Source organism: Symphalangus syndactylus, chromosome 5 (genome assembly GCF_028878055.3).
Source record: "Symphalangus syndactylus isolate Jambi chromosome 5, NHGRI_mSymSyn1-v2.1_pri, whole genome shotgun sequence".
Lineage (NCBI taxonomy): Eukaryota > Metazoa > Chordata > Mammalia > Primates > Hylobatidae > Symphalangus > Symphalangus syndactylus.
In genome coordinates, this window is record NC_072427.2 from 31968794 (window position 1) to 32110050 (window position 141257).

The window sequence follows — 141257 nt, forward strand, 5'->3', positions numbered from 1 at the left end:
CTGTGTGAAGGCTCCCTGGTGCCCCTAGGTTCTGCCTCACTGGGCACCGTGTGCTCCCCGTTCCCTGTGGTTATGCGCTGAGGGCAGGAGCTACGATGCTCCTGCGTGTGCCCTAGCACAGCGCCTGACCTTCAGGAGACTGAGTTGGGGAGCCTGCAATTGTAAGGGAGTGGGTGGCTGGTGGAGAGTGAACGGTGTGAGAGTGAGGGGGCTGGGAGGGGGAGCGGTGGGAGTGTGAGGCTGAAGGCTGAGAAGGGGCAGCAGCGGGCACACAAGCCCAGATAGGAGCAGGGGCTGAGCAGGGAGAGCAGGCTGGCGCCGCCTACCCCGCTGCAGGGCCCTCCCCTAGTCGGATGTGGTCCCATTCCCATGCGACAGGCTTGGCCAAGGGCTCAACCCCACAGGCTTCCACAATGGGCTCAGCGCTCTCATGGTCGCTGTGGTCCTGACCGGGTGGTGGCTGCCCTTTCCACATTTGGCGAGGGGAAGGATGACACCCAAGGACATCCCCCAGGCCCAAACTAGCCGTGGCTGGCCAGCCAGCCAGCAGGCCACATGCAGAGCCACAGAGTAGAAAAACCTTGTTTTATTCAGCCCAGACCTGGGCAATCTAGCTCTGTGGTATGGCCAAAGTATAAAAAATAAAAACCAACAACAAAACAACGCTGTAGAGAAAAGTGAAGTATAAAATGGGGTCTGGCATCCGGAATCCCTGTGGTTTCCATCCACGTTCGCTCCCTGAGGCCGGCAGGGAGGGATGCCCCTGCCTGTGGGTTGGGGGCTGGGCCCCTTGGCGGGAGGCTGCCGGGGGAGCAGGGCCTGCTTTGGAAGGGGAGAGATTGGCCATCTGTCCCTCCCAGAGATCAGGATCTGAGGAAGGAAACACAGTAGGTCAATGAGGGACTGCAAAGTAGGGCCCCCGTGGCTTCCTCAGCTAGGGCTTCCCTCCCACAGCCCAGATCCCTCATGGCAGGGCAGGCATGGGCCTACATTTCCCTCAAGAGAAAGTGCCGACCCCCTCAGCCCAGCTCCAAAAAAAAGGAGGGGTTTGATGGACTCCCACCCACCCAGGGCACAGTCTCAGCACATTCCCCTCCCCATGCCCTAGTCCCAGATTGTTTTCTAGGCCATTAGCAGAGCTGCTACTGTCTGGAAATACTTTCTTGTTTTTTCTAACTCAGTACTGTTTTTTTTTAAGCCTCCTTTTTCCTCCAGAAACACGATGGAAACCCACAGGCGTCAGTCCCGTGGCCTTTCTGGGAACGCTCTGTCCAGCTTCCTGTGCACACTGGCCCAGCCGCCTGCCTGCGGTCAGGGTCACAGAGACTGAGACACTCTAATAAGACCCGGCCTTTCCAAGCACTTATGTAAAGAGCTGTTGGAAGGAAGGGCTTTGGCTCCCCCTGCTGCCCACAGGCCCCCGGGGAGCTGGGAGGGCCGCGCAGGCTGCTTCTCCATCTGCCCTGCCGAGAGCCCTCCTGGCTGCTCCAGGCGCCTGGGACGTGGGATGCTGTTTCTGTTCCCATCCCCCTTTCCCAGCAGCAGGCAGGACTCCCTGCACCCCCACCCCCGAGCCCCCAGCAGCCTCCTTTGTTTCCTGGATACCTCATTCTTTCTTCCTCCTCCTTCCCTAGAATGGCTTCTACCACTTAGGTGACCCCTAGGTCTTGAATGGCTAAGACGGGCCCTGAGGAGCAGGAATGTGCTGGAAACCCAAGCCTGCTAAAGAGCCAAACTGCCAGTGATGGGACAGGAGTTCGTCCTTTCAAACATGCTGTGTGCCCTGGGGAATTCTGATCTCATTCTACTCATGAGGAACCTAATCTCTGCACTGAACTAGAGGCTGCTGTTCCCATTTTTAATATTCATGATGTGGTGGCAGCATGCTGTGAACAGTTAGGTTGATGGTAGCAATCAGGTGTGAGAGGGCTGTCTCTAAATGAGCCTGGCTCTGGTCACAGACTGAGCCCTGACCCTGGCCACATACTGAGCCCTGATCCTGGTCACACACTGAGCCCTGACCCTGGTCACAGATTGAGCACTGAGCCTGGCTACACACTGGGCCCTGACTCTGGTCACAGACTGAGCCCTGACCCTGGTCACACACTGGGCCCTGACCCTGGGTACACACTGAGCCCTGATCCTGGTCACACACTGTGCCCTAACCCTTGGCACACACTGAGCCCTAACCCTTGTCACAGACTGAGCCCTGATCCTGGCCATACACCACACCCTGACCATAGTCATAGGCTTAATCTCTCATACCTGCCATCCATTAATAAGTATATACTTTTAGAGAAAGATACCTCTCTGGGCCTTGAGATCTCTACCACCTTTCTCCCAGATGATGAACTAAAGTTGAAAGCTCTAGGACTAATTTTTTTTTGTTGTTAATGGAAAAGGGTTGCTTTGATCTGGAGTGTGGTGGGGTTTCCTTGTGAGCTTGTAAGCAAGAGGTCCCTCTGCAAAGTACTTCACATGGGGAATCAGGAGAAAGACTGAGGACCCTACCCAGCAGCATGTGCCAAAATCCCGAGCCCAGATTTTAGGGACTTCTTCTACAATGGGGGCCTAGGGACTGAAGATGGCTCCTTTTAACCAGAATCACTTCTAATCTGTGACTGTTTAATCCAGTCCACTTGATAAGGACACTAATGATCACAGCTGCTGTTCACTGTGTGCCACTGTGTGTTGGGCTGTTGAACATGCAGACATCAGGCCTGTAGATCCTCATCCCCAGCCTATGTGGAAATACCTATTTTATAGTTGAGGAAAGTAGCTCAGGGAAGTGACCCAATGTCACAGAGCGAGGAAGCTGTGGAACTGGGACTACAGAGCTCATGGCCTTGCACCAAATGACTCTGCCTTCTGCTGGTTTTCACTTGGGACATCTCAGGGAGCCACACGATGCAGCCCCAGATCAACACCCTACAGCCTGAGCCCCACCGTAAACACTCAGCTTGGGGTTGGCATGGACAAGGCTCTTTTTGACAGGCCCCGCTGCAGCTGCGTTCGGCCACCAAGGTGACCTAAAGTGCAGGTGTCTTAGGTATCTCAGGTGGCCTTGCCTGCTCCCCAGGCAGGAAAGGGACGAGGCCAGGAAGGGTGGTGGGCAAACTCTTACTGGACAATTTTGCAGTTTGTTGTAGAAACGTAGCGACCTGTGTAGTGAATGTTGCATCTCACCACGTTGTTGGTAAAGTCAGACTCCAAAACAATATACTTTGGGTTCACGTGCACCTGAGGAAGAAGAGAAACAGGGAGAAAGGAGGTCTAGTTAGGGGGGGCTGCACCTCAACTGCTCACCAGAGAAGGTGGTAAAGAGGCAGGCAGACAGACAGACAGACAGACAGACAGACAGGTGAGAGAGAGAGGGAGAACAGAGACACACTGCTAGAGAGACACAGAGGGGAAAGAAGAGGCAGCTGGTAATCCAAGAAAACATCATCTGATCCCCCTTATCAGAAGATTGGATGTTTCCCTAGAGCTAGAGCCTGTGCCAGGTGGGCCCTGCATGGGGCATTTGGGGTCAGAGAGGTTGGATCCTGCCCCAGGGAATGCAGTAATGAGGAGCTAAGCAGGGATTCAACACCTGGTCTCCCCAACTCCAAGGCTCAAGGTCGTTCCCTATGCATCCCTGTCTAGGTGACTGATCGAGGGCCTGTCTGATCCCCTGCTCTGGAGCCCCACGTGCCCAACGTTCACTGAGATGATGGCCCGAGTATGATCTGTGCCTTTTGTCTGAAAAGGAGCTGTTGGGATACAACACTTTTAAATGTTGGATTAACTAGGGTAGGGCCAGCTTTATTTGCAGAACATCTACGAACAGATGCAGGGATGCAACTTTCAAATCCTGGTACACTCCCAAAGGGCAGGGACTGTGAACTGTATTGCTTATGTGGTTTGTGGGTCTAGTGCCTAGAACTCAGAGGGGACTTCCTACATGTTGATTGAGTGGATGAATGAGGAAAATAAAAAATATACTGGACAACTCCAGGCCCTGGAGGAGCAAGCGTGGAGCCTGCTGAGGGGCACTCAGGAGGGAACTGCAGAGAACTGCTACTGGATGCATCTCTCCACCTGCTGACTTTCTGCAGGGAAGGCCTCCGCCTGAAACCTGGCTTCACCGCTCTGCCTTTACTGAGCTGCTTTTCTGCTTCTGAGTGGGTCCAGATGAACCGGTGGAATGATCCCTACTCATTTTATACCTGTGTGGAGGAGCCTGAAACATAGCTTCCCCGGGTGGGCCCATGACAACCTGGCCTACACGGATGTACCAGGTCTGGATGTGTGTTGTTAATATGCTTTTCTACTTTTCCCTCAACCAAGGGAAGAGGTGATGGAGTGAGTGTCCATTAGAGCAGGAGGGCTTCAGGCTAAAAGGGGCTTAGTCACAGGAGCCCTTGGCTTTGCAGGGGTTCCTATAAGGAGCTGAGGGCCTCTCATCTGTCTCCCAAATGATACAAAGTCTGCCCTGTCCGAAGACAGGAAGATAGACCACATGGCTCTCCAAGTCTTCCTTGCCCTCTCTGGTCCTCTGTCACTTAGGGAGACAGTATCACCACTGCCTCTAGCATTACCACAGCTGGGGCAAAGGTTCCCTGGGTTCTTTATGGAACGAGAGGCTATGTCAGCCTGAGACCTAAACCTTCGGCTGGGAAGCCTAAACCTCAAGTGATGCCTCAGAGGCTGCCTCTGCTCGGCAGCTGGGGAGAAGGGAACAGGCCCAGAGGCTGAAGCTTCTTTCAGGAACGGGGGGACACTGGACATGAACATCGGGTTGGAGCGAAAGCCCCAGACCCAGAGGCCCACCTTGAGGATGTAGTTCCCAGGCTGCACGTCGGTTATGTCGATCCACTGGCAGTCGATGTCCGCGTTGTAGGTGTCATAGCAGCCTGGGCTCAGGCCCTGGGAAAGGGACAAGAGGAGCAGCTGTGATGCTGCTTGTTTCCCAGAGCCACCCCACGCCCACTTTCAGGAGTTTCAGGCCCACCTTCCCCTCAGTTTCTCCCCTGACCCTGGCCCAGGGCAACTGCTCAGGGTGGGTCCACCCCTTCCTAAAGCCACTGGCTAGATGGACCAGAGGAAAGACAGAGATATCTAATAGCCAGGTGGGAGGGACGAGATGGATGGCAGAATGGATAAAAAGAGACAGGACAGATGGACAGTTTGTGGATATTTAGGTTGGCTGATGGAAAGAGGGATATGGGTGGGTGAACAGGCCAATAGGACGTGTTGCTCTCCAGACTGTTGCAATGTTTCCTTCTCTCCATGAGCAGATCACCTGGAATAACATGGAAAAGGGGCTTGGGCAGGGAGGGAACAGTCCCTGCAGGGCACTGTGGCAGCCTGAGGACTGGTGAGAAGACCTTCACTGTGAGCAGAGCTGAGTGGCCAGAAGCCTTGGTACTAGCCGGGCCTCAGCTGGCCTCAGCGGGCCTCGCTCTTTGCCTCCCCAGCTCCTCATCCTCCCATGCCCCAAACCCCATCTCTCCAGCCCAACCTGGGTATGAGAGGTGCATGCATAGCGCTTGAGGTTGCCGAAGTCACAGGTGCTGTCCTCCAGGCAGAAACTGGCCTTGTGGCCCTCAGCCACCTTCTTGCCTGTGGCTGCATCCAGTAGGTCGTAGTGGCTGAACTCATCCATGCTGTGGTAATGTCTAGGGGCAGAGGAGAGAAGGAGAAAGAAGAGGGCCTAGTCTTCCCCGGGCCTCTCATACTGTCCCCACCCTGAGATGGGCTCAGGTGACTCTGCTGTGGTGCAGCCTCCTGGCCGGTCTAGGCTCTCCTGTCCCCTGAGTACTGCGGGGTGGCCCTTCTGTGCTCCCCACCTAGCTGGGTCACTCCAGGACAGCACATGCTCTAGACCCCTCACTTCCTTTTTGGGCTCCCACCTGTAATGGCCTCATTGGGCAATGCCCTGTATTCTAGACATTTCCAACCCTTATTGAGACCAATCCTTCTGTATCCATCTTCCAGCCTAGCTTTGGCAAAGGCTTCTCTGAGAAACACTTGCCCCAGTGAAAAGAGTTGGCAGATAACACCTCCCCAGGCCCTCTAATCCAGTATCTGTGTCTCCCAGAGTGCTCGTGGTGGGAGGGGAGCTCAGGCACCAAGGTCCCTGGCCCAGAGGAGAAGTGGAAGAGGACGGGCCCAGCCCCTCCCCACTCACTGGTGGCAGCTGTGCCACTCCCAGGTGTGCCGTGGCCGGTTGGGGAGGAAGTCCGCTGTGCCCTGGTTCTTCACGCGCTGGGGGAAGCGCAGCAGCACCCGCATGTCGTAGTCAGTGGCCTCAGGGGCATAGGCTGTGCTGCAGGGACGGCGGGGGAGATGAGGGGGGGTTGGGGCACAGTGACACCAGAACCCAGCATGGGCCCCCGCAGCTCCACCCCCAGCCCTTGGCCACTGGTTCTGCAGCCCCAGTCCTTGTCCCTGAAAATCTTCTCCTCTGCCTCCTCGAACTGTGGTGGAGGCTCAGGCCTCTTCCTCTGTCTTCTGACCCCGTGAAATCCTGGCTGTCCCCTCCTTTCTGGCCTCCACCATGTGGCCGCCAGCTGCCAACAGCATCTTTCTAAAGCAGTACCAGGCATGGCAGTGTCCCTGATACCTGCAGGTGACTCAGCTGGGGTTAGCCCCTGGGTGCAGGAGCACATAGCAATCTTTGAAGGGCCATTGAAAAACAGCCCTATTGGGGGGGCCAGGCACTCTGGCTCATGCCTGTAACTACAGAGCTTTGGGAGGTCGAGGCAGGAGGATCACTTGAGGCCGATAGTTTGAGACCAGCCTGGGCAACATAGTGAGAAATTAAAATTTAAAAAATTAATTTAATTAAAGAAATTTTTTAAAAATAAAAAAATTAGCCAGGTAAGGTGGCTTATGCTTGTAGTGCCAGCTACTTGGAGACTGATCCCTTGAGTCCAGGAGTTTGAGGCTGCAATGAGCTATAACTGTGCTGCTGCACGCCAGTCTGGGCAACAGAGTGAGACCCCTTTTCTAAAAAAAAGAAAAAAAAAGTCCTATCCAGGAGATTCTGATAAGTCTTCCCTCCTCCAGACAGAGCCCTAATTGTTGACCAAAGTATGCCATGTCTTGGGTGTGGGCCTGAAAAACAGACTTGAAGTCCTCTGGTCAAAGCCTCTTCACTTTTCTAGTCCCATCTGCCCTTCCACTCCCCCACACACCCTGGGTTCCTGCTTCAGAGCCTATTTTCCAAACAGGCTGAACTTTTTCCCTGACCCATACTTTTGCCCATGCTGTTTGCTTGACTCAGAATTCCAAAACTCACCCAGTCTCCTAGGGTCAACTCAAAAGTCCCCTCCTCCAGGAAGTCTGCCCTGATTGCTCTACATAGAGGATCTGGATTGCCTGTGAGCTCTAACAGCACTGACTGTGGCACAGCCCGATACCACCTACATCTTGCACTGGGTCCAGACCACCTCTCCCTGATTGCATGGCTTCAGGCTGGCAACCTGCCCTTTTCCATTCAGGGAACGTGGGTCTGGTATGAATTGCCTGCTCGCAATTCACCTGCTGACTCCAGATTTCCAACTGAGACAGGCCTTGTGACAAAAGGAAAAGGGTGGAAAGAGGAACGAGGGGCTGCAGTGAGGGGAGACACACACACATGCACACATACACACACATGCACACACATCTGTGGTAGGAACAGGAAGGGGTGGCTGAAGGCCCCTCCCCTCTTTAGCTGACGGCTGGCAGCTAACTGTTGGCCTCAGGGGCTCTTCCCTGGCACTCATTAAGGTCCGGTCCTAAGTCCAGAGGGGAGCGGTGGCCAGTCGTAGGGATTAGCGCTCTCTTTGAGAGAATGTCTGGACAACAGGCGGCTCAGACTGTCTGCCAGGATGAAAGGCCCTCAGCCTTGTCTGGGGGAGGCTTGGAATCTGTCTGTGTCTGGGTTGAAACAAAACATCCTCCTTCCCTCTGTTCAATTAAATCCTGCCCTTCTGTTAGGCTCAGCACACCGTGGGAAACCATAAGGGTCTAGGTTCTAGGCCCAGCTTGGCCACAAACTGGCGGTGAGACTTGGAACGGGTCCCTTTCCTTCTCTGGGTTCTGCCTGCAGCATGTGAACTGGCACCAGCCCGCGGCCCATACTTGAAATGATCTCAGAGGGCCCTTCTGCCCCAGGGCTCCAGTTTTGCAGGGTTCTCCAGGTCTGAACTCCCATGCCCACCTCCTCTGAGGCCTCAGCCCTTGCTGACCCCTCCCTCCTCTGACCTCCAGCAGCCCTGGCCTGTGAACCAGTCCTTCTGGCTCTTGTCCCACTCGTGTCTTGGTTCTGTCACTGGGGTACAGGTGAGGGCTGTTCTCTCCAGCTGTACCAGGAGACCCTCCAGGACAGAGGACAGGCTGCCTCCTCTCCCCACCTGGGAGCGCAGGTCCGGGCACTCAGGATCCTTCATGAAGAGGCAGTGATATTAATAGTTTGACTTTGACTAATTCTCTTAAGACTGGAAGGGCTGTCATGGAGGCTGTAAGTTCCTCATTGCTGGAGGAATTCCAGCAGGACCATTATGCTGTCTTCCCCAGGACAACTGAAACAAGACAAGAACTGCCCAGACAGGCTGGCTGAGTGGTACTCAGCCTGAGGTCCCTGGACCAGGGGCAGTTCCCACACTGATGCCAGACTGGGATGGGATCGGGAACTTGCACCAGAATGTACATCGACAACATTACCAATCACTCTGCTTAGTTCAGTGGACACTTTTTCTTTTTTTAAGCAAGACTTTCTCAATGAAGGAGTGAGTTGAGTTACATTCTGGTTCAAGTTCTTTATCTTGTTACAGACAGATAAGGGTTTATGATCAGCTACTTATAGTGGCAGTGAACCAGAAGTTCTAGAAATGAGAAAATGTTGAGATTCTGAAGAGTTTCCTAGATAGTAAAAAGTCAAACTAAACAGAGAGTTCAAATGTCCAAAAAGCAGGTAATTAAGAAAAATAGGTGCTTTCAACATAGAGGGATATTAACAAAAGAAGCAGATAACATAATCTTAACTAATTATTTTAGCCCAGGGAGGTATCCCCAAAGCACCTATGTTCCAGCAGAGTATGAACTGCTTATAAATTAGAAGCAAACACTGCGAGAGGCAGGATCACCCATGAATAATGGCAAGCCAGCTGTGCTCACCTTCTGGGTTCATGGAAACTGGTCTCCTTCCCCTCTTTCCAGTGCAACATATAACTGAAGCTTCTTTGTCCCCCGGGCTCACTGCCCCTGCTGTGACTAGGCAGAGGCAGCCTGGGCCAGCCAAAGCCACAACTGTCCTCTGTGGACATGGCTCCATAGTCCTGGGCTCTATCCTGCAGGTACATCCACCCAGTAGGACTTCCCTGGGTCCCTGTATGACCACTGGAAGCCTGGGCTCCCAAGAGGAACCTTCTCATTAAACAGCTCAGATCCAAAAGGTTTGAGTTCCTTTCATTGCTCCTCAGTTTCCTGAGGGGGCAACCCATGCCTTCAGGGCTCATATAAAGATGAAGCGCCACAGTAAAGGTGAAGTTCCTTGTATAGTGAGGTATAGTATACAGAAATGCTGGGCCCCCGCTTGCTCCCCTCCCCTCCTGACTCCCTCGGGGCAGGCAAGGCTCACTGATGAAAAGGTCAGGGTCCTGGGAGGCTGGGGCACTTGGCCAGGGTCATCAGCTTGTAGACAGCCTAGCTGGCAGCCACAGCTAGGCTGGGTTCTGGGTGACTCCCGGGGACTATCCCAACACTCTACACTTCTGCCTCAGCTCCTTACCTGGCCAGACACTTCTCCTCCGCAGCACAGCGCAGGGAGTACAGGTGGGCTCTCTGCACATAAGTGGATGCTTGCACATAGTTGGGGTCTGGGACCAAGTCAGGGAGACCTGGAGTGGGCAGTGGGAGAGAGGGGGGAGGGAGGAAGAGCATGACATTGAGAGCGTCAGGTTGGCTACTGCTAATGCCCAGGGACCTCCTCACACCCCAAACATCCTCTCATACCACAAAACCCTTTGCCATTCTCCTTGGGCATTGGGTCCTGGGTTCAGGTGTGGAGTCAGGGAAGTCAGGCAGCAAGAGCTTACATCTCGAGCTCTGTGGTGTGGGAACTGCTAAGACTTCCTGGAAAAGCTTGGACATGAAAAAGATCTGGGAGATGGGGCAGGATTTAGAGAACTAGAGAGCAGGAAAGGGTGTCCTCGGCAGGGGGAGCAGCAGGAACAAAGGCCTGGAGGCAGGAATGAGTGAACCACGTAATTTCCTGACAGAGGCACTCCCTCAAGTCCTTACTCCCCAGGCCTCTGGACAGCAGCTCCCAGACACCCTCTGTTCCTCTCATCCCTGCAGTCAGCATTCTTTGTGAACCACCAAGAGAGCCCTGGGCTTCTGGCCTGGAGTGCGTCCCTAAAGGTTCATGGGCAGAGCCAGGTGGATGCAGGCTGGCAGGAGTCAGGGTGGGCAGGAAGGGATGGGCTAGAAGGAAAATACTTCCCCAGAGCAGGCTGCTGACAGGGCAGGATTCTCAGCCTGGGCACCCAGCCCGACCTTCTCAGGATTCCTTTCGGCCTGGCGCAGCCACTCCTCCCTGTACCCCCGCCCCCCATCACCTGCCACCACTTCCTGCCATCAGCCCCCTAGACCTGACCACACCCTCCTCTGTCTGCAACCTCTGGCCACCAACCTGAGGGAGGCCCTGGCTCCCTCCCCTGCAAGGCCTGGGGTCAAGCGCCCAAGGGAAGTCTGGAGGCTGCCCCCGTCCTTGTGGTCCCTTGTTCCCCAGGATGTGCCAGAGCCCGGGGACTGTCCACCCTGTTCCTGCTCCTCCATGTTCCTCCCTGGGCATGCATTAGTCTGAGCAGGAGTTACTAGGAATAAGCAGAAACCAAACTTAGGTGTCCAGACTCCATCCTGCATTGGAATGAAGAAGGAATATCTTAATGTTGGAGTGATGGGGTGTGGGCTGGGGTGGGTGCGGGCAGGGGTAGGTGTGGGCAGGGGGGACTCCAGGGCCCTGGGCTCTATCCCAGCCCAGCCACTGATTTAAAGGGGAGTGGTCCTGGGGCCTCTAATTCCCTCTCCTCTCTGGCCTCAGGGATTCTGTCAGGTAAGTGATAAGATGAGGCTGTAAGTTCCTCTTAGTTTCTTTGAAGTGCTCTGCTCTTGAGGGATTCAGGAAGGGTGAGAGCAGGCAAGGTGGGAGGACTTGAGTCCCATGGAGGGATTTCCCACCCCTTTCCTGCTGCCAAGACCCTCTCATCAGCTTTTAGGTCTGGAAGATGAGGCCAAGGAAGGGAAGGCTGGCTTTTAAGCCATCGGCAGAAGTGTCTGCCTGCATGTCCCCCACCCCACACCACCCTGAGTTCCCAGACCCTAGCTTTGCTCTCCCTGGGGCCTGGGCCTCATGGGGGAGCCTGGTCCAGGCTGCCAGGGTGATCTCACCTACTTGGAATGATGAGGAAGCTTGGAGTGCAAGGGTGGGTGAGGATGAGGTGGCTCCTGGCTGGTGGGGGACTTCTTGGCCAGCCTAGGCCGTGTTACTTGAGCCCCTAGGAATGTTTGCAGTCATTTCCCAAGGGACCCATAGGCCCTCAAGCCAGCTGGGAGCTGGTTCTCACTCTCTGGACCCTGGAAGCCTCTGGGGGAGGGGTGAGGATGAGAGGGATGGGCCCCTTCCCCATCACCCAGTGCCTTTCCTTCAGCAGCTTATAGGGTGGGGTAGCTGGGCCTTAAGACTCAAGAGATCCAGCATTTGACATCAGACAGCTTGCTGCCCCCACCCCAGGCCCAGTTTCAAGAAATACTGCACAGATGGCTCCACAAAGCTTTTCTGGCCTGACCCTTCCTATCTAGGCTATTTCATGAGCTGGCTATGCAACCCAGGGAAGTTGGAGGAGCGGGGAGGAAGAGGCCAGGTGGGGCCGGTGAGGGCCAATGCTGTTCCTGGCCTCTCCCAGCCTTGACTATGTACACACGCTGAGCCCTGTGCCTGATCACAGTCTGCACCTGATCACAGTCTGCACCCTGACCTTGGTCACAGACTGACCTCTGACCCTGGTCACATTAAGTGCTGACCTTGGTCACACACTGAACCCTGGCCCTGGGCACACCCTGAGGCTTGACCCTGATCACACACCAAGCCCTGTTCCTGATCTCAGTCTGAGTCCTGACACTGGTCACATACCGAGCCCTGATCCTGGTCACAGACCGAGGTCTGATGCCTATCAGCAATTCTGAATCTCAGTCTCATTTCTGTTTGTCCCCTGATGATGGACTAAAGCTCTTCAGCTAAAGAAAAAAAAGGAATTGCTGTGATATCATCAAGCCTTTCTGATTAAAACTGAGTGGGGTAGGGTTATAAGTGCCAGAGTTATGGAGGAGGGGCATCTGTAGAGTACTGCATGTGGAGAACTGGAAGAGAGGCTGAGGACAAACAGCTTGGGGCTGCTGGTCACAATCTGAGCCTTGACCCTTGCCACAGATGATCATCTTCTTCCTCTTATTGTTGAGGAATCTCAGGCTCAGGCAGGGGCCTCTTGTTGCGGGAAGTCTCCCCTAATTGCAATGATATCTCAGACTGCACACAATTCTCCTCTCACTACCCCATCTGTATTAGATCTACACTTAGATTTCATCATACTAACCTGTGTGTGTCTCCTCCGCTCCAGACGACATTCTATGGGCAGGGCCTGAGTCCTACTCGCCCTCAGTGGAGCAACTTTTGTTTTGGGAGTGACTAACTGGTCCAAAGCCCCTCAGGCTCTGTCAGGAGAGCCTCTTTAATGACTGTTCTAGGCACCCCAAAGTGTTTTCCATGTCCTGCCCCCAAGACACCAAGGCACATAATGTCTTTGGAAGCACCAGAGGAAACTGAGGCTCAGGCCCATAAATCTGCACAGGGTCACACAGGGAGCTGGGGTACCCCAGGAGGAGATCCTAGGTCTCCTTGCCCTCCCAGGACTCCTCCTGTCACTCTTTTTATAAAAATAAACTTTTTGAGCCATAATCTATACACAGTGAAATGCACAGATTTTAGGTGTGCAGTTTGATAAGTTCTAACAAATGTACAAAGCCATGTGGCTTCCACCACAATCAAGCTGTGGATTGTTTCCATCACCCTCTGGCCCCTTCCCTGTAAGTCCTCTCCCCACCTCCGCCACCCCAGGCAACCACTGCTCTGCTTCTAATCACTGTAGATTAGTTATGCCTTTTCTAGAACTTAAATGGAATCACTCTTACCATTATTTTGTAATTTTCTTTGTTCTACATCTCTAACCATCATCAGGGCCTCCTGTGACTCCTCCAACGGCCCCCTCTCTGTGCTCCACCTCTGTCACACCCTCATGGCCGTGGGAGTGACACAAGAGGCAGCAGCTCGGGGAAGCTGATGGAAAGGAGCAGCCTCAGGAGTTCAGGCTGGGCCCTCCCGCCTCACCCTCAGGATCCTTGCCGAAGTCCCAGGGAATAGCAGACCCCCTCCTACAGCTGGTATGTTTTTCCAGGAAGGAACAATGCCTCCTTCTCTGGGCAGCTCTCCCAGGGGACATTTCGTCAGCAGCCAGGCCTGCAGGCTTGGGCTCTTGGCCCCTCTGCAGGGCTTGGGGCTGGGGGATTACGTGATGTTGGAAGGGGATAAAGAAGGGTTGATTGAGTTGGGGGCTGGTGGACACGATCAGTGTAGAAGTAGGGAGGCTGGTCTGCAACTTTTGGCTTGTAGGGTACCACAGGCCCTCCAAGCAGAGTGGCCAATGTTGGGTGAAGTCCAGTTACTATCAGACTGTGTGATCAGCCCTCACCTCAAAAAGTATGCATTTTAAAGGAAGATCCTGGACCTGGTGAAGGTACATATCCAGCTCCCCATGCCACCTCCACCTTTTCTTTTTTCTTTGAGACAGGGTCTTGCTCTGTTGTCGAGGCTGGAATGCAGTGGCGTGAACATGGCTAACTGCAGTCTTGATCTCCTGGGCTCAAGTGATTCTCCTGCCTCAGCCTCCCAAAGTCCTGGGATTGCAGGCGTGAACCACCGCACCCAGCCAAATGAGGTCTTTTTGCTTACTCCAAATACAGGCGAAACCATCAGCCCAGGCTGGAGGGCAGTGGTGTGATCTCGGCTCACTGCAACATCCGCTTCCTGAGTTCAAGCGATCCTTCCATCTCAGCTTCCCAAGTAGCTAGGACCACAGGCGCATGCCACCATGCCTGGCTAATTTTTGTATTTTCAGTAGAGACAGGGTTTCACCATGTTGGCCAGGCTGGTCTCGAACTCTTGACCTCAGGTGATCTGCCCACCTCAGCCTCCCAAAGTGCTGAGGTTATGGCGTGAGCCACCGCGCCCAGTCCATGTAAACTTTTAAGGTCTATCTAGTTCACTGCCTGTCACTGCTACATAGGATTCCACGATGTGCATCGTCTATGTCCCTTCTAGCCAGCCTCCTGTTCTATCTAACTAGATAGATAGATAGATAGATAGATAGATAGATAGATAGATAGATAGATAGATATGGAGTCTAGCTCTGTTGCCCAGGCTGGAGTGCAATGGCGCCATCTTAGCTCACTGCAAACTCCATTTCCCGGGTTCAAGCAATTCTCCTGCCTCAGCCTCCCAAGTAGCTGGGATTACAGGTGTGTGCCGCCTGGCTAAATTTTGTATTTTTAGTAGAGATGGGGTTTCACCATGTTGGCCAGGCTGGTCTCGAACTCCTGACCTCAAGTGTTCCACCCACCTTGGCCTCCCAAAGTGCTGGGATTACAGGTGTGAGTGACCGTGCCCGGCCAGCCTCCTGTTTTAGACCTTCAGGTCGCCTCTAACTCCCTGCTCCACAAACACGCTACAGTGAATGGCTGTACATGCTCCTCCTGGGCCTGGTGAAGATACACAGCCAGCTCCCTGGGTCACCTACAGCCCCGCTCAGTCTTCTCCCAAGCCCCCAGCACCACTGGTGGGGGGTAGGCTGGGGCGGGTCTCACCACCCAAAGACTAGGTGGGTGGGCTTGCTCAGACTACCCAGGGAAACCCTGGCCACCATCAATTTCTTGCTCCCAGGAGGGAGACAGGAGCCTGGGATCTTGCCCTACTGTGTCACAGGCCTTCTGTGTGGCCTTGGGTTGACCCAGCCCCACTTCAGGCTTCATGGCCTCCATTCTTCCACTTCTAATTGTCCTCCACCTGAGGCCCTGTGCTGGCCTCTGTGGGCATTCTTCCTCAGATGCAGGCTGCACAGAGCCTGGGCCAGGATGGCAGGGATGCTGAGTCACGAGGCGGCGAAGACCCTTGAGATGGCCAAAGCCAGGATGCTCGGCTGGGGAGGAGCTGGGTGCGAGGGAATAGGGTCCCAGGGCCATTCATTCCACAGGGAGATAGCCAGCCACTGGTGTGGGGTAAGCCTTTTAGCGATAGCAGCCCCTTCAAACCTCCAGGACAGTGAAGACACGGAGCCGAGAAGACAGAACCAATGTTCTATATCCTGGATCCGCCCCAGAGCTTTCTCTGTGGGAGTGTGCAGGGGCACACAGTAGGAGGAACCTGTCACACTGACTCTTGGGGCCCGTGTGCTCGGGACAAGCCCGCCCTGTCCTCCTGCTCAACGCTGGGTCTGGAGCTGCTGACGGCTCCCGTGCCAGCCCTCAGGAACTGGAGGACAAAGACCATCTGCCCCTTCCCTGGTGGGATGCAGCTGGGGCCTTCTCAGGGGGGAGGCTCCAGAGGCCAGTTCACTGTCTTGTCCAGTCTCCCCAGTCCCCTTTCTGAGGCTCACTTTCCCCATCTGGATGATGAGGGAGACTGAACTAGCTGGCCCTTGAACACAGGTTGGATAGATCGATAAACACTTGGAGATTAAAATACTTTTTAGGAGCTGTTCAGTTCATTCCCCAGCTTTGGGCAAGAGCCCGAGCCCTCTCACAACCCCTACAGACGATACTTTAGCAGTCAGGAAATTCTCCCACCGTCTGACCTAAATCCTTCCTGCTTCATTAGAAATCTGTTCCCTCCTGCCCAGTGGTTCCTGGAGGCTGCCTGGCGCTGAGGGCCCTGTGGATGCCTTCCCATTGCTCGTCCACACCTCACCTGTTTCCCTCTTGGCTTCCTCTTTTTTGTGGGTTCAGTAAACCTTGTCTCTGAAATCTTTCCTCTCCAAGCCTCCTCCTCATGAGGGGCAAATGATGGAAAGTGGAATGCAAAAGAGCCCTAATCTCTTGAGCCCAGGGCTGGAGGATAAACAAAGTCCAGCAGGAACTGGTCAGTTGCTTGTGAAATATGTGCTGAGCGGGATGTTTTGGCTAGCGCAGCCAGACTCCAGAGGAGCCCCTAGGTGGTGGAGAAGCAGAAAGCTCTGCAGAGCAGGGCCTTGAATAAAGATGAGCCAGAGAGGCCTCCAGGGCGGGAGCTGGCTGCCTGATTCCCTAGGAAATGATTATCTCATAATCAGGAAATTAACTTGTCAGCACTGGCCTGGCTGTGCCACACCTGCTTGGTGAGCAGGCAGACAAGGTGGCTGCAGATTCCACTTTGCCCCATAATGAAGTTGTAATCCAGCTCAAACCTTAGAGCTAGGACAGCCATCAAGCCAGGCCCAGAGTCTTCAATGGCTCCCCATTGCCCACAGAATCAAGCCCAGAAGTCTCGGAGTGGCAGCTAAAGCCGTCTGTGGTTTGACCTTACCTAGACTTCCAGAACTCTTTTTTTTTTTTTTTTTTTTTTTGAGATGGAGTCTCGCTCTGTCACCCAGGCTGGAGTGCAGTGGCGCGATCTCGGCTCACTGCAAACTCCGCCTCCCGGGTTCACGCCATTCCTCAGCCTCTCCAAGTAGCTGGGACTACAGGCGCCTGCCACCACGCCCGGCTAATTTTTTGTATTTTTAGTAGAGACGGGGTTTCACCGTCGTCTCCTAAGGATCAGTAGGCAGGTCTCTAGCAGCATACCCCAACCTTTTCTACCCCCTGACCCCATGGTGCCCTTGTCCTGGAATTCCCAGCTATGCATGTGCATGCACAAACAGGCGCGCACACACACACACACCAGCTCTACCTATGCAGGGGCACACAGTCTTTAGCTCCAAAGCCCACCCTGTCAGTCCTGACCACCCCTCCACCACCACCCTGCACCCTTTTACAGCACTCGCCTGTCCACCCCACCAATGGGGAGAGACAGTTAGCAGCAGAAGGGCTTGACTCACAGAAGGGATTTGTAAGTGTGTGCTTGATTGCACCAGCTGCCCAGGAAGCAGGTTGGGCTGAGGGGGAGGCAGACGATGCTAACCAATGGGGAGGTCAGCTCCCTGCTCAGAGGCCAAGCTTCTGCTGCCTCTCTGCACACCTAATGCACATTTCTTCTCAGCGTGAACCCAACCCCTGCCCCTGAGCCCTCTCTGCCCTTGCAGGCCCTGCCTGGTGCCCCCTACCCCACCTCTAGAAGCTTCCCCTGATGCTTCAGTCACTCCAGGGGTTCCCTCCTTGCCCTCTCAGGCCCTGCACAGTGACCTGAAATTTTCATATTTCTTACAAAACTTACTCTGCCTTCCCATCTCAGCTCAAGGCAATTGCATCCTTCCAGCCACACCAGCCATAAACTACTGTGTGATCCCTGGCACCTCTCTTTCTTTCATACCCCATATCCAACCCAGCAGGAAATCCCCTCAGCCCTATCTCGAGAACATACCCTAAAGCTGGCTTCCTCCATTGCTACCACTCTTCCTAGTCTCTGGAACAGCCTCCTCTCGGGTTTCCCTGGCTGACTCTCCACTGTCCACTCCTAGCACAGCAATCAGGGGCCCTGTTTAGCAGTCAGGGACCCATGTTTCTGCTCAGCTCAAACTCTGAGTAAAAGGGATGCACAGAAAATAAAAGGCAAACCCCTCACAATGGCCGACAAGCTCCCCATGGCCTGGACCCCATTACCTCTCTGACCTGTCCCCTGTTATACGTCCATTTCCACTCCACTCTGTTCTAACCACACTGGAGCACACCTGAAAACCCCAGGGAACTCCTGCCTCAGGGCCTTGCACTGGCTGTCTTCCTATCTGGAATGCTCTTCCTGCAGACAGCTGCACGGCTCACTCATATGCCTCAAGTCTTTGCTCAAATGTCACCTTCATGAGGCCTGACCACCTTTGCAACCTGCCCCTCTCCTACACTCCCGATCTTCCTTACCTATCTCTATTTTTCCACAGCACTTAGTACCTTCTATTTTTTTACGTATTTATTATGTTTATACATGAAAACAGAAGATCCACAAGGGCAAGAATTTTGTCTCTTTCTTTTCACGAATGAATACCCAGCTCTAGAACAGTGCCCAGCATACAGTAAGTTGCTCAATAAATATTTGTTAAATGACTATTTCCTCACAAGATGATATCTGCCCTATTTCCTCACGAAATGATATCTGCCTTCCGCAGCCAGGCAAGAGCCCTTGAGGGCAGGGGTGAGTGGTATTGTCTTTTGCCTGTACTCAGGTTCTGGTGCACGTCTCCCAGGTGCACAGCAGGTGCTGGGAGCTGGCAAAGACAGACGTGGACTTGGGCCACTCTGCACCCCAGATGTCTGTTTTCTCACTGCCAGGCTGAGACATCAGTGAGGCCAGGGAGGGGTCTGGGATGCCCCTGAAATTCGCCATGCCCAGCTCAGGGCCTAGTACCTGTATGCCCTTGGCAAGTGCGTGAGCCAATGCCCACACTCCATAAAAGGTCTGGTGGCACTGCCTGTGTGAGCACAGACTTCATTGTCAAGCAGGGTCTGGAATTGATTCCCAAAGTCCTTTCTTTTGCAAAAGGATTTGCTTTGGGTTTGGAAAACCTGTGGTTCCAGCTGGCCCACAAGCAGGGGGAAGGATGGGTTGTCTCCTGAGGTTTGGATGGCAAAAGGCCTCTGGGGCCTCGCTTTCCCATCCTGTATCTCTTCCTGCTTTGGCATTCTGACACCCCTCTTCCCATTTCCAAGTGGTACTGCAATGCCCGGTTTCTGGGTGCCCATCAGCAAGAGGGAGAGGGACCCAGACCCAACCCTCACCCTGTGATCATGAGTTCCGACAAAAAGAAGGCCCTTGGTCCAGCTGCCTGTGGAAATGAGGCGGCTAGGTCAGGGCCAGGGGAGGGGCAAGTCCAAACCTCTCTTTCCAGCATACCAACCCTGACTGCCCTTCTGCAGGAATGCTGGGCACAGCAATCGGAAGCAGGTGTGGGCCGCCTGGGCGGACCCCAGCTCCCTCCCTGCCCCTTTCCTATCCTGCCCATGTCAGCCACTGTCCTGGGAAGTCTTCCATGTGTTCCCAGCTTAGAAAGGAGGTAGAATGGACTCAGGAGCTACTAGGGAGCTACTGGAGAGGGGTACCCCTTCTGAGACCAGAGGACGCTGCAGTGGGGACCCCAAGGGTTAGGAGGAAGGAGAGAGGACAAAACGCCAGAGCTCCCAGGCCAAGTCTAGCAATAACCTGGTGCCTATAAAGGCACTAATGGCTCCCAACCCTGCCCTGCCACCATCCCCAGCAACTCTGTGGGGCCTGCAAACTTGAGGCGAAAACCTAAATTTTGTTTTTTTCAGGTGTTTACACCTCAGGGGAACAGTGAACACAGAGACAGGTGACACAGAATATAAAACACCCTTCCTTAAGAGACAGAACAGAGTGAGGCCGGGGCCCACTGGATTGGACAGTCAGCCTAGGTCTAAGCTTGGCCACTCATTAACCCTGAGACCTTAGGTGAGTTATTTAATTTCTCTGAGCCTCAGTTTCCTCATCTATAAAATAGAGATGATAATACTATTTATCTCACAAGGCTGTTGTGGGAATTAAATGAGAAAAATAAATGCTTAGCATAGTGTCTGTTCAATAAATACCAGATATTCGTATTCTTATTATTGAAAACAGGAGCTGTCTCTTCTTGCACGGATGGTCCAGTTTGAGACCAGGGGAGAGAGAAGGTGCCTTGCAAGTGGCTGATAAGAGAGGAGACAGGAAGTCTGCCTGGAATGAGGCTGCTTAGGACTCCACTTGTTTGTTCAGACACTGATGACTCTCAAAGGAGAAACAGGGAGGCAGGAGGAGGGCCCAGAACCCTCTGTTTCCACAGCTTGTCTGATCCGACACAGCTTTCTAAGCCTGAAGACTCTTTCTTTCTGAAGGAACAATCTGAGACAACTTCAAGGAAGGAAGGAGGGATGCTGATCTGTGATTCTGCCTCCAGGGCAAGTCGCTCAACCTCTCAGGGCCTCAGTTTCCTCATCTGCAAAATGGGGATAACAATCCCAGGGTTGTTACAAGGATTAAGTGATTCTAACTACAAAGCTGCAAGAACAGTGTCCGGCACTTAGTATGCACCATATGAGTGTTTGTTACACAAACGTTCTGGAATCTGCAATGACCATGACCAGGCTACACCCTAACCCTGCACTGGGGAGAGACTCTGCTTCCAAAGTCTTTCACACTCACTGTCCCATCTCACCCTGTCACAACCAGTGCCCAGAATCTGGCAGTCAAATATCTGTTGAATGAATGAATGACCAAATGAATGAGTGAATAAATGAGGTGTACAAGATAAGCAATAATATACAAAAATTTTTTTTAAATGCATGGTTGTTAAGAACTCAGGATAGAGAGTCACACAGACTCAAATCCTGGTTCCACTACTAAAAGTCAGCAAGTGAGCTTGTCGCCTTATCTGTAACATGGGACAAATAACACTACCTGGCTAGGACCTGGGAATTAAAGGAGATGATGTATAATGCACTCAGCAAATGCAAGCATAATTCTTCCTCTGGATGCAGATGGGGGAGGTGAGGACCCCAGAGGCAAAGCTGGCAGAGGGGTCCATGCTCACGTCCTGCTCTGCCCTGCCCACAGACTGAACATGGCATCCTCCTGGGTCATCTCACTGTGATGCAGAGAGCATAGGTTCAGTTTGAATTCAAGCTCGGCTGTACCCTTCTGTGCCACCTCCCTAGGCTTCAGTTTTCTCATCTACACTAGGAGGACCATAGTCTGCACCTCATTAGGAGGTTGTGAGGATGAATGAAACTGCGCATTGAAGTCACTAAGCCCAGAAGTGGTCTTCAGCAAATGGCCAAGTTGGTATTATTATCCCTGCCTCTGGGCTCTAACTCTGGAAGCTTCTTGGGTGAAGCCTGCCTTGGTCCTTCCCTGCATCTACTCCAAACTCTGCGGGGGAAGGTGAGTGACCTGGAGGGCACAGGTGGATAGGCAGCCTGTGGAAGTGGCCCAGGTGAGCTAGGGGCTCAGGCAGGAGAGGTGGTAGCAGGCAGCCAGGTCTGCTCTCAGGGACTGAGGGTCCAGACAGGTCTGGCCTCTTGGGTGCAGGAGGCTGGACAGAGAAGGGGGTACCCTAGAAACACCCTTGCATGTGTCTAGGGAGGTGTAACATCTAGGCCCACGAGCAGCATGGTCCCATGGGGGCTGTGGGGGCTTGAGAAAAGGAGGAAGAAAGGACAGGAAGGAGGTGCCTCTAGCTCTGGAGTGCTAGGCTGAGACACTAGATTTTGTCCTAAAGGCCCTGAGGAGCTACAGAATCTTCTTGAGCAAGAAATAACCTGGTCAGACTGCAGGGGTTTATCTGCCCCACATGTAGGACAGACTGGAGAGGGAGAGACTGGGAGCAAGGGACCAGGGAGGAGGCAGCTGCAGTTCTCTCCTGGCCTCTGATTGGCCATGTGAGGTCAGGGATAGAGGACACATGCCAGGCAAGGCTAGCACAGCCATCTGAGATGCCCTGGGAGGATGCCCAGGGCTGCCTGTTCCATGTTCCTTTCACAGGATTGCCAGAGCCGGTGAGTCAGGCGGGGGGTGGGAGGGTAAGGCCTTGGGAGGGGAGCTTTGGTCTTCTGGGGTTGCGGGGCTTCTTACGTGGCACTAAGACCCCCAGCTCAGACAAGCTGGAACTCCAGGGAGGCAGGAGCTGAGGCAAGGATCCCAGGAGAGGAGGGCCTGGTTGGTGCTAGAGGGAGAGGTCACATCGAGGGAGCCGACACAGTGCAGGGGACCCAGCTGGGCCTGGGAAGTGGCTGGCCACCCTCCAGGCCTCTCTTCAAGGATTTGCTACGAGAGCCAGGCAAAGTATGTGACCCTCTCCGGGCCTCTGTTTCCTGTAGTTTCTTTTCAGTTTCATGTTTCAGAGTTGGAGAGAATGGTACTGCAGGAAGCCTTGGGCAGTCTCAGTGCCCAGGGTGGGAAGGAAGAGGGCGCAGGTACCCGAGGAAGAAACTGGGCTCAGGACAGGCGCTTGGAAACCACCCACCCATGGAGGGAGGTGGGTGGTGCTCACATGTGCTTGGTGTTGTGAGGACACGTCCACGCCCACACACGCGCGCAGGCTGCCAGCGCCCAGCCTCAGACCCCTGGGTGTGTGGCCAGGAGGAATGAAGTCAGTCTCGGAGAATCTGCCTTGGGCTCCCACACCAGGCCTGGGGGTCTGATCTCAAGCACAAGGCTTGGCCTTCCCTGGGCTGGGATTTTCCACGGTCTGGCCTAGCAGGGTGGGGAGGGAGGAATCAATGATGGGAGAGACTACTGCTCCCTCTCTGGCTTCTTTGTGAGCCCTAAACTAGCCTGCAACCCCCTCCCCAGCAAAAAACACACTCCCACCCCACACCCTCAATGATTAGGGGAAGGGGCACCTGGATGGTGCTGATGACTATCCCTTGCAGCAATGCTTAGACATTGCTTCCTCTGAAAGTCTCCCTGAGCCCTAGCCCCTGACTGGGAGGGCCCTCCTCTGGGCTCACAAAGCCCCTGGCCCCACCAATGCTTGCCTAATCACAGCACTGAGATGCCACTCCTGGTAGACTGCCCCAGGGAAGGGCCTGGACTTGATGCATGTGAGCACACTCAGCTTGGCACCTAGGATGCTACCTTCAGGGGAGAAATGTTTTTGACCCAAAATGAACTGTGGGGCTCAGGGGTAGTGGCCAGAGGTCTGCTAAGCACCAAGCACTCCCACTTCAGACATGGCCTTGCCCTGTCCCATTCCCCTCTCAACCAACTGGCTTCCTTAAGAACTAACAGCCCAAAGACAGGCCCTAGAAAACCCACTGACTTGGTGCCCAGATGCCAAGTCCCAGGCATGCCTCTGCCAGTATTGTGGCATTTGAGGGCTCAGTTTTCTCTGCTCAGAGGTGGGGCCCATCAGGCTGAGCCTCATGCTGAGGTCTTGCATTCTAAGAAAAGCCACTGCAAAAGTTTAGCACCCTCTAGGTAAAACATCCTATCCTCCAAGGGGCCCTAGAGAAGCTGATGCATGGCTATAACGTGCCCTTCTGCAGGGATGCTGCAAGTAGCTGGTAAGGACCAGAGCAGGTGGATGCATCCTTCATCACACCACAGAAGGACCTGCCATCTGATTTTTCCTGAGCTCCTGCAGGTTCTTAAAGTGGGATTCAGCACACAACTCAAAAGCGACACCTCAGATGTGATAGAGTGGGTGTTCCCAGTGGAGACACTCCTCTCCCCTAGTCTTGGCCTCCAGCAGTACCCAGGGAGACAGGTACCCCATGAGCAGCAGCTCCTCACTGAGGTCAGCTTGGCTGGAGACAAGGCATCATCCCTCTGCCGACAGAGGCTAAGGAGGAGGCTGGGGCACTAGCACCTATACTCTGAGGCACTGGAGGGCTCAGTCAGCCCTTACTTGGTGGGCCAGGCACAGCAACCTCAATGGGGAGCATGGGAATTATGGGTAGAGGAAACTGACGACAGCTTGAAAGAAGCAAGGCAGGGTTGGACTGCATAAGTATCGGGGACTGAGTAGAAAAACTTGGCCCAAAAGCTGCCTGTATGGAGAGGGTAGCAGGGAGGGGGATTCTAAGACAGCAGAGAATGGCTGATGGCCGTCCAGCACTGGCCAGACCCACCAGTCAGCCCTTGTCACAGTAGCCCTGTCTGCTAACAGCATGTGTAGAAGCTGCCTCTCCACTGTGTCCTCATGTGCAGAGAGGGCTTGGGCCTTCCCAAGAGGAGGACGTATGTTCACCCCCTGAAAAGCCAGAGGGAGTCCTGTCCACAGCTGGGGCTCTCTGCCAGGGCCAGGACTAGGGTGAGGGGAATGAGGCCAGTGAGGTGTTTTTTTTTTTTGCTCGGGGTGCAAAATTTTAGGAGGTGCCAAAAAAACTCAGTAACGGAGATAAGTAATATTTAACACAATAGTTTTTAAAATAAAAATTAATGCAAAACTATCTGTAATGAACAAAATATCCAAATTTCAAATAAGGACAGGATCCGTGTTGCTGATTTTTCAGTTAGCCTCAAGTTCCAATATGGTTCGGCATACCACTATTACTGACTCTATTTAAAATTTGGATATTTCCTTTATCACAGGGTTTTTTTTTTTTGCATTAATTTTGACTTTAAAAAAATACATCTCAATATTACTCATCTCAACTACTGTGTTTTTTGGTAGCCCCTGAAATTCTGCACCAGGCCAGTGCCTGACTGGTCTCTCTTGCCCCAGCCTTGCAGACTCCCCCAAGGAAGTCCGGACTCCTGCCTGGAGCACACGCTCCCTTCTAACCTCCTGCGCACTCAGGCCAAGCTCACACATGCCCAGTGATGAGCAACCTGCCACACCTCCAGGGGCATCCCTTAAGGCCTTTCTGGCCCTGAAGACTCAGGTTTCTGATGCTCCTTGCCTCACCCTGTGAGCTGGCATAGGACATCTCTAAGGGGGGAAGGAGATGCCCTCATTGAAATGAGGGAGAAGGTGGATGAGGGGCTCCTTCCTTTTGTCCTCAGATGACCCAAGCCAAGTGCAGAAAGCGCGTCTCCTCCCAAAGCTCGGCTAGTCCCTCCACCAAAGCCAGGATCAGAGCCCACACCTGCCTGGCCAACCCCTGGCACTGATGATGCCTGGGTGCGGGTTAAGCTGGGAGGTGAGATGCCGGGGGTGGGAGGGCGGCTGTTGGCTGGGTCGGGGGAAGTAGGGAGGGGGCGCTGCTCCGTGCTTAGCAGCTCAGGGGAGGCCTCCGGGAAGTTCTGAGGAGGGGCCCGGGGCCCGGAGTAGTTTCCAGTGGCCAGGGGCACGCGCGGCCGGAGGGGCGTCGGGGGCGGTACTCACCGCGGCCGTTCTGGTTGGGCCGGTACACGCTGCCCACGCTGAGGCGGCCCTGCTGCGCGCCGTTCCGCTCCCCACCCGGCGGGGGCGTGTCGGAGCTGCGCACCGGCAGGTAGGGCGGCTCCAGCGCGCGCGGCGGCCCGTACGCCTCGGGCGGCGGGTTGGCGTAGGGCGGGTACCAGCCCAGGCGTGGGTCTCCACCGTAGGCTTGCGCCGCCTCGGGGCCGGGGTCAGGGTAGGCCTGCTCGAAGCCGGGGGTGCCCTCGCTGTACAGGCTGTGCGAGTAGCGGCGGTCCAGGCCGTCGGGGGGCGGCGGCGGCGGCGGCGGCGGCGCGTAGGGCCTCTCGGGGGCCGGGTAGAAGCCCTGCGGCGGGTACTCGGGCAGCTCTTCGCCGCCGCCGTACTCCTCGTAGCGCGCCCGGGGCTGGTAGGGGTAGATGACCCCCGCCGAGGCCACGGCCGCCGCCCCCGCGCCCATGCCGCCGCCCGCGGGCCGGTAGTACACGAAACCCTGGTCGTAGGTCCGCGACGCGGGGTCGTAGTTCTCGTACTGGCTGACGAAGGGCGCCTGCGGGTAGGGGAACTGCTGCGGGTAGGAGGGCGGCTGGCGGTAGGTGCTGGCGAAGGCCGAAGCCGAGACCGAGGAGGCGGAGCCCCCGTGCCGTTGCTGGGAGACAGAGGTGCGGGCCCGGGCCATGCCCATGCTGTCCCCAACCGCCACCTCGCGCCAGTTGTCGGGCACCTGGCCAAAGCCGAATGGGTGCCGCGCCTGGCCGCGCACGGTGTCGGAGCCCACGCGCCCCGGCAGGGGCAGGGACGGCGCCTGCCGACGCCGGGGGCTCCCGTGGCTGCGCCGCTGCTGGGCCTGGGGCGCGCCGGCCAGCAGCACCCGGGAACTACTCTCGGAGTGCTGAGGTCCGGCCGGCACGTACTCTGAACCCGAGTTGAGCAAGCTGTACACCTGCCCGTTGTTCTCCCACTGGATCAGCTGCCGCCAGCGGGCGGGGTCCGAGCCCTGCCGGGGCTGCCCCTGCTGCCCGTGCACCAGCACGCACAGGCAGGCGCCCCACACCAGGGCCCCCAGCTGCCGGCCGCCTCGGGCCAGAGCCATGGTGACCCCTCTGCAGAGGCCTGGTGGACAGAGAGGCTCTCAGGAGTGGCCCCCTGGGCGTGCTTCTCTTCCCACGGCCTCGAAGACAGGAAGGCTCCTTGCTTGCCCCAGCTCTAGCTTTGTCCATGCTGGCCTTGTCCCGAGCGGGACGGCTCCTCCGATGACAGCATTTCGAGGCCAAGGGGTCAGGGCAGGGCAGGGGCGGTGCCCAGGGCTGCACGGGGCTCTCCGCAGGGCACCGGGCGGGCAGGACCGCCTGTGGGCCTTACATGGCCAGCCCCGCACTGGCTGGCCGCTCGGCTGGCGCTTTCCCACTCTGAATGAATAAGCAACAGGCTGGGAGCGTCGGGAGGCTTCGGCCTCCTGGTCCGCCTGCTGGGGCCTCCTCCGCGGGGCCCTATGGCCCGCCGGCTTTTAGCTATGCGCCGGTCCCACAGCTGCAGTGCTCCCTCAGTCCCTGGAGTTCCCAGCCAAGCCACAGACCTGCCTCTGAGGAAAGGAATCGAGCAGGGAGTAGGAGGGGACCTCTGGGGACTCGGGCCTGGTAAGTGGGGCTCTGGCAGGCAGAACGGGGCTGGGGTGTCAGCACCACCCCGCCCATTCCTCTCTGCTTTGGACACAGCATCCCTGGTCTCCACCTTGCTCACTGGCTTCTCGTTTGGGCTGGAATGGGCCTCTGACTCTTGTCTGCTCTAGCCTCCTTCCCGTACTCCCGGGTTCTCCCTTTTGCTTGTTCCCTAAAGCCAGTGCTAATTAAGAGACACCCTCTTTGTATGTTCCTTCCACCATTATCCCACACCCTCAATAGGAAGAAAAAAAAAAAAAGACACACCCTCTGTTGGTGGGCCACCTCGGGGAGATGCTGAACAGGGACCACTCTCTAATTCCAGGCCCCAGGTGCACCGCAGCTCTTGGGCCTGCGTAGAGAGGCACTGAAGCTGCAGCTCTTCCCTCGTGGCACACCTCAGGGGCTTACTTTCCCAGTCTGAAGAGTGGGGTGTATCCCTGAGCTGAATAGCACTTGTGAGATCCTGGGAGAGATCAACTTCCCAGACATCACTTATGGTTTCTGTCCTACATCTCTTGGCTCTGCATAGCCTGGGAATAACTTGAGTGTACACGTGGATAAAATGAAACTGGGGGCTGTCTTTGATATGGGACAGGGGTCACTGTGAAGCAGAGAAGCCTGTAAGCATTGAACAACAGAAGGGGGTTCCGGAGAACTGGCCTGGTCCTGTTGCTGTGTGGCTCAGTCCCTTACTCTATCTGATCCAGCTGCCACAGCTTACCAATGGAAGATTAGGCCAGATGGCTCCTGAGAGTGCTTTGGGAGATTCTCTGTTCCTTCTGGGAATGGCAGGGATAGGAGGGGGTCCCAGAAGTTTGAACATTTTGGCATCCAAGAAATCAGACTCCAAATACTGCTCTTCCGGCCTCCCCTGGGCTGTCTTCTCCAACCATGTTCCTGGGAACTGAAGGGCAGAAATTGTCCTCTTGGGCTTATAAACAAGGCATGAAGGACCTGTCCTTAATTTGGCCCCTTATATTCTTATTTTGGAAATGCCTGGAGCCCACCTAGAGAGGAGGCAACTAGAGTGGACATTCTTCGGGAACTGTAGACCTCCCAACCCCATTCTTGCCAGGCAGCATTTGTTCACCCATTGCACTGTTCTTCAGGCCTGAGGCTTGGACTCCGGCCCATCTCTACCCTTTAAATGCCCCGAATCCAGCCCAGAGGTAGGGGGCTTCCAATACCTCCTGGCCAGCAACCTGTCAACACTGACACCTCAGCTCCCCAGCGTGGGGTTTCCATCTCAGAGTCTAGACAAGATTCCTCCAAAGAGCCACTAGTGTGACTGACACCAAGCAAGATGCTGAGGCAGGGCTCACTGAGGGCCGGGACCTGGAGGGTTAAGCCTTCCTTCCCTCCTGCTTGCCCCCTGCAGTGTTGGCCTCAGCTGCTTGGAATCCCTGGGGTCCTGTAGGGCCCTCCCGCCAGCCAGATGGGCAGCTGTGGCAGCAGAGGAGGGGGAGAAGTGGAAACAGGCCTCAGAGTACCCCTAGGCAGGCAGGGAAGGGAAGAGGAGTGGAGGGAGGGCAGAGGATGGCTGTGAGGAAGGGAACTCAGTTGCCCTAAAGTGAAGGCGGGAGCCCTCGCCTTGACTCAGACAGCAGGGCAGGGGCTACCTCAAGGCTTTGGGTGTGGGGGGATCAGGGCACAGGCCATTCCACTCAGCGGGCCTCAGAGCCAGCTCTTGGCGTGAAACCTTACCCGATGCTGGCTCCTGCTCCTCTCTCTTTTTTCTTAATAAGGTCGAATCAGAGTGAGTCAGAGGAGCCAAGTTTCCTGTTAGGCTCTATTTGAATAAACTCTGCTCTGAACATAGCTTGGGCCTCTGCACAGACTCCCCTGGCCAGGACTGTGCTCCTGCCAGCCATCCCTGCTGAGATGGAGACCTGGGGGTCCACACCATGACTTGAGCTAGGGACCTGTCCTGGCCCAGCCACTCCCCAGGGAAGCTTTTTAAGCTCTCAGAGCTTCAGAGTCCCGACTGTGACCTGGGGGTAATCATACCTTTCTTGTGGCATATTTGAGAGGATGGAATGAGAGGATTATGAAAAGTCCCCAGCACAGAGCCAGACATGTGGCCACTATTTTCCTTCTTTCTTCTTCACTTGTGAGAGAAGGGAGGGGTTTATCTCTTGGAGTTGACCCCCACTCCCACTTCCTCTGTCTTTCCTGTTTTTATCTGTCTTCAGCATCTTTCTCTGCCCAGGGTGAACCCTGTGCAGGGGGGCCACAGGTGGCCCCTCCACCAGAGCTGTCCTCTCCCTTCCTCTCTACTCCCTCCCTCTGACCTCATTCTGCTTGGGTTTAGGTCTTCTGCAGTGGCTGACAGGCCCAGCAGCTCTGTGAGCCCAGGGGAGCCTGCCTACCGTCACCTCTCCTCATGCTGGGCAAGGCCTTGCCTCGGTGGCTGGAGGTGTCCTGGCATCCTTAGGTTGAAACCTGCAGGGTGGGGTCCTAAAAGAGACCTGGGCAGGCTATGGAGGGTGCAGAGCTGGGGTCAAAGGAGGGCGTGGACTCGAAGGCTGAGCTGAGCCAGAGCTGTCTGGGGGGAAGGGCAGCTTCTCTCTCTGCCTGTCCCTGCAGGCCGGGATTCACACCCACATTTTTAAGACCCAGGCATGTGCTTGAGGCTTGTTGCCAGTTCCTGGCACTAGGAACCGGTGTCAAGGCACCCTCGGAGGGGTGGTGATAGAAGGATGAAAGAGCCTGTTGATTGTGCATGACTTTATTAAGCCCCTACCGAGTGCTCAGCTCTGTGTTGCTGGGACTCCCACGGAGCAGCCAGGGTCCTGTGACTCTGTCATGGAAGGCTGAGTTCTGGAAAGTCCATGGGGGAGCCAGGAAGCAGCAGGCCTGACCAGCAGCGAGTCTGGGGAGCAGAGAGGGGTCAGGAGCTGTGGGATTCCTCACTTGCTTTGCAGAGGGAAGTACTAGGAGGCCCATGGTGGGTCGGAATTTTCTGTGATAGTGGGGAAGCCATGAGGGAAGGCCCCGTAGCACCCAAACCCTCCATCTTCCAGGCTGCGCCGTACATGGGTTTGGGGCAGCACTGGGAATCCAAGACCCAACCCAGGCAGCTGCTGCCTCTGGAAAGCGGACTGGAGGAAGTGCTGAGTGAGGAGGCTGGGTGAGCTGGCACAGAAAGCGCTGACTCTGCAGGGAGAGGACCACCGAGTGACCACTGCCAGCTGGGCCCCGTGCCTACCCCTCCCCCGCAGCCACATCTGGCGCAACGGTGGGGCGGGGGACCCAGTCCCCAGGGCCGAGGTAGCCGAGGAGGGGGCCTGAGGAGGGGGCCAGAGCCGTGGGTTTGGAAGTGTTTCTTCAGGGCTGGAACTCCACTCCGGAAGTGGGGGAGGTGAGGTCAGAGCCTTTTCGAGGGACTAATGGGGTTGGGGGTGGAAGGAACCCACCCTTCTCTAGGACCCAGGGGAATTCTGTGGCTCTGGCTACTTCCCAGTCGTTTTTTCTCCCAGCTCTCTGGGTCCCCTCCCCCACGGCTCCCAGGGAATTTGGAAATAACCAAGCTGATAACAGTACTCTGGGCATTCAGGTTGGGCTCTGTGGAGGCGGGAAGCCCCCTCAGCCCCTTAGAGCTTCTCCCCTCTCTGACTTTCACCCCTCCCCAGAGTCTGGGGCAACAGGCTCCTGTCTCTACCTCCACCTTCAGCCCCAACCCCTACCCAACCGGGGGTGGGGGGGGGGGTGCCCTGAGCCCAGAGCCAGTGGAGACAGGGGCCAATCGTTATTGCAGGAATGAGGACCAACTGGGGAGAGAGATCTCCCAGGGACCTGCCTTGGCGGGGGGATTCTGCGTAGTTGTCTGGGGCCTTCTGGGTGGGAGGGCCCTGAGCTGGCATGCCGTGGGGTTAAGAGGGCAACTGTCCCCTGCCCGAGGGAGAGAACTGGCAAAACCAAGCAGGGTGCCAGGCCCTTGGGACACAGCTCAGCAGAGACCTGCAAATCTAGGAGGGAAACTAAGGCAGGAACCCCTGGTTCTCTCTACTAACATCCTGACAAGGTTAAGGGAGGGCTTGCGCGCTCTCTCTCTCTCCTTTTCTTTTTGTCTGTATATTTAACTTTCACTGGGATCTCTCTGGGTTTCTCTAGCTTTTTCTTTGTTTGTTTTTGTTTTTTTAAAAAAGCGTAGTCTTGCTATGTTCCCCAGGCTGGAGTGCAGTGGATTCACAGCAGCCTTGAAATCCTGGGCTCAAGCCATCCTCCTGCCTCAGCCTCTGGGACTACAGGTGCACATGACCATGACTGGCTTTCTATAGCTTTTAAATTTTCTGCAGTAACCTCCCTCCATCTTATTCGTTCATTTTCTGTCTGTGGCCAAGTCTGTGACTTGCAGCCTCCGTCTGTCTCCATCTGTTTCTGTTCTTCCTCAACTCTCTTTCACACTCACTCCCGTCATCTCTATCTGCTGATGCTTCTCCCAATAAATGATTCCTTCATTCATCCACTCTCTCACTCTCTCAGCATGTTCCCTGGGTATCTGTGGAATACCAGGCCCTGTGCTGACTGCAGTCATCACAGAGAGCAGCCAGACCTGCCAAGTCTCCAGTGGGTGCCCAGGCTGGTGGGGGTGTCATGAGTGTGTCCTGGGTGGAGGTGAAGACATGGCACTGACTCTCTGTGCCCTTTGGGAGACATTTCTATTTCAGTCTCCATGTCTGTCTGTCTGTCCGCCCATTTACCCATCCATCTCTGTCTGTCAGTGACTCTGTCCTTGGTTCGCCTTCATGAGGTGGCTTTTTTTCTGCTTTCTCAGACCTCATGCAGTTTACTCATTTCCCCCTGGTGGGGGTTGGTAGTGGAGCTGGAGAAGGGGAGGTGGTGATGGAAGTGACAGAGGTATTCCAACCAGAGGGGCTCCATCTTGAATGGGGACTGGGTAAAATGAGCCTGAGACTTGCTGGGCTGCATTCCCGGGAGGCTAGGCCTTGGTAGTCACAGGATGAGACAGGAGGCCCAAGATACAGGTCACAAGCACTCCACTGATAAAACAGAATGCAATTAAAAAAAAAAAGCCAGCTGGCCAGGCATGGTGGCTCATACCTGTAATCCAGCACTGTGGGAGGCCGAGACAGGCAGATCACCTGAGGTCAGGAGTTCAAGACCAGCCTGGCCATGGTAAAACCCTGTCTCTACTTGAAATACAAAAAATTAGCCAGGCGTGGTGGTGTGCACCTATAATCCCAGCTACTCGGGAGGCTGAGGCAGGAGAATCACTTGAACCCAGGAGGCGGAGGTTGCAGTGAGCCAAGATCGTGTCATTGCACTCCAGCCTGGGCAACAAGAGTGAAACTCTGTCTCAAAAAAAAAAAAAAAAAAAAAAAGCCAGCCCAAACCAAGATGGTGGTGATCATTACCTCTGGCTGTCCTCACTCCCCATTGTACGCTATTATAACATATTAGCATGCTAAAAGACACTCCCACCAGTGCATGACAGTTTACAAACGCCATGACAACATCCGGAAGTTACCCTATATGAGCTAAAAGGAAGGGGAACTCTCAGTTCTGGGAACTCCCTACCTCTTGCCCAGAAAACTCATGAATAATCCACCCCTTCTTTAATATATAATCAAAAGATAATCACAGATGACTGCTAACCAGCAGCCATCGGGACTGTTCTGCTTACGGAGTCGCCATTCATTTATTCCTTCACTTTCTTAATAAACTTGCTTTCACTTTACTCTGTGGACTTGCCCCATATTCTTTCTTGTGTGAGATCTAAGAAGCCTCTCTTGGGGCCTGGATCGGGACCCCTTTCCTGTAACAGAAGGAGCGGGCCCTTGGGGCCAGTGGAGACTAGTTTTGCCCAGCTGGGGTCTGGAAAGGAAAGGGCCACAGGGTGATGAAAGATGAGATATCAGCAATCTCTCCCTCAAGTTTTTTTGTAATACAATTTTTAATCTCAGATTACAAAAGAAATAGGTCAATTATAGGAAATTTAGAATACAGAGTAAAAGAGAAAAAGTAATTCATTCTGTAACCTAGAGAAAAACCATTGTTTTAAGCTCCACCCCCCCCCACTCATTTATAAAAACAATTAGGATCATAGTGCCTCTGTCATTTTACAAGCTGCTTTGTTTGTGTAATAACAGTTGAACATTTCCTTGTCTCAAGGTAAGTAACTGCTCTTTTTTTTTTTTTTTTTTTGAGACAGAGTCTTGCTCTGTCGCCCAGACTGGAGTGCAGTGGCGTGATCTCCGCTCACCGCAAGCTCCGCCTCCTGGGTTCACGCCATTCTCCTGCCTCAGCCTCCCAAGTAGCTGGGACTACAGGCGCCTGCCACCGCGCCCGGCTAATTTTTGTATTTTTAGTAGAGATGGGGTTTCACCATGTTAGCCAGGATGATCTTGATCTCCTGACCTCGTGATCCACCCGCCTCGGCCTCCCAAAGTGCTGGGATTACAGGCGTGAGCTACCGCGCCTGGCTGGTAACTGCGCTTTCAATGTTCATATTGATCACAGGAGCTCCTGCCTGCCTAGATGAAGAGGAGGTCAAGACTTTGTCCCCCACTCCCCAAGATACCCCGTCTGTTCTGGAGCGGTGGGTCCCTCCCCTGTTAGGACCTTGTCTCCCTCAGGACTGGACCTGGATCCTGGGCCTGCAGTCAGATTGCCAGTTTCACTTAGAGGTGGAAATGTCAACCCACTGGTTGGAATGGGAAGGTGGGGTGTGGGGTCGGGGAGTACCTTCATTTCTATCTGCCCAGGAGGCCAGCCACTTCCTACATAGCATTTCCTTCCTGCAGCATGGGAAGGACCAGGCTTTCTCAGACCACAGAATCTTGAGAGCCATTTCCCCGTGGAGCAAGTGGTGGCTACCAGCCTTGGGTCTACATAACTAGGGCCTCATCCCTGACTCAAGAATCCTGCTCCACAGCCTTCTCGTGTCCCTGTAGGAGGAGAAACACCTGGCAACTTAAATTTTTAAAAATAACTTTTTTTTTTCTTTTTTTTGAGACAGAGTCTCGCTGTGTCTCCCAGGCTGGAGTGCAGTGGCGCGATCTCGGCTCACTGCAAGCTCCGCCTCACGGGTTCATGCCATTCTCCTGCCTCAGCCTCACCAGTAGCTGGGACTACAGGCACCCGCCATCACGCACAGCTAATTTTTTTTGTATTTTTTTAGGTGAGATGGGATTTCACTGTGTTAGCCAGGATGGTCTCGATCACCTGACCTCGTGATCTGCCCACCTTGGCCTCCCGAAGTGCTGGGATTACAGGCGTGAGCGACCGTGCCCAGCCAAAAATAACTTTTAAAAACATGAGCATAGCATACGCACACACAAAAGTCCACACATCCTAAGTGTACCACTTGATGGATGATCCCAACGTGAGCACACCTCTGGATTACCACCTGGATCAAGAAATAGGACATCACAGCAGCTGGCAGCCTCCAACGAGAAGCTCCAGAAAGTTCTGCCTGTCTCAGCACCTGGCTGGATCGGAAACGAGTTTTCTTTAACCAGATTTTTAATGACTGACTTATGTGGACAAATCATAACTGAATGAATCACCTCCTTTGTTGATTTTTTTGGGTACTTTATTTGCTATTATAAATGATGCTGTAATAAGCACCCTTGAAGAAATCTTCATGTCTGCCTCTGCTGTGTAGCAGGTCACAGTGCCTGGGTTTGGTTCTAGCCCTCATTTGTGAGCTGTGTGACTCACCATGCCTTTTTTCTTTCTGTAAGACGGGAATAATGGTAAGAATTTAAAAGGGGGTAATATGGAGCGCGTTTAGTTCAGAGCCCGGTGCATAGAAGCACTCAATAAATATCGGCAATTATTAGACCTTTAGATTAATTTATTAGAAGTTGGATTTCTGGTGAAAGGGTTTGAGTGTTTTTAAGGCTTTGGCACAGAATACCCAGCTGGTCGCAGAAAGGTGGTTCCCATTTACCTGCCCGAAGTGCCTTCACCCTTACTGATACTGGGTGCTGTTTTCTAAAAGAACATTAAAAATTGGATAGGTTAAAAAGAGGTGAATACATTTTTTTAGTTGCATTTTTTTGGTTACCCGTGAGAGTGAACATGTTGCCTTGTGTTTGCTGACCTCCTAAATGGTGTATTTACTCCTACCTTTGTACCCTAAAAGTCTGCTCTCAGGACGGTAGCCAGAATGATCCTTTTGAGACATAAGTCAAAATTTCACTCTTCTGCTTAAAGCTCTGCAGTGGTTCTCAGGTTAAAAGCCAAAGTCCTGTTCAAGGCCTCCAGAGTCCTCACCACTTGGTCCTTTGCTCTTTCTGTTCTAGCCAACTTGGCCTTCTCCTGCCCCTCCGCCGCACCATGGCAATTTCCCCTGCTCTGTGTGGTCAACTCCCTGAATCTGTTCAAAGCTTTGCTCAAATGTCTCCTTCCTGATGAGACCTCCCTAGCCCCTGAGCTCCCCATGCCTCACTCCTGATCGCCTTACTTAACTCTTCTTTTTTTTTTTTTTTTTGCCAATAGTACTTATCACCGTCTAAAATACTTCATAATTTACTTGTTTATTGTTTACCTCTCTCCAGTAGAATATAAGCTCCTTGGGGCAGGGACCTTTGTCCTTTGTCTTGTTCACTGCCGTGTCCCATGTGTAAACTTGTCTGGCACAGAAGAGGTGCTCGATAAATATTTGTTGAGTGAATGAATGATAAATTTTCTGTTCATATTCTTTGACTATTTTCTATTGTAATGTTCATCTTTTTAGTATTGGTTTATAAGATGTATATTTAGCACCTCTTCATATATCACTCTTTGCCACATATTAGGCAACTAATTTGTCATTTCCATCAATTTTTAAAATACTCTCTTGATGCTTCATTTTTAAGCTGTCAGATTATTAATCTTTTCTTTATGGTCTTGGACTTTATTGTTGCATAACTGCTGCCTTCACCAGGAACATATAAATTTTCAATTAAATGTTCTTCTGAGATTTTATGATTTCACTTTTTTATATTAAACTCTGTATTTTATCTTCATGTGTGGTGAGAGGTAAGAACATAACTTTAAAGCAAATTAACCAACTATCCCCAAATGAATTATAAACAAATTAATCATTTTCCAGTGATCTGAAAGGCCATTTTATCATACACTAAATATTTTTGTGTGTTTGACTGAGTTTACCATTCTGTTCCGTTGGCCTATCACATCATTCTTACATTGGTATTTATTGCCCCATTTTAATGAATGTAACTTTTTAATAAGGGTTAATGACTGAGAATACAAGCCCCATTGTTTCATTTTATTATTTTTATTATTATTTTTTTGAGACAGGGTCTCACTCTGTCGCCCAGGCTGGAGTATAGTAGCACTATCTCGGCTCATTGCAACCTCCGCCTCCCTGGTTCAAGTGATTCTCCCACCTCAACCTCCGCAGTAGCTGGGAGTACAGATGCGTGCCACCACACCCAGCTAGTTCTTGTATTTTTAGGAGAGACAGCGTTTCACCATGTCGGCCAGGCTGATCTTGAACTCCTGGCCTCAAGTGATTCACGGCCTCGGCCTCCCAAAGTGCTAGGATTACAAGCGTGACTCACCACGTCCGGCCCATTTTTTTCTTTTGAGGTGTTCTTTGTGGTCATTCATATATTCTTTAAGATAAATTCTGAACTTTTTTTTTTCTGCCAAGATAAACCAGAAAACAAATCCCACTGGACATTGCAATTGGATTAGTTTTGTAGATTAATTTAGTGATAATCAACTTCTTTGCACCACTGAGTGCTTCTATCCGGGAACATGGCATATCTTTCTATTATTAAGGTCTTTTTTATTATAGGTCTTTAGGGAAGCTTTATTTTATAGATGAATGTAGTGTGTTTGGTGCTTATTTTCATAAAATAAAGCAATGACATCTGTGGCAGGCAGCTTCTGAAATGGCTCCCAATGATCCTTACCTTCTGGTAGTCACCCCCTTGTAGAATCCCTTTCCTTTGTATGTGGGCTGGATCTAGTGACTTGCTTCTCATAAATAGAATATGGCAAAAAATGATGGGTTGTTGCTTTTGAGATTAGGTTATAAGAGGCGAATTTCTGTTTTGCTGTAATTTTGTCTCTCTAACCCTCTTGCTTTCCTGTGCTCATGAAACCAGCTGCTGTGTTGTGAGCCACCTTATGGAAAACCCATGTGGCACAGAACCAAGGGTGGTGGCTGGCCAACAGCGAGCCAGGAGCTGAGGCCCACAGTCCAACAACTGGTGAGGAACCACACGCTGCCAGTAGCCATGTGAGAGAACTTAGAAGCAAATCCTTCCCCAGCTGAGCCTTCAGATGACACCAGAGCCTTGGCTGACCCCTTAATTTTACCCTTGTAAGAGACTTTGAGCCAGAAGACTTGGCTAAACCACACCTGGATTCCTGACCCACAGAAACTTGAGATAATAAATGTGTTGTTTTAAGTCACTCAGTTTTGGGGTAATTTGTTACATAGCAGAGATGACTAATATAGCCCCCCTTTTTTGCATCATGTTTTCTAACAGTTTATTAGGAAATGAAAATTTATTTTAGGCTGGGTGCAGTGGCTCACACCTGTAATCCCAGCACTTTGAAAGGCCGAGGTGGGTGGATCGCCTGAGCTCAGGAGTTCAAGAACAGCCTGGGCAACATGGCAAAACCCTGTCTCTACTAAAAATACAAAAATTAGCTGGGTATGGTAGCGTGAGCACCTGTAGTCCTAGCTACTTGGGAGGCTTAGGTGGAAGGATCGCTTGAGCCCAGGAGGCAGAGATTGTAGTGAGCCAAGATCACCCCCATTGCACTCCAGCCTAGGTGACAGAGCAAGACTTTGTCTCAAAAAAAGAAAAGAAAAGAAAAAGTTATTTTATAACTAGCCACTTTACTAAATTCTTCTATTTTGATAATTTTGTATTTTCTCAGTTTTTTTATGGGAAGACAATCATATTTGCAAATAATTGTAATTTGTTTCCCTCTTTTATTTTTTCTATCTAATTGCATTAGCTAGGATCTTTAGAATAATGTTAAATAACAAGATATTAGAACTCTTTGTCTTGTTCTCAGACTTGATGGAATGCTACTTGTATTTTACGCTTTTGGTTTTGGCTGTTGGTTTGGGATTTATTATTTTTTATCATGTGAGATAAGTATACTTTGATTTCCCGTTTACTTGAGCTTTTAAAAAGAAAATCAGGAATGGATGTCGCAATTTACCAAACATCTATTCAGTATGTAAAATGATCTTTTTCTCCTTTGACCTATTGCTGTGGTAAATCAGTTCACTGCCATTCTAATATAGAATTATCCATGCATTCCAGGAATGTTTGCTCATGGTGTATTCTTTTAATACACTGTTGACATACATTGGACTTATCTGATTAAATTTTCATTAGGACTCTACATTTGTATAAATGAGGCAGGTGTATGACTCATTCATTCTGTCTCTCTTTGTGCCACTTGTCAGGTTTTAGTATCAGGGTTATTCTGGCTTTACAAAAAGAATTGAGAAGGGTTTGAGTTAAGGTCCTGGCAAGAAACACTCACCCAAGATGGTTTAACAAAAGAGACTTTAATGAAGGGACTTCTTATAGAAATGTGGATAAGGGGACTGGGTGCGGTGGCCCATGCCTGTAATTCCAGCACTTTGGAAGGCCAAGGTGGGTGGAAAACTTGAGGTCAGGAGTTCGAGACCATCCTGGCCAACATGGAGAAACCCTGTCTCTACTAAAAATACAAAAATTAGCCAGGTGTGGTGGCACATGCCTGTAGTCCCAACTACTCGGGAGGCTGAGGCAAGAAAATCACTTGAACCCAGGAGGCGGAGGTTGCAGTGAGCCAAGATTGTGCCGCTGCACTCCAGCCTGGGTGACAGAGTGAGACTCTGTCTCAAAAAAAAAAAAAAAAAAAAAAGGGAGATGTGGATAAGGTTAAGGGAACAAAAAAGGCATGGTGAGGTACCCAGAGACTAGACATTATGGTGAGTGTTACTGTCCTTAGGGCTTCAGGGACGATGGGAGGAACCAGTGTGACCAGAGCCCAGGGAGAGCTGGAACCTTGGAGAAGAGTGCAGGCAAGAGCTGAGCTTGTGGAGGAACAAAGGCCCCGCCAGAGAGAGGGCACGAAAAGAGGCAGGACACAGATGAGATACACCAGCTCTTCTCACCTCCTGCCTTCCACACTCCTACCCATACCCTCCATTGTCAGACTCAGCAAGGAGCTGGAGGACAAGGGATCCTGGGTGATGAATGCAGTTTGTGAGGCTTAGGGCTGGGCAGGGAAGGAAGTGGCTGTGGTGTGATTTCTGCTTCCTGACTGATACATGCATAACCATGTGTTTAACATGTTTTTAGTATTCACTTCCAGAGCTTTTATACAATTTCTGTGTGTTGATTTTTTTTTTTTTTTTTTGAGACAGGGTCTTACTCTCTTGCCCAGGCTGGAGTGCAGTGACATGATCACAGCTCACTGCAGCCTCGACCTCCGTGGCTAAATCGATCTCCCCACCTCCTGAGTAGCTGGGACTAAAGGCTTATGCCACCATGCCTGGCTAATGTTTTATTTTTTATTTTTTGTAGAGATGGGATTTTGCCATGTTGCCCAGCCTGGATTTTTTTTTTTTTTTTTTTTTTTAATTTAGAGAGTTTATTTGGGCCAAGGTTGAGAATTGCAGCCCAGGACTTGCTTTTTCACTTACTATTATTTTACTTATTTTGACTCTTGCTGGCTTGGAAAGAGTGCATCTCTAAGTACCTTTTTCCCCGTGAAAAGTAGAGCCATACATGGCATGTGTCCTAAGTTCTGGCATGTAGGAAAGTCTTTTTCTGTTGTCTTCATGCATGAATGCACCAGGCAAATTGTTAAAATGTAAGGTCACAACTGATCTCTCAAAATTCTATAGAAGAGTGGTTCCCAAAGTATGTTCTATTGAACACCAGTCTTACCACATAGTCTATGGCAAAGGATTTCATAGTCAAATTTGGAAAACTGCGCTTGCTAATATTGCCAGTTTAATAACATGCATGAACACGTTAAAAGCCCTGAGAAAGCCTCAGCATAGGGTTTTATCTTGTTTTGTTTAATTCAGCATTTCCCAAGCTTATTTTATGACAGAAACATTTTTCCCCAGTATAAATAGTTAACAAAATTCCATGGACTCTCTCTTCCAATTATACACTTTAAGAAATGTTGGGCTGGGTGTCGTGGCTCACACCTGTAACCCCAGTACTTTGGGAGACCAAGGTGTGAGGGTCACTTGAGCCCAGGAGTTCAAGACCAGCCTAGGAAACATAGTGAGACCCCCATATCTACAAAAATCAAAAAAGTTACCTGGGCATAGTGATACATGGCTGTAGTCCCAAGCTACTTGGGAGGCTGAGGCGGGAGGATCACTTGAGCCCAGGAGGTTGAGGTTGCAGTGAGCTGTGATCGCACCACTGCACTCCAGCCTGGGCAACAAAGTGAGACCTTGTCTCAGCAACAACAACAACAACAAAAATAAATGTTGTAGATATTTCTCCATATTTCTTTCTGCATGGGTGCTGATAGAATTCTTTCTTTACCCTTGCAATTCAGAAATTCGACATGGCATTTCTAAGTGTTCATTTATTTTTATTAATTTGACTTAAGGAGGAATCTTTTAAATGTATAAGCTCAGGCTTCTCATCAGCTCAGGAACATCTTTCTCCTGTGATTCTTGCTTTTATTTCATTTGTTTAGTGTCTTCTGTAAGCCCGGATACCTATCATGTTCTCTCTTTGTTTTTTATCCTGTTGTGCTTTTCCTCTGCAGTTTCAGAGAACTTCTATCTGTCCTTCACATTTACAGATTCCATTTTCTGTAGTTCCAATTCTGTTCTTTACCATCTTGATGGAAATTAAAATTCTGCTGCATTTTTAGTTTCTTTGCAGTCTTTCCTTCTCTCCTCTGGTTTGTTTTTGATTTCCACCTGCCTCTCAGCCAGCAGCCTTCTCATTTCATTCTTTCCATCTTATTTTTCAACTCTCATTTCTTAGAGTGCGCACTTTAATTAAATGAATTGAGTACAGAGCAGATGTGGTCTGCAAGTTATTTATGTTTATGTGATAAATCTTTTCAAAGGAATTACTTTTCTCTGCCCTTTTAGGGCCACATTCTCTTCCTTGCCTCATGCAGAGTCTTTTCAAAGGCTCTGTGTATTTCCAAGTATATGTGTGTGCATGTGGGTTTGTGTGTGGGGGTGTGTGTTTGCTTTTCTCTGTACTCCTACTTTAAAGATGAGTGTTTTAAACTTTTTAAAATTTTATTTATTATTTATTTATTTATTTAGAGACTGGGTCCCACTATATTGCCTGGGCTGGCCTCAGACTCTTGAACCCAAGTGATCCTCTGGTCTCAGCCTCCCAAGCAGCTGGACTTATAGGCAGGCACTACCACACCGAGCTAAAAGTGAGTGTTTTATAAAATCTTAGTATTTTCCCCCAAACAAGGAGAAGGAAATGGATTCTCTTTAGGTCACCCTTTGCCTGGATGTTGCTCCAATTGTCCTGTCATATTTTAGGACTGGTTAATGCAATTTCACATCACCAGTTGGCTATGAACACAAACCGTCTGTGACATGTCTCCCCACTCGTCACCAGAGGCACCAGCCAGTAGTCGAGCTGGCTTCAGGTTTGTGTGTGTGTGTTTGTGTGCAAGTGTCCCGTTCTTTCCCCACTCTAGGTAGAGCGTCCAAGGGCCATTACCAGCTCAGGGATCTAGCTGGGACAAATGTGTGGGAGTTGGCTGGGGCCAGGCCCAGCAGGGAACCTTGCATCCTCTGCACCAAGGGCCAGCTCTATTTGCCCAGTGTCCAGGGTTTCCAGGCTGTTCCTGTAGGTATTCAACATAGCTATGATAAGACTTCTGCCCACACTAACAGGAAAGGAGGAACATGGTATTAGAGAGAACCTGATTGAGGGAGGAACTCCTCCCACCCCACCCAGCTCAGTTATCTACTTGACATGGCAACCACATACCCCCACCCCAGCCCACCTCCCAGTCAGCTCCTTCCCAAGGCAGTTGATAGTATGGAAAGGGCTTTCCAAAGATGCCCTGCAAGCCCCATGTCCTACCATCTGCCCTAATTTAGGGTCAGTACATTCTGCCAGGACCTCATCTACTTCTCACAGTATAGTTTTGCTTTCTCAAGAATTGGAGTTGTGAATCAGCCCTTGAGGTCTTCCTTTAGTCTGTATCTTGCACACTTTACAGCAATCCCCAGCTTTCCTGGCATGAGAATGTAGCTTCTCTGGCTTTCAGTCCAGGCCAACAGGCGTTCTCTTCTTTCCTAGTCTTTTGATCAATTCAGCTGGGATCTGGGAGGGAGGAGAGTTCTGCACCAGCATAACAGGATATTGTGTGGGACTCTTCCTCCTGTTCTGGAATTGCAGCTAACACCCAAAGCTGAGTACAAAAGGCACTGGGGACCCTGCCTTCTGCATTCAGAGAGTTGTCAGTGGGTGGTCAGCAGCTAGTACCATCTCCCTCCCGCAGGGCTGATGGCTCTTCTCTCATCAGCCACCACCACCTCTCACAGTGACTGGAAGAGGAGCAGGGGATGGAACGGTTGGTTGCCATGTGGGGAGGGCAGCATTTGTGGTAGAGGCTGCTTGCTCCCCTCTTCACGGGAGACGATGGGTGGGGTGGGTGCCTTTCCTCCCTGATAACATAAGATAATTTCTTGTAAGGAGAGACAAGCATACCATCCCCCAGGGGGGCATCTGCTTAGTCTGTGAACCCCCTTGTATACCTCTGAGCTGCCTGAGTTGGGGAAGAGGGCAATACGAGACAGATGGTGGGGTGGAGAGAGAGCTGTGTGAGGTGGCTGGGCTCAAGTGGACAAGCTGGTGTCCCACCCATGAGGGCATCTCTCTAGGGCTTGGGAGAATGCACAGGCTGTCCACGAGACAGTCACAAGGGCAGAGAGGAGGGAGTGGAGTAGCCAGAGAAGCAGTGACAATCCACCTAGGAGAGGACATGTGAGAGTTGCTTCCAAGTCCCTCTCCTGGCCCCCCAGTCACTGAGAGACTAGAAAAGTGATAGGGAGGCGGATCTGGAGCCAGATGCTCCCCTCCATTGTGGCCTTGTTGGGGTGGGAGGGCCAGTCACCGCTCTCGTCTGGGCAGAAGTGGGAATGGCAGGAGAGACAAACAGGAAGTCTTGATTACCGAAATGAGACAGTTCTAGTAGATGAAAGTGACAGCGGAATTGTGGGACGCAGCCACGATGTCATTAAGATCCCTACCACCCAGCAGGAAAGGGATTTCAATAGAGCACAGTTGACTGTGTGTGTGTGTTGGGGGGGAGATTATTAACAATTTCACGTCTACATCCTAACAAATTGAGGCCCTACAAAAAAAGGGCTACACTTGAAAAAAAGTCCTTCTTAAAAATAAATGAGAGGCCGGGCGCGGTGGCTCACGCCTGTAATCCCAGCACTTTGGGAGGTTGAGGCGGGCGGATCACGAGGTCAGGAGATCGAGACCATACTGGCTAACACAGTGAAACCCCGTCTCTACTAAAAATACAAAAAATTAGCCGGGCGAGGTGGCGGGCACCTGTAGTCCCAGCTACTCAGGAGGCTGAGGCAGGAGAATGGTGTGAACCCCAGGGGGCGGAGCCTGCAGTGAGCCAAGGTCGCGCCACTGCACTCCAGCCTGGGCAACAGCGAGACTCCGTCTCAAAAAAAATGAGAAAGAAAACAGCTCTGGAACTTTTTAGGGGTAGAGGATTGCAAAAATGTGGGATGGGAACATGTGGGTAGTGAGGATAGATGGAAGAGACTTTCAGCAGAGGACCCAGGGGGTCGAGAAGCTAGTCCTTGTTCTCCGGCTTGCAAGTGACAGAAGCCCAACTCACACTAGCCTGAGCAAAAATGAGGATTTATTGGAGGATCTTGGAGCATCTCACAGAATCTAAGAAAGAGCCTAATAATTGAGCCAGCAGAGGGGCGGGGATGTGGGTGGGCCTTAGAGACATCTGGGACCAGGGATTTGCAAGCCACAGCAGCCCCACCAGGTTCTTGTTTTTGCGTCTTGCTGCAGGTCAGCCTCATTTGTTCTTTTCCCAGAAGACTGGTTTTGTCTAAGAGAGAAAGTATGACCACTGACAGCTTCTGAGTGTTGTAACTTGGAGGTTATGTCATGAGAAAGAAGTGTCCCTGTGTCGGAAAACACCAGAAGAGGGGCCTCCCTGGCTGTGATGAGTCCTGCAGAGGAACAGGGCTGTGCCACCCTAGAAGAAAGAAGGTCAGACAATTGGGACAAGTGTTCCCAGCAGGAATCTAACAGCCTGACATCATGGCCTTCATGGCCTTATGCAAACATGAGATTCTGATGATCCCACCTTCCCACCACTTCCCAGGAGTCATGTCAGCTGCAGAGGCCCTGATGAAACTATGTCCTTCATCTCTCGTGAAGCCCGTGGCAAGGGCAACAACAATGACACAGTAATGCTAGTAGCTAGCATTTATTATGCACTTTGCATCAGGCCCTGTGCTGCACTCTACACAGATTTTTTTTTGAGACGGAGTCTCGCTGTGTCACCCAGGCTAGAGTGCAGTAGTATGATCTCAGCTCACTGCAACCTCCACCTCCCGGGTTCAAGCAATTCTCCTGCCTCAGCCTCTGGAGTAGCTGGGACTACAGGCGCGTGCCACCATGCCCAGCTAAGTTTTGTATTTTTAGTAGAGATGGGGTTTCACCGTGTTGTCCAGGCTGGTCTCGAACTCCTGACCTCAAGTGATCTGCCTGCCTCGGCCTCCCAAAGTGCTGGGATTACAGGTGTGAGCCACTGTGCCCAGCCTCTACGTGGATTTTTATTTCATCCTGACTGCAACTGTCTTACTCCCCTCACTTTGCAGATTAGGATGCAGAGACAGGGAGCAATTAGGAGCCCAAGGTCACACAGCTAGTTAGGGGCAGTGCAGGCACTCTGCCTAGGTCAGTCTGGTTCCCAAGTCCATGTTTTCCATCATGAAGCTCTCTAGCATCCAGGATTGAAGGTCTGGCCCTGGGCATTCCCAGAGGAGATGGAAAAGTTCACTGGTCTGGTGGATGGTTCTGCCACATGGACTTACAAGGCATCACAGCCAGAGCCTGAGGAACTTTCTGGGGCCTGTGCCCTTCACACCACCAGCTGTGCCACCACAGGGTCTCTAGAGGGTCATCATGAGCACTGGGAGGTGATGCTCCTGTCTGTAAACAGCTGCTGTGGTCAGTGAGTGGCTGCATAGCTGAGTCCTCCATCCTCGTGGCTTTGGGGACAGTATAGGCCCTGGTTCTCTTCTCCCTCCATTCTTTGCCTCCTTTCACTCTCTTTTCTTCTGGTTTTCCCCCTTCCTAGACTCCTGGCTTCCCTGGGCCTGCTGCACTGGCTCTGGCTAGGTTGGAGAGGGCTGCAGGCAGGACCGCAGTCAGCAGAGGGCGCCAAAGGCTCTCAACACACCCATGGCTCAGGCCTGGCCCAGAAGGAGAGCGCTGAGAGCCAGGACCGGCGGGCTACGTGCGCCCTGTGGATTCCCCCATTTCCCATGCTTCATCTAGCCATGGGCCTGCAGTGCACTCACAAATGTGCACATACCCTCGTGTGTGTGTGTGTGTGTGTGTGTGTGTGTGTGTGTGTGTGTGTGTGTTACACTCATCAAATTGTCTCTGAATTTGCTTGGCTTCTTGTGTTCCTTTGTGTGTATGTGTGTGTGTGGTGTGTCTGGTGTATCTGGTTCCCCTAGGAAGCATATTTGACAGCCCCACAGTCAGGGTCAGGGCACAGGGACAGATACTGTGTCTATAACAATCTATAACACTGATTTTGTTCGTCTCAATAAATGTGAGAATGAAATAAAAATTCATGTAGAATATTTTGTACATCTCAATAAAGCCACTTTCTGGGGGCAGGCATTATAATTCTAGTCTCTGTTCTACTGTGTGATAGGTAAAGAATAATCTTCCACACAGGGAGAGGAATGGACCGCTACCCAACCCTCCCACTGTGCCAGGCCTGGGCTAGAAGCTTTCCATCTAGGTTCCTGGTTGACCATACTAGCAGTCCTGTGAGCCAGGCAATAGTAGTCCCATTGTACAGATGAAGACAGTGAGGCTCAGGGAAGTTAGAAAACAATTTCACATCTATACCCTAACAAATTGAGACTATACAATAAGTGTGTTACACTTGAAAAAATCTTTCTTAAAAGTAAAAGAGAAACTAAACAGCTTTGGGACTTTTTAGGGTAAGAGATTGCAAAATGTGGGAATGGAACATGTGAGTGAGGATGGATGGAAGAGGCCATCAGCAGAGGACCCAAGGGGTTAAGAAGCAAGTTCTTGTTCTTCAGCTTGCAAGTGACAGAAGCCCAATTCACATTAGCCTGAGCAAAAATGAGGATTTATTGGAAAGATCTTAGAGCATCTCCCAGAATCTAAGTAAGAGCTCAATAATTGAGCCAGCAGAGGATCACACAGCTAGGAAGTGGTCAAGCTAAGATTTGGTTCCTGTCTCTCCAATTTCAAAGTCTATGCCCACTTCACACTTTCTAAAGCTGCCCTCTCAAATTTGTGTTTTCCTCCCATGCAGACCCCACCAAAGATGAACTTGAGAGCAGCCTGGTGAAGTGTCAGGAGCAGCAGCTGCTCATGGCTAGAACGACTGAGCTGAGAAATTCATGTTGACAGACAGTTTGTGGCTGATTTCTACGAGTCAAAGAATAAGGAACTATATTTAGCTGCTTTCTCTGGGCTAGTTAGCTGGTGGGGAGTGAGGGCTCAGACTGGGGGAAAGAAAGAGGAGGAGGAGGAGCAGGAGGAGGAGTAAGAAGAGGAAGAGGAGGAGCAGGAGGAGGAGGAAAAGAGAGAAAGAGAGATGCCCAGTTGTCTGCTGTCTGGCCTGGGGTCCTTGCCCTCAGAGTTGGGTCTCTGCAGCAAGCTTTGCATGGAATTGTGGTTGGTGGGGCCTCTTTATAAAGTTAAGACCTGCCAATATTACTAGGCTGGTGGGACAGAGAACAAAAGCCTGAAAAGGAGAATCTTCCAGGCTTGCAGATCTCTTCTTTACACACATGACATCGGTGAATGAGTCGTTCTATACTTGGGGGTTCTGGAGTTCTGTAAACCAACACTCAGCACAACTCAGATTCAAAGAATAGTACTCAGCACTGCACATACATTCTTGATGGCATAGGGATTAGCTTTGTTGCTTTGATTGACTTGACCTCAGTCTTGTCCTCCTCCTGGGTCAGGAAAGCCCTTTTCTTCCTCACAAGGGAAAATCAAGGCACTTGCCCTGGATGGAGTTGGGCTTGGATTTCCCAAACAAGCTGCTTCCCAAAGGAAGAGAGAGGCAAGAAGCTGCCTCCTCCTCCCACAGATACCTGAGCTCGGCCAGGCCTGCCTTCCTCTTCCATGTACCTTGTCCTCTCTACCTGTAACCAGTGGGGCTGGTCCCTCATCCTTCTTTCCAACCTGCCACCACCCTGTCCCCTCCAGATTCCACTCACTCAAAGACATCAGGGAGCAAGGTTGAGTATACTGACAATTTGGGTGGGAAGATTCAGAAGATGGTCTCATACCCCACGGAGACTCATGAAATCCTTCTTCCATAGTTCTCTCCAGCCTCTCCCCGACCTCCTCCCACATAGGTCTCCCACTTCCCTAGCCCCTCCTGTCCCTAATTTGCCTACCCAGCTCCTTCAAGATGGCAGCACAAAGGGTCACCAGTGACCAGGACTCAACTTCCTGAGCAGGCAGTGGAGAGTATAAATTTATGGAGACAAAACTTTTCTCTATTTAAAAGTAGCACAACAAACTTTCTGGGACTCTGAGTGTGAGCAGCTTAGAAAAACGGGACATGAAACTGAAGCCTAGCAGACATGCCCATCCCATCCACCCCGCTGGTGAGCCGGAGCCAGTCCCTTGCTGAGAGCCTAGGTTTCCTTGACCGACACTGAGTGATACCTGAGTCCTCCCAGTGTTCAGGCAGGAGCTCTTTGTTCCAGACTGTGCTGTCTTGATGGGGAGGCACAATGATCGCTGGGACAGAGGCCAGAGAAGGGCCCTGGAATTCCCAGCTTGATCCTGTGCTGCTCAGTTGACTCTCCCAAACCTCCAAGCCAACTGATTCTGCTCTGCCCCTTTAGGAAGGCTCCCAGCTGGGCCCTGGAGCAAATGCTGTAAACCCACAAATCTGCTCAGGGTTTTATCCCACCCGGGGGACACGGATTGGTGGGAGAATGGGAGGTGAATAAAGGCAGTGGTGGCTCTTTAAAGAAAAAAAATGCCCTGGTTTGTAGCAATTGCCAATTTCCATGGTGTAAATACTCCCACCACAGCCAATTTCAAGCTATCAACATGATGTCACCAAATGCAGAATTAAGAAAAGGTGTGAAAATTTCTTTTTTTTCCAGCAAGCTGACTTCAGCACACCACTGGACAAGGTAAAGTGCCTGAATCCGGGGACTCTAATCTAAAGGTTGTGCTGAATTCAGCCAGGTAGAGACACGAAACAGACTGCTAAGTCTGCACATCCCTTTCTCAGGTTGATTTAAGAAGGGAGAATAACTCAAGGGAGCGTTATGAGGGAATTTCAGAAACAGTCAGATCACTTAGCAATTGAATTGTCTAAATATTTTTTCCTAATTTAAAGTTGCGTGTCATGTGATTAATTGGACAATGCCTTATTGAATTAATGAGGGATTTAATGCCTAAATTGGAGAAGCAATCAAACATTCACATCTTCAAGTAGTTGATGGACACCTAAGGAGGTATTCACATGATGGCTGGGGCTAGAGGGCATGGGAGGCCTTGTCCTAAGTGGGCCCTGAGCCTCTCTTGCAAGCTGCCTCACGCACCATGGTCCCCAGCTAGGCCTGGGCTGCACCCTCCTGGGCCCCGTCTGCTGCTACGGTCTTTGTTTGTCACTCTCCAGTTTGTGTTTTTGTCGCTAAATTCTTCTATTTCTGCCCTTGGCTTCCTCCACTTTGTCATTTCTTCCCAGTCTCAAGCTGTCTCTCGCTCTCTGTTTCTGCCTCTGTCTCTGTTTGCTGTCTCACTCTGTCTTCCTCCCTCCATCTGTGTTTTTTGTTTTGTCTGTGTCTCCATGTCTCTCTTTCTCTTCTGTCCATGTCTCTTCCTTGCTGTTTCTCTCCATTTCTCTTGGAGTCTCTCTCTTTTCTACACACACACATCCCTGGCCCTTGTCCCCCAGTCCCATGAGCTCCTGTCCTCCCTCCTTCGGTTTCCAATTCACCCAGCTGCACTCTGACCCCTGGCTCCACATCTATCTTGGCACCATGCTGCCAGTCAACACCCCTTCCTTCCCCCAAGCTAATTCTGCCCTGCCTCAGAGCTGGGACCTGTACTATGAACCCACAGACATACTCAGAATTATGGCACATGGTGGGAGGAGAGGCCATGGTCACTCTTTGAAGAAAATGAAACCCCTGATTTGTAGCATTTGCCAATTTCCGTGGTGTAAATACTCTTGCCATGGCCGATTTCAGACAACCCACATAATGCCACTGAATGCAGAATTGGAAGAGGTGCACAAGTTTCATTCTTTTGAACCAGTGCAAGCTGACTTCAGCACACCACTAGGCAAGGAGAAGGGGCTTCCTGCATGCCTGCGGGGGCTGGGGAGAGTGCTCACATGGCTGGCTACAGAGCAGCCCACCGTAGCCTTATAGAGCTCGACTTTGGGCCAACAGCCCACTCTAACCTGGTTAGTTCTTCCTTGTGGCTGACTCATAGAAGTGCTCACCTTAGGATGGGGCAGGAAGCCCAAGGACTCACTGACCTCTAGACTTAGAAGGAAGACTTCCTAGATGAAATGCCTGGGCTAAGTCACAAAGTAGATGAGAAATTTTGTGTTGCCAGAGTATACTTTCTTTTTTTTGTTCTGAGATGGAGTCTTGCTCTGTTGCCCAGGCTGGCGTGCAGTGGCGTGATCTCAGCTCACTGCAACCTCCGCCTCCCGGGTTCAAGTGATTCTCCTGCTTCAGCCTCCTGAGTAGCTAGGACTACAGGCATTCACCACCACACCCAGCTAACTTTTTTTTTTTTTTTTTTTTTTTTTTTTTAGTAGAGAAGGGGCTTCACCATGTTGGCCAGGCCAGTCTCGAACTCCTCACCTCAAGCCCCTCAGCCTCCCAAAGTGCTGGGATTGTATACAGGCGAGAGCCACCGTGCCCAGCCCAGAGTATACATTTGAGGCTGGAAAAGGTAATAGATGGTGTCAAAGAGGCAGACCGAAGGCAGGATCACTGAGGTCTTGAATACTGAGTGAAGGGGCCTGGTCTTTTCTTATTGGCATTGAGGAGAGTAACACGATTGAATATGTTGCCTTAGGTTGGTTCCCCGCCCCCACTAAACAGGCCTTTTGACAAGGATTTGGGTGTAGTTGTTTGTTTGGAAGATGATCCCAGGCAGCATGTGAGGGAGTAGGGAAGTGAGACAGGGAAGAGAAAAAGGTAGATAAGAGTGAGTTACCCAGCAGCTGCTGCTGTGGAACACTGAGGTTCAGCCCCCTGTGGACCCTCTGAGTGTACAGAACAGGTCTCAGACTTGTCCCATCGAGGGGTGGGGAATCTGGGGTATGTATCCACCAGCTCCCCGCCCTTCCTTCAAGGGCTGCTCCTGGGGTGTGAATCCCCCTGGTATTCCATGTGGGCCAGGTTTGGTCCAAGGCCAGATAGTTCTCTCATGAAGAGATGCAGAAGCCGGAGGCATGGGTGCCAGGACAGGAGGCGGCAGCGGCCTGTTATGGTAAGGACTGAGTGGTGTCCTGTGGACTGGGCAGCACAGAGGTGGTTGTGATTTTGGGGAGGGAAGTTTCGGTGGGATAAAGGGGAGTGAGTTACAGGGAGAATGAGAGAGAAGGACACACAGAGTCTATGGACTACTCTGAAAAGTATGGACAATGGGAAAACTGTTGCATGGTCGCTGGGACTGGTGAACAGGCAAGCTTGGGTCTGGTTATGGAGTTGCTCTGAGCCAGGGAGAGAAGCAGGCAGACCTGCGGGAGCAGCAGCATGTCACCCCACCAGCTGCCAGAGCCGGACTGATGGAAATGTAGAGGGGGGCCTCCCCCGGGCATCCCAGCCTGCACTGATTCAGACTGAGCAGCCAGGGCACTCAGCTGACACCTCACACTTCTGTCTTCCTCCTTGGGAATTGTGGATTGGCTCGGCATGACCCAGTTCTGCAAGCATTTATTTGATTGATTGGAAGCAGACAAGGTCTCTGCTCTCCAGGAGAGCAGACCCCGTGCTAAGCATTGAGCCGGTGGGAAAATGAGAAAGACCTACTGCACAGTCGAGGGGAGAGGCAGGCATGCAATGACAGATGCATGCAGGGGGCTGTGGGGTGGGCACCAGTGGCGCCACCATCGAGCATGGTGGAGGCTGGAGAAGAGGCAGCTGTTCTGTCTGCTCTGGGGAAGGCTTCTTGCAGCAGCCAAGTCTTGAAATGTGACGTAGGCTGAGAGGCAGAGAAAAGAGGGGACAGGTATTTCTGGATTTCAAAGGCTTCCAGCTTGCTTAAGCCTTCCTGATAGCTGGGTATCACACACCCTCAGGACGATGGGGCTCACTGACTCCAGAGACAGGCCTTCCATAGCCAGACCCCTCCTACTGTCCTGTGATGGAGTCAGACTGCCCTTGCTGGGGAGGTGTCAACAAGAGGATGCTTGGTAGGCAACGAGGAGGGGCACGGCAGGCAGGCAGCTCCTTTCTTTGGTTAGGTTCTTCGGTGTGGTAGGCTAAATAATAGTCCCCCAAAATATCCACATCCTAATTTCCAGAACCTGTGAATGGCAAAAGGGACTTTGCAGATATAGTTAAGTTAGGGATCTTGGCCAGGCACGGTGGCTCATGTCTGTAATTTCCAGAACTTTGGGAGGCCAAGGCAGGAGGATTACATGAAGCCAGGAGTTCGAGACCAGCCTGGGCAACAAAGTGAGGCCCCATCTCTACAAAAAAATAAAAACAATTAGCTGGGTGAGGTGGTGTGTGCCTGTGGTCCCAGCTACTCAGGAGGCTGAGGTGGGAGAATTGCTTGAGCTTGGGAGGTCAAGGCTGCAGTGAGCCATGATGGTGCCTCTACACTCCAGACTGGGTGACAGAGTGAGACCCATCTCAAAAAAAAAAAAAAGGGATCTTGAGATGGGAATATTATCCTGGATTATTTGGGTGAAGGTCAGAGGAGGAAATAGGAGATGTGACAATGGAAGCAAGGTTGGAGCAATATGGGAAAGCGGCCACTAGCCCAGGAATGCAGGCAGCACCCAGAGGCTAGAAAATGTGAGGAAACAGATCCTCCCCTAGAGTCTCCAGAAGGAACCAGCCCTGATGACACCATGACTCAAACCCGGTGAAACTGATTTCAGACTCCTGGCCTCCAGAACTGTAAGACAATGAATGTGCATTATGTTAAGCCACCAAGTTTTTGGTAATTTGTTACAGCAGCCATGGAAACAATACACCTGGGAAGCAGACTTTGATGAAGATGTGCACATGGGCATTTGCATGAGGAGTGCTCTTGGGGGCATGCCCCTCACCTGTGGGGAGAGAAGAGCAGAGGTGGGCAGTTGCAGGTGATTCCCTGGGAAGCTCCAGGGCTGTGGTGGCCTGCAGAGTTACCCCAGATTGAGGCAAGAGAGCCTGGCCCAGGGACTCACACAATCATTGGATGGGGCTTCCCTGTGCAGCGGATGTGGCCTTAAATGGGGCAGCTCCTTTTGGCCAAGAGCAGTTCATGGAGAGGGACTCAATTTTGAGCCCTCAGCCATGCTCACCTTGGTCCTGAAGCAGGCCCCGGGGGCACAGCTATGCATCCCCAGAGCTGTGGAAGGTGCATCTCTCTGAATCTTCTTCCTTTGCTCTATGGGCCTGGTACTTTGACAACTTTCTAACTTTCTGGACTTCCTCATCTATTGAGGAATTCTGCAATGCATCCACATCTCTCCCTGGGCAAGAAATTGGGCTTTGAGTCCCAGTTTCTATAATTGTCATGAAGTGTTTTACATACACTGCTGTCTTTAATCCTAGGAATAACCATAGCTATTAGCCCCATTTTACAGATGAGCAGCCCGATAATTGAAGAACTTCAATGAATGCTCAGAGGCAGAGCCGGGACTCTCCCTAGGTCCGCCTGATGCCTCTTCACTGCCCTGTGACTTTGCCTCTCATTGTCCACCCTTACTTATTAGCTGGTCATCTTGTATAGACCAGTGAACTTCTTTTGGCCTCAGTTTTTTAAAAATCAAGACTCTAGTCTCTGTCCTGCCTCTCTGCTAGGACTGTTTTCACTTGGCTCCAGGAGAGAGATGTATGCAGGCTTTGTGCCTGGGCCTGAGACTCTGCTGCTATGACTCCCTGGATCCAGCGAGTTTGCTCTTGCTGTACCTCCCTTCGCCCAGTCCCCCAATAGCTCTGGGCCCCTGGTCCAAGGGAGAAGGAGAAAGAAGGACAGGTAGGGGGTCTCATTTGAAGGTCTCTTCTCTGGTGCCTTGTGGTTTTCAAGTATGACTCACCCCTTTCATACCATTTCCCCCAGCACTGGGAATTATGCAGGACTGCCGTGCATGGTTACATGGTTCGTGTGCCAGGCCTCAGCCAAGGGTGTGGTGGGGATTGAAACCCAGCCCGCGCCGGGCACTTCTTGCTTAGCACAAAGGCACCATCTGCCAAGAGTCTGTGTCTGCGCAGAGGGGCCTGTCTTGTTTAATTCTGACAAAAGTCTTGCCTGGGTTCTCAGTGGCCCGGAATTATATGTTGGCTTTGCAGGAGCCCAGGGCTGGCAGCTCAGCCCTCAGACCCTGGCATTCAGGGCAGAGAATGGGTGGTGATGGATGTATAGGAGGGAGAAGCAAACCCACACCAAACTCACAGTCACATCCCCAGAAGCCACTGATTCTGCAAGTCCCTCTGTGGGAGCTGCCCAGGTTCTCCTGGAGACAGGCAGAGGGGGTGAGGCCCCAGGACTCCTGGGCTGCCCACCTCAAAGCCCTTGGCCCAGTCCCCTGTGCAGACTTCTGGCACAGAGGCCCACATCCCAGGCTGAGCTCCCTGGGGCCAACCATAGAAGGTCCAAGTGCTCTGCGTTCCTGCCTATGTTTTTAATTACCCCACTTACTTTCCCATTCATCTTTCCCTTCCCAGTCCTTTCTGTACAGCCCCCAGACTAATGTGCCTCAAATCCTGATCTCACTGAATTCCTTCCCTGGCTCAGAGACTTCCATGGCTCCATTCTGTCCAGGCTCGGCATTTAGTGTTCATACACACACCCCTCTCCAAGGGCGACGGCTGTTCCTCTTCTCTTCTCTCCTCTCCCCTGATTCCCCCTGGGCTCTCTGTCATCTCCTTCCCACCACCTCCCACCTCCAGACCCTTGGCCAGACTGTTGCCTTCCTGGATCTCTTTCCTTACTCTCTCCTTTCCACTATCTAAATATTAACTTTCCTTTCAGGTTACCCTTTCCTTTCAGGTTCCCCTCATGCAGAGCTGAAGCACAGCCCTGGCATCAGGTGGGAGCGTGGCCCGGGGTAAGGAGCTCTGGGAGTGGAGCCTGGGGCCTTGAATGACCCGGAGGACTGGATTTGAGGAGGGCGCCTCCTGAACCTTCCTCTGTCCTCTAGAGGGACTGCACCAGATGGCAGCTTCCTGTGAGCGGGAGCCCTCAGGTCAGGAATTGAGGGTGCATCCAGCTGTGAGCCAGCGGCCATGGAGCAAGGCTCACCCGCTTCCCAGGAGGTTCTCAAGGGCTGGGCTCTCAGGTAGAGAAACAAGCTCATCAGACCCCTTGGCCACGGCTGCTTCAGGTTCCTAGGAGACTCACCTGCCTGTAAAGATGGACCAGGAGCTAACAATTGCTAGTGAAGTCTAATATGGGAGCTGCTAGCCACACGTGCTTCTGAGCATTTGAAATGCTGCTGTTCCCAATTACAATGTGTTAAAGGTGTAAAATATATGTCAGATTTTGAAGACATTGTGCCAAAAAAAGGTAAAATTTTTGTTATTTTATATTGGGTCCATATTGAAACTATATATATGTATGTGTATATATATATATATATATATGAGTGTATATATATATATATTTTGTTTGTTTGTTTGTTTTGAGATGGAGTCTCACTCTGTCACCCAGGCTGGAGGGCAGTGGTGCAATCTTGGCTCACTGCAACCTCCACCTCCCAGGTTCAAGCGATTCTCCTGCCTCAGCCTCCCAACTGGCTGGAATTACAGGCACGTGCCACCACGCCCGGCTAACTTTTGTGTTTTTAGTACAGACGGGGTTTCACCATGTTGGCCGGGCTGGTCTTGAACCCCTGACCTCAAGTGATCTGCCTGCCTCGGCCTCCCAAAGTGCTGGGATTACAGACATGAGCCACCGTGCCCAGCCCATATTGAAACAATATATTATGAATATATTGGGCTAACCACATTTTTTTCACCTGTTTTTTTTTCTTTTTAAATGTGGCTATTAAAATTTTAAAATACGTTGTGGTTCACTCACATTCTGTTTCTAATGAACACTGCTGGTCTTGGGCCTAGAAAACCACAGGAGAGGTCCGTGGATGGTTTTTCACAGTGAAACAGGTAATGGTTAGGAATCAGGTTGAGGAAACGGAGGAGACCTCTGATTCCAGCCCCACACAGCCCTGACCGTGGCAGGGGAGGAGTGCTGGCCTAATGATCTGCCCTGTGGCCAAAGGGCGTGGCTTGCACAGCTGCACCCTGTGCCACACGGGCCTGGTGAGGCAGAGCAGGCCCCTGCTGGTGAAGCAGCAGCTCCCTGGGTGAGCCTGTGCATGGTGAGGGGATGGAGACTGAGAGCCCAGGGAGGAGGCTGAAGGACAGATCCTCTCCAGACTGCCTTCATTACCATTTGGGGAGATGATTCATCTGAGGTCCCTGCTCTCCTCAGGCCATGATGCGGGCCGTGATGACCACTCACAGTGAATCACACGGAACCACACTGAGAACGTGTGTGTGTGCTGGGGGCAGGCAGGATTCCCAGCCAGGAAAGGAGGAGTAGAGGCGGAGTATGGGTCCCACTGCACCTGCTCACAGGGTCCTAGGGCTGCTGGGAAATGCTTCCAGGGGAACCCGAGGCTCCCCTGGTCCCAAGCTCCTTCTCCAGCAAATCTGCAGCCAGAGTACAAGGGGTAGGGCCTCTGAGAGCCGTGAACAATAGAGTCCTCCCTGCCCCCCTTTCAGACCCAAAGCAGCTCTGGGCCAGCCAGTTAGGCTTCCTGCCTCTTGGCAATACCTCTGCCCCAGAGCAGAAGGATTGCCCAGGACTCTTGCAACCTGGGCAGTGTGCCTGGCCCCTGGGGTAGCCGGGCCTCCCCATGGTGTCCTGGGCTTGTGGAGGAGGAGGAGCACCCTTTGTAGGCTGGCACACGCAAGTGCAGGCTCCACAGGAAAGAGGAGGTGGCTCACCCTGGAGGCTGCACCTTGTGGCTGTTGGAAGCCACAGATCCTGCAGAGGTCCTCTCTCCTGTTACTACAGCTTCTTGGGTTACAGAATAACTATTAATTCTGAACCTGACTCCTGCTGTGGCTTTCCAACAGCTACCATTTCTTTGAGTCGAAGTTTGCTGGGCTAAATGCATCATAGACATAGCCATATTACAACCTGTAAGGCAGGTATTGTTATTTCTAATTTCTAGGTAAGAAAACAGAGGCTCAAAGAGATTAAGTTTATTGTCCAGGGTCACACAACTATTACCTGGGGCCCGATTCCAGAGTCCAAGGACTAACCAATTCACACTGCAGCCCACTTAGGGTCTGGCCTTCTAGGAGGGAAAGAGAGGTGTGACGACAGTCAGAGAAACAGCTCTGGTGACCTTCAGTGCGGCGACCAAGATGAGGTGGGGATGATGGAGAAATGGAGAGGATCCAAGCCATGGGATGGAAGTGACAAGAGGCCATTGCTTTGAGTTCCCCTGAGAAGACATTTGTCAATATCTCCCCAGCCCAGTTATCATGGGCTATTTCTTGACATCTTGACATCACCCCCACCCCACACACATATGGCAGCCCCATTCCACTACACATGCACCGCTAGTCAGCCATGGGGCATGCACTTGGACTTCATGCTGTCCTCCATTTCACAGAGGGGGAAACTGAGGACTAATGGGGGCTGGGACTTCCCCAATCTCAGGCCATCCCACTGATCACTGGCAGACCTCAGGCCCACCCCACTTACTGAGTTAAACTGGAGTGCATACCGAGTCTGCCAAGGAGAGAGAAGTCGGGTGTTGCCTCTGAGCCTTCTTTAGGCTTGTGGTTGGGGGCCTCACGCTTCCTCTCCCCAACACAACAGACCTTGTATCTCTTATTCAAGTTTACCACCCCTCCTTGTCCCTTTGTTCTGCCAGGTTCTCTAGCCCCCTTTCCTATTGAGCTAGGAGTTTTGAGAACTCATTGTCACCAACTCCCCCCACCATCATCTTCATCTTCTCTGCCGCTGCTCTGTTACCCTAGCCTCATATTGGTCACTACAATGGCCTTCACTGCCCCCACCACTCTACCATGGCCTCTAGCACTTAAGCCTCCACCATGATCTCCACCATTACCACCACGACCTGCCATTGCCATCATTTCTATCCTTTGTGATGGCAGAGTCACTATTTTCCTCCTCCCCATGACTTCCACCCCTTACCTCTGCATTGCCATCCTCTCCATTATGACTGTCACTAACATGACCTCTGTCACCTCCACTTCATCTGCAGAATCACATCCAGTATCACCTCCACTATCACTGTCACCACTGCTGCCACTACCAGTACCTCCATTATGTTTGTCCTCACTGCCGCCACAGCTCTCATCTCCTTCAAGCCCATTTTCACCTCTGTTGTCGCCGTTATCTGTGTTGTTCATGTCACTATCATCACCAGGAACTTCATCACCCTCACCTCCACCTCTGCCATCTTCTCAACTATTTCCAACTCTATCACTTCCACCATTACCTCTCCCTTCACCTCTGCCATCTTCTCAACTATTTCCAACTCTATCACTTCCACCATTACCTCTCCCATGACCTCCACCACCTCCATCATCCCTATCACCATTACTCTTCCCACAAAGTTCAGTGCCTAGCATTGATCCTGGGATTTGAGTGAGGAGCCCGGGCAGAGAAGAATATCCTGACTGGCTGACAGACATCCTTGCCCAGATTTCTCAGAGCAGAGCATCGGCAAGCCAGGTGTCCGAACAATCCCTCCTCTTGACCTGAGAGCTGACCCTTCCTCAGGATGCTTCTGACAGGAGACAATTTAGTCCTCCATGTCAGCCATGCTCGTACCTAAAGAGACAGCTGCTGTCTAGTTGAAAGATTGAGGCCATTAATCTGGGCTGCCCTTGTTTGCATAATGATTGCATACATTTGCATCCTATTTGCTCCCAGCCTCTGAATGCTGCACTACCAGTGTTCGGGTACCATTTGCATATCACTGCAGGTGAGGGTCAGACCTTTGAGACTTTGGCTCTTATTAACTCCCTAAAGAAATTCTTTTATGTGCTGGCTTAGAATAGAACTTGGAATGCTTAATTCTAGAGTTAGTCAGCTGAAGGGCTCTAAGGTGGGAGGGTAGGGAGGTCTATTCCAGAGCTCCTGGAAAGAGGGCAGCCATTGGTGTGGTCCAGGAAGGAGAGTAACAGGAGAGTCGACTGCGGAGACAAGCTCTGCTCCTGGACAGTGCCCTGCACAGTCACTCCTGTCCTCTCTGGGCTGTAATCACTCACTGTGAGGACTTCCTTGAACTCCCTCTAAGTGGAAGGAAGGGGTCAAACCAGCTGATCACTAATCCCCCTTCATTAAACTCCTGTTCTGAACTCAGGTATTCTCATTCCTGACCGCACTTTAGAACCACCTGGGAGCTTTTGAAAAAGACTAGTGCCCTGGCCCCACCCCCAGATATGCTGGTTTAATTGGTGGGCCCTGGGAATTGGTTATTTTTAAAAAGCTCCCTTGGTGATTGTAATGTGTGTCCAGACTAAACGCTACTGCTTGTGACTCCGCCCTCCTACGCCTGCCACCAGCCTCCCTCATTTCTGGTTGTGAATCTCTTCCCCACTACAAGCTCAGTGAGCACCAGGGTCTGGCAGGACAGTAGAGCTAGTGCTTTTGTTTGAGGTCCCAGAAATAAGTCCTTTTCCCTCTTGAGCAGTGTGGTCGATGGCACTTGGCACCAACTGGAAATTCTCTCCTCTCTGCCTTGGTCTTTTTCCATCCAGGTGGTCTCTGCCATGGGGGCTGGTGCAGAGAAAGGTCGGCAGGGGCAGGGATAGGAAAGAGAGGCTACTCCTGCACAGCCTTCCTCCACCCTGTCTCCCAGAGCTGCGCGGCTCTCCCCTTACAACACTTGGCCCACCCCAGCTGCCCAGGCTTTGCTGCTGCTGCTTCCATGTGGGACCTGCCAGCCCCATCTTGGATCCCCACACTCACCCCTGCAGACTGACTTCCTGCAACCCCAGATCCCCAGCCCACTCCCCGTCCTGGAGAAGGAATGCAGAAGGAATGTTCAGAGCTTTGTTTCAAAACAAGATGCAGTAAATATGGCTGCCTCTGGGCCCTCCCACACTTATTGGGGTCATCGAAGGCATAGAGAGGGACAAGGGAAGTAGGACAGAGCTTCCTGCACACACCACCCCCTGTCATCCAGCCCTGGACCATCTCAGCCCATTGGTGGGGCTTCAGCTGCCAAGGGTGGGGTGGCCTGTGAGATGAGGGCCTGCTCTGCAGAGGACCAGACAGGAGACTCAGTGTGGGCTGCGGGAGGATGGCAGACACCAAGTGAGGCTGTGGGCAGGGAATGAGGTGAAAACGGAAGCTGCCCAAGAGCCAATACCATGGCATAACAGCGGGGCCCTGGGGTTCGCCCATCAGCATTCAAATCTGGACTTTGCAAATCACTAGCTGTGTAACCCAGTGCCTCAGGTTCCTCGCTGGTAATGAGAGGGCAATGACTGCACCTGTTTCTGAATTTGAATTCAGTCATGAGGGTGAAATCAGAATCAGAATTCTGATTCTGTTAGATAAAGCATGTGAGTGCTTAGCACAAGGCGTGGAACATATTAATTACCCAATTAGTACAGCTTCTGTATAATTGTGAGGGCAGGGGTCACATGCCCTTGTTCGTGACCTCCTGAAGCTCCAGCCCACCAGCTGTCTTTTGGGGTTGGGTCCTGGGCAGTGGAGGCCCTTCCTAGTAGCTATGTTCTTCCTCCTGAAAGAAGGGAGTATCCCTTCCTCCCCACTGACCAAAGGTCTGGTGGCTTCAGGCCAGGACTCCATTCTGCTGGCAAGCCTGAGGGTGGGTGCAGAAGCCCCCCTTCTTTCTTCCTCTCTGAGGGGGGAAACACAGACCCGGGGGCCCAGAGAACTTGGAGTTTTATCCACAGTTACTCTGTGCAGTTGTTAGTGGGTAGACAGCTATTATCCTAACTCCAGGAACAAAAAGTGGCCTTGGGGTCATTCAGTGTAGCCAGAGAAGAAGGAATAAATGAATGAATTCTCCAGGGAAGAGGCTTAGAAGAAGAGTGAAAGAGAGGTGAGGGTGAGAGCTTGGAAGGAATGCAGCCAATTCAGTCCAAGCTTTCATATCTGGCTCAGGACCAAGTTTTGGAAAGCTTGGATGGGTCCTGGCTGCTTCCATTTTCTTTATCTGTATGCTCGTGGCCACGGTGATTCATTTAAAGATATTATGTCTAGGCCTTGCTCATTGGAAGTGTGCTGGGCACTAGTTTTTTCAGAATGAATTAGTCACTGTTTTCATCTCCACCATGATTGCCCTCACCACCAACACCATCATCAATATCAGAGCCCTCCCCACTGCAATCCCCTTCAGTCCCTTCCTTGAATCTCATCTTTTCCTCTGGTGCTACTTAAGGAGTACCATTAGAGACAGTCAGTTTTTGTTGGCAGAATGAAAGTCAGCACTATCGTCACCACCACCAGTGATGACATCATTACCACTGCCAGATTCTATATCACCTCTGCCACTGATGTCACCATCACTACCACCTCCACCATCATAAATGCCATCACACCTCTGCCACCAACACTGCCATATAATTAGCTTCACCACCATCACTGACATTACTACCACCATCACTGGCATCTCCGACATCACCATCACCATCACTGCCATCATCACTGACGTTATTCTATTGTGTTATTGTCATGGAATCCTTGAGGTGTTCCTTTCCAGCTTGAAACCTGTGTGGACAGTGACGCCTTTGCCTGAGTTTTGCTCGGGCCTGCTGGGCTTGTTTGCCCACTTGGCCTGGCAGGCTGCATTCGGCTCACACTATTGGCCTGGAGCCCACACCTGCCAAGGGAGAGCCAGACATGGAGTGTTGAGGGGTGTGTGAACGAGTGAGTGTGGGGTCTGGCCACTGCACACAGCCAGCCGAGCGTGCCAGTTGTGGTGGGAGGGGAAGCTCCAGATGCTGGCATGGGCGCTGGCTGCAGCTGGACCAGGAGTACCACAAACAGCATCCATGGCTGGCACAAGGGAACGCAGTGGTGCATGGAAGCTTGGAGACACCAAGAACCACAGAGCCCCAAAGAGGGTGTCACAGCCCTGGCTCAGGGAGTTCCTGGGTCTGGGATCCCCAAAGGGCTACAGCTTTTCTCTCCTTCTCTCTCCTCTTCTTCCTGTCACCTGCAACATGGCAAGCAAGGGGTGGGTTTCAGCCCTGTTTGTGTTATAGCTCTTTCAACCCTGCCATTCGGTGGGTCTCAAGTTCTTGTCCCACATCCAGGAAGAATGAGGTATGTGGACAAGTGGAGGGTGAGCAAGGCAAAGAGTTGCTTTATTGAGCAACAGAACAGCTCAGAGGAGACCCGCAGTGAGTAGCTCCTCTCCACAGGCAGGTCATCCAGTAGTCTGCCTGAGGCTGGCTGAGTCTCGGGGTTTTTATGGGCTTCAGAGGAGAGAGTGTGCATGCTGATTTGTCCATCAGCGGCCATGGGCAGACCCAGAAAAAGCCCCGTAGGTTGTCACTCCAGTCCGTGGAACTGGCAGCCTGGCCCCCAGTCCTCAGACTGTCCCTGGTCTGAAGGTGGGGTTTCACCAGGATCTACCCCTTTCCACCCAGGATCTGCCTGCCTCCTGCTGTCATTAACCTGCCGTCCATGGTGCCCAGGCTGTTCATGATGAGGGGTGCCTGAAGGCCCATGCCGAGCCATCCTTAGCACCCCCTCAGCCTCTCTTCCATGCTTGTCGGTACCCAAAGTCCAGAGGGGGGCCAAGAAGGCATGGGGCTGGTATGTCAGTGCTGCCCCAGGTGTGCGCACACCTGGCCGGGTTGTGACAGCACCTGGGCTCAGCCACAGCTTTGTTCCGAAATCAGAGTGGGCACCAGGAGTGGGGAGAGGCCAGGCAGTTGGAGCAGGCAGTTCTGAGCCTGTGAGGGCATGGGGGTTTCCAGGGCCCCCAAGAGTGCAGAGATGCCTGGGTCCACAGCAGTGGCAGGGTGGCTGCAGCTGTGCCAGGGAGGGTGGGGCTCCCGCCCCTCCAACTAGGAAGGGGGCAGGGCTCCTGCCCGTTTTTGGCTCCCACTGGCTCCATGGAGCATGCAGCCCTCGCTGCGCCTCCCCTACTGCAGCTGGCATCATGGCAGTGGCTGCTCCAGATGGGCCACCACTGCCATCATTAGAGCAGTCCAAATGGTCTAAGACAGTACTTAGTAAATGCATGCTGAAACAAACTAGACTATCATAACACAAACTTAGGCTCTAGGATTTCCATGCTTCCTATAGCTCTGTCTCCGGAAGGGACCCTACTGGAGAAAAACAACACTGGCCTGTACAAATGATAAACTAAGTGAGCCAGAGAAGGGGGAATAAATGAATGAATTATACAGCCCAGTGTTATTTTTTAGGACCTGCATAGCAGCATGGTGGGAAGATCCTAATCTACAGTCTGATGGGCTGGGAGTACTGCAGACAGAGCTCCACTCTTCCAAGATTGTTACTTTCATCACTCCATCACCTGGGATTTATCTGAATCTGGATCAATTCGGTGTCAAGACTGAATCCACTTCGTCCTCAAAACCTAACAGGTTTTCAAATATGTGCCCTAGTAGACAAGAGGTTCCTTGCAGATAGCACAGGAAATGATGTGAGTTTCAAGGAGGGGGGCTTGAGAGGGGTGGTGGGGGGACAGGGCTCTGGGATCTGCACCCAAACTTCATCCACTGGGCTCCTGGGAAGGACTGTGTAATAACGGGGCTCCAGTGATTTTAAAAACAGATTTGGCAGCAACTTGTCTAGAAGATGAGTTCTTAAATGTTTGTTTTGAAATAGATGTTTGGCATTGTGTGTAGGCCCCAACCAAAAATAATCGGCCATCTAAAGTCACCAGTCTAAAAGAAGCATTAGAAAATGTTCATCTGATGTTTCTATTGATTCTTCTCTTCCCAAGGCCAAAACTAGCTCAGCAAGATGTCTTTTACTCTGGTTCTCTGCCTCTCTGGCAAAATGCAAACACAGTTTCATCCTTGGAGAACTGTCTTTCATGCAGGAACCCTTATTTAAATAAGCTGCCTTAGGAACATAAAAGCAAAGGAGAAATGTAGTATATGAATTTACCCATGTGCCTCCCTGCCCAGCAAATATGAGCTCTTTAGCCATGCAGAGAAGATGTTGCTGGGGGGACAGGCCCTCATTCTTCAGCATTCCCCCCCGACCTTCCAGCAAAGATACAGCAGCTAAGAGACTCAGAACTGGTCCTGGATGGGAGACTGTTGCCTGAGGGGAAGGAGACCAAGCACTCTTCGGGGACATAATGGCTTTGGAGTGATGGTCACTAAGAGTGCCAGGATGGGAGCAGAGAGAGGGACAGTTGGCTGAAGAGTGAGAGGGATGGTCATGCCTTACCTCTAAGGACCAGTTCACAGCAAAAGCAAGGGATCCCTCCCGCCCATGTGTAATGTCAACCCTCCTGAAAACTTGTAGTCACTGGGCAGGGCAGTGTGTATGTGTGTGCATTTGTGTGTGTGTGTGTGTGTGTTGCTGAGCAGCTCTGGGGGCACCCAGCCAGCCCCAACCCTTCTGCAGTTTCAGCCTCTCTGGCCCATCTACATGTCTTCCCTCAGAGGGGCCAGCTAGAGCATGGGGCAGGCTGGGCAGGGGCTCAGGGCTGTGGCATAGCCCGGGGGAGCAGGTGTGATGCACCTTTTCCTCACGGAGCAACTGACTGCCTGGCCAGGGGCAAAGAGTGCATTCTCAAGAAAGATTGATCAAGACTGGAAAATAAAATGTAGCTTGAGGACACATTTGCAGGCTGATAAATGAAGGCACAATTATGAGGGAGGCTTTGAAACCAGGAAGGGAACTGCCTGCTCATCAGATAGTTCTTCCAGGCCAGCCCCTTCCACAGACTAGCAGGGAATCTCTGGAAAAAAATTACTTAATTGTGTGATTGATGTGACAGGACGCAGGGGAGCAGTGGGGGTGGGGGCAGAGCCCCAGGACCAGCCTTCCTCTAGGGACCTGAGTCCAGATGAACTAATCCTTATTAAATGTGCTCAGTTTTGTCCTCCACAGGAGTCTGGAAGTCTTTCAGAGTTGGTTCTACTCTAACTATTTGTTTCCAGATGTGGATACACCGCAGCCTTGGAAAACCCTCCATCAGGGAGGAGCCACTGACCCAGTCTCTTCCAGCAAGCACCCTCCCTAGCCTCAGAACGTGTCTCTCAGCCAGCCAGCCTCTCTTCCTATCGTACGATCCTGTCTCAGCCCTCACATGCGTCCCAGCCCCTAAGGTCAAAGACACAGCGTCCACCACAAACCATTATTCCAGAGGACTGTTTATATTGCAGCTGTTTTATCTACTCCCTCACTCCAGTGCCCCTGACCTTCATCCTGCCCATCGAGGGCATCGGTCCACTGTTGGCTTTGGTGTCCTCAGAGGAAGAAATCCTTTAATGTCTGAGGAACCTAGGGAGGAGGCAGGTGGGAGGTGCACAGACATTGGTCTGTCGCTTTCATTCTTTGGTTCTTCTAAGCAGCGACATTCTCCTGAGCCTCTGGGTGCCCAGACCCACTGGGATGGACACAGGGAATGGGGGATGAGGGCCGTCCTCTCAAGTAGCACAACCTGCTCAGGGAGGAAGGAGCTACATGTGCAAACAGCAAGAAGACGATGAGGAGCAACATGCATGGGTTGGTGGTAGAGAACGTGGCACAGTCTGTGTCTCTGAAGTTGAATGCACCTGCCATGGGCTGCATTTGGGAGATCAGGATAGGCTCCGACCAGGAGGAGGAGGAAGAAGAAGAGGAGGAGGAGGGGGAAGAAGAGGAGGAGGATGAAGAAGAAGAGGAGGAGGAAGAAGAGGAGGGGGAGGAAGAGGAGGAGGAGGGGGAGGAAGAGGAGGAGGAGGAGGAAGAGGAGGAGGAGGAAGAGGAGGAGGAGGACACATCATTGGGACAACTTACATCCTTCTGGATGAGCTCAGCATAAACCACGCAGGCGGCAGAGATCAGCTCATCGGCATCAAGGTCGATAAGGTTGTTGCAGGCCTGCGTGGCAGTGTGGGAGCGGTTGTGGGTGGGGCTGGGGCAAACATCTCCCTGCACTCTTGGGCACAGGCAGCTGCCTGCAGCACCCAGGGAAGAAGGATGCTGCTCACAGCAGTCGCTGGGGACCACCTGACCTCTCCCCAGCCTGCTTGGCTCAATGCCTAAAACTTGATATTTTGGGGCAATGGTAAATGTTAGCTTTCATGTTAGGCTCTGGGGAGTCCTGGGGTTCCACCAAGTGTCTTAGGGGCTTTGAAGAAGGACTTGGTTTATAATTAGGGTGCCACCTAAGATTTGTTTCTTCCAACAAAGACTTCAGTAGCTTTTTTAAAATGGTGGAAAACTCTAGGTCCTTCTGCTTCAGCAATATCCTAGGGCCACAGGGTTAACTGCGAGATGGTAGAGCTTAATAGGGAGTGTTCAAGGCCTCCATTTCCTCATGTGTTAACTAGAGGTGATGATGATGGTTACAGCCTCCCTGTGTCAGGCTTCTGGTGAGGCTTAAACGAGCTCTATTAAAAGCCCTTGGCACAGTAATCTGTACCTTAGATCTCATTGCCCTTCCTGTCTGGGGGGAAAAGGTGGCACTGGTGCCCAGCACCCCATGAACCCCGGTCTTGCAGCTGGGGTGGGGTGGGGTGTCAGGGCCTCCAGGAGCTGGGGTGGTAGCTTGCCCGAGGGTGCTCTCACCAGGAGGATGTCATCTCCGCCCATGCTTTCCTGCAGCACCTGCTTCCGCACCATCTGCAGCATGCTGTAGGCCACCAGCACCTGGAAGTTCCTGCAGGGCTTCCCCGTCAGCAGAACCTGTGGGTCAGGTCATCTCAGTCTGGGCCCTGTGGCCTGAGACTGCAGATGCCCTGAGGATGGTGAGGTACCCACCAACCACGTGCCCAGGGTCAGCCATTCCTGGGCCTTGCTGCTGACTTTCTCATTCAGTCATTCTTCATTCATTCACTCACTCACTCATCCACTCACTCAGGCATGTGCTCACAGGTACTCCTGGTTCTAAGCATTGTGGTGTCTCCTGGGGGATTCAGAGATAGAGGCTTCAGGGAATTCATTAGATAGAGGAAGGGGAGGGAGGCAATGAGGGGTGGGAAGACACTAGGAAACTGTCGAATTTGAGTGGGGTTTTGGCAAGCAAGGGTTGATGGGAACTAAATGACCCAAGGGTGTCACCAAAGGCCTGGGTGTGGTCATGGACTTGGGCATGGAGACCAGCCAGCCCAGAGGGAGGGACAGGCAGGTGGGAATAGATCTGTGGGGCCCTACATGCCAGGTGGATGGTTGGGCTGGACACTGCAGGCAGTGGTGGCCATGGGCAGGGCAGTGATGGATGGGGGTGGCATTCCTCAGGGGGTTCATCTGCTGATGGCCCTGAAGATTGTGGTCACAGGACTACAGGTGTCCTTGGGGACCCACCTTCTGTGAGAGAGTTCCATAGAAGCAGCACTTTGGGGAAGGGGAAGGCCAGGGTTTGGGGGATAGCTGGGGAAGTGAAAGCGTGGGGAGGCCACCTGGGCAGGGCAGCAGGGAAGTGGAGCTGCAGGCCCAAGATCCCACCACACAGGCCAGAGGGCCCTCCTGTGTCAACTGCCCACAGAAGGCACAGCCAGTGGGGCCTTTGTGTTAAATGAACATATGGACAAAATGATGCTCCAGCTTCCTCCAGCAAGGTGGGAGCAGGGTTGCTGACCTAACAAAACCCCAAGATACTGAACTCCATCCAAGCCAGGAAGAAAGGAGGAGGCAAGGAAGACTTGCAGCTTCCACTCTGCCCGAGGGGTGGAGCCCAGCCTGATGATCCCTAACTGGACACCTCACCTCCCAGAACCTCCAGACATCATCGAAGGACTTGAAGGCACGCTGGAAACAGAAGCAGAACCAGGGGAAGAGGGACTGCACAGCCCCTGCACCCTTCCCTTCTGTGGGGAGAGAAGGTGAGGCTGTGGTCAGGGGAAAACACATATGATGCAGCAAACACATGCAGATGAGGCCAAACTACGGAGCCTGCAAAACACTTGGGAAATACAAAAAGCCTGCTGCCCCTTTTCCAGCTGCCCTGGGAGATGGTTTAGAGTCGACTTTTAACTGTCCAGGCTCCAATCCCACCCAGATAACCCTCTTCCCAGGGCCTGGAGAGGCAATCAAATGACTCTGCTGCTCTCCGGCCCCCCATGATTAGGGACTAACAGTTGGGTCCCAGCCCCCCTCCCATGCCTACCCTGGGGGTTTGAGGTGGCAGGAGGTGGGAACCACTCACTTAGGTGCTCAGCAAACACGGGGTCCAGGAAGGTGATCAGGGTGCTGAGCATGTCTAGGTTCTTGGCCACGCCAATGTTGATGACACAGCTGTGTTCCTGCCCGTGATGGTGGGAGACAGACTGAGTCCTCCTTGGCTTCAAGGCACCGGAAGAGTCAACTCTGCTTCCCCCCGCTTCACTTCTGGAGGCTCTGTGTCTCTGTCTGTGTGCTGGGCCCATGTCTCTACGAGTCTGTGTGTGTGTGTGTGAGTGTGTGCGTACATATCTATGTCTGTGACTGTGATCTGTGTATGCAAGTTTGTCTGTATATGTTGTGCACCTCTGGGTGGCTGTGTAGTGTGTGTGTGTGTGTGTGTGTGTCTGTGTGTGTGTGTGAGTGTGTGCGTACATATCTATGTCTGTGACTGTGATCTGTGTATGCAAGTTTGTCTGTATATGTTGTGCACCTCTGGGTGGCTGTGTAGTGTGTGTGTGTGTGTGTGTGTGTGTGTAGTAGAGATTCTCAACTGTGGCTCACAGTCTAGTGAGCCCACTTACCCAGTTCTTCCCTCACACAATAGTGTTGGGGCAGAGCCAACTGGGAGAAGGGAAGGGCAGCAAGCACATGTGCAGGGATGGTGGGGTGGAAGGAGGGATGAGGGAGGGTTCTGGGCAGCCTCTCGCAGATCATGAGGAAAGGCTTTCTAGGGAGGTGTTCCAGGGAGCTGCACCTTCAAAACCCCTCAACTTGGACAGTGAGGGAGCCCTGGGGACTACTGAGTCCCCTGGTGTGCAGGAATTCAGGTTATGTGAAGGGAACAGCCCTGAATGACTGCCTAAGGTTATTGGATTTTATTCTGGAGTCCACGGGGAGCCACTGAGGAAGAAGAGGTGAGGAAGGAGGAGAACCGTGCTTGGGGAAGAAAATGCCAGGAGAGGGCACCATCCCTGGGCCTGGCCAGCCATGCTTTTTCAAGGTTTGTTGAGAGGTGGACCCAGAGCTTTGCTCCATCCCCCTTCTCCACTTCAATGCCTCCCCACCACCACTACTTTGAACCACTGGGTTTAGCATCACCCTCCTAGGCTCCTCTGAGACCCAGAAGGCTGGAGGGAATGGCTGGGGTTGGAAGGAATGGCTGGGGCTGCCAATGCCTGCCCAGCCTCAAGGAGTTGTTTGGGGAGTAGTGGGGGGTTGGGGAGGGGTGTCCCTGAGCTCAGGCCTTGCCCTCACCGTTTTCTGCAGGAAGAAATGGAAAAGCCAGAAGGTCTCGTGGTCGTGCTCCACCATCAGCTGGAAGAGCATCATGATCTCATGGAAGCCCTGCTGGTACTCTGTGGCGAAGAGGGGGTTGGGGAGGAGGGGCTGGGTAGGACAGCCTGGACCCTTGGCTTAGGCTGGGCCAGGTCCCGGGAGGGCATTGACAAGGGGAGGCTGAGGCTCACCTGCCTGCGTGTTGCAGACGTAACTCAGGAGCAGGATCTTCTCTAGCCTCTTCTTGTCGATGAGGACATTGCCCAGGGGGTCTTTGTCATAGAGTTTCTGAATGTCACATGCTAGGTTGGAAGCAAGGGACAAGTGGGTGGCACCAGATCACATCCAGCAGGTCTATGGGTGAATTTCTTCCCCTACCCCAATGGGCAGGCCCTAGGACATCATGGAGGGAGAGGGAGCTGTGAAAGTTACATCAGCCCCTGCCAGGCTCCGTTCCTCACCACACCCTGAGCTGTCTGTGTTTCTTCCCACCTCCAACCCTTTGACGAGGCTGTACCCTTGGCCAGGAATGTCCTCCCCCACCCTTCCTCTCTGTCCAGTTCAAATCCAACCTTGTTCAAAGCCAAAGAAAGGAGAGAGGAAGACCAGGCAGCAGGAACATCATGCGCCCAGGGAAACATGGTATGGGGCATCTAGGGCCACCCAGGAGAGACTGGTGGGGTGGATTAACCAAGGTTCAGCTGGCAAAACTCCAGGCACAAGTCAAAGCAACTCCCAGGATCCTGGAACCATCCCTCCACGGAAGTGGCTGAGAAGGGGGCAGGGTTGGCTTCAAGCCCTCCCTCTGCCCAGCCCTCTCCACCCCGCTTTACTCACCGATGTTATTGCGAGTCTCTATGAAGTTCTGGTGCAGGTTTTCCAGAAGGGGCTGAATCTTCTCATACATCTGGCATAAAGCCTTGTAGTTCTTCCTGTGAGAACAGAACTGAGGCTGAACAAGGTGGCTTTCCCCTTCTGGTAGGTGGAGAATGAGCAGCTGCAGCTACCGGGCCCCAGGCAGATCCAGGGCAGCACCCTCGCCAGCCATGCACCCTACCTGTGATGCTCTCCCTCATCTCAACCTGTGCCACCCTAACTGTCCTCCAACGTGCGCCTGGAGTGCAGAATGGAGACAGTTTAACTTCCTGGGCTCTGTACTCCAAACGCTGCACCTGATCCTGGCTCTACACCTTAATGACGGGGTGTCTGCCACTGAGGGCAAGTCTTGGGGACATAATTTTCCATCTCTAAGCCTCAGTTTCCCCATCTGTAGAATGGGCATAATACTGGCACCTGTGCCTTGGAATTGGAAGTGCTGAGTGAGGCGGTGTTTTTTCCTCATTATTAGAATATGATTAGTTGGTATCACTGGCTGCATGGTGGCCTCCAAAAAGACATATCCATGTCCTAACCCCTAGGACCTGTGAATGTAACCATATGGGGGAAAAGGGTCTTTGTAGATGTGATTAAGTTAAGGATCTCCAGATGAGATCCTTAACTTAAGACTTTCCAGGTGGACCCCAAATCCAGTGATATGTGTTTTTATAACACACAGAGAGCAGAAGGTCTCACGACCATGGGGACAATGGAGTGAGGCAGCCACCAGCCGAGGAACACCAGGAGCCACCAGAAGCTGGGAGGTAAGGAAGGGTTCTACCCTAGAGCTTCTGGAAGGAGCCAACACCTTGATTTTGGGCTTCTGGCTCCAGAACTGCGAGAGGACAGGTTTCTGTTGTCGGAAGCCACCCAGTTTGTGGTACTTGCTAAAGCAGCCTCAGGAAATGAACGCAGGTGGGCTCTTGTCAGAGCTCCCGAGCCCCTCTGAGCTCCCTAGCCCAGCCCTCACACCCCCGTCCCACCCTGGGTCACTCTGGCTGGCCCCGGCATGGGAATCTTTTCCACATTCTGTCTGGATGCTCCCTTGGGGCTGGGCCTAGCCCCTGCTTCAGGCTCCCAGACAGGTGAGTCCAGCCCAGGCTACACAGTCATGCAGCCGCAATCCAAAGGAGTCCATTCCTCTGATGGGAAGATATTCAGCAGTGGAGTCAGTCTGACTCAGCCAGTGTGTACAGAGCCTTCCCATGGACAGGCAAGGTCAGGAGAGGGCCCAAGACAAAGGCAAACTGGCTGCAGCCTCTGCCGTTGTTTGCATTCAACCTGGGAGGGAAGACAGAGGCTCCAGTCTCACTGCTGTGGGACCAAGTGCCTAGGGTCATGGAAGTGCAAGTCAAGGGCCTCCGGCTTCAGGGAGGGAGGATTCCCATCAAAATCATAAAAGCTACTGATTCCTCCCCTGTGCAAGGTGCCTTACCTGTATTATCTAATTCAGCCCCCACAACCACTCTGTGAAATCGATTGTTACCCACATTTTATAGAGGAGGAGACTGAGACTTCAGCACTGAAGTTCATGGGCAAGTTCACCCAGGGTGTAAATCGGAGTGCTGAAATTTGAACGCGGTTTCCAAATCCAAGACGGTCCAAGTTCAAAGATGGTGTGTTATCTACTGAAACAAAGTGCTTCATCCCTGGCTCCCTTGGGAGATCTGGGAGGGCTGCTTGGAGGAGGTATACTGTGGGATCTGGGCCTTGAAGGAAGGGTGGGCTACTGATAGGCAGATGATAGAAAGCCGTTGTGGAGGGAGGAGAAAGGGTGAACCAAGGACAGAGGGGAGTGCAAATGTGGTCTGTGCTGGGGCAGGAGTGGGCAAATGAGGAGTCAGTGAGGCTGTCAGTGTGGTTGGAATGTCAGGCTCTGGGAGAGTGGGTGATGTGGAGCTAGGATCAGGAAGTTTTGGGAAGAGAAGATGTGCTATTTGAAACGTTACCAGTTACACCACTGGGAGTGTTTCATCTAAGGACACACGCAGCCCATACTGGGTTTTGTACCTTCCCCCTGGGCACTGGGAGGAAACACTGGGCACAGGCAGGGAGTGGGGAGACTAGACCCAGGAGGCAGCTCAGCCATGTAGGGCAGGGAGGAGGTGGAGTTGGGGTGGCACCCAGGGAAGAGGGTGGCAGACTCTGTTCAAGGGCTGCTTCAGAGGGAGAATGCATAGGCCCTAGGGAAGGATGGGACTTGGGGCCCAGGGGTAAGAGGAGTGGCTGGGACCAAGCCCATGCCTGGCAGTTGATGGGCTGGTAAATGGAGCTCGGGGAGAGAAGGCACTGGCATGAACTGGCCGCCTCTCCTGTGTGCTGTGCCTGGGTCAGGAGGCATGGGGTTCCTCTCGGAATGAGAAGTTGTATGAGGGCAGAAGATAGTCTGCAGGCTGGGGAGGCAGCACCTGCCACCTGCAGGCCTCCTCCCATCCCAACAGTGTCTGGAGTGTTCTACCTCCTCATGCTGTCCACCGTGAGCCGCTCATCCTGGGAACTCTGCCATGAGAAGTAGCCCGTGAGGAATTTCCAGGCTTCAGTCCTCACGAAGGGGTGCAGACCCTGGGGTGGGGGTGGGAGGTGGGGGTCATGGGCTCTATCGATGCCTACCAAAAAGGCTTCATCCAACGCCACACCTGCCACCTGCCCATCCATGCTCCCAGTTCCAGGGCAACACCAAGGGTAGCTTGGGGACCCACCCTTTCCAGGATGTTAACACAAATGAAGTCCCGTGACTTGGCCAAGTGGCCATTCTCATCAAAGAAGCTGTCCCATTCTGTCTTGTCAATGGGTGGTTTTCTCTTCACCTGGCAAAAGCAACAACCAGTTCCACCTTATGTTAGAAGCCTTTGGCTTTTAAGTGTGATTTTAAATAATATGTTCTGGACTTTGCAATATGAATCAAAGCACACAGCCTGACTGACTTCTGGAAATCTATCTTGAGGACATTACTGAAAATATATAGAAAAAATCCTGTATGCACAATAATTTTCATGCACATTACTCACCAACATGAAAAATGCAAGCACTCTAAATGTTCTGCAATAAGGGGGTAGTTAAGTAAACTGTGGTTTATGTGCTCAATGGAATATTTTGAAGCATATAAATGTTGTTTACAAGGAATGAATAATAATCTGAAAAAATACAAATGTTAACAGAAAAAAGCAGAATACAGAATTGTATATCTAGCATTTTCTCTATGTACTATACTCTATAGTACAACTATGGCATTCATAGTAATACCTCTCTATGTATTGTGTCCGTTATATATTATAATAATGCCCCACATAAACTCTAATATATAATGCATTGACTACTATAAAGTTGTTAGAAAAAGACTGAGAAAATACAAAACAGTCCCCCTCCCACTAAAAACAACAGTGATTATCTTTGAGTGATAGGAAATAAGTACTTTTTATCCTTTTTCTTGTATTTTTTATTTTTTGAGACGGGGTCTCACTCTGTCGCCAGGCTGGAGTGCAGTGGCGGATCTCGGCTCACTGCAAACTCCGCCTCCCGGGTTCAAGGGATTCTCCTGCCTCAGCTTCCTGAGTAGCTGGGACTACAGGCACGCGCCACCACATGCAACTAATTTTTGTATTTTTAGTAGAGAGGGGGTTTCCCCTTGTTGGCCAGGATGGTCTTGATCTCTTGGCCTCAGGTGATCCACCTACCTCAGCCTCCCAAAGTGCTGGGACTACAGGCGTTAGTCACTGCGCCTGGCCTTTCTTGTATTTTTAAAATGTTCTGTAATAATGTACACTGCTTTGATCACAGGAAAATATAAAATAAGCATTAATTAGACACAGTTATGAGCTCCACTTTACCTTTCCTGGAAATGTAAAATGGTTCATTATGAGAGAGAGTTTCTGCATTTGATAAGGGGGTGTGTGTGTGTGGTATATATCTGTGTGCTATGTGTATGTGGACGTGTGTGTGTGTATGTGTTGGAGAGAGGTGAGTGCACTGCATGCAGAGTAATTCAAACTGCTTATAAAATAATAACGAGGGTCAGGCGCAGTGGCTCATGCTTGTAATCCCAGCACTTTGGGAGGACAAGGCAGGTGGATCACTTGAGGTCAATTCGAGACCAGCCTGGGGCAACATGGTGAAACCCTGTCTCTACTAAAAATACAAAAATTAGCTAGGCATGGTGGCGCATGCCTGTAATCCCAGCTACTTGGGAGGCTGAGGCAGGAGAATTACGTGAACCTGGTCGGCAGAGGTTGCAGTGAGCTGAGATCACACCACTGCACTCCAGCCTGGGCAACAGAACACATAATAATAATGTCTCTAACAACAACAACAACAACAACAACGAGAAATGAGGGTTCCTGTTGGAATAAGAGAAGATTCCTTTCTTCCTGGGGTATTCTCTTCTACTGGAGAGAAGAATATCTTGAAATGTCACATTGCAGACATAAAGATGTGCTGATGGACAGAGCTGAGTAGACATGTAAATATACACACTCCCAACTTCCCATTAGTATACATCTGAATATGTGACTCAGAATTAAATTTGTATATAAATCACTTAAGGATCTTCTTCAGGTGCAGATTTTGATTCAGAGGGTTTGGGGTGGGGCCCAAGATGATGCATTTCTAACAAGCTCCTGAGTAACAGGTGATGCTGCTAGCCCACAAACCACATGAGGAGTAAAGTATTAGAAGGCAAAACAGGCCAGGCATGGTGGCTCACGCCTGTAATCCCAGCACTTTGGAAGGCCCAAGCAGGCAGATCACTTGAGGTCAGGAGTTCGAGACCAGCCTGGCCAACATGATAAAACCCCATATCTACTAAAAAAAAAAATACAAAAATTAGCTGGGTGTAGTGGCGGGGTGCCTGTAATCCCAGCTACTCAGGAGGCTGAAGCAGAAGAATCGCTTGAACTTGGGAGGCGGAGGTTGCAGTGAGCCAAGGTCACGGCACTGCATGCCAGCCTGGGTGACAGAGCAAGGCTCCTTCTCAAATAAATAGATAAATAAATAAATGAAGGCAAAGCAGCATTGTTAACTAAAAATAAGAGCCTACAGGCCCCAAATTGGGATAATTTCCACTAACTGTATATTTCATGGAAATGGATTGAGAAACACATTTTTAATAACTCATGTATGCCCTGTCATCTGAACCAAAATAGGACATATGGGCCAAGAAGTTACAAATCTTGGTGTGGGCCTAACCCTGGGAAGCAGGGTCTGCCTTGATGTGTTCCCCACCTGCATAGACACTGCCACTCATCAGAGCAAGCTTTCTGCCCCTCTGACTGTCATCATGTTCTCCCAACCTACACTCATTCAGAAACTGCAACACTCAGCATGCAATGTGGCAGGAAGCAGAAGGGAACAGGCAAAGCTGGGCTGTGTCCCGGGATCCTTAACTATAAAAGGAAATGCTTTAACTTTAGAAATGCATTTCCATAAGGATTTTAGTCAATTTGTCCATTTCTATAATAAAGGCAGCTGTGATTTTGGTGGAGACTGCATTGAATCTGTAAGCCAGTTTGGGAGAATTGATGACACTATCGAGTCTTCTGATCCATGAACACAATATATTTCTCCGTTTATGTAGGTCTTTTAAAATTTCTCTCAGCAGTGTCTTGTAGTTTCCAGCGTCTAGGTCATTCATATATTTGGTCACGTTTATCCGTAAGTATTTCAGATTTCAGATGCTACTATAAAAAGTATCATTTTAAAATTTAAATTTCTAATAGAAATACAATGTACTTTTATATATCAATCTTGTATTCCTGCAACCTAGTAAAACTCACTTATTGGTCCTAGTGGCTTTCTTGTGGATTCCATGGGATTTTTGACATAGACCAGGGGTCAGCAAATTATGATCCATGGGTCAAATGTGGCCTCCAATCTGTTTTTCTAAATAAAGTTTTATTAGGATACAGCCACACCCACTCATTCATTTTTGTCTGTGGCTGCTTTCATGCTGTGATGGCAGAGTTGAGTAGTTGCAACAGAGACTGCGTGGACACAAAGCCAAAAATTCTATTGTGACCTTTGCAGAAAAAATTTGCCAACTCTCACATAGATGAGCATGTTCATCTGTGAGTAAAGGCAGTTTAACTTCTTCCTTTCAAGTATGGATACCTTTTATTTATTTTTTCTTGTTTTACTGCACTGGCTAGAACTCAAGTGCAGTGTTGAATAAACGTGGTGAGAGAAGACGTTCTTGTTTTGTTCCTAATCTTAGAGGAGCAGCATTCAGGCTTTCACAGTTCAGTATGATATGAACTCTAGGCTTTCTACAGATGCCTTTTATCAGGTTGAAGACAGTCCCTTCCAGTTCTAGCATGCTGACAGTTTTTAATTAGGAATGGATGTTGGATTTTGTCAAATAATGTTCTGTATCTGTTGAAATGGTCATATGGCTTTTCTTTTTTTGAGTTTGTTAGTATGGTAAATTATATCGAGTACTTTTGAATGGTAAATAAGCCTTGCATTCCTGGGATAAGCCCCACTTGGTGATGATGTACTATGCTTTTTATACATCGCTGGATTCTATTTGCTAAAATTTTATTTAGAATTTTTGCATCCATGTTCACAAGAATCATTTGCCTGTGAGTTCCTTTTCTTGTAATATCTCTAATTTTGGTATCAGGGTAATGTTGGCCTCATAGAATGAATAGGGATGTGTTTCTTTCTTTTTTTTTTTTTTTTTGTTTCCTGGAAGTGTTTGTATCGATTTGGTATTATTTCTTTTTAAAATATTTGGTAGAACCAGTGAAGCCATCTGGGCTAAAGTTTTCTTTGTGGGAAAGTTTTTAACTGCAGATTCTATTTCTTTATTAGATATTAGGATGGAGTCAAAAGAAATTGCTTTATTTTTGACTTTAAAAATTAGGAATTTATAGGAACAGGACATCTTCCAACTCACTTTAAAAAATAAAAGCAAGCAATACAGGAAACAACAAGGAATTAATAAAAGTATAAAGTTTCTATTAATAAAAGTTTCTATCATAAAAATGATAGAAACCCAAAGAAATTAATTATGAAAATAAATGCATTTCATTCTCTTATTAGCTGTAAACATTAAAAAGCAATTGATGATGTGCCAGACACTGTTCTAAGCACTTTATATATATCAACCCATTTAATCTTCACAAGATCTATGAAGTGGTATAGTTCTTGCACTGTTTTACAGATCAGGGAACTGAGGCCGTAGGAGGGTTAATTAGCATATCTGAGATCACACAGAAAGTATCAGAGCTGAAGTTTGAACCCAAAGCTGTTTGATGCAAGAGTCAGAGGCTTAACCGTAATGCCATGCTGGGGGTGGGAGGGGCAGTGGGAAGGAATTAAAAAGCAAGGATTTTCCACTGAAATAAAAAATATGTATCTTACACAAGCTGTGAACAAAAGAAATACCTTAAAATCAAATGCCCTACAATGATTAAAAAATAAATGATGAGGCCGGGCGCGGTGGCTCAAGCCTGTAATCCCAGCACTTTGGGAGGCCGAGGCGGGTGGATCACGAGGTCAGGAGATCGAGACCATCCTGGCTAACACAGTGAAACCCCGTCTCTACTAAAAATACAAAAAAATTAGCCGAGTGTTGTAGCGGGCACCTGTAGTCCCAGCTACTTGGGAGGCTGAGGCAGGAGAATGGCGTGAACCCAGGAGGCGGAGCTTGCAGTGAGCCGAGATCGCGCCACTGCACTCCAGCCTGGGTGACACACCGAGACTCCGTCTCAAAAAAAAAAAAAAAAAAAAAAACCACAAAAAAAGTCACTGCTTCCTCCTTCTAGGAAACTCCATTTCTCTACACCCACCAGTTCCCTGTATCTCTCCAAACTTCAGCAAACTATAGGCCACCCACAAGACTATCTTAGACACTTGCTAGTAAGCCAAGGACCAGAACAAGAAGGCTGTTGACCCACAGAAGACCAAGGGGGAAATGTCGCTTAGAAGCCCCCTCTCTGCATGCACACCACATACCTGCCTATGCTAGATGAGAGAACGTGTATCTGGGCTCCTTTAATGTGGCAGAGATTGTCAACACAGTGGCTTCTCAAATCAACCTTCATCTTCCCATATTCCTCTGTTCTTTGCTCAACCAACCTAATAACACCCTTTCCCATACGCTGGGTATAATGAACTGGTAATCCGGGAGGGGAAGTATGCAGTTTGCGAGGGGCTGGATACCCTCCAGCTCTGCAATGGTGCCTTTATCTCCTGGGAAGTGTACTGCTAGATAGAGCAGCTGTGGAAATCTCCCATCTTCAGGGTGTATCTAGGCAGGTTAAAGTTCTACATCAGCAAACCTGAGGAAGCCTTGGCCATTCTTCCCCTGGGGAAGGGGACCAGAAGTGGGAGCCCTAAGTGGCTCAGTCCCTCTAAAAGTTTCCTGCTGCTAGAGGCCTTGGCTTCAGGCATAAATCTCCTCTCCCCACTGCATCATTGGGTTAGGGGTTTTCTCCATATTTTCAGTAAAATAAGAAAGCCTTTGGAGGACAAGAAAAACTTTTCATGAGGGTTTTAATGCCAAGTTTCTTTGAATACTCATAGCCACAGAGCCTCCAATAAAGCCCAGGGAAGGTCGTTGACTTTGCTTAAGGTTCCCTCCCTCCCTTCCTTCCTTCTTTCCTTCCTTCCTTCCTTCCTTCCCTCCTTCCTTCTTTCTTCTTCTTTTTTTTTTTGATGGAGTCTCGCTCTGTCGCCCAGGCTGAAGTGCAGTGGCACGATCTTAGCTCACTGCAACCTCCACCTCCCTGGTTCAAGTGATTCTCCTGCCTTAGTCTCTTAAGTTAAGCTGGGATTACAGGGGCTCACTACCACATCTGGCTAATTTTTTGTATTTTTTAGTAGAGACGGGGTTTCACCATATTGGCCAGGCTGGTCTTGAACTCGCGACCTCGGGTGATCAGCCCGCTTCAGCCTCCCAAAGTGCTGGGATTATAGGTGTGAGCCACTGCACCCGGACAAGGTTCTCTTTTCTACTCCAGTTCACCTGAGGACAAGATACACTCCCAACTGTAACAGCGGGTCCCCACTTCAGCAATTATTACCAACCCAGGTGTGGAGAGTGTATCATCAGTACAGCACCGTGATGAAGAAAGTGGTTTAAAACAGTGGTTCACAAAGCTGATTGTGCATCAGAGTGCCCTGGAGGGATGAGTTACAAAAAACACAGATCTCTGGGCTTCGTCTCCAGTTTCTTGTTCAGAAGATCTGGGGCCCAAGAGTCTGCATTCTTACAAGTTCCCAGCTGGTGCTAATGCTGTAGGTTTGGATGCCACACTTTGAGAATACTGATTTTTGCACCCCACCTGTCTGGGTCCAAATACAACTTCTGCCACTTACAAGCTGTGTGACTGTAGGCAAGTGACAAAGTCTCTGTGGCTCCACGTTCTCATTTATGAAAGGAAGACAACAGCATTATTCACTTCATAGAGTTGTGATGAGAATGAATGACTATAAATAAAGCATTTAGAACAGTCATCGCACATAATAAATGCTATGTGACAGTTTATTTTATTAGCCTTCTCTCAGCTCAGAGAAATGAGAAAGATAATAAAGAAAATTTAAAGCGAACCCTGGTGATAATTTGCCATAAAGCAATAACATTTAAAACTCAGGGAGAGGGGTGTCCATTTTGCATTTTGATGTATCACTCTCTTAATCACTATGATTAATGAGACTTGAGATTGGCTAAAGTTATTGTAATTAGTTATGATTTTGAAAAAATACTGTGTGGAAAATGTTTATGACTGAAGCCGACTTCTAACAAATAGCTGTAACTTGTAAACCGGGTTTAGAACTACCTACTAACAAAGCATTACTGCCACCTGGTGGCAGTATACCAAAATTGTTGGCAAAAAGCGCCGATGAAAATCTATCGGCATCTTCAGGGATGCCCCTGCAAACCTACAACTCAATAATGTTAGAATAGCACATATGGGGAGAAGGTTTTGCTGGCTTGGGAAGAAGGTGAAAGGGGGCTTGGATGTCTCAGTCCTGTCCTTGGGCTGATAGTAAGAGTAAGGTACAACCGCCCTTGCTCCACCTTCTATGTTAGCTCAGGGTTCTAGCTTTTCCCACCCAGCAAGGGAAAATGGCCCCAGTGCCACCCAGAGGCTGGGGAGGGAGGCACTCAGAGCTGACAAAGAACACGCACCAGGATGAAGGAGGCTGACTGTCTGGCAGAGAGGCTGTTTTCAGGAGAGAGGGTGGTCATGGCCCCTGTTGTCTTCCAAACAGCCTCTGATCAGAACTCACTTGGAGCCCTAGTGATGCTTAGTCAGCAGAGGAATGTGATCTTCCTTTTCGGAGATGGGTTGCATTCCCAGAAGGAACTGGCTGCTCCTGACCTCCTGCACTTGAACAGAGCCGGCCAGCGGTGTGTCACAAGGCCCCTGGAACCTTCATCACAATGACCTGGAACACAGGAGCACCCACCTTTAGAGATGAGACACAAGCAGGAGAGGAGGGATTAAACTTGCTAGTTGTGGGGAAAAAAAAAGAAAAGAAAAGAAAGAAAGAAAAAAAGAAAAACAAAAAAACAACAACAAACAGAAAAATGCAAAACTGCAGTACACGCAGTGGAGGTTGGATTCAGAGGACATGGGGATCATAGTGGGCTGTGCTGGTCAAGGAGGGCTTCCAGGGAGAGGCGGGCCATGAAGCCTTGCTCTCTATCTCTGACTCTTCCTCTGGACTCTCTTAGCTGGACTCCCTCCCTATTCCACCAGACCAGTGCCCAAAGTTGGAGAATAACTAGAAACCAGGCTTCAGATGTCTTGGGTACCAGTTACAAAGATTCAAAATCAGTATGTCAGGGCTGGGACCTGGGGGGCTGGGGAACGTTTTTGATATGCCTCCTGGAGTGACTCAGCTTCAGCATTGGAATGGTAGCTTCTGGGGTGGAGATCAGTTTTATTTAGCTTTTTATCTAGAGCACTTAGGATCGTGCCTGAGTAGCTGAGTTAATGATTTCATTGAATGGGAATAAATGAAGCTGTCTTAGACCTCGTCTCACTTCCCTCTCTGTATGTGTGACAGAGATTTGTGCATGCCCCATATCATCACCTCCTACCCTGAGTTCCTTTAGGCCAGGGTCAATATCAGATTCCTCTGTGGTTCCCTCTCCCGATGCCAGTTCTGTCATCACTTGGCACTTGGTAGGTGCTCAATATTTGTTGCATGGACCCAAGGAGTTGGCTCTGCTTGGCTCCAGCATCACTGTTCTCCACCTTAAGCATTGCTTGCACTTCTACTCAGGTCCCATCTTGCTCTAAAGCATCCTTAGTCATTAGGAGATGATAGTAATTAGACCAACCAGATTGGAATCAGGAGCTGGGAGTTGGAATTTGGACTTTGACCTCAAATTTGGATGCTCCCCGCTTCTGAGCTACAGATTCCCCAGACATGAAATCAGAATACAGTCAACCTCTGGCTTTCACCTCCTTATTAACATAATGAATCACCATCCATATGGAGTCTTCCATGGACACAATTCATTGTCTCATTTACTTTTTCTGTTCTGCTTGCCTGTGGCACTGCAGAAGGCCTTTTAAATCAAAATGCCTTATTATCTGCCTCTCTCCACTACCCACTACCCTAGCCCAACCTAGGAGAGAGTTAAGAGCCTCTTCCCTTTAATCTACTGCCCCTAGGTCTTCATGGAGTGGGAGGTGGGCAACGTTGAGTAGGGAAGGTGTGGAGTAAGGTTGGGGCCCCTTGCACATTAGGGTGGCTTCATTCTAAGGTCTACAAGAAGTTTCCAAAGCAAATGTTTAGAGCAAGAGACATAGACATCATTTAGGATTATCTATGTCTCTGTTCTTCTACATTAACCACGTAGGCAACTGAGGATTCACTGCAATTGTTCCTTGAGAAGATGAGAATCAGGTCGGGAATTGGAAACATCTGAGGGCTAAATTCAACCTGGCTTCTAAAATGAACATGGTGAACATAGATCAACTACTGAACTTCTTTTAACCTCTGGCAGCCTATCTGTGAATTGTAGGTGATAACCCTTCCCCAAATGAGCCAATACAGTTTAGTCATATTACAAAAGCCCCATAGCAACCACGTGGAGGCTTAATATTCAAACAGAACTGCAGGACTCTGTAACTGAAGCAAAAAGGGCTTTTATTCCATCCTTCTTTCTTCTTTTTTCAGATTCTGAAAGGGAATCACATGTGTCCATTTTTTTCCAGGGCTGAATGATCCTTACCACGTCCATTTATTTACATAATTGCCCAAGTGCCTTAGATTCCCATATATTGCTTTTCTGTTATGCATTTTCTCATCTCTGATGGGAATCCAGCTTTCTGCTTTAAACTTCTATACATGAAGATTCTTCAGGGAAAATATTATTTTAGATGTTTGCATTAAAGAAGTCCAAGGAGGGAGAAACCCACTCGGTCCATTTTTCTCTGCTGAATCTGGCTGTCCATTAGCTGATGTGGCCGGTGTGAGGAGGGAGAGGAGACTTGGAGGGGCCTGGGGAAGACCTCTCATCAGTGAGAAAGCTCCTAGGCTTTGGTGCCAGAAAGACCCGGTTCAAATCCTGGCTCTGATGCACATCAGTGATATGACATTGGTTGAGAAAGGCAGTCTCATGCATGTGGTCTTTTAACCTCAGCTCAGCCCCATACAAGTCGCCCTGAGCCAAAAACACTTCCTTACCAACAGATAAGGAGCTCTCATAGCTTGTGCTGGGCTTATCGCCTTATGTGGGAATATCTTTTTCCTGTTTCAGACCCAGTGTGTACTCTTTGTTCTGCTTAAGCTTGTGCGTCATGTGGCAGGCACCTGGCCAACCCCACTGTTATATCTGTTCCAGGTGGGGAGGAAACAGGGTCCACCCGCTGCTGCACAAGAGGGGTGCGTGCAGACCATCACCTTGTGTCTGCTGTAGCAGGAGACCCCTGGCCATGCGGGACTGAACCCATGATTGCAGCTGATCTTACTCTGTCTCTTCTCTGTGTGAGTAAAGTGTTGTTCCATCTAGTGCCTGTGTGAGTCGTGTCTTTCGTGGCGACACCTATAAACCATGGAGTGGGCTGACATCCTGGTTCTGCTGCTCCTGGTGGCAGGCATTGTTGTGCTGTTTGCCGTCCTCCACACAGTGCGAATCTTCTCTACCCTGCCCGAGTCTCGGCATATCCACATGTGCCATGAGGATGGTAATGCTTCACAGAACTGAAGGGTAATTGAAGCATGGCCCTGGAGCGCAGGAGGCACCCAATGCGTGGTAGTTATTATTATCTTCAGCATCACCAGTATTATTACTAATGCCTAGGACTTGTCCACAAAAATCACTATGAAAATTTACTTCTGTGAACTAGACTCGCATCAAAATGCTGCCTGCTTCCATGAGGCTTGTAGTGACATCCATGTACCTGTTCAAAGACCCTCTGAGCCGATTTCCACTTCTCTGCATGTCTCTGGGAACCTAGGAGACCAGGATTACTATAGAAGCAGGTAAGGCCAGTATTAAAAAGCAGGTTCACTCCAGTTCCCTTCACGTCAATGCAACAAGACACAACTCTGTGAAATGCCGTGCAACTGTATCCCTGTTAACAAGTATCCACCCCTTCAAAGGATACCTACCCATGACTGTCTAAGTCTGCAGCACTCTAGATCTTGATATAAATCACATGCATTCTGATTTTATTTCATTGCAAAATGCCAAAGATCTTCCATGCTAAAGCTGTACTTTTCTCTTTACCCCTCTTTGTGGGCGACCAGGGTAAGTTTAGATTTTTGGCTTCAGGCTTTCTGCCCTCAACTCCATGGAGCATGGCATTTCTGACAATGCTGGAGATGGCTGTGTGTCATGTGTCACTAGCGTGAGGATAGCAGGGACAGGGAGTGGTGGAGACAGCTCCCTTCTGAGCACCAAGGTAGTTGGATTCCCCAGAGCAATAACCAGCCCAGCCACCCTAGAAATCCCCTAACCTAGTAGGAGGGCTAAGGAGTTCTTCACTTTGGGCCATCTCTAAGGTCTTGGGGAGCCAACCTCCTAGGTAGCTCTCTTGCATTCCAGAAATAACCCAGAGGAGAAACTCTGGACAAAAGAGGGACACTCAGCCGTGGGCAGCTGAGGCGGAGCTCCTGACCACTCTTTCCACCCAGTCCTGCTCCGTAACGGGTCTTCCTCATGGTTCTGCCTGTCTCTGTCCCCCAGCCCAGGCTCCTGGGTCACCACCAAAGCAGGTAGCTCTGACTCACCAAGCCCAGGCTATGCCTTTCCTGCTACCCATGTCTCCTGTTCATTTAGTCCCCAAGTCTCCCTCTTGCCTGTGGACCTCCCCACCACAGCTGCCTTTTATTGGGCACTGGCTGTATACCTCCAGTGAAGTGCTTTACCTAAGTGAGTGCCAGCCTTGAACACTGTGAAGTCAACAGAAGCTCAGAAAGGTTAAGTAACTTACCTGGGATCATCCAGCCAGAACATGGGGAGCCAACAACCTTCCTAGCTCTGCCTAGCTTTGCCACTAGCCAGGCTGTCACAGTGTCACGTGGAGATGCCTCCCCCATCCTGTTGGCAGTGGTGGGCATCGTGGAGCTCCTAGCTGGCTCAGGGGACTGTAATCCTACAGCCCAGTGGGGAGGGGGGAAGTTTGCTATAACTCCCTCTCCAGATTTTAAAATAGTTATTCAGTCTAAAAACAGACTATGTGGTGCTGGTTGGAGGTGGGGGTGGGGAAGTATTGCAACCTAGATTATAAAGAGGATGGAAAGAGTGAAATGGAGAGGAAAAAGGACAAGAAACTCCAGCAAATGCCAGGGACTGCTAATGGAGAGAAATAACGTGGCTAATTACATCTCTGAAGGCTATCCATTCCAAAATAAATTTTTAATGAAAAAATAATGCACTTTCCCTGCAACTTAAATCTGGGAGTGAAGGGAATGAGCAGAGTCTCCCGGTGGGCACTAGAGTAGCTGTGCATGTGCAGGGTTGCCTCTGACCGTCTCACCTTGATGAGTTGCTTTCCCAGCGTCCTCATCCTGAGGGTGACCACACAGCAGTCTTCCCAGGGAAGCCACAGGAGCGAGCCATGGGAACCTCACACACCAAGCAACTGGGCTCCAGGACACCAGGTGCAGACCCAGGTCTGTAAATCCAATTCCCTCCCCCACCAAAGCTCGCGATGTTTCTCTCCATCAGCTCCAGGAGGCCTTCTCTGGTTATTTTCCTCCACCCACCTCTCCTTTCCATTCTCTCCATCAGGGAGTTCCAGATCTTAAATCTACGGGTATAAAGTTGAGGTTCTTCTGTGAAATGAAGGCTCACCTCTAACCAGACAAACAGATCTGTTTGGTAAGTGTAGGTTTTGGAGAAGAGGAGCTCCTCCACTCTCCCCTCTTTCTAGCATAATCTGTAGACCAGAATAGGGAGAGAGAATCATGAGTGTTAGAGTCAAACAGACTTGGGTTCAGATCCTAGTCTTATAACTTACTTGTTATTTGACCCAGGTTAAGTCATTTAATTTCCCAGACTCATTTTCCTTATCTGTAAAAGGGAGTGCTTTGTAAAATTATTGTGTGGTTTAAATAATGTCTGCAAAGTGCTTTGCCCAGTATCTGGTATATTCAAGCATGCAGTAAACAGCAGTTGTTTGTGATATCATTTGTTTCAGAGCACAACAAGGCTAACCTTGAACTCCTCAAGATGCTTGCTCCCTGGATTCTCCAGCTGCAATCAGCATCCCCCACCCCCACTTGTCTGCTGTTGCTACATGGGTCAGACAGCAAGGACCACAGGGGCACTAAGTTTGCTGCTGACTCTTGACCTCAGATGGGCTATTTGGCCAAGGGTCCAGCTCTCCCTCCAATGTAGAGGAGGCAGGGAGGCAGGAGCCAGCAAGAAGTTCCTCCAGGCAAACGGAAAGTGGCAAAGATACTCAAGAGCTCACAGGTACCCAGCACACAATGCCCATGGGCACACATATCACTCTGCAAACTATACATGAAACACCTGAAATTCAGGAGTACACAAGCCCCCATAAAATGCAGGACCACATGCTTCAATATTCATGCTCCAACATATTCAGATCCATAGAAACACAAATAGCCCCATGTAATGTGCATACAAACACATATATATCATGCTGCAGCATGCCCACACTTACACGTTTCCCCCAAAACGGCATGAAATCAATCTGGGCACCTCACTTCTATGCAAAACTTGCTCTCTGAAGTGTGAACATTTGTGCATACACACAAATACACCCACCCTGTAGGTCCAAATGCCTGGGCAGGATGCCAGGAATGGCACCTCTGGGCCTTGCCAGTCCTGGCAGCAATTCACAGATGATTCCCTTCCCTGGAGAGATCCCAAGCTAGGGGCCACCGAGGGGGCTGAGCAGTGGGCAAAGGGCTGACCCTGGGGACTTATTAGGGGTCAGAGTTCATGAGGGCAGAGCAGGAGACCCCAGGGGCCTGGAGTGATGGAAGGGACACACGAAGCTGGGGCTGGGGGAGGAAAAGCAGGAGGATGGAGATCCACACTGACACCCTCAGTCCTAGACGCAGAGAAGAGGTTCAGATCTGGCCTGGCGCGCTCCAGTGTCTGGCAGAAGCAGGGAGACTGGAATTACTTCTTTCTCACTTCATTCCTCATTTTTTCCCTTTTCTGGAGCTATTCCAACCTCTACACCCTGGAAGACTCTGACTGGGTCCTGGATCTGGCCAGACAGTAGACCTGTCAGTATCCTGGAGACCAGATAGAGGAAGCTTATTACTGAGCTCTCCAAAGCCTGATACCCGGAAGCAGCATCAGCTCACTGGGTTGGCTTGGAGGAGCAGGACTCCTGTGGCCTTTGCCCTTTGTCTTTGGGACCTCCTCTAGGGGGCAGGAGACAGGTGGAGGATCTTACTTCCTCTGTGTCTGAAACTTTCATTCACCGAATGAAATGGGGAGGGGCTACACCGGCATGGGGTAAACCCCTGACCCCTACCCAAACTTACCAGGCTGGCATGGTCATAAACACACAACACCCAGAGACAGGAGGTCCAGGACATTTCTCCCACGACCCCTTATTCCCACCTCAACTCCTCCTTATCCTGCCCCATGCCCTAGTCTCTTCTTCTCCCAGCCTTTCAAAGGCAGAGTGACCCTGCAAACCCTCTCCTCTGCTGTCTTCAGTCCTTGAACAAGCTGGAGGCAGCACTGATGGGAATTGTTCCTGCCCCTCATGGGCAGAGCCTGCAGACTCAGGATGCTGCTCCACTAGCCAAGCAGCTCTTTCCACTAATAGATTGTGTAGAAAAACATTTGGCCAAGATAGGAAGGAGTCAATGCGGTCAAGGTTATGGGGGCAATTCCTTTGTGAGAGGATCTGAGAAAGACAATTCTACAACCTGAACACACATTGAAACCTGTCCCTGGCCACAGCCTGTTCTTGACTACAGAGTTTTAAATTGAGTCCTGAAAAACATTTGCAGCAACGCTGCTTCGGAGATGAGAAGTTAAGCTCCAGAGAGGGGCAGCAGCTTACTTAAAGTCACACAGTAAATCAAAGGCAGACGTGTAACTAGAATCCAGTCTCCTGCCTCCTATCCCAGTTATCTTTAGACCACAGCAAGAGGCGATGTTTTAAAAGCCAGACTTTGAGGAAAAGAGAAGGAGTGCCCAGTTTAGCTAAAGTTTGATGAAGGAGCCCTGGAAGATCTTATTTCCTGGTGCATAGGTATTCTTTTTTTTCCTTCCTGTTTCCTTCTGAGGCTGGGCCAAATGAAGGCCAGAAAGTGGCAGATTCTGTTCATCCCTGGGATGGAGGGGTACAGGGAGACAGGGAGACGGCGGGGAGGAGACAGGGCTGGGTTGTGCTTTGCCTCCTCCCTTCCAGTCTTCTCCGAGAGAGTAGCAACCTCAGTGGCTGCAGGAGCACGTGATGCCACTGTGCAAAGAGGCTGAGATAAGAAGGAGGATTGATCTTTTTGCTGCTTCAAAGAGAACAGAAACCCTCCGTGTCATGACTGTTGATCGAAGTCTCTGCAGAGAATATTTAATATGTCCTACCTTGCTCCCACTCTGGGTCCCTGGAGGTGTCATGCTGAGACATTCCTCCAAGCCTTACTGCAAACTAGAGAGACACCTTCCCACCTGCCTTCCAGCTAGGGTCCCACTGCAGCTACCAGAAGCCAGGAGTTCAAATTCCTTTCTAGCCTTTTTTCCAGGCAGCTTAGCCCAAGGCCAGGGCCCAGTCAGTGGGAACCGATATCATCCCCATCGTACAGATGAGAAACTGAGGCATAGAGAGGTTAAGTTACTTGTCTAGAGCCACCAGCTAATTATCTCTTGGGAAACCCCCATTATTGCAGGGTTATATGGCCTTTGTCTGAAAGCCCCTGTCTGATGGTAGAGACAGGCTTCTCCCTCTAGAACTGTCAGCTCATGTAACATATGTACAACCCAAAAAGTCTATGGAAATAACCTCTGTGAAAAAGGAGGGATGGGCTCTGTTTCAAAAATGTCTTATTTAAAAAATCTTGAAAAATCCAAATCTTTAATTTCACTTTGCCTCCCTGGTGGGGCAGACCGGATTTGTCTTGCCCCTTCTCCTGCCCCTTCACAAACTACACCCAGCTCCATCTGTTTGCAAATAGTGCTTTGTCTTATATGTGAAAATCCTTAAATGCTTATCCATTGAATAAGTGCAAATTTCAAAGTCCTTAGCCAGGCATTCAGGGGTCTGAAAAACCTTGAGAGGCCATGTGGCTTACTGGTTAAGAGCATGGGCAAACTTCCCAGGCTAGCATCCCAGCTCCTCAACTTCACCATTCTTTAGCCCATGAATTTTTTATGTGTTGCTTAATTTCCAGTATTTGAGAGATTTTCCAGATATCTCTCTTTCATTCATTTTGTTTGACTTCATTACAGTCAGAGAACATACTTTGTATGATTTCAATTCTTTTAAGTTTGTTAAGGTTTGTTTTATGACCTAGAATATGGTCTATATTGGGGCAACTTGAAAAGAATGTGCATTCTACTGTTGGTGGTGAAGTGTTCTACAAATATCAATTAGATCAAGTTCATTGGTAGTGTTGTTCAGGTCTTCTATGTCCTCACTGATTTTCTGTCTACTTTTCCATCAGTTAGTGAAAGATGAGTTTTGTTAAAGTCTCCAAGTATAACTGGGTTTGTTTATTTCTCCTTTTACTTCTCTCGATTTTTTGCTTCACGTATTTTGAAGCTCTGTTGTTGGATACATATACATTGAGGATTGTGACAACTTCTAGATGAATTAATCCTTTTTTCATTGTGTAATTTTCCTCTTAATCTCTGATAAATTTCCTTCTTTAGAAGTCTAGTTTGCTTTAAATTAATATAGCCATTCCAGCTTTCTTTTTTTTTTTTTTTTTGGAGACGGAGTCTTGCTCTGTCGCCCAGACTGGAGTGCAGTGGTGCGATCTCAGCTCATTGCAAGCTTCACCTCCTGGGTTCACGCCATTCTCCTGCCTCAGCCTCCCATGTAGCTGGGACTACAGGCACCCACCACCATGCCCGGCTAATTTTTTTGTATTTTTAGTAGAGACGGGGTTTCACCGTGTTCGGCAGGATGGTCTCGAACTCTTGACCTTGTGATCCGCCCGCCTCAGCCTCCCAAAGTGCTGGGATTACAGGCGTGAGCCACCGTGCCTGGCTCAGCCATTCCAGCTTTCTAAAAACTGTTTCATAATATTTTAAAAAATCATTTAATTTTTAACCTATCTACATCATATTTAATGTGAGTTTCTTATATATAGCATAGAGCTGGTCTTATTTAAAAAAAATCTAATCTGACAATCTCTGTCTTTTAATTGATATATTTAAACCATTGACACTTAATACATTCATTGATATGGTTGGATTTAGGTCTACCATTTTATTGTTTGGTTTTGGTTTGTCCCAAATCTTTTATTTCTTTGTTTCTCCTTTTCTGTCTTCTTTTGGATTATTTGAATATTGTTTTAGTATTCCATTTTTCTTTCTCTGTTGCCTTTTTTACTATATTTTCTGTATTTTTAAGTGGTTATTCTAGGGATTATAATACAAATACCGAATTCTTCATGGTCTATCTAGAGTTAATATTTTACCACTTCAAGTGAAATATAGAAATCTTGCAGCCATATAGGTCCTTTTCCCTCCTCCATGTTGTAGTCGTTATATACATCTATAGACATGGAAAACCTCATTATACAATGTTATAACTTTTGCTTTCAGCTGTCATACACATTTTAAAGTACTTAAGGAGAAAATAATTTATTATATTTACCTAGCTTTATAATTTTATCATCTTCCTTTCCTCCTAAAGTTCCAAGTTTTGAGTAGGAGTGTCACCTTCTCCAAGGGAGTAGCAGCAGCAGTGGCTACAGGAGCAACTCAAAATGAATAAGAGAGACATCTGGAAAAATCTCCCAAATACTGGTATCATTTCTCTTTCTCCTGAAAAATGTCCTGTAGCGTTTCTTTTGCAGCTGGCATGCCAGCAATAAATTTTCTTAGTTTTTCTTCACATAAAAATATCTTTACTTTGCCTTTAAAAAAGGTTTTGGGTTTTCTTTGTTTGTTAGTTTGTTTTGTTTTGCTTTTTAACTGGCTATGGAATTCTGGGTTGACAGCTCTTTTCTTCCAGCATTTTAGAGCATTTTTTCCATTGTCTTCTGGCTTTGATGGTTTCCGAGGACAAATCTGTGGTCAATTTAATTGTTCGTCCTCTATATGTATTGTATTGCTTTCCTCTGGCCGCTTTTAATTTTTTTCTTTATCCTTGGTTTTCAGCTGTTTAAGATGTCTTTGGGTGAGCTTTTCTTTGAATTTATTGTTTCGGGGGTTTCTGAATATGCCGAGATCCATGAATCAATACATTTATGTCTTTTTACCAAATTTGGGACATTTTCAGCCATGATTTCTTCAAGTTTTTTTTTCTGCACCAAGCAAGCCTTTTCTTCTCTTTCTATGGAACTCCAATGACATGAATATTAGACATTTTGATATTGTCTCACAAGTCCCTGAAACTCTATTCTTTCTTTTCAATCTTTTTTTCTCTGTTGTTCAGATTAGATAATTTCTATTGATTTTCAAGTTTATTGGTTCTTTTTTCTGTCATCTTTGTTTTGCAATTGAAGCCCTGGGGTGATTTTTAAATTTTCAGTTATTGTATTTTCTAGCAACAAAATGTCCATTTTGTTCTTTCTAAAATGGTTTTCAGGTTCTTTTTTGACAGCTTCTATCCTTCCATTCATTTCAAGATCATTTCTTCTTACTTTGTGAACTATAGTGATAATATCTGCTTTAAAGTTTTTGTGTGATAACTCGATCATTTGGATTATCTCAGGGCCAGCATCAGTTAATTACTTTTTCCTTTAAAAGTAATTGAGATTTTTCTGGTTCTTTTTGTATGGAGTAATTTGGGGCATTTTGAATATTATGTGATTAACCCTATCTGGTTCAGACCATAAGTCCTGACCTGCTTTGGATCAGTTCTACACATGCCCTGCTCAAGGATGAGTCCAGGACTTCACCCACAGATTTAAGGTAGTCTTTTCTTTAGCACTCTGTGATTTCCCTCACACTCTCTGGCACCCAGAGGCCCTTTTCCTGGTCTTTGTGCTGCAACGCTGGAGTTTTACCCTCCCTAAATTGTTGCATATTTCCCCTGCCTGGGGTCCACCTCCTGGGTGAAGCAAAAAGACGAAGAAAGAAAGAAAAATCAACAGAATTTCCCCACACCTTCATAGGGGCTCCCTTTCCCAATTCCTCTGGCCAGAGAGAAGGATTTTCCTCATGGTTTTAGATCCTGCACTACCAACATTACAGGAGTACAGTTTCATGATTGGGGCTTTCCTTGGGATGTACCCAGGAGAGTAAAAGAGAGAACAATTGGGATCACTCTCTGACCTGCAGGGTGCCTGTTCCCAGTCCTCTGGCTAGAAGGAAAAGTTCCTCTCGGAGCTTTTTTGTTTGTGCCCACTGTGCAGTGGCATTTGGGCCCTCTAGCATCTAAGCCAGGAGATATTGGAGGGAAAAATACCAGAAAACTCACAGTCATATTGATCATTCTTTGAGCATTTATTTCCCACAAATCCGCCTGCTATTATTTATTTTTTTTCAGAGTTCTTAAACAGTGTTGTATGCATTCATTCCAGGGATTTTATTTGTAAGCAGTGAGAGAGAGAGGATGAAGTTTGCTTACTCCATCTTAGCTGTAATCAGAAGCCTGCAGACATGTAATTTTAAGTTGAAAGGTATGGGAGAATGTAACAAATTTTGCAAACAGTATTGCAATATTTAAGAGAATGTAAAAGTTACTCTATTTATAAATAAATAAATAAATAAATACATAAATAAATAAATAAATAAATTTATTTATTTTTTGAGACGGAGTCTCACTCTGTTGCCTAGGCGGGAGTGCAGTGGTGTGATCTCAGCTCACTTCAGCCTCTGCCTCCCAGGTTCAAGTGATCCTCCTGCCTCAGCCTCCCGAGTAGCTGGGATTAAAGGCACATGACACCACACCTGGCTAATTTTTGTATTTTTAGTAGAGACGGGGTTTCACCATGTTGACCTGGTTGTTCTCGAACTCCTGACCTCATGTGATCTGCCCACCTTGGCCTCCCAAAATGCTGGGATTACAGGCATGAGCCACCACACCCAGGCAGTATTTTTATAAATTTAATTTATTTACAATGGATTTTCAAGTACATGATAGAAAGATTTTGCTTATTCCATTAGATATTTAAGTTACGTAGGAAAATCAAATATATTAAATGTTTAAATGTAGCTGAAATTGTTTAAGCAAATTTAATTAAGTTGTAAATGGCACTGCTTGTTTAAAGGAGTAGTTTTTTCAACCTGAGTTAATCAAACTTTAATTGAAGAAAAAGTGAAGGTCTTGTTCTTATTTTATTGCATTTATACATAGAACAATAAGATTGGTAAGTGGAGCTTAATCCTTCTAAAAAGCTATGTTTTTATATGTGTATCCTTAATAAATTGCATATTAAATTTTAAAAGGTAGCTATAAATAGTATTTCTGTGTGCACAAGCCCCCACACACTCAGCAAAAAAGCCTCATCGACAATGCGCTTCCTTCCACCACTCCCAGGCAACTCTCACTGTCAGAAAGACGTCTTTCTCTCCACCTGAAATCCATGGGTAGTGTAGATTGTAGAAGATACACGCATTTGGAGACAGATTGGAGAAGAACTTTACTCCTCTGTGCCTCAGTTTCCTTATCTACAAAATGCAATAAAAAGGACCTGTCTCAAAGATTTGTTTTGAAGATTAAGTGAGGGAGTGTGCATAAAGTGTATGTGTACGTAAAGGGATTAACAGAGAAAGCTGTAGAAGTAGGCACCAGTTAGGCCGGGCGCAGCTCACGCCTGTAATCCCAGCACTTTGGGAGGCTGAGGCAGGTGGATCAAGAGGTCAGGAGTTCAAGACCAGCCTGGCCAACGTGGTGAAACCCCATCTCTACTAAAAATACAAAAATTAGCCGGGCGTTGTAGTAGGCGCCTGTAATCCCAGCTACTCGGGAGGCTGAGGCAGGAGAATCGCTTGTACCTGGGAGGCGGAGGTTGCAGTGAGCTGAGATCATGCCATTGCACTCCAGTCTGGGCAACAAGAGCAAGACTTCATCTCAAAAAAAAAAAAAAAAAAAGAAGTAGGCACCAGTAAAAGAAGTTATTATGAGGCAGGCCAATAGCTTGAGCCCAAGAGTTGGGGGCCAGGCTGGGGAACATGGCGAAACCCTGTCTCTACAAAAAATTTTAAAAAATTAGCCAGGTGTGAAGGCATGTGCCTGTAGTCTCAGCTACTGTGGAGGCTGAGGTGAGAAGGATTGCTTGAGCCCGGGAGGTCAAGAATGCAGTGAGCCATGAATGAGCCACTGCACCCCAGCCTGGGTGACAAAGCAAGACCCCGTCTCAAAAAAAAAAAGAAAAGAAAAAGAAAAAAATAAAAATTATTGCTGTTACTTGTGGTGTTATTCTCTGAGCCAATTCCCAGAGGTGCCAGGTGCTCGTCCTCACCCTGGAGGAGGCTGTGAGAAAGCCAGGCTGAAGCGAGGGCCCACCAATAGGACCCTCCCCGCTGTCCTGCCTGCATGGCTGCTTCCTCCCTGGCCCAGTCATTCTTGACAATGCAGACAGTTGTCTGGTGTGGCCAGGTAGTGGCTGAAAGATGCAGAGCTCGGGCCTCAGAGAGACTGGTGTTCAGACCCCAGCTCTGCCACTTCTTCATGGCTGGTTTAGAAAAGTTGCCCAGACTCTCCAAGCCTCTGTAGCTTGAAGATACCCCACTCTGAGGTTGGATTAGAGCACTGAATGAGACACTGTGCAAAGTCTCCAGCACCATGCCTAGCACATGGTGGGCTTGTATACACAGTGGTCATCTGGCATCTCCACAGTTTAATTCCAAAATGGATCCCTTGTCCCCAGTTTACCTAGTTAACTCATCTGCACTGACCTAGGTTATTCGGGTAGCGTGGCTACACTGACTCAACTGAGGAGCAGGAGGCCCAGCTTCTAGTCCTGGGCCTTGAACTGAGGTCAAGCTCCTTCTCTCTCCTGGGACTCAGTTTCCTCCTCCCTAGGTTGATGTGACAATTCCCATTCTGCCCCTCCAAGCCTCACATGGCTCAGACAATGTGTGGATGTGGAGGGCTTAGTTCTCGGAGGAAGTAAGTAGTCACTGACAGACCCAGGAGATGTGTGAAGAGTAACTGACAGACCCAGGAAATGACAGTAAGTAACTGACAGACCCAGGGAATGACAGTAAGTAACTGACAGACCCAGGAGACGTGTGGACAGAGCCAGATTCTCTGGTGTCCTCTTTCCCGACAGGAAGTTGGACACCTTGTCCGGATAATTGGCCTCCATTCTGGCAGAAGCAGACAGCAGCTCACGGGTTTGTGTTCTTAGCCACCCATTCATCGGTCCGGCATTTCTTCTTTCAGAGCAAAAGCTGCTATGACAGAAGCAGAAGGGGAGACCCTGGGCCATTAATACCATCCTCATGTCTGCCTCAATGTCCTCTGGCCCCCAGCTACTGCTGGCTTCCAGACTGTGGACTTCTATGCATGGGTTCTGCTCCTTAGAACTGGGATGAGCAGGCAAGAACGTGCCTTGGAACAAGGTTCTCCTGCCTCTAGAGCTGTGTGACCTTAATCTGCCAGGCCCATGCTCACCACACAGCCCTCACGTCCTTTACGGCCCAGCTCAAGCCCCTCCCTTCCTCCAGCCCATGCCACCCTCTCCCTTCTCTGAGCGTCTATGCTCCATACAACAGTCCCTGCTCACACTCTGTCCGGCTCCAGCCTGTCACTCTTGTCTGGGTGGTTCTGTACCCAGGGAGAGAGCTGGAGGGAAGGTCCCTCTCTATGTCCCTGACAGCCCTCCCCCAGGATGGGTTCAGAGCAGGTGCAGGGACCTCTGGGGCTGCTGGCTGGGGAACATGAGGCGGGGAGCAGAGGCCAGGTCCTGGCCATGTTTCTCAAAGCCTGGGCTGCAAAGAGGCCAGCAAAGAGGGGACAGTGAGGCCTCAAGCACATTGGGGACCACCTCTCTGGACTCAATAATGAAAACATCTGTGTAAAGAGCTTGATGGTTTCAGAAGGTTTCCATCCTGCGGCCATTTGACAGTGGGAGTTATTACCTCTTATCTGCAGAAGAAATATCCAGGGGTCCAAAAGAAGAATTGTATCTTCCAAGGTCACAAAGATATCAAGGGAAAACAGCCAGACTAGAACCCGAGGCTCCAGACTAGAACCCGAGGCTCCAGACTTTCAGCCTCTTAGTCTTTGCCTCTAGCATTCACAGGGGTGGGGTGCGAGGAGATGGCATGAGAACAGAGCAGTGAGTGAGCAGCCCCTCTGCATCCACAAACAGCCTCTCCCTGCTTCCTTCAAGCTTATCTGCTGGAAAGAGGGGCAGACAAGGGAGGAGGCAGAGCTGGAGAGGCTGCATCACGTCAGCCCCTCACTGTCTGATGGGTGCAATCTGGAAGCCCCAGTGGCCTAGCCCTCTACCCTAGGGCTACAATAGAGCCCTATCCTATGGCTACAATAGAGCCCTATCCTAGGGCCACAGAGACTCCATGAACTTCTGCCCCAGGCTTCTTCCTGGTATGCCAGGGAGATGCATGAGGTGAGCATCTTTGGAACTTTCCCACCTCCTTGAGTGAGCAGTGATAATACTGGCTGGAGGAGAAGCTCTAATTCAGATCTAGCCTCCCTTCTGCACTGTACCCCAGGAAGCTTTGCTCCCTAGGTGTGAACCTAGCTGGATTCCGGCTTCTGAGATCTTTCATCCTGGTTTTCAGTGAGCTGGAGTGGAAAAGTCTTTCTCTGTGTGGTTAATTTTGCACTGGCCCATTTTCCCTTTCTCTCTCCTCTTCTTACCTGAGTCTAGGGGATGCCAAGAGAGGAAGACAGAGCTAGTCAGCATTCCTTCCTAGGGGTCCATCAGAAGCTTCCAGGAGAGAGCCTTGGAAGGTGTGTGTGTGTGTGTGTGTGTGTGTGTGTGTGTGTGTGTGTGAATTTCCCAAAGACTGGCCAGGCCTCCCCGATCAGACAGGCAGGGACCCAGCCTTGACCAGCAGAGCTTTCAGAAGAGATGTCTCCCAACACCAAGGCCTCCTTATCCCACTGTCAGGTTCAGAAAGTGGAAGATGCTGGCAGTCAAAAGAACCCAGGCCAGCTCATTAGCCACCACTATCCAAAGGACTGGCCAGGCTGCTGGCAGGTGGGAAGCTTTGTCACACAACTCAGGCCAGTGAGGAACCAGGCCAGAACTGGCAGCCGGAGGACCGGATACCTGAGCACACTCCATAGATGCTCAGCCCTGACGGGGGTGGGGTGGGGTGGGCTGTGGGGGGTGGGAAATGAGTCAGCACAGCCCCTCATTATACAGATGGGAAACTGAGGCTCAGAGGGGGGCAAGCCCCTGGCAAATGCTGCAGGGCAAGGTAGGGACTGAAAACAGGTCTTTGAATTTCAATGTGGGTTTTTTACATAGTACCATGTCTCATTGTTCTGAAATCAGTAGATGGAAAGCTTGTTCATCTTTATTCATTGCCCCCTCCCAGGATACTTTTGGGTACCTGGCCTAGTGCTGAGGCTTGGGGAGACCCAGGATTACGTGACAGCCACTGCCTCAGTGGGGCCTTCCTCCCTGCTTAGTGTTCAGGAGCCACAGCATGGGTTGGTAACTATGAAAGGGGATGTGCTGCAATAAAGCTACCAGCAGAGCACAGGGGGATACGGGAAGACAGGAGACAGAAGGGGAGGGATTTTACTCACTTATACCTTACTTCATTCCCAAAAGATTGATGGTGGCAGAGAGGCTGTGAACCTACAAAGGTTTCAGGGTATGAGCTGGTCTTAAAGGGTGAACAGGATTCAGAGGACAAGATGAGGATGGGTCTTCCAGGAGGAAGGAACAGGTTGTGCAAAGACACAGGACATGTGTGAGGTCTCGTAAAGCCCAAGGTGGCTGAGGCAGAGGGGGCAGTGGCAATGCTGAAGGAGTGCTGGTCCTGTTCAGATGGCCAGCCCATGGTGGGCACCATTGTGGATGAGCCTGCCCTTCAAGAGGCTGGTCACCTTGGCCTCAGTCACTGTTGTTGTATAACAAAGTCCCCAAAATTCAGTGGCCTAACATAATATATATTCAACTTATTATCCTATGGGTCAGAAATTTAGTCTGCATTCTGCTGGGTGATTCTTCAGTTCTCAGATGGGGTCACTCACTCTGGAGGTCAGCTGGCTATTGGCTGACCTAAGCTAGCCACAAGCACAGACACAAGAAGGCAGGCTCCAATGTGAAAGCCCATTTCGAACTTCCGTTTGCAGCATGTCTGCTAGTATCCCATTGGCCAAAGGAGGTCACATGGCTGGGTCAACTCAAGGGGTGAGGTAGTGACAGAACCTCTGTTCATAGTGGGAGGACAATACAAAGGCACACCACAGAGGGCAAGGACACAGGGAGCAGGAAGCACTGGGCTATCAATGCAATGCAATCCGCCAGTCGTTGGCCACCCAGCCTTGGCTCGGGTGTCTGCACTCACATCCCCAGATAGGTGCAGAGCATGCCTCTGGAACCCAGCTCAAAGGAACCCAGCTCAAATCCTGCCTTCTCAAGGGAACCCTCCTTGCTGACTCTGCCCTCAATTTAGCTTACACTACCCAGTCCTGTGAGAGCTCAGTAGTTTGTGTGTGTGTGTGTGTGTGTGTGCATGTGTGTGTATGTCTGCCTCAACCAGACGGTGGGAACTAGTGCAGGGTTGCCTATTTATCACCCTACATGCTGGGCTGTGGAGCCACATAGGTGACTTGGAAATGACTCCTGCCCTCTGTGAAGCCCAGTTTCCTGTAGGAGACACATCTGCCAGCAGTGACAGTCCAGCATGGCAAGTAGTAAGATCAGGCACATGGGGCACAGAGACAGCCCAAGGGAGGCACAGGCCCAGCCCAGCCTCCAGGAAAGGCTTGCTGAGAAGGCGAAGCAGGAATGAAGTGTAGAAGGTTAAGATAGACCAGTGCCTGTAGCAAGAGTGGGAGGATTCTGTCGCAGGTGGGGACAGCACGGCACAGGTACAATGGTGAGAACAGGTGGACATGTCTGAGGAGCAGTCGTGGCTGCCTGCAGCTGAGCTCACGAGGGCACCTTGGAGGCAGAGGTGGGGAGGAAGCTGGAGAGGTTGACAGGAGCCGAGTCATGCAGCCCTGGGTGTCGGGTGAAGGATGAGCAGAAGCAAGAATGTGCGACTGCAGGGCCTGACCTGCATGTCAGAGCTGGTTCTGGGTGGCTAGGGCACAACAGGAGCCAGAAGCGTGGACAACAACAGTCCAGGGGGAGATGAGGACAGCCAGAACCCAGCAGAGGTGCTGGAACCGAAGAAGAGAGAGTGGATTAGAGAAGGGATTCCAAATCTTCATGCCTTGGTGACCTGCAGGATGTGGCACTCAAGGCTTTGGGGGTCCCCTGGAGTCTAAGGGCTGGCTCTGGGAGTCTGCTGGTTAGAAGTCAGGGAGACATGAGGCAGGCCAGCCCAGAGCCAGGGGTCCCTAGAGGTCAAGGTCCCAACAGGCTTGGGGTCCTTGACTCTGCACAGCAGCTCTGGGCCAGGGCAGCCTGGCACACCCGGGCTCCACCACCTGCTTCCTCTCCATCTGGCACACCCTGATGTGCTACTGCTGAAAAAGAGCAGGGCAAGCTTGAAAAAGCCACCAAAGACAGGCATTATCAAAGCACCTTCCCAACTGCACTCTCACCAGCCCCAAAGCTGGCTTCAGAGGCCGCTTGTGCCATAGGCCTGAGGGGCACGATTGTTCACCAGGGAGGCCCTGAGTGGCATGTCCGTCCCCTGGGGAGCTGCAAGGGTGGCCCCGCCAAGCCAGCCTCCTGTTTCCCACTGGGAGATAGGGTCTCAGTCCTGCTGGCCACCTGGGAGTTTTTGATGTTTTCACCTCTGAGCCTCTGGCTGACACCAGCTCAAAGAACATTCCTTCCTCCCTAAGGCTTCCTCTCGCCCCTGGGCTCCCATTGACTGAGAACTTGTCACCAGCTGTGCCCACCTGGCCCAGAGCCAGGGCTTCTCTGCTCTGCTGAGGTCCCAGCCAGGTTGAGTCTGGCTCAGTGTGCGGGTGCCTTGCACTCTCTCTCCTGAAGAGTTGGTTCTATCTCTCAAGCAGCTGCTAAGGGCATTGAGGCGCTGGGATCTCAGATGAAGAACTCTCTGAGGAAGAGAGTGTTTTTTTTCCCCTTTTATTTACAGGCAAGAGTTGTGTTTTGGAGCAAGCCCTGACTGGGGAATCAGAGGGCCTGGCTTCCTACCCTAGCCCTGGTGATTTGACTTTGGGTAACCTCTTTGGGCTTCTGTTCTTGCAACTCTAAAATGAGACTAATAAGACTGGTCTATGAATTGAATAAGATAATACATCTGAAAATACTCATGTATCTGGCTAAGTTTTTAAACTTATTAATTCAATAATAGCCATAAGAAGTTACCATGTACCCCCTATTTCCAGTACATGGGGAGGCCCAAGAAGGGAATCCATTGAGGGGAAGGACCTCGGAGAGTTTGCAGGCAGGTCCTATTATCAGCCCCCTACTCCACACTCAGTGTCAAAGAGCACAGTCAGGTTAAATTCAGCCAGCAGGTACCATGGTGGGAGATCTTGGTCCCATGAGTACAGGATAGTGTACCAGGGCTGCAGGGGCTGGGGCAGGAGATAGTGGAATGGGCTCCTCTGGAATGAGGAGGAGAAGACAGAGAAGAGGCTTTGTTCTATGAATCCTGAATCTCTCGATTGACAAGGAGCATGGCCTGCTGGTCTGACCCAGTGTCATAAATTTGTTTTAATGTAATTGCTGTCTCAGTATCCATTTTAAGGCTTAATATAAATTGTTTAAAGCCCAAAACACTTCCCTTCCCCATGTAGTTGTTTGCAATATAGCCTGCTTGTTCCTCATCCCACTGACCCAATACCACTGGTCCCACAGCTTGTGACCATGATGAAATCTAATGGTCAACGCCAGAGTCATGTAAATGAGTCCCCCCTTCATGTATCTTTTCTCTGAACCAGCCAATCAACAATCCCCGTGGGAAAGCCCAAATGATAACGCTACAGGCTTTAATAAAGGCAAAGTCCCACACATCCCCTCTTTCTCTCTCTTCCCCCTGCCCCAAGTTGAACTCCCTGTCACCTTTGGACTTCCTTTGGACACCATTGCCACCCCTAACCTATGTGAGACCTGACAGTAATAAATTTCTTGTCCTTCTGCATTTTAATTTCACTTCTTCATTGTGTCTCACACACCCAAACCTAACTTTCTCCCCATCAAGGCTCTCCTGGAGAGTAGCTATCTTGGCTTATGGCCAATCTCAAGAGACAGACCTGGAGACCAAATTACAGTGAAAATCACCATACAAGGGAGACCAAATGGTTCTACGCTGCAGGCACAGGGCCAGGTCTCTTTGGGGCCAGGATGGTGAGGAGGCCTGGCCGTGGGCCTCTTGGGCATTCTAGAGCCTTTGCTGCCACAGAGTCACCCTGGAAATGCCAGCCCTTCTTTTTCTGCTGAAACTGGAAACCTGGAGGAGGAGGAGAGAAGTCCCCAGCCTCTAAAGCCAGGACTGGGAACCTGGGGCACAGAACCTGGGGGTACAGAAACTGTAAGTGGACCAGCAGATAGGACGGCTGGAACGTGAATCCTCTCTTTGGCCTTTAGAAGCAAGCCTTGGGTTCCTGGGCAGGGTGAGCAGGGCAGGTCAAGATGCAGAAATGGGCAGAGAGAAGCAGAGAAACGCAGACCACACTTCAGGGCTCTTCAAAGTCGGGGACCTGCAGATCGCTTCTTCTCCAGAGTCCAGCCAGGGCCTGGTACAGTGGAGTGAGGAATAAGTATTTGTCAAGTTGATTTGATAAGAGAGATCTAGAGTGAGATCCAGCCACAGAGATGGGGGAGCTGGAGAGACAGAGGAGCTGAGAGGCGAAAAGAAATGCATACTCAGGTAGAAAATCCGAGAGAGATAACGGAAATGGAGAAGAGAGAGAGAGGAGAAGAATAAAACCGAGAGAGAGGAGAGAGCAAGAGAGAAGATACTGCCTTCACCGAGTCCCAAAATAGCAGCTGCTGGTGCCGGCAGCCTGCCCTGAGATGGCCCTTTAATTGGGGCTGAATTCAGCACTCTGTGAGCCCAGTGCTTGTGTGTGGGTGTAGCTGTGTGCTGGTCCAAGGTTGTTAGAAAAGGCCCAGCTGGAGTAAAATGTGTGCCCGGGTTGTGGCTTCCCTCCCTGGGCTCCCCAAGCCCCCTCCAGCTCCCACTGTATACACCCAGGCCACAGATACCACAGTGAGGGAGCAGCACCTGTTCTGGGGAGGTCAGGCCTTCTCCAGCTTGCCCGGGGAGAGGGGAAGAAGGATTTGGGGGAAGTAAGTCTGAGGGAGCAGGAAGATGCTTGAGGGAGTGGATGATCATTGCATTTGGGGAAGAGATCATTGTCAGAGTTGGATACTTAGCGTTGTTATTTTAGGGACAACTTATACTTCCATAAAATTCTCTTAACAGGCTGATTGTCTTCTCACATCCTCTCTTACAGATGCTAGCACCCAGTTGTGTGGCCAAAGCAGCCATAATTTAAGGTACCACCTCCTCTCCAATCCATTTACCTATTGCTTAGGAAGAAAGGCTGATTCTGCTTTCTTATGGGGACACATTCTCTGCTCCAGCCAGGTATAGAGGTGGCCTGCTTGGGCTCCATTTCCCTTTAGGATACAAAGAAAACACCTTATAGTCTTTACACTGTGAAGAATCTTCTTTAGCTGCCAAGAATTTTCCAATGACGTGAAGAAGAAGACCAGTATACAGGGAGAATTCAGCTGAATGACCACCTTCCCGCCTCCCTGATCCATCCCATGAAAAATTTGCAACATTTTCTATAGATTTATATTACACTTGTGATACTCAATACTATTAAAATGTCATATTTCAATATTAAAAATATTAATTGGCAATTTGTTACAAAATGCCCTCAGACTCAAAAGAAGAAGGGAAGGAATTTATATTTGTTGAGCACATATTTATATGTCAGGAACTGTGCTTTGTAAACATTTTTACTTGTCTTGTATGACTTCTATGATGTCTTCATTATCATTTCATTATCATTTCTGCTTCCAGATCTGGGAACAGTGGCTTGGGGAGATTAGGGAACTTGCCCAAGGGCACCTACCTAGTACCTGGAGGCACTGGAGGCTGGATCTGCCTGCCTTCAGAGTTTGTTTCACTATGCCAGAAGACCCAGAGGACCTCGGGTTGGCGGGGCTGCTTCTAAGAGCAAGGCTGAGGACTGTCATAGAATGTGGAGTGAACCGAGTCTTTCTGAAGAGTTGTGGGAAATTAATAAACAGGGCAGCTCCACTCCGCCTTGTTGGGCTTCATCTGAGAAGCCAGCCTGGTGGCTAGTAGAACCCTCATCCCACAGGGCCAAGACTTTAGAGATGTCACAGGTTGGGTTCCCCTGGAAGCATACTCTGAGAAAACTAGTATGCGGAAAGCATCAGGAAGTGGTCTCAGGACCAATGCCTGTAGGGGAGGGCAAGAAGCAGGATTGGGCAGAGGGAGAAGTTGGGCAGAAATGCAGTTCCCATGAGAGCCTCCAATGATTCCATAGGAGCTCTGAGGTTGGGAGGACCCTTCAGAGTGGGGTGAGGGAGCTGGGCCCTAATACCCTGTCATTGGATGTGGACTGCCCTGGGAAGGGGGTGTTATCTTAGGCATGGATGCTTTCTTCAGCTGAGACAATTCCCAGAGGGGCTGAGAAATGAGAAGTGCCAAAAAATCGTCTTCCTAGCAGCTGGGAGAGTAAGCCCTTTAGTTCTGCAGGGGGCATATGGGTGGTGCAGCACAGCACCCATGACAATGCTGCCGGTGGGGAGGTGGCTGGGGATGGTGTTCTCCAGGCTTGGTGAGGCTACCCAGGATGCACAGATAATTCCAGGGAAAATACCATGAATGAGGATTCCCCAGGGGCAAGAGTCTTACAGTTTATGGGAAAAGGGGAAGGAAGCTTGGCTGAGAAGTTCTGGAAGGCAAACTGAGGTTTGAATATGCTCCCTCTGCTCTCTGCCCCAATAGTCCCAGGCAGAAAAGATGTCCAAGGTGGGATTCTGGAAGGCGAATCAAATAAGGACAGAGCCATCCCTTGGCTAACATATCCCCCAGAAAGACCCTGAGTTCCTAACCCTGTGTGAAGCTACATTGGGTGGGAGGAAAAAAGGGAGAAAATGGAAGAGACAAGTGAAGGACAAGTTGGTCTTTCCTCCAGGCATTCACATTCTGGCTGGGGGTGCGGCTTCATATGTGGGAGCAGGCAGAGAAAAGCACATGATGTGCTCCCGGCTGTCTTGGATGGTGCTGCCAGCTTTTGGGGTAAATTAATTCAGAGAAGGGAGCCAGCAAGGTGGGAAAGTCAAGGAGAGATTCTCAGAACAGAAGAGATTGAGGATAAGCTTTGAATAATGGGGAAGAGTCAGGCAAGCAGGGATCTCCCTCCTGAAATGCACCCCTCTTCCTTGCCCTGCGCCCTTGTTTGTTGGGGGAGGAGGGCACTGGGTCATGTACTCACTTAGGGTTTCTCTATCTCCAGACCACGAGGTGACCCAGAGAAGCACCCAGCCCTCTCTCTTGTCTTTATGAACCCTCTTTGTCTTCCCCTGTGCCCTGGATCTGTCCGTGGTGCTGAACCTCAAGGAGCTTGTTCAAGACTCACCTTGGGAGGACTAGGTCTTCAGGGTTTCAGTTTCTTCTTCTGCAGGAACGTGATAAGGTGAGCCTCTTCACAGAAGGTTTGTGCAGGGGGCTTCAGGCAAACCCAGAAGATACCTCCATGGACACTAAGTCCCCAACTTGCTTTCCCTGGAAAGGCCTCTTTGTGCAGAGCAAGGTGGGATAGGTAGGCTTTCCTAGAGTGATAAGGAGGCACACATCCTTAGTGCCTGTGCAGGGCATAATGTGGGCAATTTAAATTTAACGTGGGGTGGTGGCTCACACCTGTAATTCCAGCACTTTGAGAGGCCGAGGCAGGTGGATTGCTTGAGCCCAGGAGTTTGAGACCAGCCTGGGAAATATGGCAAAACTCTGTCTCTACAAAAAATACAAACATTAACTGGGCATGATGGTAGTCTCTAGTCCCAGCTACTTAGGAGGCTGAGGTGGGAGGATCACTTGAGCCCGGAAGGTTGAGGCTGAAGCAAGTTGTGACTGTGCTACTGCACTCTAGCCTGGGCAGCAGTGCAAGACCCTGTTTCAAAAAACAAACAAAAAAGTGTGCTCTTGAGGGAACTCCTATGTGGTGATCAGTCATTCTATGCCTTGATTGTAGTGGTGGCAATACGGATTTATACATGTGATAAACTTATAGAATTATACATATACACATACAAAAAAGAGTGCCTGCAAAAAACTGGTAATAGTAAAGTAAGATCTATAGATTAGTTAATCATATTATGCAAAGTCAATTTCCTGGTTTTAATATGGTGCCGCAGCTATCCCCACATTCCCACATGTCACTAGGGGAAGATTAGTGATGGGTACTTGAGGACTCTTTGTACTATTTGTGCAACTTCTTGAAGTCTACAGTTATTTCAAAATTTGAAAAAAAATTAAAAACAGGGAACCCAGTGGCCTGCTTATGAGCCTCTTATCAGCTGCCTGCCCTTCATGTATTCAGAACATGTGGAGGCCCAGCTCAAATTTGTCCTTTTCCAAGAAGCTTCCTGATAGTCCATGCCCACTTTGGGTCCCTATAGCACTTATACTGTGAGCACACAGCCAGGCCTCTCTCCTATGTTGTTTTTATTTGCCAACCTTGCCTCCCCTACCATGCTGAGAATTCCTACAAGGTAGGGGTTGTGTCTTCTGAGTCTTCTGTCTCCTTCTCAGATCCCAAGGATACACGGCTGGTGCTCAATTATTACTTGGTGGCAGACTGATAAATATACTGCCTCCCACAGGACCCAGGCTTTCTCAAGCCCTTAATTGCTTCCTTCTTTGCCAAACTCCTAAGTCCAGCTCTATAGCAACATGTTTCCAAAAACTATGTAAGGAAGTGAGAGAATAGAGGGCTTGGAGCCATAAGAGACACCGCATCATGAACCGCTTATTGAGTACCCGTGTCATGCAGTGGTTAACATGCGCTGTATCTAATCTTCATCAATACCTTGCAAGGAAGGAGCTGCACTCCCATTTTAAATATAAAGACAGACACACAGTAGGAAGGGATGGTAGTAACAGAATTGAAAACCAAGTTCTGCTTCTCACCTTTGCCACATAAAGTGGTGTAACTTTAGGTGAGTTGCATAACCTCTCTGATCTTCCCTTTCTTCATCTGTAATGTGGGAAAAATAATACATCTCTCCCGGATTTTGTAAAAAAAAAAAATAAATGAAGTAAACTTCATAGCATTTGTTATCCCGTGGATTCCTCAAAGGCAGGTCCTTAAAGGACCAGGCCTAACATGTGGATGTTCACTATGTGTCTGTAGAAGTAATCTGTGAATGAATTCGTAATTGAAAGAATGAACAAATGCTTGCAAAGTGCCCCCACAGTTCTGAGCACAGAGGAGGAGCTCTCTAAATGTTAATTCCTTTCTAGTTTCCTGCCCTTCTCATCTTCTTCCTTCTACCCCAGCCCTTTCTGGCATGAATCCTCATCCAAACAGTGCCAGAATGGTAGAGAAGCTGCCAGTTCCTTCTGGTTCCAAAGGAAGAAAAATGTGCCACCTGCAGTTTAAGAGTTTTGGCATGGGGCAGAGGCATGCCCAGGCTGAGGCTTCTTCTGCACCTGAACTCATTCTCAGGCTTGTGGCTGGGCAGGGCTGGGGAAGGCTGTGTAAACCAGCAACCTGGGTGGGGGCTGCTCAGGGGTTCCTTTTCCAGAGGGCCTGGAGAGGAAGCTCCAGGGGCTGGGCCTGTAGCCTCGTGTTCTCCCACAAACTCACCTCATACAAAGGGGTCAGGGAGTCCAGGGGGACCTGTGGGACACCCACCTTTGGGGAAAGGGGAATAGGGCTTTACAGTCCCTGCCTGTTTGTCCCTCACACAGAATCTTAGAATCTGAGCCTTTCGGAAATGTGAGGGAGCCTGCATGTTGTCAGTGCAAGCTCCAGAAGGCTATTCCTAGGCTTGAACTCCCGGGGGGTGGGGAACTCACTGCCTCACTGGCATGGGGGCATTCTCTGCTTACCCTGCTTGGAAGGGCATGATGGACTATTCCAGCATCCTGCAATCCAGAGATGTTTGAGTTAAGCTGAAAGAGCAGTTAAGGTGGTAGTTTCAAAGTTAAGGTGGTAGTATCAAGAGTCTTTTACTAGGAGACGGAATCTTGCATTTGCCTGGAGGGTTCCAGCTAGTAGGTAAGTCCTTGGGGAGGGATAAACCAGCCACAGAATTCACACCAAATTGTAAATGATTGACAGGCTAGGTTCTTTCCGATCTGAACAATGCCTGGCCTGCTCTCAGGAGCCATTCCATGCTGTTCTTCCCTCCAGAGCTGTTTGGCCAGATGGATAGATCACACATTTCTAATGTTCTCCCCTCTTGGCCACAACATTCCAGCCTCTTTAAGCCTCAGAACTTTACTTTAGTGTGGGATTATTGGGTTTAATTCACATTTCCCTTATTTTGCATAATTTCCCTCATTCTAGCCCAGAATGGATGGGAAATCCAACCAGGTGTTTAGGCTTCGCTCCCTCTGTCTATTCTTAATTTGAAAGCTGAATCAGAATTCCTTACATTTTTAAGGCCCTACCCGAAAAATCATCCCCATGGTTGAACTTGTATGAATGAATATTCTTATTTTATAAATGAGGAAAGTAAGGCTCTGCAGGTGAGGTAAAAAGACTTGTCTAAGGTCGCACAGGGAGACAGAGTCAAGGCTGAGTCTACATCCCAGGATTCCTAATTTCTGCTCCTGCACTTGGCTCTGGGTTCCTGAGGCCCTAACTTGCCTTTATAGTTTACCAGCAAATGCCACCTGCAGCAGCATCCTCAGCCACTGTCCTTTACCTCCAGGTCTTCCAGCTTGAATGTAAGTGCCTATTTTCAGGAATAAATAGGGCTTTGTTCTCTGGACACTCCTGTTAGGGTGGACAGACAGGAGTGTGGCCCAGGGAGCAGGGAGATGCAGCAAGGCAGGGCTGAAGGGGTCAAAGCATGGAGATCAAGGCAGGTTGGGAGTCAGGGAGGCCTTCCTGGGTAAAAGCACCTGGGGAAGGGTTGCAGCTCACTGTGGGATCAGGGCAGCTCTGTGAGAGGAGTGCCAGTGAGGTGATGGGCTCCTTTTGGGAGATGGGGGACCTGGGAGGCCCAGGGAAGATTTTGAATCAGTCCCTCACACTGGTAGACATTTGCTTCTTCAACTGCACAACCCCTCAGTCAGCAGTGTCCTCAGACCACCTTTTAGATCCTCCAGACCTACAGAGGACCTGGTCACAAATAATGCTTGCATCCCAGAGGCCAAATGCCCTTTCTGGGCCTATAAGCTGCCCCCACAGCCTGCCATTTCTGAAGATTTCCAAAGACTGAGGCCTCCAATGGGAACCTGGATCCCATCCTCACCCTTTCCCCTCTTTCTCCCAGGACCCTCATTCCCCACTTCCCCCCTTGCCTGGGAGCCTGTCCTGTCACCAGCAGCCTCTGCCTCTCCCCAAGTCCCCAGTGGCCTTGATAAGACCTGATGAGCTGGACTATGGGAGCAGGGCTAGTTTGTGCCACCCACACCCTAAGCTTCCCCCTGAGGGGTCAACATATTTTTCCAAAATGTTTAGTGGAGTGAAGGCTCAGGCTGGGCCCTAAATTAGGTTCAATCTTGGACAGAGTGAGAGTTTAGTTATAAGAGTTAAGGTGTGTATTGGTCCATTCTCACACTGCTATAAGGACATACCTGAGACTGGATAATTTATAAAAGGAAGAAGTTTAATCAACTCATAGTTCTGCAGGGCTGGAGAGGCCTCAGGAAACTTACAATCATGGCAGAAGGGGATCGCAAACATGTCCTTCTTCACATTGCCGCAGGAGAGAGAAGTGTAGAGCAAAGCGGGGAAAAGCCCCTTACAAAACCATCAGATCTCATGAGAACTCACTCACTATCATGAGAACTCACTCACTATCATGAGAACAGCATGGGGAGACTGCCCCCATGATCTAATCACTTCCCACGAGGTCCCTCCCCCAACACGTGGGGATTACAATTCAGATTACAATTCAAGATGAGATTTGGGTGGGGACACAAAGCCAGATCATATCAGGGTGCTTCCCAAAGAGTGATACAAGCACATTCCTTCTCTTTGGTTTTGGGGAAATGGACCTATGTCGCTATCCACATGCTTTATTGTGTGTTCTCTCTCTCCCCTATCCCTCGGGACCCAGCCCTGAGCCAGGTGCTGTGGAGGAGGTGGAGGAGGCAAAGGCCTCCAGCCTAAGGGTCAGACCTGCCTCACACAGGGAACAGTTTCCTCACACAGGAGTTTTCTACAGCTGCCATAACAAATTACCACAAATTTGGTGGTTTAAGACAACACAAATTAATATTCTTACAGTTCTGACATCAGAAGTCTGGTGAGGGCTCACAGAGCTGAAATCAAGGTGCTGGTGGGGCTGTGTTCCCTGCAGAAGGCTTCAGGGAAGAATCTGTTTGCTTGACACCTCTGGCTTCTAGAGGCTGCTGCATTCCTTGGCAAAGCCTCCAGTGGCCAACTGAGTCTTTCTGACATTGTGTCACTCTGACATGGACTGTTCTTCTGCCTCCTTCTCCCACCTTTAGGGACCCTTATGATTACATTGGGCCAAACTTTATAACCTCACTATTTTAAAAAGTTAGCTGATGGGCAACTTAAATTCAGTCTGCAATCTCATTTTCTCTGTGCCACATCATTTAACCTATTCACAGGATTCAGGGATTAGAATATGGACATTTGGCCGGGGAATGAGGGGTATTATTCTACCTCTCACACCAAGTAAAAGAGACTGTAGTGCTCCCACATCTACACATGGGGCTGAGGCTCCCATTTGGGAGCTGGAGCTTGGTGTTCTCTTTCTCGTTTGCCCCCTTCAGCAGGTCCTTTTCCTCCTGGGCCCCAGCATCCCCTTCTGTATTTAAAGGAGTGGGCTAGATGTCTGCTGTATTCATTAGTGTAAAGTTGAGCTCTGAACCATAGAGACCCAGCAAGAACTCAGTTGCTTTAAAAAAGACAGTCTGGGGCCAGGCACGGTGGCTCACGCCTGTAATCCCAGCACTTTGGGAGGCCGAGGCGGGCGGATCACGAGGTCAGGAGATCAAGACCATCCTGGCTAACACGGTGAAACCCCGTCTCTACTAAAAAAAATAAATAAATAATAATAATAATTAGCCAGGCGAGATGGCGAGCGCCTGTAGTCCCAGCTACTCGGGAGGCTGAGGCAGGAGAATGGCGTGAACCCCGGGGGGCGGAGCCTGCAGTGAGCTGAGATCGGGCCACTGCACTCCAGCCTGGGCGACAGCAAGACTCTGTCTCAAAATATAAATAAATAAATAAATAAAATAAAAAAAGACAGTCTGAGGCCGGGCGCAGTGGCTCACGCCTGTAATCCTAGCACTTTGGGAGGCCGAGGCGGGCGGATTACGAGGTCAGGAGATCGAGACCATCCTGGCTAACACGGTGAAACCCCGTCTCTACTAAAAATACAAAAAATTAGCTGGGCGTGGTGGCGGGCGCCTGTAGTCCCAGCTACTTGGGAGGCTGAGGCAGGAGAATGGCATGAACCCGGGAGGCGGAGCTTGCAGTGAGCCGAGATTGCGCCACTGCACTCCAGCCTGGGCGACAGAGCGAGACTCCGTCTCAAAAAAAAAAAAAAAAAAAAGTCTGATATATCAATCCAAGATGAACATTCTGGGTGTACAAAGGCTGTGCTCCATGTGGTCATTCAGGGATGGAGGTGATTTTCATCTCATCCCTCTGTTGTAACTCAGGGACTTGCTATTCAAAGTGTGTCCCTGGACCAACAGCATCAGCATCACCTTGGAGCACAGTAGGAATGGAAATTCTTAGCTCTCATCCACAGAGATATTGAATCAGAGATTCTTGGGCGGGGGCCCAGTCATCCATGAGCTAAGAATTTCTCCAGGTGATTCTGATGCACATTAAAGATGAAGAACCACTGCTCTAGGGCATTGCACTTATCTGCTTGGTTGCAGCTGGGGCCCAAGCTTATCTGAGTTTGGACTTATGGGAAGCGAGCACAGTGGAACACATTCCCAAGGTTTTGTGAGCCAGGCCTGGAAATGGCATATAATGTGTTCACTCTATTGTTGAGAACCTGGTCCCATGACCATACTTAGTTGCAAGGGGGGCTGGGAAGCATAGTCCCTAGCTGAGCAGCCATGTGGCTAGCTACAACTCTATCATTATGGAAGAAGGGAAGGATGGATTTTGGTGTCTAACCAGCAGTCTCCACCATCATTGCCAATGTCTCATCCATCTTAGAGGAACAATAATTTCTTGCATCTGTCCTGGTTCACAGGCCTCATTTGATCAGCTGAATGCACCCCAGAGGCATGTAGTCATTTATCCCAACTTAGCTCTAGCCTCAGTGACATAGTTTCCTGAACATCCTGTTGGCAATCAGGAGTCCAAGGTCATTCTCCAGTTTGGAATGAGGGAGAGCCAAAGAGAGAGAGGAGGAACGGGCTTTACAATGTCTTGGCTTGCCTAAGTTTAAGCACACAGCAGCTGGGATTGAGGACCTTGTTTAGGATATTAGGCAAATGTACTTCCACCTGTCCCTTGGAATTCATAGAACACTAGAGGTTTTCAAGATATCCTAGGAACAGAGGATGGGGAACACACTGGTTACTGCCTCTCTCCCTTCATGAGTGTTTACCGTGTTCCAATCCCTGAGCCGTATGCTTAATGAGAAAGTGGCCCCAATTGCTGAAGGTTCAGAAAATACTCAAAGCTTTAGGTGGGAAAATGGGGAAACAGCTGTCTATCCTCCTTTCCCTCCTGCCACATTGTTCCAGGAGCTTCTTAAGGTAAGGTGAGAGGCCTCCTTCTTCACACTGGGCATGGTCAGGGACAGAAACCCTGTCTTCCCTTGAGTTCAGAAGCCATAGGTATGGGGTGTGCCTTCGTGCTCTCTCAGTCACATTGAGCATCCCCATTCAGATTTTCTGATGGTGTCGCAAGAGGCCTGTACTTTTACTCTGAGGTAGCCCGAGGCTTCTCACGCCTCTGGCTCACATTGGCTGAGCTTCCTGCAGAATTTTCTACTGAGCTGGGTTTGGGGTTGGGCCATGACTTCTGCAGAGGAACAGTGGCAACTGTGTCTATGTTTTCCATGGGGCTGTTGAGGAAGATGCTGCCCATTGTGTAGCTCAGGGTATCTCAAATAATGACCCCCATGGTAAATGCTGCTTAGAATTTAATGCCAGGAAAACATTTATGTCTCCTGAAGAACTGGCCTTTTGTTCTGGCAGGGAGAAGAACACCATATCCTTTTGGTTCCACTTTGGTTTGAGCTGCCAGAAACCTCAGAGCTAAGTTTAATGATTAATTGCAACAATGTTAATATTTTCAGTGCAGGATGTAGTTTTAGCTTCCTTTCCCATTGACCAGGGCTCCTCAGAGAGAGAGCTGTAGATGCCTGCAACAGAATCAACTTGCCCCAGTGCAGCTAACTGGTCTGATCTCAGACCTACTGAGCTCAGAATCCTGTGGTGGGGCTTGGGGGTGTCTTGTGCATCCCTAGTCAATTCTTATGGAAGCCAAAGTCTGAGATCCCCTGCAATGAGTCATATTGATCTTTTATCTCAGACCTCCTCTAGTGAAGATATGCTCTCCTTAATCTCAAAATGTATTTGGATGCAGGAAGATTTTTTTACATATAATATACATTTAATTATATGTTTAATTATATGTGTTCAAATAAATATAGAAGTGATAATATTAAACCTCTACACATAGTACTTGAAAACCATTATAAGAATAAATGATTGATGATAGGATTAAATATAGAAATAAATTATAAATTTAAAATACATCCTGAGCCTTAAATAAGAAATTTTTTAAACCCCATCATTAAAAAGTTACAAAGAATTAGAAACTGTTACTTTAAATTTTCTGTAAAAAACCATAATGACTATTCCTAAAAAGTCAGATAAAAATGCATCATCTTGTTACCAGTGGCTTCTTCTGGACAATGGTACTTGAGTGAGTCTAACTTCCTATGTTATGCATTTCTGCAACAGGGCGTAGGAGGATTTTGAACTGTAGGTAAATCCTTCAGTGGAATACTATGCAGCTGTGAACAATGAATGAGGGAGCTTATTAAGAAATAAACGAGTCTTCAGGATATTTCATTAGGTGAAAAAAGAAAGGAGCAAAATAGTGTGTATAGGATACTAACTTTTGTGAAAAATAGGGGGAGGTATGAAGAAATATTTGTTTTTGCTTATATAGTTATACAGAAACTCTAGGCCAGATGTGGTAGCTCACACCTATAATCCCAGCATATTGAGAGATAGAGGCAGTAGGATTGCATGAGCCTAGGAGCTTGAGACCAGCCTGGGCATCATAGAGACCCCATCTCTCTTTTTTCTTTACTGTTTTTTTTTTTTTTTTTTTGAGATGGAGTCTCACTCTTGTTGCCCAGGCTGGAGTGCAATGGTGCGATCTCAGCTCACTGGAACCTCTGCCTCCCTGGTTCAAGCGATTCTCCTGCCTCAGCCTCCCAAGTAGCTGGGATTACAGGCATGCGCCACCACACCCAGCTAATTTTGTATTTTTAGTAGAGATGGGGTTTCACCATGTTGGTCAGGCTGGTCTCAAACACCTGACCTCAGGTGATCAACTCGCCTCGGCCTCCCAAAGTGCTGGGATTACAGGCATGAGCCACTGCACCCAGCCCCATCTCTTTAAAAAAGTAAAAATTAGCCAGGCATGGTGGCACATGCCTGTAGTCCCAGCTACTCAGGAGGCCGAGTTGGGAGGAGCACTTGAGCCCAGGGAGGTCGAGGCTGCAGTGAGCCATGATGGTGTCACTGCACTCCAGCCTGGAGAATGGAGTGAGTCCCTGTCTCAAGAATAAATTTTTTAAAGATCTCTAGAAGATTTCACAAGAGATTAATAGCAGTTTCTGTCAGGGGGTGGTGGGAACTGGGTGAATCTTAGCCAGGAGTGAAAGAAAACTTTTCACTATATACCTTTTATACTTTTTACTTTTGAACCAGGTGAATATATTTCAAATTTTTAAAAAATTCTGATATGTGTATGTGTGTATATATATGATATATATATGATATATATGATATATATATGATGTATATATCTGATCAAAAGAGTCTCTACTTGATCACAACCATGTAAACTGTTTTATTAACACCAGTGTTTGGAGCCACACATGTTTTCCTATGTCGAGACATACCTCATACAATTTTATCAAAAGACCACTGCCTCTGAAAGGGCCCCTGCAGCTCATGGCTTCGGACAGAACCAGCTACAGCCTCAGAATAGTGCCAAGCAGACTGAGGAAATCGGAGTGAAAGTGCTTCAGTTTCTGAGAACATTCAACGTTCAATGCTCCGGATCAAGAATGTCTCTCCACCATTGCTTTCTGCCCAAAGGGATATCTCACTGAGACAGATTCCAGGGTCATTCAATGTCAATAGATGAGTTTCCCCAGGCTGCCATAACAAAGTACCACACACTGGGGCCTCAAACAACTGAAATGGAGGCTGGAATCTGAGATGAAAGCGACGGCAGGGGTGGTTTCCTCTGTCTCTCTCCTTGGCTCACAGATGGCCGCCCTCTTGCTGCCTCTTTTCAGGGCCTTTTCTCTTTGGGTGCTCAGCCCTGCTGTGTCTCTGAGAGTCCAAATTTCCTCTTATAAGGACACCAGTCAGACTGGAGTAAGGCCCACCCTAATAGCCTCAGTCCACGTTAATGACCTCTTTAAAGATCCTATCTCCGAATACAGTCACATTAGAGGTACTGGGGGTTAGGGCTTCACATGTGAATTTGAGGGGACACAAATCAGCCCATAACAGTCAGCGTTCAAGGACTGGGGCTTTCGATTCAAATCTTGGCTCAGGTCGGGGTCAATGCTGGCACTATTTCTGGTCTGGCAAAATGTGGTTTGAAGTAAGCAGTTGGTGGTAAAGCAGGGTGGCAAAGTTCCAGGCAGACATAAGTCAGATGAGAAAGAAGAAAGAGGGGAAAGAGAGGATGAGGAAAGGAGGAAGGAAGGGAAAGGAGTGAAATAAGACAGCCAAGGAACAGGTGGAGGGTAAAGCCAGCAGTGGCACCCCAACACCCCCTGCAAAGGAACAGCTCCCACTGGGATCCCTCCAGTGTGAGGGTGACTAGGAGCATTTGCTTCACAGCCCAGCCTCCGTAGTCGGCTCTGACTTCTCTCTGGAACAGTAGAATGCCTGCCCTTTGCCAGGCTTAGCTCTGAATGAGCGAAGGTGTCTAGGACATGTGGTTCCTCCATTTTAGAGGGGGGAGAAGTTGTAGAGGTCATCTGTGAGCCCCTTTGTTTATGGAGGAGAAGATGAAAGACCCAAGTGAAGAAAATGATTTCTCCATGGCTACACAGCTGGGACTTGGAATAGCTGTTTGCTCCCCTACAGCCATCATGGGTGAGGGACTTGGGGGGGCCTCTGGAACTCCCATATCCTCAGGGGATCCAGCAGCAAATCAGGATAGGGGCCTGTCTCCTCCTCATCAGATAGTTTACACTTCTGGAGATCCTTTCTCCCAGCTCAGGGGCAAGGGCTTCCTCAGGGCAAGAGGTTGACCCATGGGATTGGAGGAGGTAACAGAGAAAGCATCCCCAAAAGCAGGCTGCAGGTAGGCGGGCAGAAACACACATCTTGGGTCATTAGGAATGGTGAGCCAGGGAGACAGAGATGTTTCAGAAAGACTGTCTTGAAAAGGGAGAGAAAGTGACGTAAATTATGACTTAATGCCCCCCATAAATCCTGATGTGCTATTCCAGTGTCTTGGCTGCAGGCATAAATGCTGGGCCCATGACGGATGGATGGATAGTGTGCTTGAAGTGATGGAGCATCTCTCCAGTCTCTTGGATAATGCTGGCCTGTTCTGTGCTCAGGATCCATAACAAGGTCGTGTCCTATAATGAAAGATGGTCCAGAGATGGCAAGACCAACCTGTCTCCATTGCATTTTCCATGGCAAGGAAGGACCACATGATCAGCCTCGGAGCCAGAGGAGCCCATGGTCCAGCTCCTGGTAGAAGGACAGTACGTGGGGCACAGGTCTCCTCGCCCATTGCACGCGTCTTGCCACCTCTTGGCCATGGTGGGGGAAGGGTGCAGAATGACATTGATCCCTCACCATCAGCATAGCAGAGGGGCAGCCTTTATTCCAATCTGGCTTCATTTTCTGTGGCTTGGGGATGTGGGGCTTGGGACAGCTGTTCCACAGACCCAAGAGTCAGGGGGAAGCCTGAGCCCTTGGCCATTCAGATCTGGGACTGACCTCCTGCTGATGGTTCTGTCCACTTGGGGACAGTAAGTCATCCCTGGGCACAAGCTCTTCTCACAGAGAAATGTTTGACCCCAGAGTGGCCTTGGATCTGCTGGGATCACCCAAGGACCTATTTTCCACCCCAACCTTAGTTCTATCCTAAAGTTCAGAAAATTCTTCCTGAATACTCTTTCTCACCTCTACATATTTACTTACACATTAAACCCACCCAAGATGTATGCTCCTCTTTAATCTTTTAAGCTACTCTTCTTCATCCTGCAAAGGCTAGGCTCAAGCTGCCTCCTCTAAAAATCCTGCACTGACTTCTCCAGCCTGCACCAAATTCTTCCTTCCTCCAGCTCCTATGCCCTTACCATGTGAGCCACACATCATCTTGAATGAATACCTAAGTATTTCCTTCATATCTGACTGCTTCATATATTTTAATTCACACAAAAACTTTAAACTTCTTAAAGTATTGCTTTAAGCATCACAGTGAGCCTCTGCCCTGCTATTGCCTAGCACAGAGCAGGTGCTTAACAAATGGGAGGTGAATGACCGCCTTGAATGGGAGCCTGAGTCTCTTTCTTTCCCGCCAATCTGGGAGCTCACTGAACATAAAGAAGCCACTTTCTTGGCCCGCCCATTGCCTGTCATGGGGAACTGGCACAGGATATGGAAAGAATGGGGGCTGATAAAGCTGGCCAGTGCAATCCATCATGGTGAAGCTAAACTGGCTCTCTCTGTTGTGGTTGGCAAAGCAAGGCTGCCCCAGATGTCGGTGCTGAGCTCCCTGATTCTTGCATGAATCTTGCCACAGATCCCAGCCATCCTACCCCCTGTGAGGGTCTACACAGGCTCTCCTGTGGGCCCTTGGTTTCCCTCCATCAGAGCCTTGCAGAACCTGGGGTCAGGCTGCCTGGCTGCTGCTTCTGTGGATTCAGGGAGTGGCCACCATGCCCCCTCACTCTTGGTCCACCTCTTCGTGAGGAGGTCTCGGAGGGACCCTTTCTTCTTCACTGCTGCTGCCTCTGTGATACCCACCTGCATGGCGCCTGGCTGACTCCTACTCTCCCAGCTCTGGCCAGCAGGAAGCTGTCTGGGGCTTGCTACACATTGAGCCCACTTCCCTTTGTTCTTTTCCCAAATGCCACCCACCTCCACCTGTGCAGCCTTCTCATTTGGTAATGGAGCTATTTCACATTCCCACAGATCTTGGCAAGGTCAAGTTGCCCAGGTGCCTGTGTCCAAGTCTGCGTAGGAGGGATATATATGTCCTTGGGAAAAGGAGAAGATGTCTCACTTATGCCAATGTTTAACTACCCTCCTCTCCAGGAAGTTCATCCTGTATCTGACCTAACTCTTTCAATGCCGCAAAAGCCCAGTTTGCTCACTGTCCTCCACAGAGCTTGGCTCCTGTCCTCAAGCTCATTCTGTCGCCTCCTCTTTGCCAGATGTGTGGCCAGGACAGAGTCATCCTGTGACCTCCCTTTAAATCCCAGAGCCTGGGGAATGGCTTTTATCATTCCCGCCAGTTAGTTCCATCTGTCTTAATTACATTTTCAATTTTGTCACTTACCGTCACTTCATATTTCCTTCAGCGGCTGAGCATGCCCACGAGGACCTGGGGTGGTCCCTGCCCTTCCAGGCCACTCAGCGGTTCCCAGCTCCATCACTCAGGACTGGAAAATTGCTGGCACCTGCCCTGGGGCTGTCTGTAGAGCAGGCTGAATAAATCACCACCCCCATCCTCTGCCCCAACTAGACAGCGTTGGCTGTGGCCCAAGGCTCTGATCCGGGACTTCCCTGCTGCCAACTCCTCCAGCCGGCTGTCGGCCCGCCTGCCCACTGCCTGCCCATGGGTTTCAGGGTGACCTGGGGCTTGTCTCCAAAACACTGCAGGAAGCTGTGAGTCCACCAGGCTGCCCTGTGCTGGGCACCTGCTCAACTGGCTTCTCGCCTGGCTCTAGCCCTTTCTGAAGTTGCGTGAGAATTCAGGCAGCTCGTTTTCCTCCTCTGTGTCTGTATATCCTCCTCCACCAAAGCATCAGAGGGTCTAAACCACAAGTTTCGGGGAAGAGTAAAGAGGGCCCCCGGAAGTGAAATGAAGGTTAACTATGACATAAGGGAATAAATCACACTTATAATAGCCTTTCATTTTGGTTTATTACCAGGGTAACTAATGAAATTGAATTCATCCACTGTGTTAAACACTCTTTCCCCATGAAAAGTGAATCCTTCAGCCTGAGCCACATAGTGAGACCCATCATTACAAAAAATTTTTAAAAATTAGCTGGGCATGGCGGCACATGCCTGTGATCCCAGCTACTCAGGAGGCTGAGGAGGGAGGATTGCTTGGACCTTGGGAAGTGGAGGCTGCAGTGAGTCATGATCATGCTATTGCACTCTAGCCTGGGTGATAAAGTGAAACCCTGTCTCAAAAAAAAAAAAAAAACCAGATTCCAGTACTAGACTGAGCCATGGTTCTGGCACAGATGAAGCTGTGGCCACAGGTTGGTCCCTGTGGCTGTTTAATCTCTGATCCTTCCCTGGACCACTCTCTCATCCTCAACCGTCTAAACCTTGGTCATAAACTGAAACTCGGCCCTGACCCTGGCCAGTTTGGGTCTATCTCCACATCCTAATCACTTACTTCTCACAGAAATGGGTGAAGAGAGAATAGCTGGTTGGGTGCGTCCCAAGCCCTGTGTCTGTCATGGTTTCATAGGATAGCCCTTGTTCCCTAGGTCACAGACCTACTTGAGGCCCACTGTGTGAAGGGCGAATAGTGTTTCTTCCTGGGGAGGAGTTGCAAGGCAGAAGAGAGAGGGGGCAAGGCAGAATCAGGCACCACTTCATGACCTTGAGGCCATTCCTTGAATGTGTCCGTCCCCATCTTTGTCCTCAGAGTCTTGTAGATACAGCTGAGAACTATCTCAGAGTCACGGGCCTCTCCCTCTGGAGCAATGCTGAACCCCTCATTTCCTCCCCATCTCCCAGGCCATCCTTCTGGTCTCTGTCCTGCCCCAGCTTAAGAGTCTGCTCCCGGGGTTAACCACAGGCACCGTGCCTCCCTCCTCCTGGCCTTTCACAGCCTTGACCAGCAGAGGCCAAGGTTGGAGGCAGGTTGGGGCAGCTCCCTGGCTGATACAGCTCTGGAGAGGGAAGAGAAAAATGGCCTTCACTGGAGAGCTTTTCTCCTCTCCATCTCCAGTGATGCCTCCTCCAGGAAGTCTTCCAACACCCCTATATCCTCTGAGCTCTCTCCAGCTTCCCTCAGCATAGACTCAATGGCTCTCATTTGGCAACAGCTACACACAGCCCTGAATATTGCTTTGTCTGTCAGTGAGTTTTCATTGCTGCACTCCTGATGGGCAGGTTCAATCAAAACTACAGTAACATCAACACGACGCATGCTGGAGTAGTGACACTTCTCAGACCTCATTTTACACTTAATAGTGGTGTGTCAGGACATGGGCTCGGCTGCTCAGTGACTTCAACAAGGTAGAAGTTTATTTCTTATCCATGCTAAGGTCCAGCCTGGGTGGCATTTCTGTGATTGCTACCATGATTCTCTGCCATCCTAGGAAGTTGTCCTTGCCACTGCATCCTATCCCAGCTGGCAGGAAGGAGTGATAGTGAATATCACCAGGCAGCATTCAGCCTGCTCCCCCTCCCCGCCTGCTATGCTTTCACTGTATTACAGAGCCTGGAAGCCTTAGTACTGTGTTTGTCAGACTCCTGCCACCAGGATTCTGGATGTCACTGGTTCCAGCCAATGAGCTTTACTCACATGCTATTTGCAAGGGAGAAAGAAGGCTGAAGCTGTTCTGTCTTAGGTGGCAGAAGCACCTGGCCTACAGCCTCTGGCCCCTGGGATCCTCCAGTCCACTGTCTGGCCTCATTGCAGCTGGGGGTGGCTATGACATTGGCAGCAGTTTCCTGGAGCTTCCTGACCCCTCGTTTGTAGCTCCTGTGATGTGACTGGAAACCCTAACAACATCCCACAACCTTCATGCTTCCAGCCCTGCCAAGGAATTTGTAAGCAACCAGATCCCTCTATTAAATCCCTTTTTGTCTAGAATACCGAGAATCGTATTTGCTTCCTGTGCTACAGCCAGACTGATTCTCAAGTGGCATCTACCACACCCTACTGGCCGGAACCTGGTTCCATGACCACACCCAGGGAAGCTAGGAAATGTAGATTTTGTTCTGAGATGCCACATACCCAGCCATAATGCAGGCTATCTATTTAGCCAAGGAAGAGGGAGAGAACAGACACAGAAGAACAATAGCAATCTATCCTGGGTGCTGTGATAAACCCTAAGAAGATGAGAACAAGCCTTGTGAGAGCGACTACCCCAGCTCTGCTAACTCTGAAGTACTCCAAGACCATTTAACTACCACAGATTCCAGAACTCCAGCCATGAATCCAAGTCTGCCAGTATGACAAGTTCCTCCGCCACTGATGTTCTGACCATGGTGTGGAGAGATAAAGCAAAATGAACGAGGGCTTGGAGTAGAGGCTCTGGGCTACCTTGCCAGCTGGTTTAGCCTTCTGCCCCACACTGACAAGGCCCTGTGCTGAGCACCGGGAATCCAGAGAAGAAGGACTCAGACATGGTTGCTGTCCTCAAGGAAGCCACTCTTCCCAAACATAGCAAGCTTTTTGCATCTCCATTTTGGCCCGTCTTGTGAGACATTCACCTCTCTTCCTCTCAGCCCTTGAAAAAACAAAAGTCCCTTTCACCTCCAAGACCCTGTCCCCAAATACCCTGTTGTGCAGGAGGACACCTTCTCCAACTCCCAGGCAGAGTACATGGCTCCCTCCCTGGGATTCCCCCACTCCAGTGATTGGTTCCAATTCATCCCCAGCCACACTGGATGGTGCTGGTCTATCCATGGCCCTGGCTCTGCCACTTGATGGGCTTGCTGGGGTCTGTGATGACAAGGACCCCATCCGTCTGATGAATTTCTGATGCCCAGACTCCAGCACTGCTTGCAACCCCAAATCTAGCCTCCATCCACACTCACCCCCACCCTTTCCAGATGTGCAGTAGTTTCTCACACCTCTGAGACTTCAAAAATCATGCTTCCTCCTCCTGGGACACCTTCTCCACCTCCCTCCCCAAGTGTTTACCAGCCAAGACCCACCAGTTACCTACCACCTTCTCCAAGATGCTTTTCCCTGACTCCCAAAGGTGGGCTGAGCACCTCCTCTAAGCCCCCATACCTCTTTGCTCCTTGCTACACCCCCCCTATTCAGAGTGTGGTCAGGGACTAGCATCGTCAACACCACCTGGGTGCTTGTAGGAAATTCAGACTCTCAGGCTCCACCCCAGACCTGCGGAATCAGAGTATGTGGTTTCACAAGATCCCCAGGTGCCATCTGTGCACATCATGTTGAGAAACGCTGCCACCAGACCACTGACTACATGGGTTGGAATCATTTGAGCTCTGTGATGTCCAACCAGACTGTGAGATTGTTCTGAGGGCAAGAAACATTTCTTATTCTTTTTATCCCCTCCTACCTTCCCCAGTAGGGTACCACACGCTTAGCAAATAAAAACACAGCACACCCACTTAAATGTGAATTTCAGATGAACAACAAACAATTTTAGTTTAAGTATGTCCCATGCAATATTTGTGACATAGTTATACCACAAAATGATTTGTTGTTTCTCTGAAATTCAAATTTCATTTTAATTTATATTTTAATCTGCATTAAGTTTATTTATTTCTTAAAATTTCTTTGTGTGAAGCAGAACTAAGTGCCGGAAAAAAAATAAAAGTAAATGAAAATAAAATTTCTCTTCGTAGAGATGGGGGTCTTGCTATGTTGCCCAGGCTGATCTTGAACTCCAACCCTCCTCCCACCTTGGCCTCCCAAAATGCTGGGATTATAGGCGTGAGTGACTGCACCCAGCCCTGAATTTATATTTAGTTTGCATTTTGTCTACAACCCTATCCCAGACCCTGTCCTGTACCTAACCTGCACACAACGCATGTTTGTTGAATGAGGCCCGAAAGGAGGAACAAATGGAAGCCTCATCTATCAACCAAAGAAGCTTTACCCACCTTGCTTACTTTCCAGAGTTGCTGCTAAAATAAAACTGGTAAAAAGTGCTTTAGAAATGCTAAAGCTGTGTACGAATGTGGTTTGTTATTACAGTCATCATCACCATTGCCATCACCTAAATAGCCCCAAATATGTCTAAGCTAGACTTTCTGAGCATTTGTGTATGTCAGTAATTCTTTTATATTGCTCAGACCAATCTGGATTTAGCACATTAGGGGAGATGACATTATATTATAATCATGTTATTACTATTATTACCACTCTTGATGTTGTTACAGTATGTTTCTTTATGAATCACTATGATTATTTTCCCTGCAAAGAATTTTGTGTTCTTGTCAGTGAATTTATTGTAATAATGAAACCCAAGACCTTCCCCAGGGCTCTGAGTGGTGGGTTCCTGGAAGCCCTACCTTCCTATCAAGAACCACATCCACCTGGGAGCAGTGGTTCATGCCTGTAGTTCCAGCACTTTGGGAGGCCAAGGTGGGCAGATCATTTGAGGTCAGGAGTTTGAGACCAGACTGGCCAACATGGAGAAACCCCGTCTCTACAAAAAATACAAAAATTAGGCGGGCATGGTAGCACACAGCCTGTGGTTCCAGCTACATGGCAGGCTGAGATGGGAGGATCAATTGAGCCCAGGAGGCGGAGGTTGCAGTGAGCCAAGATTGCACCACTACATTCCAGGCTGGGCCAAAAGCAGGACTCTATCAAAAAAAAAAAAAAAAAAATAGATAGATAAAAGAGCCACAACAAACATCAGTGGATACCAAACCAAGAGAGTAAGTGTGCTGGCATTGGACCCTTTGTTTTGGGAGAAACAGAGATACAAGGTTAATTTCTGAGCCCAAATCCAGGTCAGCAGTTCTTAGAGTGTGGTCCTTGGACCAACAGCATTGGCATTACCACATAGCTTGTTAGAAATACACATTCTTGGACTCCACTCTAGGCTGCTCAAATCAGAAATTCTGAGGGTGGGGTCCAGCAATCTATGTTTCAACAAGCTATTCAGCTGATTTGATTTCTCCCAAAGTTTGAGAATCACTGATCTAGGTGGAGGTGAGAGAACATGGAGCTCTCGCGTCCCTTCCAACCTGACAACTATAATTTGATTGTGTTCATGGAATCCAGGAAGGTGAAGCCAAAGGAGTTGCAGAGGGACCGCACAGGGAGAGAGAGGAGAGAGAAAAGTAGAGAGGAGAGCATTGGCAGATGCGGTGTCAGAACCCCATGGCCATGGTCCTCCTTGAATCCCAGGTCCCCCAGGGAAAGAGTGAGTTTCTACAGGTGGAGATGGGGAAGTGTAGAGTGCTCCACACAGAACAAATGTTGTACAAAGGTCCTGAGGATTGGCAGCAAGGGGCAAGTATGGGAAAGAGTGGGTTTCTAGGTGTGGCTGTAATCTGTGATAGGAGTGAAGATGGCTTAGAGCCAGAGTATGGCAGCCCTTTGATGCCAAGAGGCCCATTCAGATTTCACCCAGCAGATGTTTGAAGGCCTCTGAAGGCTTTTGACCAGGAAAGGGGCATGGTCATAGCTGTGCTTGGGTAAGATGAAGAGCGGAGGTAAGCTGAAAGCATAGCAAGGAAGCTTCCATCAGGGCTGACTCTTCCAGTCACACCGCCAGGCCCTGGGGTTGCACAAGGCCACTTTGTGGCATAATGCCCTGGCTCTAAGAGTAAGGTTGGTCTCCTTCCCTGCAAAGGTGTCTGTTTTTATTTTTCACTAGAAAAATAAAAAACCAGTCCTGGCTGGCTGCACTTTGCAGCTCCTACCAGCTGTGGATTGGGAACTGTGACAGCCATAGCCACGATAGCTCCAGTTCCCCAACAAGGGCCTCAGCGGAGCTGTCCAGCAGAGGTTTTGATCTGACAGCAGCTGTGCTGTGGACACTTCTGAGGATTGGGATTTGGGGGCAGGTGAGGTGGGTGGGACTCACAGAGGGGAAGAAGGCAAATGGAATGCTGCCCTGCACCTCCCTGCCTCCCTGGTCTGTGGGAGGAAGCTGACCCTGGACATGGTCTCCCTAAGGTTTGGAGAAGGAGGAAGTCAGGATGGGGGAGAAGAAAAGAAGCAATATTTATACCAGTCCTGTTCACCCTACCTCACTGCCATCCCCCTGGCCTAGCCCTGCTTCAGGAGACTGACAGGGTTCTCCTCTTCCTTTGAGGAGCAATGAAGGTCAGAGGAACCATCACACTTCATGGCACTTGTGGACTGGCAGCTTTGGGAGCAGAGGGAATGTGGCTTTCTCATAAAAGGCTTCAGCAGCAGGGTCCCCTCCTATGACTTCACAGACAGTGAGCATCACTGTGAGGGTCTCAGGAAGGAAGAGCAAGGACACAGCACACCCCCCATTTAATAACAGAAAACATTTCTCCCTGAGTACAATGGAAATACCCATGGAAATTCCAAAAATCACTGTGTGTTTGGAAATGGGGTGTCTTTACATGGGGTTGGTCCTTCAATGGTAAGTAGGGAAAGGGTCAATGAATTGAAGGCAATTGCTATGATTGTGCCTCATTGTGCCCTAGCTTGGGGAGACATGAATTACATGTGCAGAGCCCCTGGCATGAGGTAGGCACACTATAAGTGCTTGCTGATGAACGAATGTTCCATATATGGTCATTGAGCAGTGACCTACATTCTTCTGTGGCCCTGTGGATCCCCTCCTCCATCCTTTGGGGGCAGAGCCATTGATGCCCACAGGTCATGGAAAATAGCTCCTCTGCCTTCCATGGACATCTGTTCCCATCCTTTAATGGGGGATCCCCTGGGAAGGACCACTTCATAAAGTGTCTCCACTTCGTAAAGCTAAAACATTATAGCTGGGGCTCTTCAAGACTTTGTCACCAACTCTCATTCACATAGTAGAGCTGGAGAAGTGAGGGCCCATTGGTGGAAAATGACTCATTCCAAGTCACAAAGAGAGTCAGAGACACAGTGAGCACTAGAATCTGGATGTCTGACTTTCACTCCCCAGCACTTGTCCTGTTGCACGATGCTATGGATCTTCAGGACCATCCCCAGAGGGGAAAGCTTGCCTAAAAGAGTGCTCTAGGACGGGTGCAGTGGCTCACGCCTGTAACTGTAGCACTGTGGGAGGCTGAGGCAAGTGGATCACCTGAAGTCAGGAGTTTGAGACCAGTCTGGCCAACATGGCAAAACCCATCTCTACTAAAAAAAAAAAAAAAAAAATACAAAAATTAGCTGGCCATGGTAGCAGGCACCTATAATCCCAACTACTCAGGAGGCTGAGGCAGGAGAATTGCTTGAACCCTGGGGGCGGAGGTTGCAGTGAGCTGAGACCGCACCACTTCATTCCAGCCTGGGCGACACAGTGAGAGTCTGTCTCAAAAAAAGAGTGCTCTGTCATCATGGGGCCAGAGCTCCAGGATTCCAGACCCCCTTGTTCCTCAATCCTTCTGAAAAAGTACCTGGAGAAAAGCTCTCCCTCACACTTTAGTGGCTCAGGCTCTTGAATTACATCACCTATGCCTTTAGGGAAGTTGCTGGAGGTCAGTCGTTCCATCTTGGGCAGCATAATGGTTAAGGGCACAGAGTCTGGAACTAGAGTCCCCGGGTTCAAATTCCTGTTCTGCACTTACAGCATATGCTGCCCCTGGGAAAGTTTCTTAATCTTTTGCTGTCGGTTTTCTTATTTCAAAATAGGGACACTAACTACTTAGTTTGTAGGGTTGCTATAAGGACGACATGGATTTCTTTGAGTAAAAGACTTAGAACAGCATCTAGCACACTGCAAGAGGAGGACAAGAGTTTAATATATAAACTATTGGTGTCATTTGGGTTTCCCAGAAGCTAAGCCCAAGACAGAGATTCAGGTGCATGGGATTTACTGAGGGAGTCCTGGCAGGAGAAAGGGAGGGAAGGACTTAAGCAAGGATGTGGCCTCATCTGGGTCTGGCTGCACCACTCTGGAACACTAGCTCATCACAGTGGCAGACTCACCTTGAGACAAAAGGGAGGGAGATTGAGGAGAAGGGATGCAGCCTTCTGTCTATACCACTCAGTCCTTGTGTACAGGATGTCCTGAGACACGGATAATGTAACTTTCCAGAAGAGGTGAATCCCATTGGCCAAAGGCAACTCTAGAGAAGGGGGAGGCTGTGAGCTGATAGCAGCTGACACCTGCAGCAGCTGGGCAATGAAGGCATTGGCCCAGAAAAGGGGATCTGGACCAAGACCTCTTAAATGCCTCTGCTTGATGGAAGGGAGGGCACTGTCCTTGGTCCTGACCCCTTCCCTGGTGCTTCCAGGAAAGCTGGGCTTCCTCTCCTGCTCCATCCACTATGACTCAAAACTCTCCAGAGCTAGAAAAATTCAGGGGTGCTTTCAACCCCTTCACCACCTTATCAGCTCTCACAGCCCCCTCTTAAGGGAGGAGTCTCTCATGGACCCCTAAACTCCCCAAGGACCTCCTGAACCCAGGAGATGCTGATTCCTGACACTTAGGCAGGAGTCTGGTCTTCTGGTGGCAGCTTGACCCCAGCACCTTCCTTCCCCACCCACTCCAGGTCCCTGTGGTGGGGACTTCACCATACAGGAATTTTCTATCACACCATGAGCAACTCGGAGGAAAATCGCCAAAATTAATTGGAAATTAAAGTCACCAAATGAGCACTGAATTAAGAAACCATTAACTCCAAATGACTGCTGGAAGGGAGCGGAAGTTAATTACAAAGCCTGCCTAGTTATTTTGTGTATTTTCAGTATCGCAGTTATTGTCTGAGATCCTGATGTCTGAGTCTGATTAGCATTCTGTGGCTCTCAGTGTTGCTTTGGTGAGTGGTGCAGCCCTCCCCAGGAGTCCTAGGGACCAACTCAGGCACTGAGGAAGTGCCCCGTCTTCCGGAGACTAGGCCTCCCTGCACACTCCACACCTGATCCTCAAAAGCATCTTCCCACAGCTGCCTCAGTACCCTCTAAGGGAAGCCATTGTCGGTGGTATCCCAGGGAGTCCTTGCCCACTCATTATCATTGCATAATGGGCACCAACATCTGCCTCATTAGGCTCTGCTGGGGATCGGGATTAAATGGGATAAAATGGAAGAAACACATGGCTTATTAGCCATGGGGCTGTAGGTGGGGGGATGTGTGGACTGACTGCTAAGAGTATCTCCCAGTTGTGCCATCCTGAAAGGCAAGTTTGAACCAGCTTTCCTCTCTCCCTGGGAGCCACCTGCAGCCATAGAGATGACTATTAGAATGGAAGTTACTTGAAGACAGGCAATGTTGTTTTGTTTACAGTTCTATCCTCAGTGTCTAGCTCCATTCCTGCCTAGTGCAATAAATATTTGTTGAATGAACTGGAACCCCCAAGAAACCTTAACCTGGCCATGAGCCAAGGGAAAGAAACTGTTTGGAATGACCTTCCTATTACTGGAAGCCAGGTTATCTCAATTGAAGGATGAGGCTGAGGCTGTCATAATCTTTCACTAGTTCTATGACAAAGCCCCCAAGTTGTTCCCCTATATCCTATATTGCATTCCCCATCTCCCTCCCCCATTCTCTATATTATGCCCAAAGTAATTTTTGTAAAATCCATATTTGATCATACCCCTCCCCAGCTCACTACTCTTCCATGATTCTTTGCTGCCTATGGAGTAAACTATAAAAGTATAAAAAGGCCAGGTGCAGTGGCTCACGCCTATAATCCCAGCACTTTGGGAGGCTGAGGTGGGCGGATCATGAGGTCAAGTGATCGAGACCATCCTGGCAAACATGGAGAAACCCTGTCTCTGCTAAAAATACAAAAATTAGCCGGGCGTGGTGGCACACACCTGTAGTCCCAACTACTTGGGAGGCTGAGGCAGGAGAATCACCTGAACCCGGGAGGTGGAGGTTGCAGTGAGCTGAGATCATGTCACTGCACTCCAGCCTGGCAACAGAGCGAGGCTCCATCTCAAAAAAAAAAAAAAAAAAGTATAAAAGGTCCCCAGCCCAGTACTGAAGACTGTCGAAGATCTGTAGCCCCAGAGCCTGACTTTCAGAATGCCTCTCCTGCAGGAAGCCTTCCCTGACCACTTAGGCCCACCAGGAACCTGGGCTCTCCCTTCTGTGACTTTTTGTGTCATGATTTAGCATGGAACCACTGTCCAATATTTTAACTCTTCACTTAGTGTCCCATGAGTGGTCCTCCCTTGTATTGATTAGGATATCCTTGACCAAATGAATTAGTATTTTCTTGGGGCTCCCACAGAAAAACCAGGAAAGGGCAGAGAACATAGAGATGTCATTACGGAGGACACTAATTGGACAATCAATTAATTCATTGGTTTCTCTTCCATGCATTCCCCCACCATGCTCTCTTATCACAGTTCTCAGCATATCTCTGCTCAGTAATTCTCACACTGTCTTGTAAGCATTGATTTTTTCAGTCCCCTGGGCTGCAGGATCTTCGAGAACAGGGGACAAGCGCCCCTTCTCTCTGAATCCCCAAGAAACAGCATATGCCTCAGTAAATGAGAGATGATGAAAGGATATTCCCAGCACTCTTTTCTTACCCCATACTCTGACACAGCTTTACGTGTACCCTCCATAGCATTTGTTCCCTCACTTACTCATTTATTCATTTATTTGTTCAGTAGCTGTTTATTAAACATTGACTATGTGTCAGATACTAGGTTAGATATCGGCCAGAGAATGAGGGAAATACAAGTAGCTTAGGTAACTTCACTTCTCTATTCCACAGTGAATATCTTGAGATTGGGACTATGCCTGAATCACCTCTGTGGTCTCATCACTTAGCACAGTGCTTGGCACTGAAAGTATTTGCTAGATGTCTGCTGAATTAATTAGTAATGCATCTACTTGGCTTTATCCCCCTTTTTAGCCTATAGTCTCCCACTAATCTTATGGGATTTTAGAGGACCTAGCATTGCTCTAAGGCTGGAGTTGGAGAAGCCACACAAAGGCCAACCCCCTGGGAAGATGTTTTCGTGCAACAAACATTGCCTGAAAATATCCCCGTCCTTGAGGAGCTCATTGTCTAAAAGAGAAGACAAAGATAAACAGAAAGAGTCGGAGAAATAGACCCCATGGGACACTAGTACAGGGCAGTGATAGCACAGATGAGGGGGTGCTTTCTTCTGTCCTAGAGGTGAGGATGTGACTTCCCAGAGGAGAGGACTCTTGATCTGGGCAGTAAATCAAAAGTGTGCCATGCAGACAAAATGGGAAAGGCAAAAGGAATGGAAAGTGCAAAACTAGACTATAGACCTGGGGCCACTGGGGCACTGCTGGTGGAAGCTCAACATTGCCAGAGCTCGTGAGATAAAGGAGATGGTGGGAGGCGAGGCTTATGGGCAGACAAGAGGGAGGGTGTATTTTAGCTTAAGAAGCAGCACAGACTTTATCATGTAGGCTGGGAGAGACTTGAACACTGTGATAGCCCCTTGAGAAGACAGCAGAGAAGAAGAAAATGACAATCTGTGAGTGAGAAGTCACACAAACCAGGCAAGTGAGGTGAGGTGTCCACCTATTGTCCTTGCCTGGCCAACCTGCATTGGCCCTCCACCTGGTAGGTAGGAGCATTCTCCACTCTGGATCACCCCTCTGCCACTGTCTGTCTAGTGGGGTTACCTCCTCAATATTTGCATTACCATGTGGTCCAAGCTTGGCCAATCCTAACATCCCATCCCCCAGGCCATAGTGATTGGTTCAGAGGTGATCATGTGATCCACCTGAGCTCTGAGACTCAGCTCTGGGCTCTTTTGTTAGAATGAAGGGGATCTCTCTTTCTGCTGAGGACACAAGCCAAAGCTATTTGGAAGCCTGTCTAAACAAAGCCAATATTGAGGAATGCAGAGTCAAGATGGAACATGGGGCTGAGTTCTGATGGCATCACCTGTCTGCTGGGTGATGTAAGATCTACTTCTGGAATTTTCTGCAGAATTATTTTTTCTTTATTAAGCTAATTTGGATCAGGTTTCTGTTATTTGCAACTGAAAAAGTCCTGACACACTGAGAAAGATTATAAAGAAGTATGTCTCATAGGGATAACTCCTGTATTAACTGCTGGTCTTGTCTAGACTAGAGGCTTGGCTCAGGGAAGCTAAGTAGGCTGTGTGCTCAGCCTTAGATGAATGGGTTTGAGAAACATCTGTGGTAAGAGGCCAGAGAGGACCACTGAGTTTGTATTTGAGAGCAGTTTGAATTTAAAGAGATGAGATGGACCTAGGACCCATATAGGTCAGGAAGCCAGTTTACCCAGGAACTGAGAAAGCTGGGAAAAGACCCCTTCCTAAATGGTCTGGGCCATAGTCCTGAAAGACACATCCCAAATGCCATAATCCTGGATGTCAAAATCCTAAAATATCAAAATCCCTAAAGTCTAAAATCCCCACATTCACATTCTTGAAAGATGAAAATCCTGAAAATATAACTCTGAAAAAAATGTAATGCTTTAAAAATATTTACTTACATTTTTAAAATGGATTATTTGGGAAACATATAAAAACATGACAGAACACTTCATTGACCCCTTTACACAACAACACAGGCAATGATGGCATATGTATTTTTGTAATCACAAACATTCAGTATCCTAACGACAGTCACATGGGTATAACAGTTAGGAGCACAGGAGTCACATTCATAAAGAAATAGGTAAAAAAGTGAAAGCTGTACATGCATATCACTGTGTTTGGTAATTTTGTGCACCCAGCTTTATAACTGAGATCATCTGAAGTACCGTGATGGACACCCTAAGTCTTTCGATGAGATTGATCCGAAACTACAATGGGTACAGCCACCCAAAGAGTTAAAAACTCTAGAAACTTTATCTTTCACAAATGCAGATATACAGAGAGGACATCTCTTCATTTCTTTCTTTTTTTTTTTTTTTTTTTTTGAGACAGAGTCTCGCTCTTTCGCCCAGGCTGGAGTGCAGTGGCGTGATCTTGGCTCACTGCAAGCTCCGCCTCCCAGGTTCACGCCATTCTCCTGCCTCAGCCTCCCAAGTAGCTGGGACTACAGGTGCCAGCCACCACGCCTGGCTAATTTTTTGTATTTTTAGCAGAGACGGGGTTTCACCACGTTATCCAGGATGGTCTTGATCTCCTGACCTCATGATCTGCCCGCCTTGGCCTCCCAAAGTGTTGGGATTACAGGTGTGAGCCACCGCGCTCGGCCATCTCTTCATTTCTTGAGGAAGTTTAGACATTTTTATGTACATACACAATACTTACACACAAAGCCAACATTGTGATAATGCACTTTCGTGTAGTCAAACTTGAAAAAAAATGCTTAAAACAAATAAGAATTCTCTAAAGGTCTACACAATTTCTACCTCCAATATTGAAGATGATGCAAAGATGAAATACATAGCATAGCAAATAGGTGCTATGCGTGAAGGGGCAGAAGTCACACATGATTGACTAATTTGGCAAGGGAGATTTCTTGTATTTTTCACCTGCCTTTTCAGTTCGTGTATGATCTTCAAAACACTCCCTGCACTTGTATTTGGAGAGTGATTGTGGTCTACAAATTTTGTAAAGATGTGTTGTCCATTAGAAAGTCTGGTTATTGCTTGGCCATTGCCATTAAGAAATTTTCTGCTTTTGCAGCACCAATAATTATTAGTCCTTAAACTTTTATCTTTCACCATTAAGTAGCCTTGTCACTTAACTTATCAGAGCCTTTTTCTGAGGGAACAATTTTACAGATCTCTTCTGTTGTGTTGTATGGAAAACAGTAAGAAGAAATAATATTTCGCTTCCCCAAGACAAAATTTATATTAATCAGGGTTCTCCAGAGAGACAGAACCAATAGGATATGTATATAGACATATGAGAGGTGATTTATTAGGGGAATTGGCTCACAAAACTATGGTGGCTGATAAGTCCCTTGACAGTCTGTCTACAAGCTAAAGACCCTGGGATGTCAGTAGCATGGCGCAGCCTATGTCCAAAGACCTCAGAAGCAGGGAAGCAGATGGGGTAACTCTCAGTCCAAAGCAGAAAGCCTCAGGACTCGGGAGGCCGCTGGTGTAAATCCTGGTGAGCCTGGAGTCAAAGGCTGGTGGACCTGGAGTTCTGATGTCCAAGGCAGCAAAAGAAAAGCCTGTCCCAGCTCTCGGAGAGTGCAGTCCACCCTCTATGTGTTCTCTCTGGGCCCCTGGCCAAGAGGATGGTGCCTGCTAAAACTGAGGGCAGATCTTTTCCACCTAGTCCACTGAACTCACACGCTAATCTCCTCTGGAAACACCCCACAGACACACCCAAAATAATGCTTTACCAGGTTTCTAGGTTTTCCTTAATCTGGTCAAATTGACACCTGAAATTAACTCCCCAAGTCTACCCCTTGTCAACCTGTCCCCCACGTGCAACTCCTTAAACCAACAAATACAGTAAGAAGATAATAGTTCCGCTTAACACGATGCAATTAATATGATGCAACTATGCTGCTATAACCCAAACTGCACTAATCCCTTTCCCAGAATTCAGTTTTCAGGATTTAAATATTTGGGATTGTGTCTTTCAGGATTTCATGGATCCTAAGCTAGGGGGTTGGGGGTAGATAGGGATCAAAAGGGATAAAGGGAATTATCAGTAACACAGGCTTGTGCTCAGGAAAAAAATCTGCCCAAAAGAGAATAAACAAGAGCAGGAGTTGGCAATTTCTTTCTGTAAAGGACCAGTTAGTAAATATTTAGCCTTTGTAAGCCATACAGTCTCTGTCACCACTGCCCAACTCTGCTGTGGTAGAGCAAAAGCAGCCACAGACAATAAGTGAACAAACACACATGGCTGAGTTCCAATAAAACTTTATTTACAAAAACAGGTGGCAGGCCAGATTTGACTGTGGGCCATAGTTTGCCAGCCCCCGAACTAGTGCTGTAGACATGTGCTAAGCCAACAGGAGAGCCCAGGAGCATGTGTCTGGAACTTGCAAATCCATCCCTACCTTGCCTACTTGATACGATTTGGATATTTGTCCAACCCAAATCTCATGTTGGAATATAATCCCCGATGTTGGAGGTGGGGCCTGGTAGGAGGTGTTTGAGTCATGGGGGTGGATCCCTCATGGCTTGGTGCTGTCCTTGCAATAGTGAGTTCTCATGAGATCTGGTTGCTTAAAAGTGTGTGGCACCACCGCCCCTTGCTCCCACTCTTGCCATGTAAGATGCCTGCTCCCACTTTGCCTTCCATCATGAGTGAAAGTTTCCTGGGGCCCTCACCAGAAGCAGATGCCAGCACCATGCTTCCTGTAAAGCCTGCATAACCATGAGCCAATTAAACCTCTTTTCTTATAAATTACTTAGCCTCAGGTATTTCTTTATACCAATGCAAAAATAAAAAATAAAAAAAAACAGCCTAACACACTACCATAGAAGAATTCCTCAGTGGGGCAACAAGGTGTGATGTTAGGGTTAACTACAGTTCCTGTAATCCCTCTAGATCTTGGTTTAAGAATTCAGCCTTGAAGCTGAAAAGGAAAGGCAATTGAGGATGGCCAATGACAGGAAGTAGTGCCCAGTACCAAGGACAGCGCTACTCCCTGCACAGCAAGGTTGATTTAGGAAGCAACCTGTTTCCAAAATAATAAAAAGGCCTGTGCTCTGCGTCAGGAAGGAGGTCTTTGTGTCTCCTTCCATGAGTTGGAAGAGAAAAAAGGTCACGGATATTCTGGAAGCTCTTTGAATCCCTGGATACTTGACTCCTCAGGCAGACCTCTGGTGAGACTGGTGAGAATGAAACTTTTTCCTAAAAGATCTAAAAATAAGCCACATGACATGCCAGTATATCTAGGTGGCGTGATTAAGGGTGCCTGGAAGGGGTCTGGGAAGTCGCTTTAGCTCCTTGTGTTTCCTTTTCTCACCTGTCAAGGGGAGATGATAATCATTTCCCTGCCTTACTCACAGGGTCATTATGATTATTGAACCAGACATTGGGCAGAAAAGTGCTGTGAACAGCAGAAAGTACAGATGGGAAGAACTCTGAGTGCAAATGTCCAGTTTAGCCCCTGATCTGCCACAATTCTCATCTCTTTCTTTCTTACTATTAGAAAGATTGCCTTTTCTTTCTAAATGATGCAGAGAAAGAGTCCAGACTGGCGTCAATCTCACCCTGTTGGCCTTGGTTACCTATCCAGTATCCATGCCCCCACCAATCATTTCTCCCATTCCACAGATCCTGGATTGGGCCCAGGGACAACTGCCTCCTCCAGAAGGTGAAGGGCTTCCCCAGGGTGGTCACAACAGTCCATGTCCCTTGCTAATTGTTTTAGAAATGGATCTTTGAATAATCCTGGCCAATGAGATATGAGAGAAAGTCTGCTGGGAGGTATGAATAATGATCTCACATTGACTTTTAAACATTGCAGGAAGAGAGATGGTCTCCCTCAGAATAGAGTGCAGCTGATGGAGGAGCAGCAGAGCTGGAGCAGCCCACCTTGGTGCCCTGGAGCCCGCCCCACCTCTGGGTTTCTTGTCCTGTGAGACGATAAAACTCCTTCTTGTTTGGGCTGGATGACCCACAGCCAGAGGCATCCGCGCTGATAATCACCAGCCCATGAGGAAAAGGCCAGGGGACCCTCTGGGCACCCCCTCCTCAGAGCCTCTCCCTCTGCCAAGAGTTTCCTCTCCATCTCCTTTTCTTAGCTTCACCTGGAAACAAAACTGACAAACCATATATTCCACAGGCCTGAGCTCATCTCTAATTAGTGCTCAGAGGTAGTGGTGGAGCTGCCGGGAGGGGCCAGCTTGAGAACTCTGCTCCCTGCCTCCCACCTACAGAGCTAAGGGAGCCTCTCAACCCTGCACTCATATTCCTCTCCCACAGTGCTTATGGATGGAGCATTTTGGGGGAAATATGCACTCTGACATCAGTATTTGACGTGAATATTCACCAAGAATGGGAGAAGAGCTTTTGTGGCTCATGGGGTATGTGCAGAAGAGGAGCTGGAAGTTATAGCCCATACCCCTGGGAGCCCTGAGCCAGGACTTGGGCCTTTGGCTTGATCTTGTGGCTTGGGTCTGGGATGGGTTTGTCTGAGGTGGAGAGTTTAACCCACTCCTAGAGTAAAGAAGCCACTTTTTTGGACTCAGCCCCTCTTGGTTCCTCTAGGCACCAGCTCTCCATGAATAGAAGACTTTCAGAGCCAAGGGTGCTCAAAGTCATAGAGCAAGTGGCTGCCTTAGAGTAGGAGCGTGACATGAGACATTCCATGGGGAGGCTCAGGACTTTCTTATAGTGTGAGGAACTGGATCAGGGGGTCAGGAAGCATAAGCGGTGGCTGGGCTTATTCAGGTGGGAAGCCTCAGAGGCCAACAGGCAAGAAAGAAGCTCATATGAGAACAGGCAAGGCATGAGGTCACAGGCTGAGGCTGGCCTGGGGGCTTAGAGGAGGAAGCAAAGTCGTGTCCTCCTTCCAAGGGGATTAGCCTAGAGGCTAAGTCCTGTTGACCTGAGGCCCATCCTGTTAATGGCATGCCACAGGCTTTCCTCCACAGCTCCAGCCCACACAACCCATTCTCTTAGGTGTCTTCCTCTCTGACAACAGACTACAGTGCATGGGAAAATGCAGCAGGCCCCCAGACACTCTGCTGGAAGAGGAAGCGTGGCCTCCAGTCTGGGTTAGCTTATCCTTCCAGCTTCCAGACTTTCAGGCATCCTCCCCACTTCCTCTTCCTCTTGCTCTTCCTCTTCCTGTCACCACCACTGCCCAGGTCCACTCCCCCACCATCTCACACCCCAAGAGCTTCCTAACTGCCCCCATCTCCAATATCTTCCTCTATTGCCTCCACTCGAGAAGCTAGAATGATCTTTCTAAAGCACAAATCTAATTACTTCATTCTCCTGTTTAGAACTTTCAGTGGCTCCCCATTACCTTCAAGGGGAAGTCCAATCCTGCCTTCTTGATATGGCTTAGGAAGCTCTTTGTTATCCTGCACTGCCTCCTTTTCAAGCTCCATCTGCCACCAGTGAACCCAATGCGTGGGCCATATTAAACTTTCCTCAGGCTCTCAAAGATGCCATGTTCTCTTCTGTCTCTGAGCCTTTCTTTTTATTTTTTATTTTTTAGACGGAGTCTCACTCTGTCGTAAAGTGGCTTCTTTACTCTAGGAGTGGGTTAAACTCTCCACCTCAGACAAACCCATCCCAGACCCAAGCCACAAGATCAAGCCAAAGGCCCAAGTCCTGGCTCAGGGCTCCCAGGGGTATGGGCTATAACTTCCAGCTCCTCTTCTGCACATACCCCATGAGCCACAAAAGCTCTTCTCCCATTCTTGGTGAATATTCACGTCAAATACTGATGTCAGAGTGCATATTTCCCCCAAAATGCTCCATCCATGAGCACTGTGGGAGAGGAATATGAGTGCAGGGTTGAGAGGCTCCCTTAGCTCTGTAGGTGGGAGGCAGGGAGCAGAGTTCTTAAGCCAGCCCCTCCCGGCAGCCCCACCACTACCTCTGAGCACTAATTAGAGATGAGCTCAGGCCTGTGGAACATATGGTTTGTCAGTTTTGTTTCCAGGTGAAGCTAAGAAAAGGAGATGGAGAGGAAACTCTTGGCAGAGGGAGAAGCTCTGGATGGAGTGCAGTGGCGAGATCTCAGCTCACTGCAAGCTCCACCTCCTGGGTTCAAGTGATTCTCCTGCCTCAGCCTCCCAAGTAGCTGGGACTACAAGTGCTCGCCACCACACCCGGCTAATTTTTTGTATTTTTAGTAGAGACGGGATTTCACCATGTTAGCCAGGATGGTCTCAATCTCCTGACCTTGTGATCTGCCCACCTCGGCCTCCAAAACTGCTGGGATTACAGGCGTGAGCCACCATGCCCAGCCCCATCTCTGAGCCTTTCTGTATGCTCTTGCCTCTGCCTAAGTTAGTCTTAAGCCCTCCGAACCTTGCTTGTCTCCTCTCCCATGCCCCTCCCTGCCTGGCTACCCCTATCTACACTTCTGCCCTTACAGACAACACTTCCCCTGGGATTACAGGCATTCCCTACCACACCCAGTTAAATTTTGTATTGTTTGTAGAGACAGGGTTTTGCCATGTTGCCAGGCTGGTCTCGAACTCCTGGGCTCAAGCAATTGGCTGCCTTGGCCTCCCAAAGTGCTGGGATTACAAGCATTGAGCCACTGTTCCTGGCCCAATTTGAGTTTTTATGCCTAATGGCCAACATCTTCAGAAACTACTTCAGTGATAGAACCAGAGCAGTATGAGGAAGGGGTCTCCTAGGATCATCTGATCCTCTCTGTCTCCATTCAGCACTGACCAAACAGATGAGGAGCATCACTGTACTGCCTGGGTTTACTTAGTCTCAAGCTGTCCCTAGCTTGAGATGTGTTCCAAACAGGCTTAGAGCATGTTCTGAAGATGGGGGAGGCCATTACCTCGAAACTAGGGGGTAACATCACCATGACCACAGATGATAATTGTCGAATGTAAATATTTTAGTGTTTCTTTGGTCAAAAGGTTTAGTATGCCTAGTATACCCTGGCAAAAGCAGGCCAGACCTTATAAACTGAAATCTTGCATTGCAAAGTCCCATTAAAGTTCTTGAAACCAGTTGGGCACAGTGGTTCATTCCTATAATCCCTACACTGGGAGGCTGAGGTGGGAGGATTGCTTTAGGCCAGGAGTCCAAGACCAGCCTGGGCAACAAAGTGAGACTCTGTCTCAACAAACAAACAAACGACAACAAAATAAATCTTGACCCCTGTAGCATCAGAAAGACCAGCCTCTGACTTTATTGGCATCATGTTGTGCTGGCCCAGGGGCCATGCAGGTTCTTGGGTCAGGAATGTAGTTCTAACTGCTGACCTTAGAGAACAGCTTTATATGCAGAAATTCTTTTATCCCACCCGGATTCTCCAGTCATGGCCCCAGTATCCTGGCACCTCTATTGCCACTCTGCTTCAGCACATTCTCTGGGGTGCTTCCCGGTTACTTCCAGCTATAATTCTGCCTCCAGTTTCAGCAATGCCTCCTCCAACACTCACTGGGGAGGTCCCTACCCTCTCCAAGCTAGCCCCAACTCCCAAGCCCCCTTATCTGTATGCAGCGCCCTACCTCTGACAGACCATAGGCCAATGTCTTCCTTGCCCTAACCTGGGGGACCCAGACAGAGAACGGAGGGTCTGAGTACTAAGAGGAATGGTTTACACTCAAGGCACCGGGAATTGTGCTTAGTTTTTGACCTAGGGAGAGGCAAGGAGAAATGGTATTCTGGGAAAATATTTTGGCAGTGGTTTCAAGAAAGAAATAGGAGCCACTGGAGATTTCTGTAGCAATTTAAGACAGAGGCCACTGGGCATCTGAACCAGGGTGGCAGCCTTGAGAGGGGACAGCCATGAGAGCTGCTTCCAAGAAAAGTGCAGCACATGTGGAGCTGGCTGGGTGTGGGTGTTCGGAGATGAGGGAGATAGTGGGGAAAAGAAACTAAAAAAGGGAAGGAGAGATTGACAGCAGAATTACAGGGATTTCCAGGGTCCAGGAGGAAGATAAGAAAGAAGCAGCAGCAGCTACCAAGAGATACAGAGGAAAAGGGACAGAGAAGCAGAGGTGGAGACACACTGAGAAATACAGACCACATGGCCCCTGCCCCCAGGATGGGAGCCTGCTCTCTGCAGCAGCTGCAGGGCAGACCAGCTGCTCACACCCGGCCCTGTGCCACAGCCCCACGCTGGTGCAGTCCCAAGAGGAGATGGCATCCTGCTGGTTGTCAGGAGGAGCCTGAGGCCCGGGAGAGTGCCTGGCTTACTCAGGGAGGAGGCAGTGAATGCAGAGTGTGGTTGGAGCCCAGACCCCAGCCTTTGGAACTGGCCTCCTCTCCACCCTACCGTGCCCTGGTGCTTCCTGCCCCTTGCCAGCAAACCCACCCATTTGGTTTCACTCACCCCATAGAAAGGAGCTGGAGCGTGAGCCCAGTATCAGAGTCCTCAGGAGAGAGGAGGAGAGATGGCAGCACCAGGAAGGGAGGCCGGCTAACAGCCCTGGAGAGTGGCGGGAGCGAATGTGCAGGGAGTGAATGTGCAGGGAGTGTCCCCACCAGCTCCGGAAGGCCCCAGGGTGATCCTTCTCTACCCTGAAGACAAATCCTCTTCTCATGGCTGATCACTCAAGGCCCTGCACAGGGGTCCTTCCTGTTCCCTCCCCTAGGATGCAGGCCACCTGGGCTCCACAAACACCAGGCATTTCCATGGCCTCATGTTTCCTTCTGCTCAGGGTGAATCTCCCTTCTCCTGGGATCCCTCCCCTGAGTCTGCCTCCCTCTCCAAAGTCTTTCTGTCTTTCACATGCCTCCTCCCGGCAGCTGCCCAGACCACTTGGGTCCTCCCAGCCCTCATTCTCTGGGTGTGGTCCTCCCGCCAAGGGCAGGGGAGCAGAGGGGAATATCTTGTTGGTGTGGGACAGCACAGCTGCCTTCAGGTGGCTTGACACATGGTCAGGAACAGGACGTCACACAACTGTCCCCAAAAGAGGAGAGATGGCCCAAGATGCTGTGTAGCTTGAGTTACAACCCATGTGGCTAATGGTGGGACCAGCAGAGGCAGGCCTGGGCCTGGGGTGCTGGCTGAGGTTTGGAGGGCACCGGGCCTGCCCTGCCTTCTCCTCCTGCTTCGCCAGCCCTGCTGCTGTGTGGGGGAACAAGGCAACCCAGGGCTTTGACCTGTGTGGCCTTGGAGCTTTTTTGCTGGGCCCAAGGCCCCTCTCTGGGCCCTCCGTTCCTGCAGCAGCCACTCCTGTGCTGGCCAGGGGAGCAGGGGTGCTGGCAAGTCCCTTCCCGTCCCTGGCCTAGTTTATCTGCTCTATATCTACCCCCTTTACCTGTAAAGGGCATAACCAGGCGGGCCTGTCTCCCACCCAGGACTCTTATCCTGACAGAATGAGGTGAGCCACGGAAGTGCCGGCGTAGCCACTGACCATGCCATCAGTCCCTGTGGGGAGGAGGTGCAGCTACTGCAGGAAACCCCTGCCTGGCCTCTAAGGAGTTAGGGGCACAATAGACCTCCTAATTTTAGCCAACTAATTACACACATCCCCAGCCTAACACCAGACCTAAGATATAAAAGTGGTCAGAGCTGGACCCTGACCCCTGCCCACTCCCGGGCTCACTGCCCATGTTACATTCACTCCTCCCATCCCATCCAGGGCACCGGGCTGGTAGTGAAGGTTCCAAGTCTCCCTTAGTTCCCTGCTTCCCCATGGAGGCCCCAGCCCCAGCAGTTGGTGCCATACCTTCTAGTCACGAAGAAAATGTACTTCCCTCAAAGACAGAAGGACTCAGGCTGCAATCCCTCTCAGTGGCCTGCATGGTAAAGCAGACTGGGTGGGGGTGGAAATAAAGGGGCTCTGTGAGAGGCTCGTAGCCAAAAGAGGAGGGCCCTCCAAAGACCCTCACAGTACACCAGCAGCTTCCCTAGGTGGAGACAGGAGACTCGCCCACCATTTGCAGAACACCCCTCGCCCCTTTCCAGATCCCTCCTTTGGTGGCCTGGCTTCTACTTTCAGGACCTGCAGTGTGGGTCCAGCTAGAAGAGACTTTTTTTTTTTTTTTTTTTAATAAGACAACACAATAAAACAAGAAAAGGGATATGGAAAAAGAAGGGCTCAAGATGCCATCAGCCGAGAATCGCAGCCATCCTTTCCTGCGCAGCACTGGAAGTCTGGGCCCACACAGGGCTACCTTGGCTAGCTTGGCTGAGGAGAAGGCAGCCCAGGAGTGGGCAGACTGGGGTCACATTGGCCCAGGAGATCCCTGCCAGCGCCTTCACACAAACCCACCTTCCTCCTCTCTGAATTCCCAGCCACACAGCCCTGGGCTCCCGATTTTTGCCCCAGTTCTCATTAGCCCAGCTCTTCTCTCAGCAGCCCAGGGCACTGGAAGGCATCTTTAGCTGAGGTCAGGAGACCAGCCCTGCCTTCATCCTTTGAATGACTTTAGGCAAATTACTCCTCTCCCCATCACAGCTATCCCCCGGCAGAGAGTGGATGTGGACTTATTGGTCACTAGGGGCTCTGGGTTATCAAATGACCACCTTGTCTTCTCTCTGTGTGCCTCAGACATGCTTTATGGCACCTGCCTGCTCAGAGCTGCATCCAAGAAAGTCCTCCCTGCCACAGCCCCTGAGCCCCATGCTTTGTCCCACCAGCAAATGCCTCACCTGGCTGCCACTCATGGGACAGAGGTAGGTTGGCACGTGGTCCAGTGTTAATGAACCAGTGACCTGTGCTGATGAACACAGACCTGGGAAACTGTCTTTGTGGGAGAGCTTCCTTGAAAAAGTAATATTTAGGCTGAGACTGAATGGTAAGTAAGTTTAGCTGAGTGGTAAGGAAGCACAGCATGTGCAAAGGCCCAGAGGTGGGAAGGAGCTTGGAACACTGAGACAATGATAAAAAGGCCAGTGAGGCTGGACACAGCATATCCGGAGGAGCAGGGGCAGAAAGGGCCAGAGAAGTGAGCAGGGCAGCCACATATGGAGGCCTTGTAGACCTCCATAAGGCATTTGAATGTCATCCTGCCTGCTTCCTTCTGTCCTGCCTCCAACTGACTATCTCTATTCCTACAGCCTGGGGTCACATTGGCTCCTACACAGCTTCTGCTCCTCAATCATTTCAGCTGCACATGACCTAACCCAGCCTCTCTGGATTCCTTGATCTTCTGG

General features: G+C 49.9%; 2 protein-coding genes and 4 long non-coding RNA genes across 11 annotated transcripts; 4 read left to right on the forward strand and 2 right to left on the reverse strand.

Annotated features, from left to right (window-relative positions):
- Window positions 1-570: 570 nt before the first annotated feature.
- On the reverse strand, window positions 571-26456 carry LOXL1 (lysyl oxidase like 1). Of its 2 annotated transcripts, none has more exons than XM_055277833.2 (7): window positions 25026-26456; window positions 9761-9869; window positions 6173-6310; window positions 5504-5660; window positions 4813-4908; window positions 3125-3240; window positions 571-870 (listed from the first exon to the last, which is right to left on the reverse strand). In XM_055277833.2, the coding sequence occupies exons 1-7, from the start codon at window positions 26131-26133 to the stop codon at window positions 864-866; spliced, it is 1731 nt and encodes a 576-aa protein (XP_055133808.2). In that variant the 5' UTR covers window positions 26134-26456; the 3' UTR covers window positions 571-863. The 2 variants fall into 2 exon arrangements, with proteins under 2 accessions (XP_055133808.2, XP_055133809.1); XM_055277834.2 differs by lacking the exon at window positions 25026-26456 and adding an exon at window positions 10068-10266.
- On the forward strand, window positions 13307-14063 carry LOC134736776 (uncharacterized). The gene is made up of 2 exons (XR_010121021.1): window positions 13307-13467; window positions 13875-14063. It is a non-coding gene; the product is annotated as an uncharacterized lncRNA (long non-coding RNA).
- LOC129482282 (uncharacterized) lies at window positions 25030-45550 on the forward strand. The gene is made up of 3 exons (XR_008657648.2): window positions 25030-25134; window positions 43711-43914; window positions 45011-45550. It is a non-coding gene; the product is annotated as an uncharacterized lncRNA (long non-coding RNA).
- On the forward strand, window positions 26529-37099 carry LOC134736777 (uncharacterized). Its single transcript, XR_010121023.1, has 2 exons — window positions 26529-26677; window positions 36790-37099. It is a non-coding gene; the product is annotated as an uncharacterized lncRNA (long non-coding RNA).
- Window positions 33185-35764, forward strand: LOC134736778 (uncharacterized). Its single transcript, XR_010121024.1, has 2 exons — window positions 33185-33263; window positions 33846-35764. It is a non-coding gene; the product is annotated as an uncharacterized lncRNA (long non-coding RNA).
- TBC1D21 (TBC1 domain family member 21) lies at window positions 43793-79922 on the reverse strand. Of its 5 annotated transcripts, none has more exons than XM_055277835.2 (11): window positions 79694-79915; window positions 72264-72371; window positions 72023-72126; window positions 69526-69620; window positions 68880-68990; window positions 68668-68768; window positions 67457-67553; window positions 67018-67118; window positions 65881-65997; window positions 65107-65190; window positions 43793-43900 (listed from the first exon to the last, which is right to left on the reverse strand). In XM_055277835.2, exons 1-11 carry the CDS (start codon window positions 79751-79753, stop codon window positions 43808-43810), a joined length of 1071 nt encoding a protein of 356 aa, XP_055133810.1. In that variant the 5' UTR covers window positions 79754-79915; the 3' UTR covers window positions 43793-43807. The 5 variants fall into 5 exon arrangements, with proteins under 5 accessions (XP_055133810.1, XP_055133811.2, XP_055133812.1 ...); XM_055277836.2 differs by lacking the exon at window positions 43793-43900 and adding an exon at window positions 51293-51457; XM_055277837.2 differs by lacking the exon at window positions 43793-43900 and adding an exon at window positions 64461-64608 and having other exon boundaries at window positions 79694-79920.
- Between the last annotated feature and the right edge of the window lie 61335 nt (window positions 79923-141257).

Bases quoted from the DNA above. Each gene is read 5' to 3' on its own strand.
- LOXL1 (XM_055277833.2), bottom strand. From the start codon at position 26,133: ATGGCTCTGGCCCGAGGCGGCCGGCAGCTGGGGGCCCTGGTGTGGGGC. The intron at 9,870-25,025 runs GTGAGTACCGCC...TGCCCACTCCAG, and splicing joins GCCCAACCAGAACGGCCGCG to GTCTCCCTGACTTGGTCCCA. The intron at 4,909-5,503 runs GTTGGGCTGGAG...TCCCTTTCCCAG, and splicing joins CATGCACCTCTCATACCCAG to GGCCTGAGCCCAGGCTGCTA.
- TBC1D21 (XM_063640170.1), bottom strand. From the start codon at position 79,753: ATGACCACCCTCTCTCCTGAAAACAGCCTCTCTGCCAGACAGTCAGCC. The intron at 67,119-67,456 runs GTGAGTGGTTCC...CTCTCCCCACAG, and splicing joins CGTGTTTGCTGAGCACCTAA to AAGGGAAGGGTGCAGGGGCT. The intron at 64,769-65,106 runs GTAAGTTGTCCC...CTCCCTGAGCAG, and splicing joins CTGAGCTCATCCAGAAGGAT to GTTGTGCTACTTGAGAGGAC.